The 139,659-nt window shown below is 43.6% G+C and overlaps 1 protein-coding gene across 4 annotated transcripts; it reads right to left on the bottom strand.

Annotated features, from left to right (window-relative positions):
- Window positions 1–36,752: 36,752 nt before the first annotated feature.
- rhbdd1 (rhomboid domain containing 1) lies at window positions 36,753–108,521 on the bottom strand. Of its 4 annotated transcripts, none has more exons than XM_078564139.1 (7): window positions 108,459–108,521; window positions 92,751–93,280; window positions 90,205–90,337; window positions 85,516–85,604; window positions 82,110–82,163; window positions 68,391–68,510; window positions 36,753–37,718 (listed from the first exon to the last, which is right to left on the bottom strand). In XM_078564139.1, the coding sequence occupies exons 2-7, from the start codon at window positions 93,181–93,183 to the stop codon at window positions 37,618–37,620; spliced, it is 930 nt and encodes a 309-aa protein (XP_078420265.1). In that variant the 5' UTR covers window positions 93,184–93,280; window positions 108,459–108,521; the 3' UTR covers window positions 36,753–37,617. The 4 variants fall into 4 exon arrangements, with proteins under 4 accessions (XP_078420265.1, XP_078420267.1, XP_078420266.1 ...); XM_078564141.1 differs by having other exon boundaries at window positions 82,110–82,160; XM_078564140.1 differs by lacking the exon at window positions 108,459–108,521 and adding an exon at window positions 106,305–106,324.
- Window positions 108,522–139,659: the final 31,138 nt, after the last annotated feature.

Genomic DNA, 139,659 nt, shown 5'->3' with positions numbered 1-139,659 from the left:
GAGGCTGGCTATAGTCGTCTTCATTGTCAAAGAGTATATACCACCGCCACCTTATTTAAAAGAAGGAGAGGACTTTTTAATCCTTCCTCTCCCTCAGGAGCCCAGCGAGAAACGTTTGGACCCTCCGCCGGGCGTTCCTGTCCAACTCGGGAGCCTTGAGGGCCTTGCGAGTGGACCAGAACACCAGCGGAAAAGAATGCCACCGGGCCAAGGCCAACTGGACTCTGTTTCGGCGACCGCGATGATTCGCTAAAAAGTCCCGGAGTTCCCGTGGGGGGATGAGGGGAGAGTCAGCGGAGGGCACCAGGGTATCCATCGACTCGCTTGAGAACGAGTCAAGGTCATCCCCGGGAATTACTACTGGTTCAAACTCTTTCGAGTTATCAACAGTCACAGATTGCAACTCTTTCGAGTACAATCACAGTTCTTGGTTTTCCGGGAGTGGGACATGAACCCACAAACCTCTGATTCAAAGGCGAGGGTGCTATGAACTGAGCCACAGCTGACACCTCGTTAAGAAGATGCAACACTTTCGAGTTATCAACAGTCACAGATTGTAACTCTTCCGAGTACATTCACAGTTCTAGGTTTTTCCGGGAGTGGGAAATGAACCCACAACCTTCTGATTCAAAGGCGAGGGTGCTATGGACTGAGCCACAGCTGACACATCTAAAAATTCTTTCCAGTTATCAACAGTCACAGATTGCAACTCTTCCGAGTACAACCACAGTTCTTGGTTTCCGGGAGTGGGACATGAACCCACAACCTTCTGATTCAAAGGCGAGGGTGCTATGAACTGAGCCACAGCTGACACCTCGTCAAGAAGATGTAACTCTTTTGAGTCAAAACAATTAACTAAATTAACAATAACAAGGGAGAAATTAAGCACAGCCCCTAATTCAGGTCAGCTGTAAAACCAAGGACAAAGTTTAAAGGAAACTTACAAACATTAAACTAAGATGTGATTAAAGGGGTCAACAAAACACCCCAGTCCCCGCGGTGCCCACCGGGCACGGAAGGCCTCGATGGTGCCGGCAGACACCGCGTGCTCCATTTCCAGGGACATCCGGCTGCGAACGTAGCCGCGGAAGAGGGGCAAACAATCGGGCGGGTCAACCCCCTCGATCGCCCGCTGCCTGGACCTGTTGATGGCCAACTTGGCCAGGCCCAGGAGCAGGTTCACGTGGAGGTCCTCCTCCTTCCCGACCCCCTTCCGCACCGGGTGTCCGTAAATCAGGAGCGTGGGACTGAAGTGCAAACAAAATAGTAATAAAAGATTTTTTAAATAACTAAAAAGTGAGTGCAGCCTAAGACACCCTATATATGCATGGTCCACGGACTCCACAAGACCGCAAAAAGGGCAAGTGTCCTGGGAGTCCGTAAACCTGAACATCCTCCTATTGTAGGGGACTGCTGCATGCAACACCCTCCAACCCAGGTCCCCAATAGAAAGAGGGAGAACTCCTGCGTAGAGGGCCTCCCATCGGGGGCCTCCACTGCCAGACGGCAACAAGGCATGCCAGGGCGTGTCCGGGCAGCGGACCAGGGCGAGAAAATGGAAGGTGTGCAGCAGCAGTCCGTACAGAAAACCCCTCCGCACCGTGCCAAATGGCACGGAGGGCATGTCCCCGAGGCGGCTCATATTATTGCGGGGCACCGGCACCCAAGGGAGGGTTCGGGGCTTGGGGCCAATGTGGAATTCCATCCGAACAGAGGAACGTTCAGCCGGAAGATCACCGCGCACCTGGGCCACCTCGGGACCTAAAATGACTTCGGGTCCGAGCACGACCGTCCTTAGGTCTTGGATGGCATCGGCTGCGACCTGGACACTCACTGACGCGCGGCGCGCCAACTCCTGCGGGAGCATCCAGCCCAGTCCTCCGCCACCCAGCACGTCCCCGATCCTGGTCACCCCGGTAGCCACAGCCCTCCTCTCCGCCAGCCACTGAAAGGGTTCGGAGGGGCGGATTCCTGAGCAGCGGCTCTCTGACAATCGCCGCTACTCCTGACGGGGGAGAGCTGCGTCGCAAGGCGACCACATTCCAGACTTTGATCAGGTCCTGGTAAAAGACGGGCAACACCTGGAAGGAGCCACCGAGGCCCCTCTGCTCTATAAACAGGAGCTGCACGTCATAATTCAGGCCGTGCACCTGGCGGAAGAAATACGTCACCAGGGCACACCAGCTCGGAGGGGGCTCGACGTAAAGGTATCGCTGCAGGGTCTGAAGACGGAAAGTCGCCACCTGCGTGCGTAGGAACACCAGCGCCTGACCGCCCTCCCTAAGCGGGAGACTCAGAACCTCAGCAGCGACCCAGTGCAATCTTTTGTCCCAGAAGAAGTCGACTAGCATTCTGTGGATTTTTACGACAAAGTCCGGGGGAGGGGTCAAAGTGACCAGCCGATACCACAACATGGCGGCGATCAGCTGGTTTATGACCAGAACTCGACCCCGGTAAGACAGCACTCAGAGCAGTCCTGTCCAGCGCTGCAGGCGAGCGGTGACTTTCGTCTCCAGTTCCTGCCGGTTCGCCGGCCAGGATTCCTCGGCAGGGCAGAGATGGACCCCCAGGTAGAGGATGCTGGTCCTGCTCCAGGTGAAAGGCCTGAGCTCCTCGGGTAGGGGATCCATCTGCCACGGGCCGACCAGGAGTCCAGAACATTTCTCCCAGTTGATCCTGGCAGAAGAAGCCGCAGAGTAGACCTCCTGGCACTCGCGCATCCTCCGCAGGTCAGCCGGGTCACTAAACATTAGGAGCACGTCATCGGCTTATGCCGAGAGGACCACCCCGATGCCCGGCCCGCGCAGAACCAATCCCGACAACCTCCTCCGCAAGAGGCGCAGGAAAGGCTCCACGCAAATAGAATACAACTGGTCAGACAGGGGGCAGCCCTGACGTACCCCTCTCCCAAAGCGAAGGGGCGCCGTCAGGGACCCGTTAACCTTCACTAGACACTCCGCGGCGGCGTACAGAAGTCGGATCCGGGCGACAAAATGCGTCCCGAAACCGAATGCTCGCAGAGTCCCGAGTAAATATTTGTGATGCACCCTGTCGAACGCCTTCTACTGATCAAGGGACAGGAAGGCGCTCGACAGACCAGCCCTCTGGGAATGGTGGATTATGTCCCGGACCAGATGGATGTTGTCATAAAAATAATTAGTTTCTTTCATTGTGAAGATAGGTTTAAAGCAGCTATAAGCCTCAGTGTTGAATCAACTCCAAGTTGATAGCCCGTAATGAAGACTGGAATCAGGTCAACCTCCAATTGGCAACTGATACCTGAACCAGGGAGGTCTGTAGTACTACAAGGCATCGTTAATTCTTTCGAGTTATCAACAGTCACAGATTGCAACTCTTTTGAGTACAATCACAGTTCTTGGTTTCCGGGAGTGGGACATGAACCCACAACCTTCTGATTCAAAGGCGAGGGTGCTATGAACTGAGCCACAGCTGACACCTCGTTAAGAATATGTAACTCTTTCAGAGATTATTAGTGGGTAACTCTTTCGAGTTATCAACAGATCGCATGTAACTCTTTCGAGTACATTCACAGCTCTTGGTTTCCGGGAGTGGGACATGAACCCACAACCCTCTGATTCAAAGGCGAGGGTGCTATGAACTGAGCCACAGCTGACACCTCGTTAAGAAGATGTAACTCTTTTGAGTCAAAACAATAAACTAAATTAACAAAAACAAGGGAGAAATCAAGCACAGCCCCTAAGTCAGGTCAGCTGGAAAATCAAGGAAAAACTTTAAAGGAACCTTACAAACATCAAACTAAGATGTGACCAAAGGGGTCAACAAAACACCCCAGTCCCCGCGGTGCCCACAGGGCATGGAAGGCCTCGATGGCGCCGGCAGACACCGCATGCTTCCTTTCCAGGGACAATATAGTTTTACAATGAAACTCTGTCGAGTTATCAACAGTTACAGATTGCAACTCTTTCAAGTACATTCACGGTTCTTGGTTTCCGGGAGTGGGACACGAACCCACAACCCTCTGATTCAAAGGCGAGGGTGCTATGAACTGAGCCACAGCTGACACCTCGTTAAGAAGATGTAGTTGCACAGCCTGGGTACGGGTGTTAATCACTTGTACACACTGTTCACTATTGTAAATAACTCTGAAGAATGTCTCCCTGCCTGTGGCTCCTTGTTCTGATGAGCAGTGTTCGTGTCACTCAGATGTGAAACCTTTCTGCACAAGATAAAGGCAGGTGTCTCAGTCCAGGACCTCTTCCTTGTGCTTTGTGCAGCCTTCAGACCAATGTGATGGCCTGGCCTCACATTCCCTGGACACATTAGTCATACCTGTGCCTCGACGGTGCTTGTCATTGCTGCCAGAATGTCATGAGCAGGCTTCACAAAGTTCTGTCAGTTTCTCTGTGTGCTCTTAGCACCTTTAAGGTGGGGCTGTCCCCCATCTCATCAGCATCTTTTACCAGTGATGCTCTGCTCCTGAAGGGGTCAGATGCTGAAAGCAGATGAAGGATTGGGTGCTTTAAAGTTTCATGGTTGCGTCTTCACGATATAACCCTGATCCTAGAGCACAAGCAAGCTGCCCTCGGCTAGACAAGAGTCAGACATTCTCAGAGGCGATGTGAAGATCTATGGAGTGTCCTCACTGCATCTCTGAATGATGACTGCACGTCATCATCATCCTCCTGCAATCAAGCGACTATTAGGGCCCCCACTGTGTCTCCATGATAGAAGCATTTTCACAGAGGGTTTGTGTGCTGCCATTAGCCAGACTGGAGTCAAACATAGATGCAATGTGAGGGTCTACGGTGTCTCCTCACTGCATGTCATCATCACCCTCCACAAATCTCGCAGCTATGAGGCTTCCAGAGTGTGACTGCCTCATCTAGACAGTGCAAGGGCCTCATCACCGTCATCATCACCTTCGAGGACCTCCTCACCCTCATCACCTCCTCATTGGAGGAGACATGCAGCTCCTCCATCTCCTCCTCAGAAACTCCTCTCCCCATTGCGGTGCCAGGTTGTAAAGGGTGCAGCGGGTGATGGCGATCCGTGACACCCTCTGTGGACTATATTGCAGGGCTCCACCAGACCAGTCCAGGCACCGGAACCTTATTTCTATCATCCCAATGGTTTGTTCCACCAAGTTACGGGTTACAGCCTGAGCCTCGTTATACCTTCACTCTGCTGCAGTCTGAGGCCGCCGCACGGATGTCATCAGCCACGTCCTCTGTGGGTAGCTCTTGTACCCGAGGAGCCATCCCTGCAGCCTCTGTGGACTCTGGAAGACATCAGGGATCTGTGACTGAGAATGCAGGAGTCATGGACACTCCCTGGAAACCATGCGAAGACCTGCAGGATGTTTTTGTAGTGGTCACACACCAGCTGTACATTCAGCAAATTGAAGTCTTTGCAGCTGACACAGTTGACTGCTTGTTGTGACAGAGATCTAAGTGCCACGTGAGTACAGTCAATGCCATCCTGCACCTGTGTAAAACCTGAGATTTGGGCAAATCCAATTGCTCTTGAATCCTGGCTCTCCTGGTCCCAAGCGAAATGCACAAAGTTGTGTGCCCTCATGGAGATGGCATCCACGAGCTCATGGATGCATTTGTGGATGGAGGCTTGTGATATCCCACAGAGGTCACCTGTGGAGCCCTGAAAGGAGCCACTGGCATAGAAATTGAGCACCATGATCAGTTTCAATGCCATGAGCAGTGGATGCCCTCCATGTTCCCATGGCGCCAATTCCTGCAGCAGCTGGCAGATATGAGCGACCAGTTCCCTGGACATACACAGTCATCAGCGACACTGGTTTTTGGTTATCTGCAGGAATGAAAGGTGGTGTCTACAGATCCTGGGTCTAGCTGGGTGCCAACTAGCCACAGCTCGCTGTGGCTCTTCAGCAGCCAGTGTGGGAACCCCAGCTGCCCCTTCTCCTTAAGGGTGCTGCTCCTCCCTCTGCACAGCAAGGCACCTCTGTCCCTCTCTTCTCCATTGTCTCCGTTCTCTGTATGTCATACAGCTAGCTAACCAGGCTCCATGCTCCTGATGTATTCCTCCTGCAGGATGAAAAAGGGAGACACGTGGGTTAACTTGGGTGTACTAAGAACCTCTTTTGGTTAAGTCTGAAGGCCCCTTAACGCATTCCGGAGAGTGCTGGACACCACTTGGATAGCAAGAGATTACTGCGCTGCATGGCTGCCTGAAACACCACCCCCTCCGCCTCAGTCCACCTGATCAATTGGCGGCAGCCTTTCCCATTGGACTGGATGCTGTGCTGTCAGCTCAGGCACAGGCATTCTCCTAACCTGCGCTGCAATGCTGCACTGTTAGCTTGAACCATGGAGGAGATTATCCAAACCGAGATGGTGACTTGCAAAGGGCTGTGACTGCTCCACAGCCAGCTTTAGCAAGGAGATTGTACAATGTGCCCAGTCGTCCAACTGTTTTGGAGTCCACTAAAACGCTCATTAGTTTGCAGTCTGTGCCTGAGAGGTGAAAAGCTCTGGAGCACTTGGTGGCACTTTGATGCCTCTGCATTGCTTGAGTGGGCAGATAGGCTAGAGGCCCCACTCCATGTATGTCAATGTGGCTGCATCTGAGCTGTCTCAGCTGCAGAGGATTGGTCACTTTATACAAGGTTTCCCTAATGTGTGGCCGCTTCCCTCCCCCCCTACCCCACACATGCCTGTGCACTACCTTCAACTACAGGGCAGCCCTTCCCCCCAACAATGCGCCTTAACCTTGAAGTCTAACAGGCGACCCTTGTGAGTGCTGCGCAATGTTACTGTGCACTCACCTCCAAGTTCCCCTCAAAGTGCAGCCCGCCAAGTGGACGCCTTACATACTCTGTTGTGAAACACATCGGTGAGCAATCACACTGACGTGGGCAGATGATCCAGCAGAGGAGGATGATTCTGGCGGGCTGGCCTTATAGTGATATGCAGGTGCATAACAATTTCGTTCCCAACATCTGTTGGCGTGAAACGCAGCCCGCCATTGACCAGCTAAGCGGACCATCGCAAACTGGTTTCAAGATGTCGTGAAACCGATTTCCGCCCTTCTCGCCATATTGTCCGCGCACGCCGCTGAGCATGTCCGATGCCAGTGGGCACAGAAAAGTCCACCCATCAACTATCTCACTAGCCACTTCTTTCAAGACCCTAGGATGAAGTCCATCAGGACCCAGGGACCTGTCAGCCCACAGCTCGAACAATTTTCTCAGTAGCACTTCCCTGGTGATTGTAGTTTGTCCGAGTGCCTCCCTCCCTCCTTTTCATTTCCTGATTTACAGCTATTCCTGGGATGTTACTTGTATCCTCTAGTGAAGACCAATGCAAAATATCAGCTCAATTCATCTGCCATCTCATTTTCTATTATTAATTCCCCAGATTCACTTTCTATAGGACCACACTCATTTTATTGACTTTTATTTTTTTTAAATATATATAAAATCTCATGCTATCTGTCTTTATATTTCTAGCTAGCTTTCTCTCGTATTCTAATTTTTCCTTCTTTATCAATCTTTTAGTCATTCTCTGCTGTTTTTTATATTCTGTCCAATCTTCTGACCTGCCATCCATCTTTGTGCAGTTATATGTTTTTTCTTTTAAGCTTGATTGTCTTTAATTGTTTTAGTTAAACATGGATGGTGAGTCCTCCCCTTGGAATTTTTCTTTCTCGTTGGAATGTATGCATTCTGTGTATTCTGAAATATCCCCTTAAATTCCTGCCACTGCATCTCTATTGACCTATCCCTTAACCTAATTTGCCAGTTCACTTTAGTTAGCTATGCTTTCATGCCCTCATAATTGCCCTTATTTAACTTTAAAGTACTAGTTTCTATCCACTCTTCTCTCCCTCAAAATGAACATAAAATTCAGTCATATTATGATCGCTTCTACCTAGGGGCGCCTTCACTATGAGATCATTAATTAATTCTGTCTCACTGAACATTACCAAGTATAGTATAGCCTGCTCTCTGGTTGATGCCAGAACATGCTGTTCTAAGAATTTATCCCAAAAACATCCCATGAATTCCTCATCTAGATATCTTTGCCCATCTGATTTTCCCAGTCTATATGCAGATTAAAATCCCCCATGATTATCACCATACCTTTCTGACAAGCTCCCATTATTTCTTCTTTTATACTCCGTTATATTGTATGGTTACTATTAGGGGGCCTGTACACCACTCCCACAATTGACCTCTTGCCTTTATCATTTCTCATCTCTACCCAAACCGTTTCTACATCTTGATTTCCTGAACTTAGGTCATCCCTCTCTATTGTGTTAATACCATCATCAATTAACAGAGCCACCCATCCACTTTTTCATAGCTTCCTGTTCTTCCTAAATGTTAAGTACCTTTCAATATTCAGATCCCAATCTATGTCATTCTGCAGCTATATCTCTGTAATGACTATCAGATCATACTTATTTATTTCTATTTGCATTCTCAGTTCATCTGTTTTATTTCAAACGCTACATGCATTGATAACCAACCAACCTCACGTGGTATAAGATGATTAAGCAGGAATGGGAGAAATTAGAAAATAACTTTAAAAATCAAAAATAATTGAGGAATATTTGTAAGCATTAAGTGATGAGGCATTGCCCATTCAACATTTGGTAGTGTGTTGATATTGCATTGGTTGAGCCTTAGTTCTTTCAAACTGTAGTTTTCAAATCAATTGCCGAAGTAATAAAAAATTATCTTTTTAAAGCTGCATAAACTTGAGATACCAGATTATGTGCAAAGCACCATACCGTGTCTAGATCAGATGTGCAGTTCTTTACAATGTTCTGATGCACAGTATCCAGATCAAATGCACAGTACATATTTGGTCTGACCAGTTCCACTAGCAAGATCAAATGTACAATATCCTAAAGATCCCAGTTCAGAAGTGTTGTGTTATAATGATATACTACCTTGGTCTTATTTACCTTAAAAGACACAGAGCACCAATCGCTCGTAAGGGATTGGGAAAACACATTGTGGGTCCATTTATTGAGACTAGGCACAGGAGGACTGTTATACGTACCTATAAAGTTTGATGGTATCAGAGCTGTGTGTGTGCTCTGCTCAAAGCATAAGTGAAACTAAGAATGGATCACATGATACATTTCACTTCTAGTGATGTCATGCTGATATCCCTTAAAGGCATATTACAACAAGAAGTACAATACTCGATGCACAATACCAAATTTACATGTGGGGTGTGGACTGGGTCAGGCTTTTAAAGCCCAAAGTTGGCATCACTTACTCATTGGTTCTTAATTTATCTTGTCTTCTCTCCTACAACCCTACAAGGCTTGACCCTTCACCTAGGTCTATCAATTAAATACATTGGGCCTACAATACATCAACTCTTTTATCCATTTACAAAATTGGACCTTTTCTTAATATTCTATATGTACTAGAAAGAGAGAGACAAGTCAGATGAATTATACATAGTTCCAGTATTTTGCCATTATCTTGGTGAACATTTAGCCAATTAAGTTAATTTGATTTTACTTAATTAAATATTTCAACTGCTAAATCAAATGATAACTGGCAGGAGCCTGACTAGAACTGCAGGATGATTTTTACACTAAAGGCTTTGAAATGCAAGCAATGATTTATGTCTCCAGGTGAATAATCAAAGCTTCAGATATTATTCCTGTTTCAATTTATGGAGCTTTAGTAAAATGTGTCTTACGTTTTGTGCAGCTCGCTCAGTCATTATCACATAATTAAAATATTTGTAACATAAATTATTTATAAAAGTAAGGCATTGTTACTGGCTCTGGGTGTAAATATTTATTTCCCAATTCATTTTAGAAATTATAACTGCAGTCTGCTGTACCTGATGTAACCCAGTGTTTTCAGTAGAGGGCGCACCACTGCCATCGCTGAGACTGGTTCAGGAATGTTTGAGAGACTGATCGGTGTTTTGAGAAGTGCACCAAGTAGCTCAAATCTCAATGTAACTGTGTACTTCAGTTCAGGTAGCCCAAACCTGTATCCTAAAGCAGAACCCATTTTCTCAATTAATGTGTTCACAATAGCTACAGGAAATACTACATTTTCCATCTGCACAGGATTCAAGAACAAAAACAATTAAAACAAGCAACGGGAAAATAAATAGAAGAGGCAACACTGTAAAGGAGGAGAAGAAATGATTTGTACTTCTATAGCACCTTTCATGACTTCGGGACTTCTCAAATTGCTTTACAATGGAGCATGCTTGAAGTGTCATCACAGGTATAATGCAGGGAAATGCAGCAGGCAATTTGCACAGCGAGGTCCCACAGATAGCAACTGAATAAATGACCAGTTAATCTGTTTTAATAATGTTGATTGAGGGATAAATATTGGTCACAACAACAGGATAATTTCCTATCTTCCTCAGATAATGTCAAGATTTTTCTATCTACTAATCCAGAATCCGAGACTAACTATCCAGAGAAATGCTGTTTGAGAAATTGAATTCAGTTAAAAAAAAATCTGAAAGGATAAATGATCATGAAACTATCAGATTGTCATAAAAATCCAACTGGTTCAGTAATGTCTTTTAGGGGAAGGAAAGCTGCTGTCCTTACCCAGACCCAGACCTATATGTAACACCAGGCCCGCACAACATGGTTAACTTTTAATTGTCCTCTGAAGACCCGCCATCTCCTCAGAGCAATGAGGGATAGGCAATAAATGCTGGCCTTGTCAGTGATGCCCTTATCCTGGTGTACTGCCACAGTACTACATTGACGTGTTAGCCTGGGTCATGTGCTCAACTCCTGGTGTAGAAATAAAGGAAACTGTAAATATACAAAACATGTACCACTAAAAAATGCACTTGGTCCACCAAACCTCCACCTTCTAACTTAAAAGCAAAATACCGCGGATGCTGGAAATCTGAAACAAAAACAGAAAATGCTGGAAAAACTCAGCAGGTCTGGCAGCACCTGTGGAGAGAGAAACAGTTAACGTTTCGGGTCCGTATGACCCTTCTTCAGCTCTGAAGAAGAGTCATTCGGACTCAAAACGTTAACTCTGTTTCTCTCTCCACAGGTACTGCCAGACCTGCTGAGTTTTTCCAGCATTTTCTGTTTTTGCTCCACCTTCTAACTTTCTTCCTACATTATGCAGTGGCATGGCTTCTTGACTTATTTCATATCTTGTGAAAGGGAGGCAGAGGAATAGTTAACTAGCTTTAGAAGGTGAATTGGTCCCAGTAGTTGTCATCATTGTTATCTTCTTTTTCTTTCTCTCATTTTACTTGGGGTCGTCACAATGTTAGTTGATCACCCTTCTCCATGTCCTCCTGTCAGTCACCCATTCCTCTGCCAATCCCGCTGCGTTTAAGTCTTTTGCCACTGTATCTTTCCTTCTGGTCTTAGGCCTTTCTCTTCTCCTTCTTTCTGACAGTCCCATCTCCTTCACTCACCTCGCCACTTTTCTTCTCTCTCGCAACCGATGACCGTACCATTTCAATCCTTTCTTGATAGAGAAAACCGTATGCATAAACGCCACTAGGATTTTGAAATAAAGGCAAAAGAAGCGCTGGAAATGGTCAACAGGTCAGGCAGCACCTGTGGAGAGAGAAATATAGTTAACATTTCAGGTCAATGACCTTTCATCAGAATGAGAACTTTGAAACTAGCTTTCAGAATCCCATGAGTTGTACTATGTTTTAATAATCTGGATTGAATAAGTTATGATCTAGACCTAGACAAGTGTTGACAAACTAGAAGCTGCTTTTGGAAAGTGAGTTGCACTGACAGTGGTAGTTTCCATCTGTATTTTGCATATTTCAAACTCCTGTGCGTCAGCTTTAGATTTGAGAATATTTGAAATCATTTAGCTTGTAGTAACTTCAGTCCGAGTCTTCTCAATGATTTAATTTTTACCAATTGTTAAAATATCAGCTAGCCTGAGGTGCATAATTCTCCTGACCAATGGTCTTTGAGGATTACTAATAGTATTTACTAAAAACACAAGGAACAGGGTAAGGTATTACAATGTTAAAGAGGCTGCAGCAGCGCGTACCATCTACAAGATGCACTGCAGTAACTCACCAAGTCTCCGTCGACAGCACCTTCCAAACCCGCCTCTACCATTTGAAGGACAAGGGCACTAAATGCATGGGAGCACCACCACCTGCAAGTTCCCCTTCAAGCCACACACAATCCTAACAAAATATATCACTGTTCCTTCACTGTTGCTGGATCAAAATCCTGGAACTCCCTCCCTAACCCGCACTGTGGGTGTACCTACACCACATGGGCTGCAGCGGTTCCAGAAGGCAGCTCACCATCACCTTCTCAAGGGCAATTAGGGATGGGCAATAAATGCTGGCCTAGCCAGGGATGCCCACACTCCATGAGAGGATAAATTTTTAAAAAGGAATAAAGAAACCTGGGGGTGTGCAGACACAAATCTTTAAAAGTGGCAGGACAAACTGAGAAGTCTATTTTAAAAAAAAGCATACCAGATCCTTGTTTTTATAAACAGAGGCATAGGGGACAAAAGTAGGGAATTTATGCCAAACCTTTGTCAAACACAGCCTTTATAAAATAGCCCCTGCTCGAGTATTCTGTTCAATTCTGGGCACCACGCTTTAGAAATGATGTCAAAGCCTTGGAATAGGTGGAGAAGAGATATATTAGAAGCCCTACCAGGAATGCTGGACTTCCAGGGAATCATAATCTGGAACGTGCTGCCTGCAGATTCAACATTAACTTTCAACAGGAAATTGGATAAATACTGGAAGAGGAAAAATTTGGAGGGCCATGGGGAGTGGGATTAATTAGATAGCACTTTACAAGGAGCCAGTACAGGCAGGACGAGCCAAATGGCTTCCTTTACTGTTGTATCATTCTATAACTTGGTCTCAGGTGGCATTTCTGGTGACTTGTAGCAAGATATCTTCACAAACAAACGGTCAGCTTTGTATTACAGCGCGCAAGCCTGGATTTTAACTCAGTGCAGTTAGATCGAGAAGATTTTAGTTCCTAGGCTTCATCTGCATCGCATCAGTCAATCTGTCACCTGAAACCAATGGGAAGAGGCAGCTGGCTGGCAGGAGGGGGCCTTGCATTGACAGGCAGCAGGAGGCCCCTGCCAGTGGGGCCAAATAAACAATTTGCCGCAATCAGGTAAATCACAGAGGTAGGGTATGGGATTACATAATGATCAGTGGGACAGCGTCAATGGTGGGTGGGGGCGGGGGGGTGGGGGGTGGGTGGCGTGTGGGTGGGCAGTGGAAATCCCAGGGCAGCGGAGGTTGATATTTTCCACGTGGGGCTCGGAGGGGCACGCCCGCTCCTCCAGGTCTCACGAGGCAAGTCAAAAAGAATAATAAAACATAGCTTCCTAGCCTCTTCTGGCCCCAACTCTTCTTCCCACTAATTTGCACTGGCTTCTCTGCCCAGGTCTCCTGTTAAAATAGCCTTTAGTAACTGATTATACCACAGAGTTCCCAGTTGGTTTACATCCTGCCTGCTCAGAAAGGTAATTTAAAAGCAGAATCTTCAGGATCAGAGCGTGACGTTGGCGGATGAGTGACATGGACAATTTTAGCTGCCCGTCCAATTCCCATCGAACGAGAACAACTTTGTAAGATGTCACAAAAAAAGTGGCATTCTTCTGATCTTTTGATGAGATCACCTACATTAGAGGATGACATTGAAATTCTTGTATTTTGGGCTTTGGACATAATTCACGGCAGCTTTCAATTCAACTGATTAAATTTGATGACACTAAAAATAAGCATCAATTTCATTATTCTGTTTCTTTCACCTGCACTATATTTACCCATATATACTGCTCAGTGATTTGGAGAGCACAGGCAGATCTTGGGCTTTGCCTGTTGGAGAGCAAGCATTGGATGAAATCGCCCTTGTTCCATACAGCTGCAAATCTAACCAGTCTGGGGTGAGTTACTATCTGACTCTAGTGAAATGCAAATCAAAGCGACTCAACAAATTTTAAGGGTGGAATCGTATCAGATTTGCACTAAGTGTGGTAGCGGGCGGGAAAAAGAATGTTTTACCAGTCAGTCGCAATGGCAGCTTTTCATGCCATATTGTTCTCAACCCGCTTCATTAATCATGCATTCCTGGGAAACACGCTGTTTTGATGGCAGGCGGGCTCTCATTCGCCTGCCACACTGTCACCTCGCCGCTTTCTCATGTCGAGCGCCATTTTAAAAGTGCAGCCGCGCACACATTTCTCCGTGATTCCAGCCCAGGACCGCTGCACAGAAGACACGGCCCCAAAAGGCAACAAAACTGCAGCCTCCAATTCAGTGATGCGTCCTTGGAACGCCTTTTGGATGCCATGGTGGCCTGCCGCGATGTCCTCTACCCCTTCTCTGGCCGCAGGAAGGGCAGCAAATTCGCCAACCCAGCTTGGGAGGCAGTGGCAGAGGTGGTCAGCGCCAACACCCTGCAAAACAGGACAGCCACCCAGTGCTGAAAGAGGATGGATGATCTCTTCTGTTCTGCCAGGGTAAGTCACTCTTCTCATGACTCTCAACTCACTCGCTCACAAACCCATTACACATCCAAGGGGATCTCACTCACTTCCACTTCAAGGGACATCACCAGTCACGCTCTCACACACACCTTTATTGTCTTCATCCCATCCATGGGGCCACTCACCACCCACACATGCTAGGCATCCCTGGCATCTGGTCCGGCTGTTGTCCTGTTTACACTCTCTCCATCTGGTCCTCACGCAGGGCAAGCTGGCACACAACAAAAGGGAGAGGTCATGGACCACTGGCAGAATGCCTGAAATTAAGGTCCTCACAGATTTTGAAAATAGAGTCACCCAGCTGGCCGGTGAAGATCTGGACTGTGCCTGTGTTGATGGTGTGGCGGTGGTGCTCTACCAAGTGAGGATCAACCATGCTGTGAGTGATGTGTCCTGTTCCACAGGCCACTGCCATGCACTAATTATCTCTCCTTGCTTTCGCAGGCACATCTGGGAAACAGCCAAGGGACTCCACGATCCAGGTCCTTGACTCAAGCCCCAAAGACACCGCCGAAGAGGAATATGCTGAAACCCCAATTGAGGATCCGTCACAGCGCTCACCCACACCCTCCACCAGCACAGAGACACATACCTTGGTGGGACCTATTTATAGAGTAGCCACGGGGCCACAATCTGATGAGCACATCACCCTGTCTGATCCACAGCAGGTTGCGGCAGGGACTTCCCTGGTTTCCGGCACTTGGAAGACTGCTGAGGCCATAAATCTGCTGATGACAAACCTCTGGACTCAGTCATGTCTTGGTTGCTGGAGCCGCAAAGGCAAGCTCGGGAAAATCAGGAAGGGATGTCCGCTACACTCCTCAGATTGCAAGGCAAGGCATGATGGAGGAGTCTGTCTGCCTTCAGGCTGAGGTGATAGCGCTGGATTGCCAACGCACCGAGGTCAACTCTGGTAGGATGGCGGCCGCCATAGAGACCTTGGTCCAGGATATCAGTCCTGCACTGCTGTGTGGGCTGAACACCATTGCTGATGTCATAGTTGGCCTCCAGCCGTGTCAACGCGAGAGGAGTGTGGGGCAGCTCTGTCTCACTCCAGCTTCCCTTTCACCTCAAGGAGTCAGCCAGGGGCCCTTGGGGAGCCATAGGGAGGCGGATCAGTAGGTGCACACCCCAGGGCCATCCACTGAGGTGACTCGGGGAGTATCCGGCCTATCCGAACCCCTCTTCCCATATAGATCCAGCACTACAGGCCGAGGAGGGTGCCACTGCCACAGAGCAGGACACTGAAAGTAGACCGGGGCCCCCCAAGTCTCGGCTCTTCAGAGAACGCCCACCAAGGTCATCACAGACAGGACGCAGAAGTCAGCAGGCTGCCTCCACCTCCACTGTGGATGTCAGGGGAGCACCACTGGCAGTAGATGCTGCACCTCCCTCTGCGCAGACAGGCCCCTCCATCATTCTCTTCCCCTTTGTCCTGCTGTCTGTAAGCCATGAGGCATACAGCTAGGGCACCAGGCCCAATAGTCCTGATGTACTGTTCTTGCAGAATGAAAGAGAGAGGCACGTGGGTTAGCTTGGGTCTTCTAAGATCCACTTTTGGTTAAATCTGAAGGCCCCTTAATGCATCCCAGAGAGTGCTGGCCAACACCTGGATGGCCAGAGTTTAGTGCGCTGGCTGCCCGAAACCCTACCCATCTCACCCCACACCACCTGAGCGATTAGCTGCAGCTTTGCCCACTGGTCTGCATGCTGTACCCTCAGCTCAGGCACAGGCATTCTCCTAACCTGCACTGCAAGGTTGCATTGTTAGCTTTAACCGCGGGGGAGGCTGGTCCAAACGTGAATGCATGGTGACATTGCAAGGGGCTGTGATCGCCTCCACCAGTCACTGCTCCAAGGCCAGTTTTAGCAAGGAGATTGTACAATGTGCGCAATCATCCAATTGTTCTACAGTCCGCCAAAACACTCATTTGTTTGGAGTCTGTACCCAAGAGGTGGAGAGGTCCGGAGCATTTGGCAGCACTTTAAGGCATCTGTGTTACTTGAGTGGGCAGAGAAGCTAGAGGCCCAACTCCAAGCGTGTCAATGTGGCTCTGCCTGAACTGTCTCAGCAGCAGAGGGCGGTCAAGGTTTCCATAACGTGTGGCCTCTTCCCTCAACCACAGGGCAGCCATGCCCACCCCCACAGCTCATCTCAACTGCAGGGCAGCCCTTGAACCCCATCCCCCATAATTCACCTCAACCGCAGGGCAGCCCTTGCCCCGGCAATGCACTGTCAGCTAGTCGGGGAAAAGCGGCCTGCCTGTGCCCTCGCCTGAATGCACAATGCCTCAACCTTGAGGTGCAACAGGCGACGCTGGCGAGCGCTGAGTAACGTTACTGTGCACTCACCTCCGAGTTCCCCTCCAAGTGCAGCTTGCCAGCTGCATTTCTTGTAAGGAGATTGTACAATCTCTTCTCTTGCAAATGCAGTTGTGAAACACATCGGTGTGCAATCTGGGTGATCCAGGGTGGATCCGGCGAGCTGGGCTTATAATGTTACGCAAATGTATTACAATGAAGTTCCCGACATCCACCGGCGGGGAACGTGGCCCGCCATTGACGGACGGAACGGACGGTTACAAACGTGTTTCACGTTGCAAAGAAACCAATTTTTGTCCTTCCAGCCATATTGACCGCTCATGTCCACCATGATGCTCGATATCAGCAGGCATGGAAAATTCCACCCTAATTTACAGTCGTGTGCTATGCCCTCACCTTCAAACCATTGAAATTCTTTTCTCCCATTTAACATCAAACGCTGGGGCAGAGTTTTTTGCTGAGTGGACAGGCGCGCGCCCAACCCGCTTGAGCGTAAAGTAGTGGGTGATGATGTCGGGCGAGCATCCCGGCGTCATCGCGCATTTGGGCGATATTTCGGTTGGCGGGCGCGCGCAGGTGCCAGAGCTTCACCTGCCATTAACTAAGAGGCCAGTTAAGGCCATTAAAAAGGCAATCGACACCAACTTTTCATTGCCTGTGTGATTTCGCACTGATCGCGCGGGCAAAATGGGCAGGTGGTCAGCCGACAATTTCAAAAACCTCATTCGTGAACGGGATTAAAAAGGGTCCACAGCATTGCCAGTGTGAGTAATGAGGAGTTTTGGAGATAGTTTGCTGCTGGTGACTTATTGGTACTTGGCAGCTTCATCTCTGTTCAGGTCTTCATTGTTAGCATTCCCAGGCTTCATTTCAGGACTGCTTGGTGTCTCCAAGGACTCCAGAGAATTCAGACCGTGTGGACCTTTCCAGGTGTCAGACAGACTTCTGTAACCCTGGTAATAGGGATTGTGGTCTCCGCTGGTTGCACCTTCTCCTTTGAGGAAGAGAGGGGAAGAAGGGAGAGGAGGCCAGGTGTCCCAATGCAGCTTCCAGGGGAATGACCTGTGGGAGGAGAGGCGCAGGCACAAGGGGTGCAGGGTCAGCAGGTAGTCCAAGGCAAAAAGGGTCGCAGAAGACCTCACTATCCTGCTGCCAGGGTTTACAGGCGGCAATGCAGCTATCTCAATATGTCTGAGGTGCAATGCCGAAGGAGGCTCCCCCTCTCAAGGGACACAGTGACCTCCATTTGTCAGATGATTGGGCCTGAGATCAGCTCTGACTGTGTGGGTGGACACCCCATGTCCCAATCCGATGGCTTTGATACACTTCCAGGTGCTGAGGCTCTTCAGTGCTCCAGCCCGACTGGATGGATGGTGCTGGATGACAAGGGCTTTGAAAAGGTGGTTTATGACGCCTCTCCGCCACCACAGAACAGAGGCAGAACAGCAGTTTAGCAGGAGTCATGCCTCTACAAGGGCGGTGATAGAGAGAACCATTCTGAAGACTCGTTTCCGATGCCTGGACTGTTCAGGTGGTGCATTACAATACCCCCCAGACCAGGTCTCACTGATCGTGGTTGCATGCTGCGCTCTCCACAATCTGGCACTGGCAAGGGGGGACCCACTAGAGGAAGAGGATCTTGATGCAGCTGCACAGTCCACAGATGATGAACCTAGTAGTGAGTTGGAAGAGGAGCACGGTGAGAACGCTGAGGGTGTGGAGGCAGACCTCTGTAACCTCCAAGGAGGCAGGAATGCCTTGATCCAATGCTCCTTCGGCTAGGCTGCCAAATAAGCACTACCACCTCACGCCATGGCTGACCCCTCCATCCCGGATGCCTGAAATGACCCTTTCCTTTGACCCCAAAGTCCACTCAGTGCCTGTGCAATAACGTTTTGAGCCACCTACGTCCAGCATTACACACTGGCGTACCCTGCACCACATTAAATAAAAAAGGTGAAGCATACTCAGGACATTGCAACTAAAGAAACTTTATCTCATGTTGACAGTCAAAACAAATTAAGATAACCTTCTCTGGTCTTCATTCTCAGACCAGTAAACATGAACAAAACATTGTGCAACAGAAGATCACCTGTGACCAGTCCCTCTTTTTTTTATTTGTTCTAGGGATGTAGGTGTCACTGGCTAGGTCAACATTTATTGCCCTTGTTCAGAGGGCATTTTAAGAGACAGCCACATTGCTGTGGGTCTGGAGTCACAGGTAAGGACAGCAGATTTCTTTCCCTAAAGGGCATTTGTGAACCAGGCAGGTTTTTACAACAATCAACAATGGTTTCATGGTCATCATTAGACTTTTAATTTCAGATTTTCACCATCTGCTGTGGTGGGATTTGAATCCAGGTCCCTAGAGCATTACCCTAGGTTCCTGGAATACTAGTCCAGTGACAATACACTATGCCATCACCTGCCCTCTTGTGCTCATGCTGCCTTAAAGTTAGGTTTGTGAGTGTTATGTCTTGGTGCTCCCCCTTTACTGGCACCAGCACTGGAGACAGTCTGCTGTCTCTACTATCCTGTTGGCCTTGTTGGCGGTCGCCCTCTGGCCAGAGGAGCCTGTTCTGGCCCTGCCTGACAGGGAATGGCCAGTTCCAGGCCTTGCATCTCCCCAGTCGCCGCAGCCTCATCAGATGCCATGATAACTGGCAGAGGGGCAGAGGAGCTGCTGCCATCATCCTGAGAGGAGCCCGCGGAGATAGCAGAGAGCTTATGCGTCAACTTGAGGTCGCTCTGGACCTCCCTGCTCACCACTGATTGATAGGCACCGAGCTGGGAAACTGGGTGCCTCATCCATCTACCACAAGGACACTGACCACCTGAGGTCAATGCCTGTGTGAGGGCTTACCGGTGTGAGTGCAACCCCGGGAACCCCTGATTCTGTTCTTGGAGCTGCCTCTCCACTCTCTCAATGGAGGAGGCAATGCACTTCGCCATGAGGGTTAACGCAGTGCTGATGCTCTGCACAGACTCCTTCATAGCGGAGAACATAGCACGCATACCCTCATGAGTCTCTGCCAGATCCTCCCTCACATCTTGCTGGACATCCAGCATCTGCCGCCTAATGGGCGACTCCAGAGGCCCATCATCTGCCTTTGACTCAGAATCGTCCTGGTTTCCAGCAGTCCTCTGACTGCTGGCGCCCTGAGCACTCCCTGCCTCCGCTTGCTCCCCAAGCAAGTGTGAAGTGCCCTCACCGCTGTGCTCCAACATTCTAGCCACAGATCTAATGCCCACCGAGGTGCTGGTATCTGTGCTGGTGCCTGGTTCAGAGAGCAGGTGTGACACAGGTGTATCTGGAGCCTGGTGGTCCTCTGGCATTGGGGTGGGTCTTCGGGATCCTGTGATTGGGTGCGTGGCGGCAAATCTAAGGGAGAACAACGACATGTTATCAGTTTAAGTCATCACACTGTCACTGTGCATAGCAGGCGCCCTGATGAGACAATGGAGATCTGCATCATGGTGCCTTCATCTTTCAATGATCAATGGGGGCTCCAGGTTTGAGGCTCTCATTAATGATGAGACTAGACACGAATGTTTGCACAATCTGAAACTCACCCCTGTGCACTGCACTCTTACCTACTTCTGACACCCCAGCCTCTTGGCGGCCAATTGACCGAGGTGCATGGCGCCTCTCCAGCTTCAAGGTGTCCTGCTTGTATTTGGATAGGATTAGGAGGTTTACAGGGCCTCGGCCGGTCCGCGACCTTTTACTGTTGTTATGGGCCGTCTTCTCCTGAAAGGACAGAGGAGCATGGATTAGTCTATTGCAGCCTGGCCAACCCCACCTGAGGAGCACCTTACAGGGCACATCTGAATCGTGGCCCTCGAGCCGCAAGGCACTCAGTCCAAGCAGCCAGGGCTCACCCCTTTGGCCAACTCTGGCGTCATTGACAATTGGAACTCAGACTCTAACACTCCTTAGCTCCACAGTGGGGGATGGTCAGACCTTAACACTTCAACACACTGATCCATGCCAACACGGTACTCACCATTCCTGAGCGCAGCAGGTCATTAAACCTCTTGCGACACTGGACCCAGGTGCGCCGCACAACATCACGGCTGCTGACCAGCACTGCCACCTCCTCCCAAGCTCTTTTTGTAAAGTGCGGTGGCCCCTTCCTTCCATCCCTGGGGACAAGGGTTTCCCTCCTGGCAGCCACCTCCTCCAGGAGGGACCGCGAGGCACTCATCAGAAAACCGGGGGGATGGGGGCCGAGTGCCCACCTGACGCCTGCGGTCGCATATGAATCTATAATTCATAATCTCCTGTTGACAACACCGAAGGTGTCTTAGTCACTGGCCTTCCAGAGCCCGACTGTGCTGGTTTTAAACCCGCCACCGGGTCACTATTGGACCTAGCGACTGACAGGCCCTCTCCCCCACCCACCCACCCCTTCCCAAGCATTGAGGAGCTGCCATTCATGCTCGGTGGGCTTTAATTGGCCCGCCAATGTGAAATCGCGCTTGGGGGCCGATCGCAGGCGGCAGCACCTTTCCCGGCCGCTCCTGGGCCCGCCAATCACGCCCACCCGCCAAACTCAAAATTTTGCCCTGGTGTACAATTGTTCTTTCTTGACCCACTGGCCAGCTTATTATGTATCCCAAAGTGAGTTTTATTCAGTCCATTTTAGAATTTATTTCTTTGGGTTTAGCTTCAGGTATTCGTTTTTGACAAATTAAGAAAAGACTGACTCCACAGGTAGAGACCATTTTAAAAATCATTTATTTCCCTCCGCTGAGACCGTATTAGATTCTATATCGGCGATGCACTTGGCATTATCAAGATGCCACTCAATGAGTGGCAGGAGTTACTGGTGAATTTTAAGTAAAAACCTTGCAGTTCATGAAATTCCCTACAGGTGCCAAGAGTCACAACTGAATTAGACACAATTTTTGCAGACTTGAGCACCTTATTTACTAGGAGCAATTTACTGTACAAATGTGGCTGTTCAGGCCTTTCCGAAAGATCACAATATGGGCATCAGTCTAAAAGCCTTTCTTTCAATAACCTGCCAAATGGCACGTAATGCCAAGGGAAATCCATTCAATATGGTGGCAAAGTGGTTTGGCACCACATACAGTGCTTTTGTTCAGCAATACTGTGCTATTCAATTGTAATTTCTAAGTGGTTAACCATTGGCTGTCTGAACATGAATTTCAGTGTTACACAATATCATCCAACCTGATGCAGTTTCAGCCACAGTTCCACCCATGATTCAACTTTTTTACCAATTGCTAAACATCATTATTAAAAATCAGCGGCTCTCCAAATTTCCCCGCCCCGCCCCGCCCGCGGTGATACCCGCTGGTGTCGGGGCCGGAAAATCCCGGCCCAAGGTCTTTCTCAGCCTTTGATCTACGTGGCACAAGGATGTAACATAGCTCCTTGAGTAATTGAAAAGGAGTTCAGACTCATCTAGACAGGATTTTTAAATGCGGACGCAAAGGTAATTTAGATAGTTTTGCTGAAAAAACAGTTCCAAGTGGAGTGAGCTAAAATTTTGAGCGAATGATACTTCTCTTCCAAGTTAGTAGCTGGAAAACTGAAATAAAGCAGTGTGAGCTTGCACTGTTCCATGGTTACGCTCCACACAAAGGCAATAGACTTCAGTGAAGGCTGGACTTATTTGTATCTTTCAGAAGATACTGTCTTCGAAACGCTGCTGGTGAATATAGTTACCCAGAACCAGGGCTGAAATAGCCCTCCCCATCAAATTGAGCAGTACCTGCAGTACTCAATTCTTGGGTCATTTTGACCTGACTTGAACCAGGTTCGCAAGTTAAGATCGTTTGCACGGAGCCCTCCTGCCCCCGCAATGGCCTGCACCTGGAGTGGGGAGCAGAAATCTTCATACCACGCTTGCAGCCTTTCTCAGGGGCAGCAGTCACAAGGGCCAGTGACAGCTTTGGGACGGCTGTCAGTCCTTAGCTTGCACTTCACGTAGCAACTCTGCTCAATAATATCCCTGGAGATCCCTCCCCCTTAGCCCCCTCCGATTTCTGTTCACAGTTTGGTGATTGCACTGCTTTAAAGAGAAAGTTAGATGGTCTTATGGGTTGAGCATGTAAAAAGTGTACAAGAATGAGTCACTGTGGTGAGAGAGGTTTATAAAGGGCTGAGTATTATGCTGTTTGAAGTAATCATTTTAGGTTGTTTTACAAGCAGAGACCTAGGCTCAGAAGTTACGCGGTAAGTGTAGTGAGAAAGCAGCATAGTTATTGTGGAATGTAGTCACACTGCATGTAGGGCAGGGCCCATTTTCACTAGATTTCCACCCCCACCACAATTGCCACAAACACAACGACTATGTTACAACGAAACCACTTGGCCCTTCTAATTGTAATTGAGAGAACTTGAAGGGGTGGGGGGGGTTTCACTGCCAAAAAATAATCATTGCTAATCGCAAGGGAGTTTGGGAGACAAATAATCGATCGCACATTCCTATCTGATTTAATGTTGCTCTTGATCAATACCACTATTAGTGTGGGCGGAATTTTCTGCTCCCGCCATCAGCAGGAACCATGGCGGATGGGAGCACTTAATTTGGCAGGAGGCAAAAAATCTGTTTCCCAAGGGTGGGATAAACTGTTTGAATTCTTTTCCCCTAACTTGCGAGACGGGTTAAAGGCGAGTCGAGTTTCCCGACAAACAATGCCGGGAACCCCATTTGCATTCATTAGCATCTCTATGCATGCTCATTAAAAGGCCACCTCGCTGGAATGAGGTTCACCCTCCAAATTAAGTTCCCTGCGAGCGAGAATTGAGAACGGTCAGTTTTACGACTATATATAAGTGGTGTGCGGCTGGCGCGCATCTGGTGTGCTTCACTTGTTCCACCACTTTGAGACCTGTCGATGTTGCTTTCTCCTTCTTGGGGACCTCGCACAACTTCACTCGAGTGCCGTTAGCAAACACTGCTGCAAGGCTGGACACAGAAGGCAGGCCAAAGCTGGAAGGTGGAGGATGGCGTGGAAAGGTGGAGCGAAGGCTGGACAGGGGAGGCAGGCTTACTGAGGATGGGTGGTGAGAGTGTCCGGGGAAGATTTGGGGGGGTGTCTTAGAGTGCGGGGCTGGTGGCGTCGACGGTGGGGTCCTGGGAGGTGAACTCAGGGTATTGGTGGTAGGAGGGAACAGTCACAGTCAGAGGGGGGAGTGGGATGTGGTAAGGTGACAGGCCCAGGGTGAGAGATTGGTAGGTGAAAGTCTCATGTAGGGGTTCAGGGAAGGGAACAGGACAGGTGGCTTGCGGAACAGGATGGGTCAGGGTTAGGGTGGGAATAGAGTTAGTAGCAGGTGTTGGCTCTGGGGGAAGGGAAGGCATCTGGATTGCGATAGGGTCCAGGGTAATGGGGTTCATCGGTGATGGAGGGGAGAGGGATGGTGATATTGGGTGGGTCAAGAGTGATGGGGGAGGAAGTTGGTGGGTGACAGGGGGAGGGTAGGAGGTGATGAAGCGAGTTTGAAAGGTAACACGCACTATTTTTCATATGTGACCTTGACCAGCCAGTTAGTCAGTCAGTGAGGTCATTAAAGGTGCAAGGAGGGTCTTTTCGGGTGGGTGGAGTTCAAGACCAGCACAAGTGGCCAACTAAAGGGATCCCTAATAATTATGAGGCAACTGGATGTCAATCATGCCCCTTTATGATCTCCTCTCGATGTTGAGCCCATACAGCAGCAGGTTTGTTCCCAACTTATGGGTCTCATAACATTGAGACCCCAGCAAGGTGTGCAGCTGCCATTCATTCTGTGCCATTTTCCATCTGCTGTAGTCAGAGGTAGGGATGAAGGGAGGGATGGAGTGGATGTTTCCAAGGGGCATGTCTGGTGGAGGGCAGCCAACTCCCGACTCCAAACCTCCATCCTCCCGAGTGAATAGTCATGGCTGATAAGTCTCATGTGGTTAGTCTTTCAATGCTGCCAGGGCAATGGCCTCTATTAGAGTCTTAAGGATCATGGAGGGGGAGGTGAAGGCGGTATTGACACTGGACTAGTAATACTCCCAGGGTAATGCTCTGGGGACCGGGGCTCAAATCCCATCACAGCAGATGGTGGAATTTGAATTTAATAAAAATATGTAATTAAAAGTCTAATGTCGATTGGTGTAAAAGCCCACCTGGTTCACTAATGTCCTTTAGGGAAGGAAATCTGCTGCGTCTACCCGGCCTGGCTGACATGTGACTCCAGATGCCCTCTAAGTGCCACTCAGTTGTATCAAGCCGCTACAAAGTCTCAAAAAAAGAATGAAACTGGACCACCCGGCATCAACCTAGGCACCGGAAATGACAATGGCAAACTGTCAACCCTGCAAAGTCCTCCATACATCTGGAGCTAGTGCCAAAATTGGGAGAGCTGTCTCACAGACGAAAGCAACAGCCTGACATAGTCATCCTCATGGAATCATACCTTACAGATAATGTCCCAGACACCACCATCAATATCCCTGGGTATATCCTGTCCCACTGGCAGGACAGACCCAGCAGAGATGGTGGCACAGTGGCATAGAGTCGGGAGGGAGTTGCCCTGGGAATCCTCAACATCAACTCTGGGCCCCATGAAATTTCATGGCATCAGGTCAAACATGGGCAAGGAAACCTCCTGCTGATTACTTACTGTGGACATTAGAGTATAAGATAGCTTTTGTAACCTGTGTTATCCTTAAAACTCTGTGTATATCTGTAAAGGTATAGCTCTAGGTGAAAGAGTATTATAATATAGTTCATCTTTTCTTGTTGAATAAATGTTTTATTCTTTTGACTCCTGTGACTTGGTTCAGTAGCTGATCTCCACACATCTAAACAAACAAATTAAAAGTTAGGATCCATTCAGCTGGGTTCCGCTCTGGGATCAGGCTTGTCCAGGGATAACCTCAGCTAAGGATCGTAACAAAGGGCAAAGAAATCTCCTGCTGATTACCTCGTATTGCCCTCCCTCAGCTGATGAATCAGTGCTCCTCCATGTTGAGTACCACTTGGAGGAAGCACTGAGGGTGGCAAGGGCACAGAATGTACTCTGAGTGGACATCTTCAATGTCCATCACCAAGAGTAGCTCAGTATCACCACTACTGACAGAGCTGGCTGAGTCCTAAAGGGACTTAGCTGCTAGACTGGGCCTGTGGCAGGTGGTGAGGGAACCAACAAGAAGGAAAAGCATACTTGACCTCATCCTCACCAACCTGCCTGCTGCAGATGCATTTGTCTATGACAGTATTGGTAGGAGTGACCACCGCACAGTCACTGTGGAGATGAAGTCCCACATTCACATTGAGGATACCTCCATCGTGTTGGGTGGCACTACCACTGTGCTAAATGGGAAAGATTTCGAACAGATCTAGCAACTCAAGACTGGGCATCCATGAGGTGCTAGGGCCATCAGTAGCAGCAGAATTGTACTCAAACACAATCTGTAATCTCATGGCCTGGCATATCCCCTGCTCTACCATTACCATCAAGCCAGGGGATCAACTCTTGTTCAAATAAAAATGAAGAGTGCTGGAGGGCATTCCAGGAGCTGCACCAGGCGTACCTAAAAATGTGTTGTCAACCTGGTGAAGCTATAACACAGGACTACTTGTGTGCCAAGCAGCATAAGCAGCTAGTGATAGACAGATCTAAGCGATCCCACAACCAACGGATCAGACCTAAGCTCTACAGTCCTGTCACATCCAGTCGTCAATAGCGGTGGGCGATTAAACAGCTCACTAGAGGAGGAAATATCCACATCCTCAATAATGGGGGAGCCCAGCACATCAGTGCAAAAGATAAGGCTGAAGCATCTGCTACAATCTTCAGCCAGAAGTGCTGAGTGGATGATCCATCTCAGCCTCCTCCAGAGGCCCCCAGCATCACAGATGCCAGGGTTCAGCCAATTCAATTCACTCCACGTGATATCAAGAAACAGCTGAAGGCACTGGATACTGCAAAGGCTATGGGCCCTGACAATATTCTGGCAATAGTACTGAAGACTTGTGCTCCAGAACTTGCCGCACCCCAAGCCAAGCTGTTCCAGTAGAGCTTCAACACTGGCATTTACAAGGCTATGTGGAAAATTGCCCAGGTATGTCCTGGACACAAAAAGCAGGACAGATCCAACCCGGCCAATTACTACCCCATCAGTCTACTTTTGATCATCAGTAAAGTAATGGAAGGGGTCATCAACAGTGCTATCAAGTGGTATTTGTTTCGCAATAACCTGCTCACTGATGCTCAGTTTGGGTTCTGCCGGGGCAACTCAGCTCCTGACCTCATTACAGCCTTGGTTCAAACATGGACAAAGGAGCTGAACTCCCAAGGTGAGGTGAGAGTGACTGCCCTTGACATCAAGGTCGCATTTGACCGAGCGTGGCATCAAGGAGCCTTTGAAAAACTGCAGTCAATGGGAATCAGGGGGAAAACTCTCGATTGGTTGCAATCATACCTAGCACCACAGAAAATGGTTGTGGTTTTTGGAAGTCAGACATCTCAGCTCCAGAACATCACTGCAGAAGTTCAACAAGGTAGTATCTTTGGCCCAACCAATTTCAGCTGTTTCATCATAAGGTCAGAAGTGGGGATGTTTTCTGATGATTGCACAATGTTTAGCATGATGCACAACTCCTCAGATACTGAAGCAGTCCTTGTCCAAATACAGCAAGACCTGGACAATATCCAGGCCTGGGCTGACAAGTAGCAAGTAACATTTGCACCATGCAAGTGCCAGGCAATGACCATCTCCAACAAGAGAGAATGTAACCATCGCCCCTTGATGGTCAGTGGCATTACCATCATTGAATCCCCCACTATCAACATCCTGGGGGTTACCATTGACCAGAAACTGAACTGGACCAGCCATATAAATACTGTGGCTACAAGAGCAGCTCAGAGGCTAGGAATTGTGCGACGAGTAACTCACCTCCTTGCTCCCCAAAGCCTGTCCACAAATCACAAGTCACTGGTGTGATGGAATACTCCTCACTTGCCTGGACGAGTGCAGCTCCCACAACACTCAAGAAACTTGACACCATCCAGGACAAAGCAGCCCGGCTGATTGGCACCCCATCCACAAACATTCACTCCCTCCACCACGGACACACAGTAGCAGCAGTGTGTACCATTAACAAGGTGCACTGCAGGAATTCACCAAGCCTCCTTAGATAGCACTTACCAAACCCACGACCACTACCATCTAGAAGGACAAGGGCAGCAGATAGATGGGAACACCACCAACTGGACTTTCCCCTCCAAGTCACTCACCTTCCTGACTTGGAAATATATTGCTGTTCCTTCACTGTCGCTGGGTCAAAATCCTGGAACTCTCTCCCTAACAGCACTATGGGTGTAACTACACCACATGAACTGCAGTGGTTCAAGAAGGCAGCTCACCACCACCTTCTCAAGGGCCACTAGGAATGGGCAATAAATGCTGACCCAGCCAGCAAAGCCCACATCCTATGAATGAATTTTAAAAAACAAGCGGAATAGTGTCAGAAGGAGGTTTCTTGCACATGGCTCTCATCATCCTGGTCAAAGAACAATGTCTCCATGCTCATTCATGTTTGAATGGGAGGAACACCCATCTCTGGTCCTCCAGGATATCTTTCACCTGGAAGGGGTGAGGTGGGGATGCCATGTCTAGACAGAGGCCAGGTGACGGGCTTAGAATTGGCCTGTTGGCTTTGAGATGGAGGGAACACTGTAAAGGACATGCTCACTAAATGTATCACTTTAATTGTTCACACATCCATCGAGGTGTTGATGATGCAGGTTGCAGGCAGCCCTGCCTTGGTACTGGCTCTCATCCAGATGGGGAGGAGAGTCCATTGCTGGTTGGCACAGGGCCAGGAGGAGCAAGGGCCTGAGCAGCAAAAGGCAGTGGGGCCTCAAGAAGGTCAAGATGCTGGAGAACATGGACAACTGCAATGGCGAGCATTGGCCCATCCATAGGTTTATTGCAGGCAGTGCTCTTACCTAGAGATGAGAAAGAGGCAATGCCAGAGGCCCCTCTTGTGTCCCGGAATGTAGTTGCTCGGATCTGCCAGCTCCTCCAATATGAGCTGTGGCCGCAAGGATTCTGGAGGAGTAATGCGGAGCTCCTGGTCTGCAATGAGTGAATGGCTGTCCGGGTGCTATTTAAATATGGGGCCAGGATCTTCGGCCCCATGAGGTAACGGCGTGGTGGGTGGCTTCCTGCCTGCCTCACCACAAGATTCGCCGAACTGCTCACTGATGCATAATTAATGAGCTAAAAAAGCAGAAAATTGTGCATGTTCCACTGCTCCACCACCCAGCAGGAATCACGTCAATTTTTCCCACCTGTCACCAGACTTGGACTCCAAGTTGGAAAATTCTGCCCTATGTTTCTCTAATCTTCATAACAATGCCAATCCTTTCAATTGAAAGACAAGGTGGGCAGTGTGTGTAAAGGCAGCTCAACCGCTGCCACCCGTTTGAACTCCCAGTCGAGTTGAATTTTGCTTCCATTAGGTTCAATTTTGGGCACTCTACCTTAGGAAGGGTATCAAGGTCAAGGACAAGTTATTGAGGACATTTACTAAGTTAATAACAGGGATGAGAGGCCTTAGTTATTAGTAGTATCTAGAGAAGCTGGAGATCCTTTCAGTAGAACTGAGAAGGTTATGAGCAGATCTCACAAAGGTGATCAAAAGCCTAATAGATTTTAATAAATTGGAAGTAAAATCTTCATTGGTTGATGAGTTGGTAACTGGAAGGAATAAATTGAAGATCATTGGCAAAAACATGAAAAGGTTAAATCTTTAGCTCCCCACAAAGTGTTCTTATTGAATGTAAATTGTCCCACTGGAAACAGTGATGGCACAAATGTTTACAGCTTTTAATAGTGAAAGATATATAGTGCCCAGAAGTTTAGGCCATGGGAGGATATCAGTCTCTTTTTTGTTGGCCTCAAACTCCAGCAAGCTTATTTAAAAGTCTGGTGACAAGGAAGACCTATTTTTAACTGGTTGTTTCAGACTGCTGCTGATCTTCCTGGAACCAGTAAACATGCTGCTCCAGGGGCAACACTCTGCAATGGTAACAATGTCATGATGTACAGCCTTGACTTCATTAAGTTTCTATTTGTAGTGATACCATAATGGATGTGCACTGGGGAAAATGTTGCAGTCAGTCTATATGCATACAGAATGCTAGGCCTCCCAAGTGCAGTCAATTTACAAAAAACTAGCTGGACATTAAGTAAATAATGGGAGAGCTACACAGCTGGCTCATTCCCTCCTGGTCTATGCGGTAAATACTACAATCCATTGGAGGTCAGTGCTATTAGCAGGTTGCTCTGCGACTGCATTTCCTCTTTTCACAGCAACAGTCTCCGTCAAATAAATGGATTGGAGAACAGCAGCATTGGAAAAAGTGCCACGAATGATGAAAAAGCAGATGTTAAGATGTTAAACAGACCCAGAGAGAGATAGTTTGGAAAGAAGACATAAAAACCATAATCACCAATTTTGTGGTCAATGGTGAAGTGACAGCACTTGCCTCTGACCATGAAGAAAGCTGCTCACAAAGATCTAGCAATCTCTGTGGTATGAATCTCCTGATGTTAATTTGAATCAGGCACCAAGTCAGGGGATCTCCTGGCATCCAGCAACAGTGATATCAATGGGTAAGCAGACAATCACATTGAAGTATTCCCAAAGATAGTAAACCAGGAAGTAAAATGCACTGATTATCCTTCATTTTTTTTGTAAGTTTTACAGAGAGTGAAATAGATAATTGGGGCATACCCATTAGAAACTGAAATATCAAACATCAAAAAAAATTAAAACATTTTAATGTAAGAATGGCAAAATTTGACATTACACAAATCTAAAACTGGTTTTCCAGAGCTAGAGAGGTTTTTCAGCAATTATGACTTAATTCACTATTAAAAATTCAGTTACGCTTCATTAACAGGGCATAATCGTTCTTTTTTAATAACAATGTTACAGCTACAATGGGGAAAGTTCTTGTCAGTTCAATGATTTCTAATCGATTGCAGTCCACAAAGACTTCAACAGTGCACCCTATGGAGTATAGAACCACTTACAGCAACTTCTCTATTCCATGTTTAACTACACATATCCGGACTCTAGAACTTGCTGTCAACTTCAGGGGAATATCAATGGCAAATGCTGGCAACTAAGCCATCATTACTACTCTTGTGGCACAGTGAGTAGCATCCCTGCGCCTCTGAGTTAGAAGCTGCGGATTCAAGTCCCACTCCAGGATCTTGTGGCCATGGAAGGTATGTTTGTAATGTGGCCAAGCTGGTTATCAACCTGTAAATTCTTCCAACATGCCAACGACAGGTGGTAAGAGTAGGAGAGTTCTAAATTAAGACTGCCACAAGATCCAGGTCATGGTGTCAGGCAGCATGCTCATTGGGAGGGGTCAAACATGTACTGCAGTTGTGTACTGCAGTTGCAAGGTGGTGAGGTGGTACTCAAAGTGAGTCTCTGCCACTAACCTCATAAGTTACAAACCCCGGCATCTCTTAGTGCTTATGGTTTTGGTGTATATATAACATAGGATGTTTGCTGTTATATACCTAAAGCAAAGCCTTCCTTATATACAAGGTAAAACAATTTTACCAGGTGGTGCAGACTGTCTTGTTTCTTATTTCTTTTTTTTAATGATGCACACAAGGCCATTAACATTGCAGCTGAGCTAACTTTATTGATAACACATTTTCTTAACATGAACACATATCTGCAGTGCCTGAACTCTATCAAGACAGACTCCACCATGTGCTATCTGACCTTCAACCCCCTGGTCAGGTGACCTTGCATAATCGTACAGAGTACGTACAGTATCTAATACTGGAGTCCACAACCACGATCAACTATTTTCATGACATTTCCCTTTTAAAAAAATTTTTTATACAACTCAAGTACACAAAGTCTCTTATCTATTCTTTCTCACTGTTTTGATCAGTCTGTTTTGTATTTTACTCATCTCTGTATCTCTGTGGTTTTTTTTCACAATTCTTCCACTGGATGTTCTGAATGGTGATGGAGGTGATTTTGAAGCTCAAGGGGCCTCCTCCAGCTCTGTGTCACTATCACCCCTTGGATAGTTTTCAGGGCTCTCAGGCTTTGTCTGGTTATCTGTTGCTTCACTGGTGCATTCTGGTTTTTGATCTTCAGTTACACTTTCTGGTGCGGAGCAGGGTTGCGTTTCATTTGTTTTCCATAAGAATTTCCGGTTTCTCATGTACTGTTCTCTGTTTGGAGCCTGCACTATGTAAGAACTTGGTTCTGCTGTGATTCCTGTGCAAACAGCAGGATTCCAGATCCCTTCAAGCTGAATCCTCACTGTCTCTCCCATGTTCAGGTCAGACAAAGGTCAGGCGCCTCGATCAAAGTACTGTTTCTGCTTCTGCTGTCTCAGTTTGAGCAGGTCCTGCACACTGTAGCTCACTGGCTGTGGAAATAACAGTTGGGGCGCAGTTGGAAGCTTAGTTCTTAGTCTTCTCCCCATCAGGAGCTGTGCTGGAGATGACCCAATACCCTCTAATGGAGTATTCCTGAAATCCAGCAGACCCAGGTAGGGGTCTCTTCCATTCACCTTTGCCTTCAACAGGTGTTTTAAGATCTGCACAGTACATTTCACCATTCTGTTGGGTTGTGGACATCTGGGACTTGATGTAGCGTGACAAAACTCCCAGTCCTGTGCAAATTTGCAAATCTTAGTGCCTGAGAATTGTGGACCGTTATCTAAGATGAGCACTTCAGGTATGCTGTAGCAAGCAAAAATTGATTTTAAATGATTTGTACAGTGATGCTCTTACTATCATTTCACAGCAACACAGGCTCAAAAAACTTTTGAGTAAAATTCTATTACTAGTAGGTACTCACTGTTGTCAAATGTCAACAAGTCCACTCCAATATTCTGTCAGGGCCTCTCTGGAACAGTATGGTTTAGATGGTTCTCTTTATTGCTATTTACTGTACTTTTGGCACACTGCACACGCATTCACCATTTCCCCGATTTGTGCTCCCATTCCCCCAGGCCATTACATTACATCTTGAGCTCTTCTCCTGCATGTTTCTAAGCCAAAGTGACTTTCATGCATGCACTGCAGAACTTCTTTCCTCAGTGTTGCAGGAATTATGATCTTTTCTCCCTTGAAAGTATTCCTTCTGCTACATGAAGTTCCTCATGAAAGTTCCAGTACTCTTGTACAGAAGAAGGGGTTCTGCTCCGATGTGTGGGCCGGCCAGTTTGCACAAACTGCTACAGTTTTCTCAGGGTGGTGTCATTCTTGGTCTCTTCCCTGATCTCATCCAGTTTGGTTACAGCCACAGGTAAGTTCTTTGTCGGCATGTAAACCTGTGCTTCCGTTTATCTTCTTCCTGAGTGATGGGTAGGTATGCACGTGACAGGGTGTCTGCGATATACAGTTCCTTGCCTGGTTTGTATTTAACTGACTTGGTACTTCTGCAGACACATTAGTATTCTTTGGATTCTTGGTGGTGCACAGTTCAGCGGCTTTTTAAGTATAACTTCCAAAGGCTTATGATCAGACTCTACCTCCAAGTTTTTCCCATAGACAAATTGGTGGAAGCTTTCTAGGCCAAACACAATTGCTAGCATTTCTTTCTCTATTTGAGCATACTGCTGCTGTGTTTCAGTCATTGCCTTTGAAGCGTATGCCACTGGTGCCTCATTTTGAAAGAGGACAGCTCCGAGGCCAGTCTTTGAAGCATCCATTGAGATCTTGACCGGCTGACTGACATCGTAATACTTTATTGCTGGTGCCTGGGTCAGTGTTCTCTTCAGACTGGTCAAAGCTTCCTGGTGACTTTGTTCCCAGTGCCATTTCCCACATCATTTTTGTCGAAGTTCTCTAAGAGGTGCTGCCAGGTCTGATATGTTTGGAATGAATTTCGCAAGATAGGTCACCATTCCCAAAAACTTCTCCAAGTCTTTCCTAGATTCTCGGGGTGGCACGTTCATGACTGCTTCAATTTTACTCGGGTCCGGCTTTAGTCCATGACTTGTTAGCACATTCCCAAGTACTTTATTTCATGAAGACTTATTTTGCACTTTTCCTTATTCAATTTGATGGTGTGTTCTCCTTTTAGGCAGCCAATCCCCTGGAACACATCTTCTTACTCGCTCAGGATGTAATCAGTGGTGACAGTCATTATTCACTTGATTAGCTTCTGATTTTCACAAGCTTTGATTCCAAGAATGGGTTTTGCATCTGTTTTCACCACTATGAATGGAAGTGCTTGAGACTGTATTTTGTAGTTCACTTTAAGTGTGCACTTACCTTCAACAGCAATTTTTTCACCTGTATAAATAGACTGCTTTATTTTAGTTTCAGCTGTTTTTCTTTGCTTATCTCACGATACAGGCTTATGGAAATGACATTTGCTTGTGCACCTGTGTCAAGCTTGAAGTTGAAATTGGCGATTTTTAAATCAACCTTCTATTCGTCTTCTTTGGAATTTGTTGTTACTACACCAACGAAAAGTTCAGTTTCAGTGTCTATGTCATCATCTGCAACCATGTGCACTTTCTTCGATTTAAACATCTTAGCGAAGTGATTTAGTTTATCAGTTCTTACATTGCTTTCCGTAGGCTGGACAACTACATGGTAAATGCTCTGTTCCACATTGGCTGCATTTAAAAGTTTTAATAGCAGTTTTGTTCTTTTTGCCTTCAGGCTATTTGTTCTTTCCCAGGGCTGTTTCTGTTTAACTGTATCTAACTGCTTGACCATCTGCAGCTTATCTTCTGTCATCTGTTTAATCTAGCATTCTGTTGTCTCTGCTGCTCTGCATATATTTATTGCTTTCTCCAAATGAGATCAATTTCTCTCAAAAGCTGTTCTCTCAGAGAGTCATTTGCAATCTCACAAATTATTCTGTCTCAGATGAGTGATTCTTCAAGCTCTCCAAATTCACATGATCTAGCTTGTTTTCTCAGTGCAGATACGTACTGACTAATCTTGTCACTGCCTTGTGTGCACATAAAAAATTTATATCTTTCATACGTGATGTTTTTCTTAGGGCTGTAGTAGGCTTTGAATTCTCCCATTATTTCTTTCAAGTCATTTTGTTTCTCATCACTTTCAAAAGTGAATGTGTTAAAGACTTTTAGGGCTGCATGAAAAAAGATGGAAGATTGTAACTAAGGGTCTTTTAATCACTGTCAGTCTCTGTGAAGTACAACTCGAATTGCTGCCAGAACCTCCTCCAGTTTTCGGCGAGATTGCCCTCCAACCTGAGCTCTGTCAGTGGTTTCAGAATCTCCATGTTTGCATTTAGTTTGCTTCTGACACCATGTCTTGTTTCTTGTTTTTTTTTAATGATGCACACAGGCCATCGACATTGCAGCTGAGCTAACTTTATTGATAACACATTTTCCTAACATGAACACATATCTGCAGTGTCTGAATTCTACCAAGGCAGGCTCCACCATGTGCTATCTGACCTTCAATCCCCAGGTAAGTTGACCCCATATATAGTACAGAGTACTGTATAGTATCTAATGGAGTCCGCAACCACAATCAGCTATTATCATGACAGACAACATAACTCTAGGAAGAATAACATTATTTTATCTCTTTTTTTTCTCCAAATACAAAAGCCAAATGATTACAAAATGTTGGTTATGTTAAAAACTCATTTTAAGGCTCTGGGATCCAATTATCTCAAATTGAAAAGAAAGATGTTTCTAAATCAGGAAACTTGGCAATGCGTCTGTAATTTTGCTGCTCAGATGTGGTCAAAGGAGGAAATCCTCTGACTGTTGTGCTCCAGCTCCAGTTGAGTTTGGATCAGTTTCATTCAAACTGTTCTTTTCGCTGATCTACATTTTACAGTTGCATCAATGAATACACATTGTGTTTATTGAATGCAAGTGTAATAATCAAAAAGTTAGAAGGATTCATGAGGCACACATCATATACCATTAAAAAGATAATTAGAGAACTTATCCTACCCACATGAAAGGCTGCTTTGAAAAATTAAAATCAATTGGTTTCTAGAGATTGTAACCAGATCTAAAGCTTGTTATGATTCATATTTTCAAAACCAATTTCAGACTTGAATAAGAAGTAGCAATAAGGAAAATCAAACAATCTAGAGCTAAGTCTTCTGTGTTGTTTCGATATGATGAATGGGGCTAATCATATATCATCATACAATGAGTGGTAGTAGCTATTTTGAAAAAAAAAGTTATTTTCAAATAATATGGCAAATCATATACCATTCCATTCAACTTCACCAATTCTATAATGATGAACATGAAATTCATTACATTTTTGATTTGCGCCTTTTGTGTATTAACAAAGTCTCAAAGTGACTGATAATGATGAAATAACAGTTCCCATTTGTTCAACAATGCAACTATCTTAGTTGCTGTTAACTGGACAAACAAAAACTGAACCTTCATTCATGTACAGCTTCTCTCTCTTCCATTACTTTCCATAGCAATAATTGCTCCTAAAGGTAAATTATTCTTGATTTTTTAAGCTACAGTGTAACACTCCTCACTCCCTCTCCACCACTCTCCACCATGATTAAAATGACTATTTTACGCTCTGCGGTCTGCCTCATCATTCACCCATAAAAGGCAAAGCAAAATCACTTTCTGCGTAATTCATACGAAATACAATAGAATGCTGAGTTACATAGCTCACTTTAAATAGCACTGATTGCTCTGGATAGAATTTTCACAAATGAAACATCCAACTGTGCTCTTGGCTTTAACTTTTTGGTATGTAAGTATTTGTTTTCTTGGACTTACTGTTATAGATGATGTGGCTCTATTTCCTGTCTATTCTAGATTAACTACTAAAATTGTCAAAATATTAATGTTGCTATCTTACAAATTGAAGCTTCTACCAGAATGCATACAATGCTACAACATCATTTAATTCCAAGTAAAGACAGGTAAAACCATACATTAGAAGAATAAGTTTTATTTTCACCATTGAAATTTTTTTTGGGCCTTTTAAACCCCTTTTCTCTCCAATTCACTTAAACAAATCAGCAGTTGACTATAAAATAACAATTACACTTAAGTAATATACTATATATTTTGAAACATTTCTGACAGAATTGATAAAAGTGCTATACAAAAATCAAGTCTTTCATTACTCTCAAGGCTGGGACCATACATCAGAAATTGCATGATCCTGTGATGCCAGCACAAAGCTGCATGTTGAAGAAGCAGTACAAGGCCCTAACCATGTCCGTCACTCTCTTGGAGTGTGGCTTCCCAGCTGGTAGTGCAAGATTGCTTTTGGCATTCCAACCTGTGATACCTTTAAATGCCAATGCCATTCCAGATTCCCCCTCTCATTACATCCGACTGTTTAAGTGGAACTAGGGTTTTCACATCCCCCAGCTAGCCTGGCAATTCATTTCAAATGTTGAGCCCATTCATGATGCAGCAGCAAGCATGCTTTATTTTGGCACGGAAAAGGTTTCTTCTTTTTCTCAGAGAAAACCAGTGTGACATGAACCGTGTTTAATTGAATGCACAGGTTACTTAAGGCTATGATTTCAACTTTGCCCTTCTGGTCAGCATTCCACCAGTTTCAACATCACAGGGAGACTTTGTGAAAAAATTAATACAAAACTTAAGACAGAAAAAGATAACTTATGATGTTTGAACCAGGATCACATAATAACAAAGCAGATACCTGCATCCTCCATTACAAAAAGCAAAATGGAATTTATATGAAAAAGGTGCAAGAACAGTGCAAGCTGTAACAATACGCAACCAGTAAAGGCATGGTGACACAGCAAGAAATGAGTGTCGACAATCATCTGGCAAATCGATAAATTCTCCTCTGCCTCATTTCCTCTTCACTCAGTCGTCCTGGATTCCCAAAGGTGTTTGATCTTCTGTGATTACCATGGGCTGCTGAAAACAGATCACAAGATGAAAGATGGATTGTTGTGATTAGGATTGATTCAGGTTTAAAACACAGGATATTTACTTCAAAGTATCCAAAGCAGAGGGGATATCTACCATGTATACTAGCTATACGAGCTTCCATTACTGATGACAGGGTAGGCAAATGAGTATTCTGCTCAATTAAAGGGCTAAAAATATATTTTTAAAAGTGACAAGTGAAACGAGAAATTCTATTTGCTAATTAAGAAAAAGCTTGAAGTTCAAGATCCAGAATTCCCATTACCCAACCATACCCTTAAAAAATAAAAATTAATTTTATACATTCTACTGAGCAGCAAACCATCCTTCAACTCAGTGGTAAAAGAGGAAGAAACAATCCACCCAACCAGACCTCAACCCTACTAGATGAACAGAAGGTCAACTTTCCATAGAAAAAGGGAGACGAATAGCAGTGGGAAGAAATGAGGGGAACAAGATAAGGGCAGAGGCAATATATACAAAAAGCAAATGGGGCCATTTCAGATTGCTTAAAATCTATTTGGAGACAGGAGACAAGTGCAGGATTAATAAAATATAACTTGGTCGATTTAAACTAATTCCTCCACCTTCATAGGACCTAAATTTATAGCATAGAAAGCTGCAATTTAGAACATCACGGGCGGAATTTAATGCTCGCAGTGGTGGGCCCATTCACTGGCTGGGGAGCTAATGGCAACCCCGCTCTAGCCATTCCGCACCCCTTGACCCAATTTAGTGCCAACGAGGTACTTACTCGATTGGCATCAGGGTGCACACAGTTTTCAGAGTGAATTTCCCACCCACCAGAGCTGTTGGCCAATCAAACTATTTCGGGCAGGTGGGGGTCTTCACCCATGGGTGGCCCATGCTGCCAGGCGGGCCTCTCCGTTGAGTGGACCCCCAAGTGGAAGTGATTTCCACCTCGCAAACCCCACCCCCAACCTCACTAGCCACAGGTATATCTACCAGGGTTTACCTGGCAGGCTAACTACATGGTATTGGCCCTCATCTGCCCTGGTCGAGTGCCAAGCGGCCACTTAAGGGCCTCAATTAGCTTCCGTGCAGAAAGGCCATCCTTGAGCCTTCCCACCCCAGAGTTAATCGGTGGTGGTGGTGGGGTGCGGGGGGGGGGGGGGGATGTGGGGAGAGGTGGTGGAAAGAATCGGGAAGGCGACAGGGTCTCCATCCTGCGCCCTCCTGCCTGACTAAACAGCTCCCCCCACCGAGCTCCAGGGCAGTGCGGGATTGGGGCGGGGCTGCAGGAGAATTAAATTCCACCCCATGTATAAGCCCCATAGATTCTCCTCAATCTATTTAATCACGTGAGGTGGATGAATAATCATAGGTTGCACAGCACAGGAAGTGAAACTATAGTCGGGAATATCCTTGGAGCTGTTCCCACTTCACCACATCTGCAGTAGAAATCCTGCTTATATGTGCAAATTCCCACCCCTTGTAAATGCTTCTTTATTCTCAAAGATCAAAGCATGAAACCACAGGTTTTCTGTGCGACAGTAGGCAACTTCAACTGGCCGCAATGCATGGATAAGATTGCCATAAACTCAACAGGAAAGAGACCATATTGTTTCACATCATCTGTATCTATTTCCTTGTTATTGAACCAGAGTTTTGGACACGAACCAACTATATACAGAAAAAAATGGAGGCTTTATCCCAAAGGTTATGTTTAAAAGCAACATCTGTCAGTATTGTCCAATAGAAACCACTAACTAGTCATAGGTTAACTGCAATGAAGTTGTTTTAGACACATGCACTAATTTTAGTGGAAAATACCTCACTACAGGTAAATATACTTCATGTATAGTCTTATTTAACATCCGCCACAATTCAATGATCATGGAAGTAATGCACTCACAATCAAAAACACACACACACACAAACACACACGCACAGATTTAACTCTTATGAATTTACCAATAAATACATAAGGTTAAAATGCACATGCATACATTGTACAAATGAGTATTGCAATCAAATGCTTGATGGCTTGTGTCTTTGATTCATTTTTTATTTACTGATCAGAAGTTCAATTAGCCAAATCTAGATTCCTAATTAGCCATGTGTCTAGTGGACAACATTTGGTCTATCACATGCACTGAAGCTTATGGGACAGGCTGTTAGAAACAGTGAAGTCAAGAATCATAGGCTTGCTTTCCCAATGAGTGCAGAGCTTGTACAAACCACGTGAGCATCCAATTAAAAATAGAGTGCATGCATGATCCAGTTACTCTTCAGTTATTCCTATAATCCAGGTTCATTACATGGAAAATTCTAAGGATGAATGTGCTTGACTTCCTTGATTACACCTATTAGTTCTTCCATAAGATGAATTTCCAAAACAGATTCATGGAGCTGGCCCTCATATATAGAAGGGGCAAATAGCACATATTTAAAAAGACAAGTTTGCCATATGCTATGAAACCAATTCTACAGCTGCAATTCCAGTAACTTCCCTTCTGGTCCCAGAGGACCGGAAAATCGCTAATGTAACCCACCTGTTTAAGAAGGGAGTGAGGCAAAAGACGGGAAATTACAGGCCGATTAGCCTGACCTCAGTCGTTGGTAAGATTTTAGAGTCCACTATTAAGGATGAGATTTCAGAATACTTGGAAGTGCATGGTAAAATCGGACAAAGTCAGCATGGTTTCATCAAGGGGAGGTCATGCTTGACAAATCTGTTAGAATTCTTTGAGGAGGTAACGAGTAGGTTATAAAAAGGAGAGCCAATGGATGTTATCTACATGGACTTCCAGAAGGCCTTTGACAAGGTGCCGCACAGGAGGCTGCTCAGTAAGATAAGAGCCCATGGTGTTAGAGGCAAGGTACTAGCATGGATAGAAGATTGGCTGTCTGGCAGGAGGCAGAGAGTGGGGATAAGGGGGTCCTTCTCAGGATGGCGGCCGGTGACTAGTGGAGTTCCGCAGGGGTCAGTGTTGGGACCACAACTTTTCACTTTATACATTAAAGATCTAGATGAAGGAACTGAGGGCATCCTGGCTAAGTTTGCAGATGATACAAAGATAGGTGGAGGGACAGGTAGTATTGAGGAGGCGGGGAGGCTGCAGAAGGATTTGGACAGGTTAGGAGAATGGGTAAAGAAGTGGCAGATGGAATACAATGTGGGGAAGTGTGAGGTCATGCACTTTGGTAGGAAGAATAGAGGCATAGACTATTTTCTAAATGGGGAGAGAATTCAGAAATCTGGAGTGCAAAGGGACTTGGGAGTCCTAGTCCAGGATTCTCTTAAGGTTAACTTGCAGGTTGAGTCAGTAGTTAGGAAGGCAAATGCAATGTTGGCATTTATTTCGAGAGGACTAGAATATAAAAGCAGGAATGTGCTGCTGAGGCTTTATAAGGCTCTGGTCAGACCACATTTAGAATATTGTGAGCAATTTTGGGCCCCGTATCTCAGGGAGGATGTGCTGGCCCTGGAGAGGGTCCAGAGGAGGTTCACGAGAACGATCCCAGGAATGAAAGGCTTAACATATGAGGAACATTTGAGGACTCTGGGTCTATACTCGATGGAGTTTAGAAGGATGAGGGGGGATCTGATTGAAAACTTACAGAATACTGAAAGGCCTGGATAGAGTGGACGTGGGGAAGATGTTTCCATTAGTAGGAAAGACTAGGACCAGAGGGCACAGCCTCAGGGTAAAGGGAAGACCTTTTAGAACAGAGATGAGGTGAAACTTCTTTAGCCAGAGAGTGGTGAATCTATGGAATTCATTGCCACAGAAGGCTGTGGAGGCCAGGTCATTGAGTGTATTTAAGACCGAGATAGATAGGTTCTTGATTGGTAAGGGGATCAAAGGGTACGGGGAGAAGGCGGGAGAATGGGGTTGAGAAACTTATCAGCCATGATTGAATGGTGGAGCAGACTCGATGGGCCGAATGGCCTAATTTCTGCTCCTATGTCTTATGGTCTTAAGTTACTGCGTATTAACTCAAAAATTTGGATTGCAGGCAATTTATTATGGAATGTAACCTCCAGAATAAGTAGAGCACGCCCCACTGAAAGAAGAAATTCAAATGGCTTCTTAAAATGCTTCTTGGATTTCTGGCTTCACTTCTCTGTCTATTGGTTATTCTTCTTGCGTAAAGAACTTCTTCATACCAATCCTCTTACTGGATTGAACTCACGTTCTCTTGATCTACTCTCAGTTTGATTTGAAGTAGCATTTTAAATTTCTTTTCCATTCCCTTAACTATTTTATATACCACAATAAAGGTAGCCTCTCAGGCACTTCCTATCCAGACTGAAAAGCCATCTCCAGTCTTTCATGACTCAGACCCCTGACATTAGGGATCAGCCTCAGTACGAAGTTTACATAAAATGTGAATTGTGAAAATTACTGACATCACCTCCTCACAAAACACATTTCAACAATAAGTTTCCTACATGCGAATCAAGATTTTCTGAATTTGGATCCCGCAACATTTAAGTAACTTCAGGGAGCGTGAAGCAATAAGCTACACACAAATGCACATATACATGTGACATCCAATTTGGCTGTTTTATTAGGACATGCTTGAAATTTGTCATGGCCTCTTGTTTTTCTTCCTTTATACAAATCCATTTGACTGCAGCTCCAATTATTCTCACATCCCATAGAAGATTGCATTCATCCTAGACTAAATGTGATTGGCGCAGGGCAGTGGGTGCAAAGTTTATACAGAGGTGCACTCTCATCTCCCCACCCCACTGAGTTAATTGGTTCCTACACACCTGCTGACAAGCAACTTGATTCCTGATTACAGCTGAAAACTGCAGACATTTTCACAGACCCAAATGCCAACCACCTGCTTCCAGTGTCAGACAGCACCAAGCAGAGGGGAGGAGAGTCTCGACTGAGAAACTCAAAATCAATGACTTGCTCCCCCACCCACATACCCACCACTACTTAAGACTTGCTCAGTTCCTGCAATTAAACAGCAATACTACAATAAATAAAACAGCCTGCAGCAAACACAACAGTTGAAGTGGTTAAGATTTGGAGACCGATTTCCACATGACTCGAGTTTGTGGATATCCAGCATGGAGTAACCTAGCAACAGGGATGTGATGTCAACTAACATTAAGAAAATTCAAATGGTCTGCTCATCTAAGCTGCAATTCAACAGTCTGGGTTGATAGACTATGAATTCAGCTTTTACCATTTTGAGTTCAAATGAAACAACGGTCAGATGATGATCCATTCCATCTCCCTAGAAATCAGAATCTCTCTCTCTTGGACAGGTCAGAAATGACCAGGCAGACAGACACGCACCCTTATCAGAGATTCAATCCTCTCCATTTCCCAGAAAGACAGATCAGCCCATCCAAAGCACTGGGGCAAACTGCAATACTCTCTGTTTTTCCCCCCAGACCCCAAATAAATCTACCCATTTTGCTTGTCACAGACTGAATTCACCATCTTCACACTCAATTAATCAGCCTATCCACTATAGAGATAGTTATCAACATAAGGGTGTTTCATTAATCAGATAATCTGTATGCAAATTAATTCAGCCTTTACATGTCAATGGACATCATAACAACCAATTCTACTGTAATCTGCATTTACAAAAATTTTTTAAAAATGGAGAAAGTCTTTTTTGTAAACAGAAATATGGAAGTAAATAGTTTTTCCCCCCTACGCCCTACTCCTTAGATTATAGGTAGGAGAGTGGGCAGGTGATCTGTTCTCAGGCTTCTACTGTATCCCACAATCAAGTTAATAAGGAGGGCGGATGAAAATGCCTTTTCCCTCAGACTTTTTTTATCTTTCTTTCCTCCACATTGGGAAAGCATCTGGTCCACACTTCTTGCTCCCTAAAAACAGTACTGCTCCATTTGGGAAAAGGTCACAAAAGGGAACCATAGACATAAGCCTCCAACTTCATAGATCCTTACTTAATTCTAATCAAAGCTATTTCATTCTCCTAAGGCCAGACATTAACATGTTCTTAGGTTATATGAGTATTGCAACTGAACTAATCTGTATTGGAAGAGTTAACATCCCTGTAACTATTGCACATTCCTGGGTTAGAATAATCTGGATTTCATCTGAATGGATATGGAATTCCTAAAGCATTGCGAGTGACTGAAGAGCATGCATTGCTGAGTTTCCAGTGGAGGCCCTGGGTTTTGTGTGCAGTGATTAGATCCAGATGTTTTCTAGCTTCTTAATTAATGGAAATATATTCCTATCTGCCAAGGCAAAAAAAAACCCACTGTTACCAAACGCTGATCACACTAAAATTATGTCCCTCTTTACAGTATTGCAGGAGAACTCTCAATGTGTGAAATTAAAAAAAAATCAAAGAGAATAAAAATAACATAGGATGCACTTTCATGTCAAAGCATAAGCATCTTGTATAAATAATATCGGGTCCTCCAACAGGTAGGAATAAAATCATATATTGCTATAGCTTAAATGATGTCGCAGATTAGCAGCTATCAACAATCCTGTCCAACTTGTTCCATGAACCTAGTCCTGTTTCAGGACCCAATCTTTTTTCCCCTCAAACCTATATCTCAGTCTTAACTTGCTTCCCAAATCAAAAATTCATCTGGCTGTCTTCTAAACACTTCTAACTACAGTAGCAGCTAATGCCGCAATGTGCAATCCAACACTATGAAGTGCAGCATCCTCCAAATACAGGACTGCCCAACCCCATTTAACTCATGAATCATACAGTGCATTGCACAGCTCATCATACAGAAGTCCAACCCACAGCTATGATATCAAGTACAAAAAGTCCAATCATAATATGGTGCATTCACACAAATTGCACCACCATAAAAACTACTTGCCAGAGGAGCATAATGTATTCAGTGCAACACCACTTAAGAACATAAGAAACACCAGCAGAAGTAGACCATATTGCCCCTCGAGCTTGCTACATCATTCAATAAGATCGTGGCTGACCTTCTATCTCAACTCTTTCTTGCCCAATCTTCACATCATCCAAAAAGCTATCAAAGTCATCTGGCCATCTCTCTAGGATCATCTGATCATTCACAGCTCTCTAGGGTAGAGAATTCCAAAAATTCAGAACCCTTTGAGTGAAGAAATTTCTCTGCATCTCAGTCCGAAATGGCTGATCCCCTAAATTGAGACTGTGACTCTCCTAGTTCTAGGTTTTCCAGCCAGGGAAATAAGTCAACATTTACCCTTAAAACCCTCTGAAGATGTCAAATGTTTCAATGAGAACACCTCTCATTCTTCTAAACTCCAGAGCATATAGGCCCATTCTACTTAATTTCTCCTCATATGTTAGCCCTCTCATCGCAGGAGTCAATCTAGTGAACTTTTGTTGCACTCCCTCTAAAACCAATACATCCTTCCTTAGCTATGGAAACCAGAACTATAAACTTACTAGGTATGGTCTCACTAAAGCTCTACATAACAGCAGCAAAACTTTGCTACTCTTATACTTCTACCCCCATTGCAATAAAGCATAACATACCATTTGCCTTCCTAATTGCTCAGGGAACGAACATGTTAACTTTGTGATTCTTGTACAGGACATTCAAATTCAATCCAAATCCCTTGGCATACCAACACTTACCAGTCTCTCATCTTTAAAAAAAAATCTGCTTTTCTATTCTTTTTGCCAATGCTATATTTCCTTACTTTAAACTCCATTTTTTTTTATTCATTCATGGGATGTGGGCACTGGCTAGGCCAGCAAAATGCCCATCCCCAGTTGCCCTTGTTTAGAGGACATTTAACGGTCAACCACATTGCTGTGGGTCTGGGTCTGGAGTCACACATAGGCCAGACCAGGTAAGGACAGCAGGTTTCCTTCCCTAAAAAGGACATTAGTGAATCAGATGGGTTTTTACAACAATTGACAATGGTTTCATGGTCATCATTAGACTTAATTCCAGAACCAGAATCTGCTGTAGTGGGATTTTTATTGGAATCTGCTATGGTGGGATTTGAACCTGGGTCCTCCAAAGCATTACCCTAGGTCTCTGGATTACTAGCCCAGCGACAATACCACTGTGCCATCGCTTCCCCCCTGTCACTTTTTTGCCTATTTTTAAACTGTCTATATCCCTTTGTGGCCTTTTTGGACTTCTTCACAGTTTAATTTCTAGCTAGCTTCAGAACATCAGAAAATTTAGATATACTACACTCAGTACGCTCATCTAAGTTATTTTAAATATATGATTGTAAACAGCTGAGGACCAAGCACTAATCCTTGTGGCCCCCCAACTAGTCACACCCTGTCATCATGAAAATCATCTGTTTATTCCAACTCTCTATTTTCTTTCCATTAACCAATCCACAATCCATGCTAATCTTGCGCAACAACCTCTTGTGTAGCACCTGCAGATGCCATTTAAAATCCAAATATATTATATCCATTGGTTCTCTTTTATCTACCCTGGTAAGAACACCCTCAAAAAACACTAACAGATTTATTAAATACGGTTTCCCTTTCATAAAACAGCATTGACTTGCCTAAATATAAGATTTTCTAAGTGTCCTGTTACCATGTCCCTTAAAATAGATTCCAGCAATTTCCCTGCCTTAGGCTAACGGGTCAATAGTTCTCTGTTTTCACTCTCTCCCCTTTCAGGAATAGCAGGGTTATAGTTGCTACCTTCCAATCCATGGGGAACATTCCAGAATCTAAGGAATTCTGGAAGATCAAAGCCATTGCATTGACCATCTGCTGCCACCTCTTTCAAAACCCTAGGATGTAAGCCACCCGTTTCAGGGGATTTGTTAGTTTTTAGTACCATTAAGTTTGCTAATCCTTTGTCATTTGCTATCTTGCACACGGCTGCAGGCCACTGCATTTCATAGGTCACTGATGCCCTATTTGCCAGGGCAGTATATTCAATTCCAAACAGATGGGACCTCACAGGCGAATAGGGCAATGGATTTTGCCTCCATTGCAGGATTTTCCCAGGTGTGAGGCATCATTGATTGCACCAATGTGGCCATCAAGGCACCCAGTGGCCGCCCGGTAGAATCAACAGAAAGAGTTTCCAATCCCTCAATGCTCAACTGGTTTGTGACCATATCAAGAGCTTCCTGCATGTGTGCACTCGCTTTTCTGGCTGTTCTTAGTCGCTTCTACATGGTCATCCGCCTGTGCCCTCAGAGGAGCTGGAGGTATGATGCTCACTTTTCCCTGCTTGTGGCTGAGATGCATGTGGTGGTCATCCTCCTCATGGAGGTGCTGAGGGGGGCAGCCCAGAGGCTACTGCACAAGCATCAATGCAGAGGCAGCCTCAGTCACTGGGCCCTGCTGCACAGATGTTCCCTCAGTCAGAGGGGCCAAGGCTGTTGATGATGATGGTGACCCATGAGGAGTGGCACCTGGCACCCTCATCCTCTTTGGTGACCGTCTCAGCCCTTGGCTGGTGCTCCAGATGGCTCAAGGGGACCACTAATTGAGACGCAACTGACATACCTCCAAAGATCTCTGTGCAATCAGCGCCACTGGCCGGTCAAGGCTACATAATGTGACATGTGTTCTGTCAGTGCACAGTTCTTGCATGCTCTCCAAGTTGCTGCAAACGGATCTCTCTGAGGTTGGCTATGTGAGCCGTGGTGGTTCATGTGAGCTGAATGGACTCTTGCTTTCTCTGCCCATAACCGCACACTGCCCCAGGAAACTGACATGTGGGAACATATTTGTTGTTGCTTGTATAAGTAGTCTCCTTTCCTGTTACTTCTAAGACCCTGCATCTGTGCCCAGCTGAGCATGGCTGTCTCATCTTCCATCCTGAGGAGGACTGTCCACCTCCTCCTGGACACCCAGGATGCACTCATCACCCAGTGCCACCCTATCTACGCGTTTACGAGGACCCATCGAGATGACTGGCTGGTACAGGTGCACTTGCAAGGTGTGATGCTGTTTGCTCTGAGGTCAGCTCTGACAGCGCTTGGCCTGGTGATTGTACAGTCAGTCTTTGCACCTCAAGTCAGAACTTGAGAGACACAAGGAAATCATGTAAACTTGCCTTGCCGAGTGGAAGCCTCTGCAATGCTGAGTCTTTGGCATGCTGTCAGACAGGGTAGGGTGCAATGCACTCTGTTAATCTACAGATTCCAATTTCTATTCACTTTCTCTTCCAGGGATACCTATCTCACCTTCTCCTTGTGGTTGGCAACCCTGGCCATCTCCAGTGCTCCTCTTCTATGGCAATGATGATGTGAAGGATGGGGCCTCCTCCTCCGATTTGGTCTCTTTCAGAGACATTGTGAGCCCCTTTCTCCTGCAATGACAAAAGGTTGCTGAAGTACTGCTGGCCTCTATGGCCAATGCTAAGGCCTCATATTCATAAAAAGCTGCATGTGAATGTTGGCTAATCCTCAACAGCACTAGGGCCTCTGAGCATTGCTGAGGCCCTGGGCACACATTGCTCTCATGTTTGTGAACAGCATGCGCCCTCAGGTTCCTCAGCTGGAGTGTCTACTGAAGACCAAATGCCCAAGAGGCCTATGTTGGCATTGCACTCACCTTGCCAGAGTAAATAATGTAATTAAACCTCTTCCTGCACTGGATTCCTCTGGTCCACACTCCACCTGCTCCGCCACCTCAATTCTGGCCTGTTTGTTCTGATGAAAGGTCATGACCTGAAACGTTAACTCTGTTTCTCTCTCCATATATGCTGCCACCTGCTGTGTATTTCCAGCATTTTCTGTGGTTATTTCAATCCAGATGTGCTTGGTTCGAAAGGGTAGCCTTTTCCTGTCACCCTCCAGACCTTCTCTCCCTCACTGCCTCGAGGAGGATCTTCAGGTCAGGAAAGCAAGGGGCAGCCTTGCTCTGGGTTCCAGCCCTCTGTTTATCTACCGTCAGATTTTTAAATCTAATTTCTCATTCTTAGCCAATTCACCCTTCGTATCTAAGTAATTGGATTTATTTAAATTCAAAACCCTACTTTAACACTTAACCACATCACTCTCAAACTCAATATGAAATTCCATCATATTATGATCCCTTCGTCAGAGGATCCTTCACAATAAGATTCCTAATTAATTGTCTCATGATACAATACTAGATCTAAGATAGCTTGTGCTTTCTAATAGTGCCTTCCAATCTAATACAGCATGTTCCAATTTGACACAATGCAATTGAATAGAGCACTGTTCAACTCAATGCATTGCTGTCCAAGGCAAAGCCATTGAACAGCTATTTGCAACTGACCTAGCTAACCTAGCTCAATGCAACCAGCAAATTGAAAAGAGCTGGAAACATAGGTGTGACTAATATTTCTAGGTACCACAGACCCCCCACCTTGGCCAAAAGCATGAGCAAAGAAACTGTATAAATGCGGCTCTGAAGATAAACATCAGCTCATGATGTAAAAGTAGCAAAGGCTTATCCCTTTTTTGTGATGAACCTCTCTGCCAGGCTTGCTCTGTACACATCAGAAGACCTCAATGGAAGTTTGAAACAGGTACATGAGATCTGGCATCTAAGAAGGTCTTCATTTGCCAACAGGTGGCAGTATAGACAAACTTTAGGAGAGCGAGTTAAAATCGGAGACAATAATGAGCCCATAAAGCCTTCTGCACAATAAGCAGATTTCGTTATTGTTCAAGAAATGCATTAAAAAACACTAGAGAGCAGCTAAGGCAATGTGCACCAGCAATCACAGCATTGTTGAGCTGGATTAGCAAACGAGGCAAGGATTAACAGCCCACTGCCAGCAGTCTCTTTGGCTGTTTGTTCATCAGAATGTTTTGTGGAATGAATAACCAATGGAATTCCTAATAATCCTGAATGAATTGAGAACTCAAACTTGCTGAAGTGCACTAAATTGTAAAAATAAAAAAAGTGGTACATAGGCACATTCTGGGATGATGACAAATAGCAAATCAACTTTGAAACGCTCTGAACAATATGTACTTGGCACAAACACTTTGTATTTTATTTAGGCACATTAACAGGAATCTCTTTTCCCTGTTACCTCCATGAAGAAACTGAGAAAAAAAAACTTAGTATCGCTGCTGTGTTTTATGGGGAAGCAAGGAGACACAGAGTTGATTCTGCCGCAATCAAACACTTCGAATGATTAATGCCTGCTTTTAAATTATAGCTGTCCTCTCACCTGTTTCTTCCCTACTGTTGTGTATAGATGAGTAGGTTAGAAACATAAGGCTAGGAACAGATGTAACAAGTAGGTGGAAGGCAGTTAGTTCCTGTCAATGTGGTTTTTGTTCATGTTCTTTTCTCCAACCAACATTGTGAAATAAAAGTAGCAGCGACAAGTTTGAGTATGCATTATAGCAATTCCTCAGTCACAGACATAAAATGACTAGTACAGCACTTCATATTAAATAACTAAATAAATAACCCTTCAAGCTGTTAGCCACTTCTGTTGGACGGTCTCTTAAGTTTAAAAAGCGGTTGAAATGCAACTTTCCATTGTACATTCAGGTCCTAAAAACAGCTAGTAGGAAAGAGTAACTCAACATGTGATCAGGGAAATATTCACCCATTACACGCCAAGCATATGTAAATACAATATCTAAATTTCATTTAGACAAATAACATACAACCTTAATGTGGCTACATTCAAAAAGGGTTCTCATTACTAACATGACCAGGGAGGAGCAAGAACGAGTGCTACAAAACTATCAGCCCATCTCACAATTTATTGTGTCGAAATGTGACATATTGGATAACAATGTTATTTCTTGCTTCTGTGTTATCACTTTTAATGTGAAATGCCCTTTTAAAAAACCCTTTTCTTTTTTTGGCTAAGCCAGCATTTACTACCCATCCCTAGCTGCCCTTGAGAAGGTGGTGGTGAGCTGCCTTCTTAAACTGCTGCTGTCCATGTGGTGTAGGTACACCCACAGTGCTGTTAGGAAGGGAGTTCCAGGATTTTGACCCAGCGATGGTGAAGGAACAGCGAGATATTTCCAAGTCAGGATGGTGAGTGACTTGGAGGGAAACTTCCAGGTGGTGATGTTCCCATCTATCTGCTGACCTTGTCCTTCTAGATGGTAGTGGTCGTGGGTTTGGAAGGTGCTGTTTAAGGAGACTTGGTGAATTCCTGCAGTGCATCTTGCAGATGGTACACACTGCTGCTACTGCGTGTCGGTAGAGGAGGGAGTGAATGTTTGTGGATGGAGTGCCAATCAATTGGGCTTCTTTGTCCTGGATGGTGTCGAGCTTCTTGAGTGTGGTGGGAGCTGCACTCATCCAGGCAATTGGGGAGTATTCCATCACACTTCTGACTTGTGCCTTGTGGGCAGGCTTTGGGGAGACAGGAGATGAGTTACTCGTCACAGGATTCTTAGCCTCTGACCTGATCTTGTAGCCACAGTATTTATATGGCTAGTCCAGTTCAGTTTCTGATCAGTGGTAACCCCCAGGATGTTGATAGTGGGGGAATCAGTGATGGTAATGCCATTGAACGTCAAGGGGCAATGGTTAGATTCTCTCTTGTTGGAGATGGTCATTGCCTGGCACTTGTGTGGCGTGAATGTTACTTGCCACTTGTCAGCCCAAGCCTGGATATTGTCCAGGTGTTGCTGCATTTGGACATAGACTGCTTCAGTATCTGAGGAGTCACGAATGGTGCTGAACATTGTGCAAGCATCAGCGAACATCCCCACTTCTGACCTTATGATGGAAGGAAGGTCATTGATGAAGCCGCTGAAAGTGGTTGGGCCAAGGACACTACCCTGAGGAACAACTGCTGTGATCCTGGAGCTGAGATGACTGACCTCCAACAACCACAACCATTTTCCTTTGTGCTAGGTATGACTCCAACCAGTGGAGAATTTTCCCCGATTCCTATTGACTCCAGTTTTGCTAGGATTCCTTAATGCCACACTCGGTCAAATGCGACCTTGATGTCAAGGGCAGTCACTCTCACCTCACCTCGGGAGTTCAGTTCTTCTGTGCATGTTTGAACCAAGGCTATAATGAGGTCAGGAGCTGTGGGGCCCTGGCAGAACCCAAACCGAACATCAGTGAGCAGGTTATTGCTAAACAAGTGCCGCTTGATAGCACTGTTGATGACCCCTTCCATTACTTTATTGATCGTCAAGAGTAGGGGCGGTAATTGGTCGGGTTGGATTTGTCCTGCTTTTTGTGTACAGGACATAACCTGGGCAATTTTCCACATAGCCGGGTAGATGCCAGTGTTGTAGCTGTACTGGAACAACTTGGCTAGGCATGTGGCAAGTTCTGGAGCACAAGTCTTCGGCACTGTTGCTGGAATATTGTCAGGGCACATTACCTTTGCAGTATCCAATGCCTTCAGCCATTTCTTGATATCACATGAAGTGAATCGAATTGGCTGAAGACTGGCATCTGTGATGCTGGGGACCTCCGGAGGAGGCCGAGATGGATCACCCACTCAGCACTTCTGGCTGAAGATTGTGGCAAATGCTTCAGCTTTATCTTTTGCACTGATGTACTGGGCTCCCCCATCATTGAAGATGGGGATATTTGTTGAGCGTCCTCCTCCAGTGAGTTGTTTAATTGTGCACCACCATTCATGATTGGATGTGGCAGGACTGCAGAGCTTAGATCTGATCAGTTGGTTGTGGGCTCACTTAACTCAGTCTATCCCTTGCTGCTCATGCTGTTTGGCATGCAAGTAGTCCTGTGTTATAGCTTCACCAGGCTGACACCTCATTTTTAGGTATGCCTGGTGCTGCTCCCGGTATGACCTCCTGCACTCTTCATTGAACCAGAGTTGATCCCCTGGCTTGATGGTAATGCTAGAGTGGGGGTTATGCCAGGTTATGAGATTACAGATTGTGTTCGAGTACAATTCTGCTGTTGCTGGTGGCCCACAGCACCTCATGGGTGCCCAGTCTTGAATTGCTAGGTCTGTTCGAGCATGGTGGTTGTGCCACACATCATGATGGAGGGTATGCTCAACGTGAAGGCGGGACTTCGTCTCCACAAAGACTGTGTGGTGGTCACTCCTACCGATACTTTCATGGACAGACGCATCTGCAGCAGGCAGGTTGGTGGGGATGAGGTCAAGTATGTTTTTCCCTCTTATTGGTTCCCTCACCATCTGCCACAGACTCAGTCTAGCAGCTATGTCTTTTAGGACTCGGCCAGCTCGGTCAGCCGTGGTGCTACCGAGCCACTTTTGGTGATGGACATTGAAGTGATGAATTAGTACTTCCTCCAAATGGTGTTCAACAAGCACTGATTCATCAACTTAAGGAGGGTGGTACCTGGTAATCAGCCTTGCCCATCTTTGCCATGATGCTGTGAGACCTCATGGGGCCTGGAGTCGATGTTGAGAACTCCCTCCCAACTGTATGCCACTGTGCCACCACCTCTGCTGGGATGGTGATGGTGGTGTCTGGGATATTATATGTAAGATATGGTTCAGTGATGTCAGACTATTGCTTGACTAGTCTGTGGGATAACTCTCCCAATTTTGGCACTAACCCCCAAATGTTCATAAGGAGGACTTTGCAGGGTCAACAGGGCTGAGTTTGCCATTGTTGCTTCCGGTGCACAGGTCGATTCCGGGTGGTCCGTCCGGTTTCATTCCTTTTTTGAGACTTTGTAGCGGTTTGATACAACTGCGTGACTTGCTGACCATTTCAGAGAGCATTTAGGAGTCAACCACATTGCTGTGGGTCTGGAGTCACATGTAGGCCAGACCAGGTAAGGACAGCAGATTTCCTTACCTGAAGGGCATTAACGGACCAGATGGGTTTTTACAACAATCGTCAATGTTTTCACGGTCATCGTTAAACTTTTATTTCCAGGTTTTTTCATTGAATTCAAATTCCAACACCTACGTGGCGGGATTTGAACCCGGGTTCTCAGAGCCCGGGTCTCTGGATTACTAGTCCAGCGAGTAGAGTAGGTTTCATCAGTTTACATCCTTTCCCCCCCCCAACACCTCCCACTCTAGTGGTGGGTGTCACAGTGGGCAACAGATGGCGGGCTCCCACAAATCACATGATTTGAGCAGATGCGATGCTGCTTTATTAGATTGCAGGTTACAAGAACTACAGCATTTTTCCTTGTTGCTTAAATTTTTACTATTATACAGGCAGATATTGCTTGGTATTGCTCACATTGAGTTGGAAAATATATTGTCCTAAAACAGCTGGGTTATCAGCAAAATGCGACAGGGGAAGTGTCACGTGTACAGGAAGTGCCCACTACAGGAAAGACATTTCACATATTATACACTAATACGCTTTCCATTGAGCAACTCACTATTGGAATGTTATATGCAGAATATGGCCAGCAGTGCAGTGTGATTTTCACTTCTGGTACTTGGTTTCAAACTAAGGCTAGAAGAAATGGGACTGAGTGGGTGGAAAGGGAAAGGTATAGTAGGAAGTTGATGGGATGCTGTGGGAGCAGGAGGGTAAAGGTGGGGGCGGGAATGGGAAGGGAGTTACTAGAAGACTGCAGATTGTATTTTCTCTGCAACCAGTGGTGGAAAATACAGCCTAGTTCCTTTTCTTACGACAACATACATTCCAACCATTACCCTCTCCACTCTCGAAAAGAGAGGAGAAAAGAGAAGGCAGACAGTTGACCTGATTTGGGTCTTCAAGATTACGAAATGTTTGATAGGGTAGACATAGACAAGATGTTTCCCCTTGCAGACAAGACCAGAATAAGGAGCCATAAACATAAAATAGTCACAAATAAATCAGGAGACACAGTGGCTGGAATGAGGAACTGGCTAGCACAAGTTGAGGCAAATAGCATAGATGCATTTAAGGGGAAGTTAGATGAGCTTGATCCAAAGGAGAAGCGAGTTAGCCAAGACAAGCTTTGACAGAATGAAGGACATGTTAACATCAAAGAAACTGAACCAGAATTTTAGGAAAAGAATGTGGAGGCGCTACATTTTGTCATCTATGTTATATACCTCAGAAACATGGGCTAAAGAGACTGTTGATGAGCTGAATGCATTCGAGATATATATAGGAGGATGTTCTGCATATCCTTCATAGACAAAGACTAATGAATGCTGGAAATGGCTGAGAAAAGAGGAAATTAGTGAAGAAAACAGAATTTAGAGCATAACATCAAAAAGGTACAATACTTTGTCTACTACCTGCTATCATGATGTAACCAAAGATAGTTACTGGAGGGAAAAATGGAGAGGGAAGCAGAGAAAATGGATGACAGATGTAATGGACTGGATGCAGTTGACCTATGCAGAATGTGTAAAGGCAGTAAAAGACAGAAAAGGTGAAGATCCAAAGCAGTCAATCTTCTGGAAAGGAAATGGCACCAACAAACGAGCAAAGATAAGCACATGAGGGAGAGAAAGGATTAGAGAGATATGTTAACAGGGTTAGAAATTGGAAACAGGGTTATGCTGTGTGAAGCATAAACAAAGGCATGAACCAGTTGGGCCGAATGGCCTCTGTGTTGTAAATACTACATAACTTTGTAAGAAAAAGGTCAGAGTGAAGTGCAAGAGGAAAGAGAGAGAGACAGAAGCAGCAGAGCAGAGACAGATTAAAAAAAAACGACAAAATAAAAAAGTGAGAGACACACCAATTCATGTGACACTTTGTGCAACACAACAGAAGACTGAGTAGCACAATGACATTCCTGGTCACGGGTAAATTTTTCAGGATTCCACTCTTGGCATGGGGTCTAATTTAACAGGAGCACTTTAGAAAATCAGGCATGCAATTCAACACACCTGATTTGCCACACTCCCATGAAAATCAAAGTGTATAATTGCCATTTAGAATTTGAGTTTTAGTTTAGTGCATCATTTACATTTGAGACACAGTCCAAGTCTCACATGCATAGAGCAGAGTGAGCAAGTTTATTGCTCTATAGACATCCAGTTTGGGAAGCAGACTCACTGCTAGCTAATGTTCGAAGTTTGCTTAGGGCTACACTTGCTTTGGCAATTCTTGCATATGTCTTGTCATCAACATAGACAGCTCGAGAGAGTGTGCTACTAAGATAAGTGAACTTATCCTCTGCTGAGAGGTTCTAGTCATGGACTAAAAGCTTGGGCTCAAGGTAGGGCTTTAGTTTTCTTTGTCTTGATTATAAGACTGAAACTGTCACATGCATTGGCGAACAAGTCCCTGTTATGTTGCATGGCCAGCTTTGATCTAGCAGTTAATGCACAGTCATTGGCAAACAGGAGATCGTGAAGTATGTCCCTGGAGACCTTGGTTTTTTCCAGCATCGTCTAAGATCGAGCAGCTTCCCATCCATGCGATATCTGGTTTCAATGTCAGGATCACCATCATGGAAGGCATCGGACAGCATGGCGGAGAAAAACATGCTGGAGGGTTGGCGCTAGCTGCAGCCCTGCTTAACTCCATTAATGATTGGGAATGGGTCAGAAGACTCACCATAATCCAGAACACGCTTCAGCATGGAGTCGCGGAGCTGTCGAACTGTTGTGATGAATTTCTCAGGGCAATTAAATTTCTCCATTATTTTACAAAAGCCTTCATGTCGAAGGCCTTGGTCAGGTCAACAAATGTGGTGTAGAGGTCTATGTTCCATTCTTGGCATTTCTTGTGGAGTTGTCTAACCATGAACACCATATCAGTAGCTCCTCAACCTTTTCCGAAACTGCACTCGCTCTCTGGCAGCAGATCCTGGTTGAAATGTTGCAATAAGTGGTTCAGAAAGATTTTGGAAGGTTTTGCCAGTGACGGAGAGGAGTGAGATTCCTCTACGATAGTTGCAAGATTGGCGTGTTTCTTTCTGCTTGTATAGGTGGACAATGGAGATATCTTTGTATTCTTGCGCTATGACAAAGTCTATGGAGCAATAGTCCTGCCCACTCTGCTCCATGTATGAGATGTGGACTGCGTACCAGTGTCAAGCCAAGAAGCTCAATGACTTTCAGTAAGCTGTCTTTGGAAGCTTCTGAAAATCAGATGACAGGACAAAATGCCAGATACTGAGGAGCTCACTGGAGCTGGCATGTCAAGCATCCATACCATATTGAGACAGTCACAACTGATTTGGTTGGTTTTATGTCGCCAGAATTCCTGACACTCACTTAACAATGCAAATCTTCTATGGAGAGCATGAGTCTAAAGTATGCTCTTATGGCGGTCAAAGGAAGCATTGCAAAAGGGCGCTAAGGATTTTGCTTAGAAGTTTTGATATTGACCCCGAGTCCTGGGAGAAGTTCGCCCAGGATCGCTGCACCTGGCACTGGCGCGACCAAATAAAAAAGGGTGCAGCCTTCTTTGAAAGCAAGTGCACATCAAATGCAGACAGAAAACACAGAGAGGAAATCCCGAGCCAGCAACTCATCCAAAATGCAATCACCTGCAACCTGTCCTATTGCAGCAGGACCTTCCAGGCGCAGATCGTCTTACCAGACACCCACCAGAACTACCAAACAGCTGAGATAATGGACATGGTCATCTTCACCTCCAAGGGTGAACAACACATTTGATATACGCAGTACAAGTGTTATGACTGCCACAATGGATAGGATGCTTTCTTGCTTTAGTAGGTAGTTTTTGGGTGATGTATTGCACTGTGCCATGATTCTTTGATTCTGGTACTGATGCCAGAGAAAGTTCATCAGCAGTTAGCAGGTCAAGCTGCTAGGTTGACAGCTACCACTTGCTGCTGACATTGAGTACACAGTTGCTTCAGCGTCTTGACAAACTAAAATCGCAATATGGCAGATCTTTATTTCTTACTCTACTGCAGAGAATCCTCAGGAGTTGGAAGAGAGCAATGAAAAGGCACTTTTATACTGGCATTCATTTAGTTCAGTTCATGGAAGAGTGGAGTTCATGTCCTGCCTCCCCATATTTACACTTCTAAAATTGGCTCCTTTATTCTGCTGGCAGATTCTGAGACCAACTGAATCAAAATATTATCATCCAATGCTATCAACGGCCCTTTTGAAATGATGGATGTATGATTAAGCAACTGCAGAGTTGTTAATGTTGATTAACAGCTATTTGTATGTAAATTGAAATATGCTGAATGGATAGCAAGTAGGTAGGAAATCTTTTTCTTCTCGGTAGTGCACAAAACTGCTTTTATGTTCATTTTCAGCTGTTAGTTTCCAATATGTAATCTCTTGCAGCGAACATTACCAGGAAACTAAAAAATTAAAGTGAGATACTCTGTTAGAGGAGTTCAAAAACTGCCTGTCATCCAACCTTGAAACCTATGTGGAGGAAGAGCTTCAAAAGCCGGAGAAGCGACTTTCGTGGCAGACAACTATGAATTGGCCCACAAGCATCAAACTCAGAATAAACCTGGGTTTGGTAACTCCAATAAGCTAGGGAAAGATAGGGTGGAGGTAGATGAAATGGAAACAAGCTCCAGGGAAAATGAGAGTAGGGAAGGAAAATGAGAAACAACTGAGAAGGGAGTAGGGTGAATTAGAGTCAAATTATGTACAGAGAAATTTAAAAAAAAATTTGCATTTATAGAAGGACAAGGGCAGCAGGCACATGGAAACACCACTACCTGGGAGTTCCCCTCCAAACCACTCACCATCCTGACTTGGAAATATATCGCTGTTCCTTCACTGTCACTGGGTCAAAACCCTGGAACTCCCTCCCTAACAGCACTGTGGATGTACCTACACCACATGGACTGCAGCAGTTCAAGGAGGTGGCTCACCACCACCTTCTCAAAGCTAATCAGCAAAGCCCACATTCCATGAATGGATTAAAAAAAAATTTGCAACTTTCAGGACCTCAGGGTGTTGCAAAGCGCTTTATAGCCAATTAAATACTTTTCATAGGGTCATGGGGCAGAATCTTCCAGTCGGTGTGCGGAGGCGGGCCCGACACGCCGTCGTGTAAAATGACGCACAATGACATTGGGCATTTTACACGTCGGCTGCGCGCCTACTGAAATGTTAAGGGCCTATTAAGGCCATTAAGAAATTAATTAAAGTCCTTAAGAACGCCGCCTGTCCAACCTTAAGGCTAGTGAAGCGGCCTTCATGTTTTTCAGGAAACCTCATCCACTGGCAGGATGAGGTTTCCTGAAGCTTTTATAAATAAAATTTCCCACCTTTACAAACATGTTCCAATTCACGTGACACAGTCACATGAGGGGACATGTTTGAATAAATTTTATTAATTGATTCCTTAATTTTTTTCATATCCATTCAATCTCCCTGAGGCAGCTCTGGCCCCGAATCTCCCTCTTCCCTCCCACCTGCACAGGTAGCATGGAGCGCTACTGGCCGCACGTTACGCTGGGCAGGCCTTAATTGTAAAAAGTGTAAAATGGGGGCATGCAGCCTATCGGCTCTGCACCCGCCCCCACCCAGCCTGCCCACCATAGGAAAAATCCAGGCCACAGAATGGTTACAGCACAGAAGGGGGCTATTTGGCCCATTGAGTCCGTGGCAGATCTCTGCGAGAGAAATTTAGCAAATTCCACTTCTGGGCTCTCTTCTAAACCCACAATTTTTTTCTCTTTTCAGGTACTTATCCAATTCCCTTTTGAAAACAATGATTTGAATCTTCCTCCACCACCCTGATTTTGTGCTCACGTCTTAGAGTGAGACTTGAACCCTATCTTATTTATTTGTTCATGGGATGTGGGTGTCACGAGCTAGGCCAACATTTATTGCCCATCCCTAATTGCCCTTGAGAAGGTGGTGGGGAACAGCCTTCTTGAAACACTGCAGTCCATGTGGTGTAGGTACACCCACAGTGCTGTTAGGGAGGGAGTTCCAGGATTTGGATCCAGCGACAGTGAAGGAATGGTGATCATAGTCCCAAGTCAGGATGGTGTGTTGCTTGGAGGGGAACTTGCAGGCGGTGGTGTTCCCATGCGTCTGCTGCCCTTGTCCTTCTAGATGGTAGAGGACACGGTTGTGGAAGGTGCTGTCGAAGGACCCATGGTTAGCTATTCACCAGGGCAAAAGTTTTAGCTCAGCAGGTGGGCGCACGCCTGACCCGCTAGAGTGTGAAATGACACACGTTGACATTGGGCGAGAGTCCCGACGTCAATGCGCAGTCGCGTGATATTTCGGTCGGCAGCGCGCCCACCGACAATTAAAAGATCTGTTAAAGCCACTAAATTATCAATTAAGTTACATTTTCTCACTGCCCCTCCAACCTTACGGTTGGCAGGCAGGCGAAAAGGCCAAGCGGCCTTTTTAGGAAACCTCATCCATGGGTGGGAAGAGGTTTCCTAAAGCAAATAAAAAGAAAAGAAAATTTTTAAAACTTAATTTATAACATGTCCCTGCTCATGTGACAGAGTCACATGAGGGGGCATGTTTTATTACATTTTGAAGTTTTTTTTTAATAACTCTTCTGAAGCGCGCACTCGCGCACATGCACTAAGTTTGCACTAGCCCTACTTACACAACCACCCTCACCACACAGGCAGCACTGGCGCTTACGTTTCATGCTGGGCGGGCATTAATTAGCCCACCCAGCATGAAATTACCTTCCGGCCCTGATCATGGGCAGCGGTCGGCTTCTCGACCACCCCCGCTGAGCCTGACAAAAAAGGGCAAGATTCTGCCCCAAGAGTTGCTCACCAATAGACTGGGCCTGTATTCTCTAGAGAACAGAAGAATGAGAGGTGATCTCATTGAAGCACAAAATTCTTACAGGGCTCAACAGGGTAGATACAAGAGGGATATTTGCCCTGGCCGAGGCGTCCATAACCAGGGGACACTGTCTCAGAATAAGAGGTAGGCCATTTAGGACTGAGATAAGGAGGAATTTCTTCATCCAGAGGGTGGTGAAGGAACAGCAATTATAGTTCCAAGTCAAGATGGTGTGTGGCTTGGAGGGGAACTTGCAGGTGGTGGTGTTTCCATGCATCTACTGTCCTTGCCCTCCGAGGTAGTAGAGGTTAAGAACATAGGAACTAGGAGCAGGAGTAGGCAATTCAGCCCCTCAAGCCTGCCCCGCCATTCAATACAATCATGGCTGATCTTATTTCGGCCTCAACTCCAATTTCCCGCCTTCTCCCCATAACCTTTCAACCCGTTACTGGTTAAAAATCTGTCCATCTCCTCCTTAAATTCATTCAGTGTCCCGGCATCCACTGCACTCTGAGGTCGTGAATTCCACAGATTCATGACCTTTTGAGAAAAGTAATTCCTCCTCATCTCTAATTTAAATCTATCACCCCGTAGCCTAAAACTGTGGCCTCTCGTTCTAGAATGCCCCACAAGGGGAAACATCCACTCCACTTCTACTTTGTCTATCCCCTTTAGCATCTTATATACCTCAATAAGATCTCCTCTCATCCTTCTAAACTCTAGCGAGTATAGGCCTAAACTGCTCAATCTCTCCTCATAAGACAAGCCCCGCATCTCTGGAATCAATCTAGTGAACCTCCTCTGAACCGCTTCCAATGCAACTACAATCTTCCTCAAGTAAGGGGACCAAAACTGTGCACAATACTCCAGGTGCGGTCTCACCAATGCCTTGTACAGTTGCAACAACACTTCCCTATTTTTATACTTTATTCCTTTGGCAATAAATGCCAAAATTCCATTTGCCTTCCTTATTACCTGCTGTACCTGCATACTAGCTTTCAGCGATTCATGCACAAGGACACCCAGATCGCTCTGCACTGAAGCATTCGGAAGTTTCTCTCTATTTAAATAATAAGTCGCCTTTTTATTCTTCCGGCCAAAATGGATAACCTGACACTTATCCGTGTTAAACTCCATCTGCCAAATTTTGGCCCATTCACCTAACCTGTCCATATCCATTTGTAAATTTCTTATTTCTTCATTGCAACTTACTTTCCCACCTATTTTGGTGTCATCTGCAAACTTAGCGGTAGTACCTTTTATCACTGAATCCAAATCATTAATATAGATCATAAATAGTTGGGGCCCAAGGACCAAACCCTGTGGCACCCCACTAGTAACAGCTTGCCATCCAGAAAAAGACCCATTTATCCCGGCACTCTGATTTCTGTTGGTTAGCCAATCCTCTATCCAAGCTAATATATTACTCCTGACTCCATGTGATCTTATCTTGTGTATTAATCTTTTGTGCAGCACCTTATCAAAGGACTTACGAAAGTCCAGATATACTACATCTACAGGATGCCCATTATCCTTTGCTTGTCACATCTTCAAAGAACTCTAGCAAATTAGTCAAACACGATTTACTCTTCATAAAACCATGCTGGCTCTGATGGATTGCATTTTGACTTTCCAAATGCCCCATTCCAACAATTTCCCAATGACAGACGTTAAACTAACTGGTCTATAGTTTCCTACTTTCTGCCTCCCCCCCTTTTTGAATAAGGGCATTATATTAGCATTTTTCCAATCCACTGGAACCTTTCCAGAATCCAGGGAATTTTGGAATATTATAGCCAATGCATCCACTATCTCCACTGCCACTTCCTTTAAGACCCTGGGATGTAGGCCATCAGGTCCTGGGGACTTGTCACCCTTTAATTCCAATAGTTTGCACAGTACTTTTTCTCTAGTGATGGTGATTGTTCTAAGTTCCTCCTTCTCTATACCCTCTGCACTACCTGTTACTATTGGGGTGGTACTAGTGTCCTCCACCATGAAAACTGAGGGAAAACATTGATTAAGCGTCTGTGCCATTTCTGCGTTCCCCACTATTAACTTCCCAGTCTCATCCTCCAAGGGACCAACATTCACTTTAGCTACTCTCTTTCCTTTTATATACTTGTAGAAGCTTTTGCTACCAGTTTGATATTTTGCGCTAGCTTTCTTTCTTAATTTACCTTTGCATTTTTAATTATTTTTTAGTAACCCTTTGTTGATCTTTAAAAGTTTCCCAATCTTCCAGCCTGCCACTGATGTTTGCAATTTGCCTTAGTTTTTGCCTTTATGTTATCTTTAACTTCCTTGCTTAGCCATGGATGCTTTTCCCCCCCTCTTACCATCTTTCTTCCTCTTTGGAATATATTTTACTTGGGAGGAATTGAATATCTCCTTAAATATCTGCCACTGTTCATCAACTGTCCTACCTTATAGACTTCCTGCCCAGTCCACTAGGGCCAAATCTGCCCTCATGCCTATGTAGTTACCTTTGTTTAACTCCAGAACCCTAGTGTGGGACTCAAGTTTCTCACTCTCAAACTGAACTTGAAATTCTAGCATGCTGTGATCACTCTTCCCTAGAGGATCCTTTACTATGAGATCATTAATTAATCCCATCTGATTACACAAAACCAAATCCAGAATAACCTGCTCCCTGGTTGGTTCCACAACATGTTGCTCCAAGAAACAATCTCTAATACTCTCTGTAGGCTCTCCCTCGAGGCTATCCTTGCCAATTTGATTAGTCCAGTCTATACGCATATTAAAATCACCCATGCTTATTGCCGTGCCTTTCCTACATGCTCCCGGTATTTCCTGGTTTATACTGTGCCCTACTGCTGAACTACTGTTTGGGGACCTATAGATTACTCCCACCAGGGACTTCTTTCCCTTGCTATTTCTTATTTCTACCCAGACTGACTCTATGTCTTGCTCTCCAGTGCCTATATCATTCCTCACTATAGCATTGATCTCTTCCTTTACCTATAAAGCTACACCACCTCCTTTTCCTTTCTGCCTATTCTTCTGAAACACTGAGTACCCTTGGATATTCAACTCCCAAACCTGTTCTCCCTGTAACCACGTCTCAGTAATCGCCACCAAACCATATCTATTTATCTCTATTTGCGTTGTTAATTCATTAGTTTTATTCTGAATGCTACGCGCATTCAGATACAAAGCCTTTAAGTTTGCCCTATTGTCAATTTTCCCTACTCTTATATGATTCTTTGGTGCAATATGGCATTCACACACTCTGTCCCTTCCTTTCAGTTTTTGGTAACAATCGGCCTTGTCACTAACCTGCACTCTTACCTTCTCCTTAAACTTTGATTTTTTTATATTTCCATGCAACTGAACCCTCCTCCCCACTATTTAGTTTAAAGCCCTATCTACAACGTTAGTTATGCAATTCGCCAGGACACTGGTCCCAGCGTGATTCAAGCGGAGCCCGTCCGAACGGAATAGCTCCCTCTTTCACCGGTACTGGTGCCAATGTCCCATGAATTCGAGCCCATTTCTCCCATACCAATCTTTGAGCCAATTTTTGAGGTTGCGGGTTTTGAAGGTGTTGTTGAAGGAGCCTTGGTGAGTTGTTGCAGTGCATCTTGTAGATAGTACACACTGCTGCCCCTGTATATCAGTGGTAGAGGGAGTGAATGTTTATGGTAAGAGGAGAGAATGATACCAACTGAGCCACAGCTAAGAAAGAGAGAGAGAGAAAAACAGGGGCAGGAAGAAAATGTAAGAAAAGAAAAATTGAAATCTATTAAGAAAGATTTACCACCTACAGAAGTAATTTCTGGCCCAGAGAGATTGAGTGGCATTGCAGGAACATAAGTCCTGCATTGAAAGGGTCCTTACACTCTTAAGTACCAGCTCCAACATTCTGCACTGAGCTTAATTCACATTTACTTGAAGCAATTTCTTGAAACTCACAGGATGGTTGACAGTGAGCTGTTGTTGTAGCAAGGCTGGAAGCAGTGTGCCACAAATTGTCCAGCAATTAGTTGCAACGTGTAGGGTATCTCTTCCTTGCTACTGTTTGCATGTGCATTAAATTTGCTATTTTCCCAGGAAATTCTAGCCATTATCTTAAGACAATATCCAAATAAGCTATCATGAATACACTTTCCACTGATGTCTTGGCGCTAGAACTTTGCGCAAAGCCAAATTGTTGTCATGAGGCTGCTCATATAACAGTAATTATTAAAACAAAAATGGTTCAACTTGACTGTTACTTCAAATTCCCCTCACAAATGGACATATAAATTGAATTCACAATGACACTAGAGGAACATCCAATTTAATCCACATGTAAAGGTCTCCTCACACAAAGAATAAATGGGCATTCAGAGACCCCTAACTGATAGCCTGCCTCACCTCCAATTGGGTTCTCCAACCCTTTTCCTCCTCTTCCCTCCCACCATCACCAGGGATACGCAACATAGTGTGGAAGACTAAAAATCCAGGAATACTCAAGAAAAGAACTGAATTACTAAAATTGAAGCTGCCAAGTTAAACAGAGCTCTATGAGGTTTTGCTTTCCAAGTATTTCAAATATTTCTGTTCCTAGTTAAATTAGTGCCTTGTTAATTACAGTCCCTTGTTCTCACTCATTTGCCATTCAGTTCCCCTTTACCATGAAGTCGCCAGCAAGTCCCATGTGCCAGCCGTTCCTCATGTTACTGCACCAGTTCATGCTGCAGTTATTCTCTGCAAACATCTGTAAGATTTGCACTCAACCTTTCCATAACGTTCATTGAAACTTGTTGGGTCATTATAACTCTGGGAGACCATTTGAAATACAAGATAAATATTTAGAAAACAAAGTGAGTGAAAATCGCACGTAACTATGCCATTCAACTGTAAATTGATGAAAACTAAACCCACCTTTACATTATAGAAGCCCAAGTGTTTCCATTTGTCATATGCACACTACAGTATTTAATGTCTTGGAACTAGCACCAGATTTCCAAAAGACAGGTTCTCTGCACCACTTGAGAGCCCAGTGAGGTGATGCCTGACTAAAAAGCAGAAGAGACAAAGCGGTGCAGGCTACTAGCACGCCCTGGAAAATAGGCAATGCAAAAATATTAGTGTGGAGATGTATATATTCCTGCTTTAAAAGACTGAGGGAGGTAGCACAGATGGAGAGGACCACAAAGCTTGTGGGAGGAATGTGGAAAACAGCAGAGAAGAAACTCTTATCTGGCAGAACTTCCATCATGAATACTGAGAGACAAAACTCAAACATGTTTCTTTTCCATGCTGTAACTCCCGAGTGAAATACATCAAAAATGAACTCCAAGTGAAAAAAGAAACAGCAGGCCTTCAATAATTTAAAAAAGTACAACAATTCTGCTCTTTGTATTTTGGCTTCTCTTTGGCAAAACAGGTAAATAAATTCACTAATAATAAACAAAGGGAAGGACATTTGAAAGGCTTTCTGCAGTAAATTGTGCTGACACATGTAACCTGTCAAACTGCATTCACTAAAATAGAGGGGAAAATATTCAAGTGAAAATTCCCAAGTTTTGTGTAAACCAAGAAGAAACAATTGCAATTCAGAGAGTTTACTATATAAATACATATAAGAGAATAGTGTAACCTATCCACACTATTTCAAACTATTAACTGTTAGAATCACAATTTCCTCAACTTGCAAAATGCACCTTATGAAATGTTTATAATTGACAGTATAAAACTTTGAAGTGCTTAGGACAAAGCTGTTAAAACAATAAATAGCTAACAAAGATAGAATTGAATTTAGGACAAGTTCTTATTTGAACACTAAGCTGAGAACCATATTTTCGAAGTAGCTGGGAATCTCCCTTAAAGGGGCACAAGGATGGCTGGTGGGAAAAATTGAAAGGGCGAGATTAAAACAATAGAGAATGGAGGAAAGCACTTTACTGAGACTGTCAAGAGCTTTACCTTCAACTTACACTGATTGAGAGATACTTAATGCTGGGGCTAAATTTTAAAATTGTGATTTGGATGAGGGAACCAAATGTAATATTTCCAAGTTTGCTGATGACACAAAACTAAGTGGGAATGTGAGTGGTGAGGAGAATTTAAAGAGGCTTCAAGGCGATTTAGACGGGTTGAGTGAGTGGGCAAATACATAGCAGATGCAGTATACCATGGATAAGTGTGAAGTTATCCACTTAAGTTGGAAAAACAGAACGGCAGAGTATTATTTAAATGGTGATAGATTGGGAAATGTTGACAAAGAGGCCTGGGTGTCCTTGCACAACAGCCTCTGAAAGCAAGCATGCGGGTGCAGCAACCAGTTAGGAAGGCAAATGGTATGTTGGCCTTCATTGCAAGAGGATTTGAGTACAGGAGCAAGGATGTCTTACTGCAGCTGTACAGGGCCTTGGTGAGACCACACCTGGACTAGTGTGTGCAGTTTTGGTCTCCTTACCTAAGAAAGGATTTACTTGCCATTGAGCGAGTGCAGCGAAGGTTCACCAGACTGATTCCTGGGATGGCAGGATTGTCGTATGAGGAGAGATTTGGTTAACTAGGTCTGTATTCACTGGAATTTAGAAGAATGAGAGGGGATCTCATTGACACATACAAAATTCTGCCAGGGCAGGACAGACTGAATGCAGGGACGATGTTTCCCGTGGCTGGGGGGGGTGATGGGTCAAGCGCATGGGGTCACAGTCTCAGGATATGGGGTAGACCATTTAGGACTGAGATGAAGAGAAATTTCTTCATTCAAAGGGTGGTGAATCTGTGGAATTCTCTACCACAGATGGATGTGGAGGCCAAGTCACTGAATATATTTAAGAAGGAAATAGATAGATTTCTAGACACTAAAGGAGTCAAGGGGTATGGGGACTGAGTGGGAGTATGACGTTGAGATAGAGGATCAGCCGTGATCATATTGAATGGCGGAGCAGGCTCAAAGGGCTGAATAGCCTGCTCCTGCTCCTATTTTCCATGTTTTCTACACAAATGTTCCATTTTGTTATGACCGTGATGGGAAGAGTGCGCAAATTATCAAGCCACACTACTCCGCTGACTGCACCATTAATCTAAATGTTTAATTTTCTCATCAAAATGGCCAATTGTGTACCTATACCTCTAGTACCCAGAAGAGACTCTCACCAGGCTTCTTTCAAAAATTCACAATGATTAATTTATTTTAAAACAAAACTTAATTTAACAAGTTGCAAGTACTGGTTAACACACAATTATAATTGGGAAGTATAACTATCTAACTCTTCCTAAAGAATTCCCCCAAGCGTGCACACACAGACACACACACAGACAAACAAAAGACAAACAGATAGGATCTCTCTGCAGAGACGGGCATTAGAAAATAAATGGTCTCGATGTTGGTCCTGGTGGATGCTTGGAAGTTCTCACCACTGGTCTCAGCTTTGCAGGTCCAAACACAGGCTAGTTACACTCAGTGCTTCCTCCAAGTGAAGATCGACATGGAGGAGTAATGATTCATCAGCAGAGGGAGGACGGTACGTGGTAATCAACTGGAAGTTTCCTTTCCCAAGTTTGACCTGATGCCACGAGACTTCATGCGTTCTGGAGTCAATGTTGCAGACTCCCAGCTGTTGCTGGACTGGTCTGTGAGATAGCTCTCCCAATTTTGGCAGATGTTCATAAGGAGGACTTTGCAGGGTCGACAGGGCTGACCTTGCAGTTGTCGCTTCTGGTGTCTAGGTTACTGCCAGGTGCCCTGACGGTTTCATTCCTTTTAGAATTTGTAGCAGTTTGATACAACTGAGTGGCATTTCAGAGGGCATTTAAGAGTCAACCAAATTGCTGTGGTCACATGTAGGCCAGACCAGGTCAGGAGGGCAGGTTTCCTTCCCTAAAGGACATTAGTGAACTGGATGGGTTTTCGACAATTGAGAATGGTTTCATGGTCATCCAGATTTTTATTGAACTCAAATTCCACCATCTGCCATGATGGGATACGAACCCAGGTCCCCAGAGCATTCCCTGGGTCTCTGGATTACTAGCCCAGTGACAATACCATAACGCCGCCACCTTCCCGGACCCAAATGAATTACAATTTCTCAAATTGCATGTCACATAAACAAATGTAGAGCATTACATTAAAGCCAGTACCTTAATTATTGATATAGATATAAAGAGTAGAACAACCAAAAAAGAAACCTCTACTGGATCACACAACATACCATAGTCATTTAGACTTGCCCGAATTGCCTCTTCTAATTGTTCCTCCTCAGTCTTTCCTCCCGTATAGTTTGTCCTGTAGTTCGAGGCATCATAACTAAATTCATTGTAACCAGAGTACCCTAGGATTTATAAAAACAGACAACTTCTAATTAGGACAATCACATTTGGGTGTGGGGAAGAAAGAAAGCAATTAGACTATATTCGTTTTATACAAGCAGATAGTATGGGCAATTCTGGATAGTTTTTCAGGTGCTGAAGGTATATTGGAGTGTGGTCATTATATAAAACTAAAGGGATAAGCAAGTTACTAAATGATCATTTTTTTAGGTGTTATTTGAGGGATAAACTTTGGCCAGGACAACAAGAAAAAGCCCCCTGCTCTTCTTCAATGAATGTCATGGAATCTTTTACATCCAACTGTAAAGGCAAATGGAGTCCTGGTTTAAGCCTCTCATCTGAAAACCGACAGTGCTGCACTGAAGTGGCAATCTAAAGTTTGTGCTCAATTGTCTGGCTCTTTATAAATAATTGCAAATTTGCTGTAAAGATATTCAAGAAGGACAGGCCAACCCTTTTCAGAGTCTGATGATTTCCTACCAGATGCCAGCTACAGAAAATAGACTCCACTAATTAGTTTGCTAACTTTATATTCAGAATCGTCCTGCTTAGGTCTTTGGGGCTATAATGGATCACATTGTTTGGGTTGTGACAAAATTAGGAACACAGGAGAGGAGTAGGCCATTTTGCCCCTCAAGCCTTTTGGCCATTCAATGAGATCATGGTTGATCTGTGATCCAACTCCATTTACCATATCCAACTCCGCATACAAGGCCTGATGGCCTACACCCTAGGGTCCTAAAAGAGATAGCTGCAAAAATAGTGGTTGTGTTAACTTTGATTTTCCAAAATTCCTTATATTCAGGAGTGGCCCCACAACATTGGAAGTTGGCAAACGTTATACCACTTTTCAAGAAAGGGAGAAGAGAGAATGCATCGAATTATAGGCCAATTAGCCTAACTTCAGTTGTGGGAACATGCTGGAATCTATATTTAAAGGAAGTCTTAACAATGCACTTAGAAAAGCAAAGTATGATTAGAACAAGTCAACATGGTTTTATTAAAGGGAAATCTTGTTTGACAAACTTAAAGAGTTTTTTTGAGGATGTAACTAGTAGGGTAGATAAAGGGGAACCAGTGCTATACCTGGATTTCCAAAAGGCATTTGATCAGGTGCCACACAAGAGGTTAATGGGCAAAATAAGGGTTCATGGAGTTGGGACTAATATATTAGCATGGATAGAGGTTTGGTTAGCAGATAGAAAAGAGCGTGGGCATAAACGTGGCTTTTTCAAGTTGGCCAGCAGTGAATAGTGAGGGATAGTACTGGGGCCTCAGCTATTTACAACCTATATTAATGACTTAGATGAAGAGACAGAGATTGATGTATTTAAGTTTGCTGTTGATACCAAAATAAGGTAAGCTGTGGGGAGGATACAGAGAGGCTGCAAAGACATATAAACAAGTTAGGTGAGTGGGCAACAAGATAGCAGATGCAGTATAATGGAGGGAAATGTAAGGCTATTCACTTTGTAAGAATAAAAAATAATATTTTTTAAAAGGTGAGAAACTTGTAAGTGTTGATGTTCAAAGAGACTTGGGTGTGCTAGTACAAGGAATGCAGAAAGTTAGGATTCAGGTGCAGCAAACAATTAGGAAGGCAAATGGTATGTTGGCCTTTATTGCAAGGGAATTGGAGTACAAGAATAACAAAGTCTTGGTACAGTTGCACAGGGTTTTGGTGAGACTTCATTTGGAGTACTGTGTGCAGTTTTAGTCTCCACATTTAAGAAAGAATATACTTACATTGGAGGTGCTACAGTGAAGGTTCACTAAATTGGTCCCTGGGCTGAGCGGGTTGTCCTTGATTGAGAGGCAGAGTAAATTGGGCTTATATTCTCTGGAGTTTAGAAGAATGAGGAGGAATCTCATTGAAACCTACAAAATTCTGAAGGGACTTGATCAGGTAGATGCTGAAGGATTGTTTCCATTCGTCGGGGAATCTAAAACATGGGGGCACAGTCTCAGGATAAGGGATTGATCATTTAGGACTGAGACAACGAGAAATTTCTTCACTCAAAGGGTTGGGAATCTTTGGAATTCTCTACCCTAGAGGGCTGTGGGTGTTCCATTGTTGAATACATTTAAGGCTGGGATAGAGAGATTTTTGGTCTCTCACGGAATTAAAGGGATATGTGGAGCGAGTGGGTCAATGGAGTTGAAGCCCAAGAGCAGCCATGATCGTGTTGAATGGCAGGGCAGGCTTGATGGGCCATATAATCTATTCCTGCTCTTATTTCTCATGTTCTTATTGTACCTGTGCCCCGTATCCTTTAATGCCTTTGGACAACAAGCATACATTTTTATTTTCAACTCTGCACGGTTTCCAATACTTAGAGTATGTCTTCATTAAACATGGCAATCAAGAAGTGTGATCGAAATGCATTCCTGTTGTTTCATATCAATGTCTGGCTGCCCAAAACACAGCCTATTCTTTACTTCCTCGGGACCTATTTTATGTGAATTCATCTTGATGACAGCATTCTGTGAAGCACTTTGGAACATTTACATTAAAAGGTGTTGAGCACAAATTGCTGTCTTTCAGAAAAGAGTAAATATCATCAAGAGGAGACACAATTCTTATCTGATTGTGCCATGTTTATAGAGATATAGTCTGCTCAGATTTATTTTGTGAAAGTCAGTTTTCAAAGATAGTAACTGTACTTTGGATTCAATGTATAAATGTTAGGCATTGTGGAATTCTTCAATTTTCTACTCATCATGTCAAGGCCTGTGACAGGGGTAGATGGAACACTGTAAGCAGCAACTGTGTGTACGTACATACCACAAAAGGCTTTAAGATGTTGAAAGGAATTTGGGCTCCTTCTTTCAATGGGAAACTCAGTGTGTATATAACCAGTTTGATGATTGTAGTATGTAGTCTTTTAGCTGCACCTTTCTACTTGTGCATTGTTACAAGTATGGGTCAGCCATTGATAGTTACTTGTCTAGTGAGATACTTAAATCACTTTAAGGGAGCATCAGGCCTTCCCTTAAAACTACCCACCATCTATTTGTATAATTTCATTATCCAGTAATGTAACAATAGTACCCCCTTTTGATTAAATCCCCAGGTTTTTTTTATGCTGCATTTATGCAATGGGTGACGGTGGACCACGAGGTAAGTAGGGGGTTGATCATTAAATTGCTTTACTACACAGTAAGGTGAACACACAGAAAACAGATTGATTTAATCCAAATTGGTAAAACTTATCTTCATGTAACGATATAAATAAAATGAGCATGTTACACTACCCTAGTTCAGTGGGCCACCTTATTTGACCCAAATAGAATAACTTTTCTGTGTTCTGTCTCAGCCTAGAGCAGAACTCCCTCTCCCTTTCGACTGTATATTTTTAAATCCTCCTGACTTCAGTTTGCTGCCTGTTTTCCTATGTGACTTTGTCCTTCTCTTTCTTGTTTGAACAGCAAATTGGGGTTTGGTTTCTGATTGCTCCCCTGACTGGGGTTGGACAGCAGAGCTGAAAATCAAGGCAATTACTTTCCATTGGCCAGAAGCACAAACTGTTTCTCTCTTCACAGATACTACCTGATCTGTTCAGTATTTTAGCATTTCTATTTTTATTTTGCTTTTGTATGCATTGTGAATCAAGCCGGTTACTGTACTCTTCCCTTTGAAACTACCTTCAAGTGAAATTCAACAAGAAGGGACATTATATTCTACCACCATACCACCCACTCCCAGTGTGTGTTTTTGAGGTGCTCTAGGCAGAGATAAAACTGCCCTTTTTTTAAAAACAATCTCTGCTTTCTTCCTTTAATCTAAGTTTCACTTTAGGCAATTCATACTATATGGTTTCTTTCTCTCTCTGAAGCTCTCCATTTCTTTCCTTCTCTCTTCAATTGCTAACTTCTCTGTCTGAAGTTGAAATTCAAGCTTTCACATTTCTAACTCTTGTAATCTTTTCCTTTCCTGCTCCTCTTCTTCCCACTGAAGCTTTTTTATTTCTATTTCTTTTAATCACAGAATCAGAATCACAGAATCACTGTGCAGAAGAGGCCTTTCGGCCCATCGAGTCTGCACCAACACGTGAGAAACACCTGACCTACCTACTTAATCCCATTTACCAGCACTTGGCCCATAGCCTTGAATGTTATGACGTGCCAAGTGCTCATCCGGGTACTTTTTAAAGGATGTGAGGCAACCCACCTCCACCACCCTCCCAGGCAGTGCATTCCAGACCGTAACCACCTTCTGGGTAAAAAAGTTTTTCCTCACATCCCCCCTAAAACTCCTGCCCCTCACCTTGAACTTATGCCCCCTTGTGACTGACCCTTCAACTAAGGGGAACAGCTGCTCCCTATCCACCCTGTCCATGCCCCTCATAATCTTGTACACCTCGATCAGGTCGCCCTTCAGTTTTCTCTGCTCCAACTAAAACAACTCAAGTCTATCCAACCTTTCTTCATAACTTGAATGTTTCATCCCAGGCAACATCCTGGTGAATCTCCTCTGCACCCCCGCCAGTGCAATCACATCCTTTCTATAATGTGGCGACCAGAACTGCACACAGTACTCCAGATGTGGCCTTACCAAGGTGCTATACAGCTCCAACATGACCTCCCTACTTTTGTCATCTATGCCTCAATTTATAAAGGCAAGTGTCCCTTTTGCCTTTTTCATCACCCCACTAACATGCCCCTCCGCCTTCAGAGATCTATGGACACACACGCCAAGATCCCTTTGTTCCTCAGAACTTCCTAGTGCCATGCCGTTCATTGAATACTTCCTTGTCAAATTACTCCTTCCAAAGTGTATCGCCTCACACTTTTCAGGGTTAAATTCCATCTGCCACTTATCTGCCCATTTGACCATCCCGTCTATATCTTCCTGTAGCCCAAGACACTCAACCTCACTGTCAACCATCCGGCCAATCTTTGTGTCATCCGCAAACTTACTAATCCTAACCCCCGCATGTCATCTATGTTGTTTACATAAATGACAAATAATAGGGGACTGAGCACAAATCCCTGTGGTATGCCACTGGACACTGGCTTCCAGTCACTAAAACATCCTTCTGTCATCACCCTCTGCCTCCTACAACTAAGCCAATTTTGAACCCACCTTATCAAATTACCTTGTATCCCATGTGCCTTTGCCTTCTTTATAAGTGTCCCATGTGGGACCTTGTCAAAGGCTTTGCTGAAATCCATATAAATTACATCAACTGCACTACCCTCATCTATACACCTCCTCAAAAAATTCAATCGAATTTGTTAGGCCTGACCTCCCTCTGACAAAGCCATGCTGACTATCCCTGATCAAATCTTGCCTCTCCAAGTGGAGATAGATACTCTCCTTCAGAACTTTCTCCAATAGTTTCCCTATCACTGACGTGAGATCAGTCCTTTTCTTTTCCACACTCATTTTTTTGTTTCCTTCTTTTTCTCTTTCTTCCAAATCAAGCTATTGCCTTTATCTCTTTCTATATCAAGCTGCTTCATTTGCAACTGAAGTCTTACTGCCTCCAGATGTGACACGTTAGCTTCAGGTATCCCTTCCTCCAACTTTAAATGCTGGGTAAGTACTTTAATCATATCAGCCTTATGAAATTCCGCTTTTATCTCTACCTGCACTTCATCTGCTAATTCTCTCAACTGAGTTTTAGTCAGAGATTTCAAATACTCCAGAGTTACATTTTCCACTTTAAAACCTCAACACAAAACTCGAGTTCAGAGTTCTTCTCGTATTCATGTCCCTTGGATTCGAACTCCAACCCAATCAAGGAATTTTAATAATCGCAGATGAGCCCTCAAATTTGTTATGACCACAGTTGATGTTAATTGCTGTGCAAATCAAATCCCAGAGGGAAAATTGGCTTATGGGCCATACCCTTTTATCTTGTATTCTGAAAAACAAGACAACAACATCCTGATCTCAGCAACAAGAAGCCCTGTAACACTTCTGCGATTTTAAAATTGAAAGTAAGTTATATTAACAAGAATAAGGGAAAACTTAAGCACACAAGATTACAGTTGCACAATTAAAGTTAGTCCTATAAAACAGTCCCCCAAAAGACTCTCTACATGGTCTGGCCCACAAGTACACAGCTTCCAGGCAACATTCCCTTATAGATGTTTAACTATAAAAATCCAGTAATATTACCCAAGGCAAACTGCTGTAGCTTTAATAATGGCATATGATATGACCTTTAGCTCCCTTCCTCTCTGCTGTGGAAATCCAAGACTTCAAAATTGAGAACCAAGCAGAATATAGAAGGTTCATAGGGGAGGTGAAAAAGCATATTAGAGAAGTGAAGAGGGATTATGAGAAAAGACTGGCAAAGAATCCCAAAATCCCGATAGGCATATAAATAGTAAAAGAGTGGTAAAAGGAGGAGTAGGGCTGATTAGGGATCTAAAAGGGAATTTACACATGGACAAAGGGGCCATGACTGAGGTGTTAAATAAATACTTTGCATCTGTCTTTACCAAGGAGGTAGATGCTGCCCAGGCCATGGTGACAGATGAGGAAACTGTGTCACTAGAAGGGTTCAAAATTGATAAGGAGGAAGTGTTGAATAGACTGTCCGTACTTAAAGTTGACAAGGCACTGGGACCAGACAAGATGCATCAAAGGACATTGAAGGAAGTGAAAGTAGAAATTGCAGGGGCACTGGCCATAATTTTTCAGTTTTCCCTAGACTCAGGGGAGGTGCCAGAGGACTGGAAAATTGCAAACATCACGCCCTTGTTCAAAAAAAGGTTATAAGGATAAGCCCAGCAATTACAGACCAGTTAGTTTAACTTCAGTGGTGGCAAGATTCTAGAAACAATTATTTGGGATAAAATTAATAGTCACATAGAAAAGTATGGGTTGATAAGGAAGAGCCAGCATGGATTTCTAAAGGGAAAATCATGCTTAACTAACTTGCTGCAGTTTTTTGAAGAGGTAACAGAAAAGGTTGATGAGGGTAATGCTGTTGGTGTGGTGTACATGGACTTTCAAAAGGCATTCAATACGATGCCACATACTTGAGAGAAAAGTTATTGCTCATGGAATAAAAGGGACAGTAGCAACATGGATACAAACTTGGCTGAAAAATAGGAAGCAGAGGGCAATGGTTAATGGATATTTTTCAGGCTGGAGGAAGGTTTGTAGTGGAGTTCCCCAAGGGTCGGTATTGGGTCCCTTGCTTTTCCTGATATATATTAATGATCTAGATCTTGCTGTGCAGGGGACAATTTCAAAGTTTGCGGACAATACGAACCTTGGGAGTGTTGTGAACTGCGAGGAGGACAGTGTATAACTTCAAAAGAACATAGACAAGTTGGTGGAGTGGGCATACAGGTAGCAGATGAAGTTCAATGCGGAGGTGTGAGGTGATGCATTTTGGTAGGAAGAACATGGAGAGACAATATAAAATAAGGGGTGAAATTTTGAAGGCGGTGCAGGAGCAGAAAAACTTGGGTGTATATGTGCATAGATCATTGAGGGTGGCAGGACAGGTGGTGGAGAGAGCAGTTAATAAAGCATATAGTATCCTGGGATTTATTAATAGGGGCATGGAGTACAAGAGCAAAGAGGTTATGCTGAATTTATATAAGACACTTGTTAGACCTCAGCTGGAGTACTGTGTACAGTTCTGGGCACCACATTATAGGAAGGATGTGAACACATTGGAGACAGTGCAGAAGAGGTTCACAAAATTGGTTCAAGGGACGAGGAACTTCAGCTATGAGGATAGATTGGAAAGGTTGAGACTGTTCTCCATGGAGAGGAGAAGGCCAAGAGGAGATCTGATAGAGATGTTCAAAATCATGAGGGGGCTGGACAGGGTAGATAGGGAGAAGCTGTTCCCATTCATAAAAGGATCAAGAACGAGTGGGCACAGATTTAAAGTGATTTTCAAAAGAAGCAAATGTGAGGTGAGAAAAAACTTTTTCACACAATGAGTAGTTTGGGTCTGGAATGCACTGCCTGGAAACGTGGTGGAGGCAGGTTCAATCGAGGCAATCAAGAGGGCATCAGGTGATTATTTGGATAGAAACAACGTACAGGGGAAAAGGCAGGGAAATAGGACAAGGTCATAATGCTTATTTGGAGAGCCAGTGCAGACACAATGGGCTGAATGGCCTCCTTCTCTGCCATTAAAATTCTGTGATTCTGTGAAATCACAACTACTTGTGGCAACCCAAGACTTTTCTGGTTTGACAGGATGACTGATTCAAACTACATCTTCTCACAGCCCAAAGCTCCCAGCTCAGCTCCAGCTACAGCAGCCACATTTCACAGCTACCCTAAGCTCTCCAGGGTAACTCTAAAATACCCTTTCCCCACCCCTTTCATCTCAGGTTCCATTGTTCTCAAACTTCTTTGAAACTCAAATCCTTTCAAATATAAAATCTTTCATGTCTCTATTTTGTCTTTGCTTTTGGGTCAATAAAATATAATATCCCCTCTTCTATTTACTTATTGAACTCCTGCAAAGTGCAAACATGTTTCTTGGCACCTCTGACTTCCCTCTGATATTCAAACAAACTGTCAGCATATATAAAAATGCAAATGTTACATCTAACTACTCACTTGTACCTCAAACCTAACACCTCTATCCTTTTTATGTCTTAAACCCGCATCCCCGCAACCCCCCCCCCCCCCCACCCCACCCCCCCACCCCCCACCCCGGCCCAGACAATCTGTCTCTAGTAACCTTTCCCACCTTGTTGGCATAAATGGGTCTTTTTCTGGTTGGCAGGATGTGATGAGTGGTGTGCCACAGGGATCAGTGCTGGGGCCTCAACTTTTTACAACTTGTATAAATGACTTGGATGAAGGGACTGAAAGAATGGTTGCTAAATTTGCTGATGACACAAAGATAGGTAGGAAAGTAAATTGTGAAAAGGAAGTAATGAGGCTTCAAAGTGACATAGATAGGTTAAGTGAGTGGACAAAGATCTGACAAATGGAGTATAATGTGGGCAAATGTGAAATTGTTCATTTTGGCAGGGAAAGTGAAAAAGCTTATTATCTAAATAGTGAGAGATTGCAGAACTCCGATTCAGAGGGATCTGGGTGTCCGAATCACAAAAGGTTAATATGCAGGCACAGCAGGTAACTAGAAAAGCTAATAACATGTCATTGTTTATTGAAAGTGGAATTGATTACAAAAGTAGGGAGGTTATGCTTCAGTTGTACAGAGCATTGATGAGACTGCATCTGGAGTATAATGTACAGTATTTAAAGAAAGACGTAAATGCATTAGAAGCAGTTCAGAGAAGGTTTACTAGACTAGTACCAGGAATGGGTGGGTTGTTTTATGAGGAAAGGCTGGACAGGTTAAGCTTGTATCCACTGGAATTTAGAAGAGTAGAGGCGACCTAATTGAAACCTTTAAGATCCTGAGGAATCTTGACAGGGTAGGTGTGGAGAATATGTTTCCTCTTGTGGGAGAATCTAGAACTAGGGGTCACTGTTTAAAAATAAGGGGCCGCTCATTTAAGACAGGGAGGCGGAGAAATCTTTTCTCTCAGAGGGTTGGGGGTCTTTGGAACTCTCTTCCTCAAAAGGCAGTGGAAGCAGAGTCTTTGAATATTTTTAGGGCAGAGCTAGATAGATTCTTGATTAACAAGGGGGTAAAAGGTTGTCAGGGGTAGGCAGAAACATGGGGTTGAGGTTACATTCAGGTCAGCCATGCTCTTATTGAACGGCGGAATAGGCTCGAGGGGCTGACTGGCCTACTCCTCCTCCTAATTCGTATATTTGTATGTATGAAGCCTAGGATACTGTATGCTTTATTAACTACCCCCTTAACCTGTCATGCCACCTTTAATGACTCATGCACATATACACCCAGGTCCCCCCTGCTCCTGCACACCCTTTAGAGTAGTACCCTTTATTTTATGCTGTCTCTTCATATTATTACTACAAAAATGTACCACCTCACATTTCTCTACATTGAACTTCATCTGCCACCTATCCCCATTCCACCAACTTGTCTATGTCGTTTTGAAGTTCCGCACTGTCCTCCTCGCAGTTTACAACGCTTCCAAGTTTTGTATCGTCTGCAAATTTTGAAAATTTCCCCTGTACATTGAGCTCTGTATCATTAATATATTAATCAGGAAAAGCAAGTGTACCAATACTGACACCTGGGGAACTCCACTACAGAACTGATATCTTTATTTAGAGGAGGATGGGAGAGTGGTATGACTTTCCACTGGATCTTGGGTTGTAGTGCAACAATATGTCTAATGTGTTAGAAAGTAACGATTGATCAGTTTCTGGATTTTACTCACTCCATGACACATATCAGAGAAACAAGCAGAAGAGTATCCCAAGCCAATAATTTGAGATTGTACGAGCCAATAGTCTCAAAAGCAGGATACAGAAGTTTGTAAAAGACTGGATTCAAATTTCAAAAGTGGTTGCCAGCATTAAACATCCCTACAATTTTTGTCACATTGAACAGAAGGATGATTTCAATCAAAAAACGAGAAGAGATAACGTCAGATTGTAGCTGTTATTCTATCGGCCTATATAGTAACATTTGCGCCACACAACTGCCAGGCAATGGCCACCTCCAACAAGAGAGAATCAAACTATCTCCCCTTGACATTCAATGGCATTACCTTCACCGAGTCCCCCGCTATCAACATCCTAGGGGTGGCCATTGATCAGGAACTGAACTGGTCTGTCGACAAGAGCAAGTCAGAGGCTGGGAATCCTGCAATGGGCAACTCGCCTCCTGAATCCCAAAAGCCTGTCCACCATCTACAAGGCTCTCCACTTGCCTGGATGACTGCAGCTCCAACAACACTCAAGAAGCTCGTCACCATCCAGGACAAAGCAGCCCACTTAATTGGCACCCCAGCCACCAGCTTAAACATTCACTCCCTCCACCATGACACACAGTGGCAGCATGGGAACACCACCAACTACAAGGGTCTCCCCCCACCAAACCACACACCATCCTGACTTCGAACTATATTGCTGTTCCTTCACAGTCGCTGGGTCAAAATCCTGGAACCCCCTTCCTAATAGCACTCTGGGTGTCCCTACACCAGGTGGATTGCAACGGTTCAAGAAGGCGGCTCATCACCACCTCCTCAAGGGTAATTAGGGATGGGCAACAAATGCTGACCTAGCCAGCAATGGCCACATCCCATGAAAGAATTTTTAAAAAATCTAGATTCAAGTCACATGGAAATAATGAGATGCTTTACTATCAAAAAGATTAAAGTTCTTTAGCAGATCAGAGCATCATTGGACAAGTTTCTTTTGCTTAATGAGGCTGATGCAGTTAGGTGTAGAGGCAGAAATTTTAGATTCATTCAAGTTAAGTATGTAACATGATGAGGGAAGTGCAAATTTTTTCCTTGGATAGATAAGCTAAGATGACCTCCCTGTTCTGTATTTATCTTATGACTCTGAGCATATCTATTAACCCAAGTACATTGAAAGTGGCGATGGCTCAGCAACTTATGTAGACTGTGCTTCAAAGTCCATGTTTTCAAAAATCAGTCAATGCCAAAGCATCCACATTTTGGAAGAACGCCTATGTTTTTTACAAGGCCCAGGCAAGCCCACTGCTGGACCGCTTTCACCAAACAATGGGCAGGTTAGCAAATGACTTTGCTAGTTTGTCAAATTAAGTGCATGCAAAGGCACATATTTCAGTACTGGTAGGCACTAAGCTTTATTCATGTGCACAGACGGCGCCCATATCGTTAAGCCTGACCTGTGCTGGACTGGAAGATCAGACAAACTGCAATTGGCCAGAGCTAATTTCCAAAGAAAAGTAAATGTTAAAGTTTGTGGTTGTCACATTCTTCAAAGACACTAGTGGCAGCCTCATTGGGTTTTGGGAGCTTTGGGCCTATAAACGTTATAATCGGTTTTTTTAATCAGCCGGAATAAATAAATGTACTACAGATATTTTTGGGATCAGGTGGTGCCAAGGAAGTGAGACATGGAGGTGCAGCAAGGAGAGTAAAGTCAGATCTCTTTAACATTTGATTGGATTATAAGGAAACAGGAAGATTCTTAACTACACCACATGCAGAAATTGTATAAAATGTTAATAGAAGCCAAGTCAAAATGTGAAATGAGGAAGAGCTCAAACCTTAGTTGAAATTATGACTGCTAAAAAATAATCAAAATATTGGTTCGTGATCTCAAATATTTCCTGAGAGAAGTCCCTGACCATGTTCATAGCCTCGGCACAAAATCCGAATAGCCCCCTTCTGTGCCGTTAAGATTCTGTGACTGTGTAATTACAGTGCAATATGCTTACATAAAAGTGAATCCCATTATGTTGAAATAGGAAATGGTAAAAGTTATGACATATTATGTAACAAAAATGAAACAATAAGTCAAGTGAGGAGGACAGGAAATGTCTGTAGATGTAAGAGTTTTAGGGATGTCAAATTCAAGCAGTTTCTATAAAGGGCAGCCAATCAGAAACTAAAGTTTTAAGCCAGGGCAGTAAGTTGAAAATCTATTTCATGAAGCCCTACCTTACTCGGCTTCAGAAACAAGCAGGAGTAACAATATGATGGCCACTTGCAGCACTGAAAATAATACTTGCGCTATGTCCTTTGGTATTAACGCAGCAATAATCACACATCTTCTATTTTCCTCTCTCATACATTTTAATCATTTCTGTTTCTAGCTTTATTAACTACACAGCTGCATGTGCAGTGTCACTATCATTTTGCTTTCTCTGGCTAGAGAAAGCAAGACAAGAATAAAGAACCCTGTGGCAGTGAGACTATCCCAGAATTCACAGAACCAGCGAAAATCAGGATTTACTGGCACGATACAGGATAGCTGATGATTCGGTAGAAAGTGAGGCTGTGATGTCGTATAAGACACACACAAAATTCTAGGAGTTAATAGGCTTCCACCCTTGCAAAAACAGAATTACCTGGAAAAACTCAGCAGGTCTGGCAGCATCGGTGGAGAAGAAAAGAGTTGACGTTTCGAGTCCAACATGACCCTTCAACAGAACTGAAGTATAGTTAGGAGAGGGGTGAAATATAAGCTGGTTTAAGGTGGGGGGCGGGGGGGAGAGAAGTTGAGGGTGGGGTGGTTGTGGGGACAAGCAAGCCACTGCTTGCTTGTCCCCACAACCACCCCACCCTCAACTTCTCTCCCCTCGCCCCCCCACCTTAAACCAGCTTATATCTCACCCCTCTCCTAACTATACTTCAGTTCTGTTGAAGGGTCATGTTGGACTCGAAACGTCGACTCTTTTCTTCTCCACCGATGCTGCCAGACCTGCTGAGTTTTTCCAGGTAATTCTGTTTTTGTTTTGGATTTCCAGCATCCGCAGTAGCTTTTTGTTTTTGTTTCCACCCTTGCAGCATGCGCCAACATGATGCATATTACAGATAGGGGAAATAACAAACAAGAAAAAAAGTGATGGCTGAAAACAATAAAACAAATGATTTGGTCTAGTAGGTTGTTTTTCCCAAAAACATGCTTCAGAATTTTAACAAGTTGAAATGGAATATTTTGTCATCTTGATCTCAGAGTCAGCAACAAGCAGTTTCACATCACAGACCTTTTCTCCTTTCATCTCAAGTTAGGGAATGGAATGTGAATTAGAATTAGATGAGGAAAACAAATTTAAACTAACCTTGGTTATTGATTCTGGTTTGTCGTCTAGGATAGTTGCTTGGTGAAACAACTTCTGTCAAATAAAAATAAGATATCACATAGTTAATCCAAGGTGCTTAGGACCTTAAGTCATATTAGTAAATTGAGTATCACATGAGCAATAAAACTGGTCATCCAAGTTGCCTTCCAATGTTATTTGGTCAAAATTTACATACTGTTAATTATCTTTAGTCTGGTCTACCTCATCGGATGCAATTATTTTTTTCCCTCCCAAAGTGTTTAGACTAATCATCCAACGGAATATAAATATAAGACATTCCTGGGAATGTCACATTCAAGTGAGTTATAGAATTGGAGGGAGGGAAACTTGTATGTTTATGGGAATTTATTCTTTAAAAAACATAGTAACCTGCAGATGTTAGCCATCTAAATAGGTTGTGACAGCTGTTAATACTGATTTGGCCAATAGCTGTTTGCATTGGATGTGATCTGTGAACAGATTGCCTGTTAATGGTACACATGCCCAATCTTTAACCACATTAAAAGCAGTTCAGTTGGAATGCACTAGAATTTTAGTAGAGTCACACTTATCCTTTATCCTTGGTTTGTCTGGTCTTAAATTGCTACTTTAAGTAATTATCCATTTTCTTAAAAGTAATATTAAAACACTCTTTACCTGCAGCACTTTCACATCATGAGTATTATATTTTAAATGGGCGTCCACAATTCCTAATCCATTTTGTAAAGAAGTTCTTCAACCAAAAAAGTTCGAGAACCACAGGTCTAGACTATTTCTTTACATGGAGATGGATGTCAAAACCAGTGCTGACAATGAGTGCAGATGCATTACAAAATACTAGACATTCTGCGTTGTCAAGAATTGGTTCCCTAATTTTCAGACTTTTTCAGCAAGTCCTGGAGAAATATAGGCCAACTTTACACTGTTCAAAACTATGGGCTGAATTTTACATGCCCCTGACAGGCATGTTTCCCATGGATGGGGGCACGTAAAACAGGATGGGTGTCCACCCCGCACCTTCCCGCCCACCCCTGAGCTCACCCCCATAATACCCGGCGGCGGGCAGGGCAAAATCAGCAGCCTGCCCACCATATTTAAATGAATAATCAAGGGTCAATTAGACTTGTTTTCAAGCTAACTGACCCTGGAAATACACTGCCCATGCCATAAAACGTTTGGTGGGAGTGGGCAGCCCGATTTTTTCACTGAAATGTTTAAAGGGCAGGAAAGAAGAGGGGAGGTCGCTGTTTGGGGGCTGCCCTTTGCCGAGTGCGGGATGGCCCCCTCCAAGGCTGAACCCCCCCACCTCTTTTCTACCCACCCCGCCCCTCTGCTTAACCTACCCAAACCCTCTCAGCCCAAGAACCCGGGCTTACCTATTCCAGAGATCCATTGGCCTTAGCTTTCTTCTTCTTCTTCTGCAGTCCTGGCAGTGGCCACTGACGCCTTCCTGGCGTTGCCAGGGCTGACGGAGATGCTGACCAATCAGATTGGCTGGCAGCTCCAGAGGGCAGGACTTCCTCCCCAGGTGAGGGGTGGAAGTTCCACTCAGCCCTTGTTAACCCACCCCTAAACGCTTTGTGGCTGCGTGGTGGGTCGGAGTGGAGCACGTCAGCTCCACACCAACATTGTTTCTGGGTGGGCATGCTGTCCACACCCCCTCCCCTCTATTATTCCTCCCTACGTCTCAAAGAAAAGCAACTAAGGTATTTTGGAAATGTCTCACAACAGAATATATAAATCTCAAAGTTTGGTGTCAGCATTTATCATGCACTTCTAATTCATAAACTGAGGCACTTTTTTTTACTAAAACAAAGACATATTTTAGTATGGAGAAATAGGTTCCTGAAACTTTTTCAATTAGAGCTGAGACAAGTTAGGATTAACTGATATCTGAAAAGAGCAGTCAGAACTTTATTTCCTGGAAAATGTGAGACGGCGAAATTTAAGAACTATTTCGCACATGTGTTAGAAAGTGGAGATATCCGTGGATATTTGCATGGCACTTAGCTTGGAATAGGTAGAGAATTAGACTGATGTAATACATTTTGTTTTACTGTAAATTGGTTAAGTTTTGTTTTACTAGGGGTAAGGAATAAGATAACAGAAGCAATCCTTAATATGTACTAAAGGCATTATCAGTCAATAACAGAAATATATGTGTCCCTTGAAGGTGGAAGATAACAGAAGGGTGGGCTTCTTTCCATGGTTTGAACAAAGAACTTGACATGACATAGGGCATCTTAAATCAAAAGGGAACCCTTCCTGACAAGACCTTATTGTCTCAGAAGGAATCCCAGGTTCAGCCCTGAAAAAAGGTACAACGGAAAATTTGGAAGACTTCCACTGCAGAAGGTGAAATGGAGAGCTCTCCGGAGTGGATCCATGCTGACTTCGGTCTAACACTCTTGGGTAGTTTGAAAAGTCATGAAGACACCGAAGAGAGAAAGTATGGAAAAGAAGAGCTATTTACGTAAGTCAGCCATCCTGCTCGACTTGGACACGGTCATTTAATTTTGCTGTCCCATCTTAAACTCTGATTAAACACAATATACTCACCATATTGTTTGCAATTGATCCTGTATTTTAAAGGTTAAGAGTTAACATAGGAACCCACTCTCTGCCACCCACCACTAGATCTGTCCTGTTTTCTGTAGAGGATAAACAAATCCAGAAGATCTGCATTGTTTTCGGTGAACAACGAACACAGAAATTTTTCAAGAGTACGTCAACAGTTAGCTTCGCAGCACTTCACACAAGCAAGCTACAGTCCAGCCGACAGACAGACCAAAAATGCTCCATGGGTAACCTGCCTATATTGCTGACCATGGAAAAAGGAAAAGTTGCCCCCAAGAGAGCTAGAGCACAAAAGTCAGAACAGAACAGCATTCAAATTCAGCACTCCTAGTCAACATTAATGCTCTAACATTCCATTCACTGGGTCATTTTAACACCACATACAACTGGTTGGGGTGGGGTGGGTGGGGGGGGGCGGTGGCAGAAGAGGTGATTAGAATAAATGTAAGGACATGTATTGCAATTGTTACTATTCGGCAAAAGTCTTTCAGTGTCAATGTGAAGAAATTATGTGACATGTACACCAATTCTCTGATTATCCAGTGTTGCTCTGCAAATGGTTTTAAACTATAAAATGGGTTTCTTTAAAAAAAAATTTGAAAAGCAGCTTTGCTTATGACATTTTTTAAACAAATTTCTCCTACTTGTTTTCGTATTGGTCTCCAGCACAGTCTATGGTGGTCTAGGATTACTGTAATTTACACAAAAACTTAATTAGATACAGTGCCATATGACAAGTTGCAAAGTGCAAAATAGATTCCAATGTCTAAATGATGAAAGGGTAGGCACCCAATAGTAGGTACTAAGCAGCGTAGATTGTTGCACCTACCAGCGCACACTTCCATCAAATTCTTCAAGGGTCCTTTGGTGTACAGTAATCCAACAAGAATGCCAGAAAGATGGCCAATAAAAGATGATCTAGAAGAAAATAAAACTCTTAGCAAGTGCATACTCAAAGTGACATTGATTGAGCAGTGTCTTCACAGCAGTTATTCTGACAATTAAGAGTTCGATGTTCCAGCCATTTAAAAAAAATTATGTTAATGTTAAAATGAATTGAAAGGCACTCCAGAAAATGCCAATTTATCAAAAAGCAACCAAAGTGATTACTTTCTCTCTTAAACTCCTTAAGTGAATTGTTACTACAGAGGCCTTTCTGCAATACAGACTGACAACAGCTGTAAAGTCTCATCCACACCAAAAACATACCATTTGGGAACTAAAAATGTTTTATTGAACAATTGGTGTGTATATTCCTATAAAGCAGGTCATGTCATTAATGCCGAGACCACAACTAAACCCTCCAATTATTTACCTTCACATCAAAACAAACTTCATCTACACCCAAAATTCTGGAATCTTTTAAGCCACGTAATTTGTTTGATTACGAGTGTAGTTGGACGCAAATGTGAAATTAACTGTAGGCCAGAGCATTCATGCCAGATTTGGCATGGGGGTTATTGATTGAAAAGATGGTTTGTTTGCCAAATTCACAACATTATACGTTTGTAGCTCGGGCTTGGCTGTGATGCCTCCTCTGGTAATGGATTATTAACTCTCCTGTTGGGGCTCAGACATAAATGAGATTACTTGAGCAAGGTATGAGAGAGCAACCAGCACCAATGCAGCTATACCTAGCAAGAGTCAATGGCTTGGAAAGAACGGGTGGGAGGAGAAAGAATGATAAGAGAGACATTGGGCCAGGATTTTCCACTCCGGGTCTAAGTCCCGTAGTGGGGGCAGGAGGCGAGAGTATTTCCCTCGCGGAGTCCAGTGGGAAATTGTGCCAAATCGTGTGATGCTGGGTTAATTAATTATGCAGCTGGGGGTTTCCTGACTTTGTTAGCAGGGGGACAGGCAGGAAGTTGCACGCCCCACTGTCATATCTGGCAGCCATATTTAAAAGGCGCCCGGACAGCTGCTGCTTTAACCCACTTTGGAGACCCAAAGCAGCATCAGCACCAAGGTTCAATGATTCACCTCTGGAAATACTGTTGAATGCAGCGGAGGGCAGGAGGGACATCCTGTAACCAGGGATGGAAGGAGGAGGCCCACCTGACTCACCAACCCTGCATGGGAGGCAGTGCCAGGGTGGTGAGTGCCAACAGTATGCACCAGAGGACAGCCCTGCAGTGCAGGAAAAGAGTGAGTGACCTCATCTGTGCCACCAGGGTAAGTGAACCCTCTACTGCTCAAACTCACCTCACAGAATGGGAACTGGGACATGGGCCCCAGTAGCCAGGCCACTTTGTGCTGCTCATGCATAAATGGTTCCTCAACGTGATGCATTGATACCTCATAGCTATACTGCAGTCCATGTCGTCTGCAGGTGGGGAGGTGATTGTGGGTCATTGACCCTGCCACAGAGAGCTCATATTGTGGAAGGAGGGAGGGAGGGGTCTGGCATAGAGGGCACAAGCAAGCACAGCTGATGCCATACCCTCTCGTGACCCCATCAGCTTCAGTCTCTGTGACCGCACCAGAGCAGGAGACTCAAAGTGAGCTGGGGCCCTCCAGGCCTGGACGACAGAGGACATCCACCAAAGTCATCAAGGACAACAGGGCACAGTGGTCAGCAGGCTGCCTCCACCCCTGCTGCAGATATCGGGGTAGCACCTAGACGCAGTGACAGGCAACAAAAAATTCATAAGTTCTGATTTCACATGTGGTTGCACGGGTACACTTTCATTATTCAATGTTGATACGCTTTTGTTAATAGACTACACTTGCACTTTAATGAGGTCTGATGTGGTTTCGTTGCGATTCTTAGTCATTAAGCTTGTGCCTCCCAACCCTGATCTTTTTAGGGGGACACCCAAGGCTGGGTCTGTGCCCCGGAATCATGCGTGTGCAGGGAGGCAAAGATCTTTGCCAGGGTCCTTGTGAACCGTGTGTGTGAAGCCTCCCACACATGTTGAGTCTTTGCCCTACACACACTCATCAGTTCAAATGCCGTTGCATTGTAAGGACTTCAGTTGTCCATTTGAGCTGACCTGCAGCTCTGCCCATGCGCTGACCCAACTCCCATCCAGCATCTCAATTATTCTACCTCGAGGTTTTGAGCTCACATGGTGAGAGTATGTTTCGAGACCCACTTGAACACCTTTTACCCTCCCCCCATTACCCACACCCTCCAACCCCTAACCATTCACCCTCCTGGTGTCACCATGAACCTCTGCAAAGTCACCCTTGAAGACCCCCACTATTACCCTCTGTCCCATAAAAGTTAACATTCACCTGCCCTCTCTTCTAGGGGAGTGCCGCACCCCCCCCCCCCCCCCACCCCCGCCAAAATAATGGTAGAAATACCCACCCTCGTCATTCCCACCCCCAAAATCCACATGTCCATGTGGTGGAGGTCAATTTTTTTCTTTTATTCGTTCATGCTATGTGGGCTAGACCAGCATTTATTGCTTATCCCTAATTGCCCTTGAGAAGATGGTGAGGTGCCTTCTTGAACCACTGCAGTCCATGTGGTGTACACCCACAGTCCTGTTAGGGAGGGAGCTCCAGGATTTTGACCCAGCGACAGTAAAGGAACGGTGATATATTTCCAAGTCAGGATGGTGAGTGGCTTGGAGGTGAACTTCCAGGTGGTGGTGTTCCCATCTATCTGCTACCCTTGTCCTTCTAGATGGTAGCACTCATGGGTTTTAAAGGTGCTGTTGAAGGAGCCTTGGTGAGTTACTGCCATGCATCTTGTAGACGGTACACACTGTTGCTACTGTGTATCGATGGTGGAGGGAGTAAATGTTTGTGGGTGGGGTGCCAATCAAGCGGGCAGCTCTGTCCTGGATAGTATCGAGCTTCTTGATGTTGGAGCTGCACTCATCCAGGGAAGTGGAAAGTATTCCATCACAGTCCTGAATTGTGCCTTGTGGATGCTGGACAGGCTTTGGGGAGTCAGGAGGTTAGTTACTCGTTGCAGGGTACCGAGCATCTGACCTGCTCTTGTAGCCACAGTATTCATGTGGCTAGTCCAGTTCAGTTTCTGGTCAATGGTAACCCCCAGAATGTTGACAGTGGGGGATTCAGCAATGGTAATGCCATTGAATGTCAAAGGGCGATGGAAGATTCTCTCTTGCTGGAGATGGTCATTGCCTGGTACTTGTGTGGTGCGAACGTTGCTTGCCATATGTCAGCCCAAGCCTAGGTATTGTCCAGGTCTGCTTCAGTATCCGAGGAGTTGTGAGCGATGTTGAACATTGTTCGCTGCTGATTGCGCATCCCTACTTTTGATTTATGATGGAAGGAAGGTCATTGCTGAAGCAGCTGAAGATGGTTGGGTCAAGGACAGGGAAGGGGGAAAATTCCAGTTGGGGTTCATTTGAATCCTGACAATGGAATGCAAAAGGGCTTCTTGATGGCCTCTGGCGGGAATGGTGACTGGCCATTATCCCGCCACAACAGTCAGGACCGCAAGTTCCCGCTGCCTATGCCCACCATCGGGAAACATTTTTTACAGTTCCCATGGGATTGTCTGCCCCTGCTTGCCCACCCATTACCTCACTTAATTTCTTTAAATTTTCCCATTTGATAACTTTTGTCCTTCATCTCTCGTCTTTTTTCAAAACTTATCACAGCTTTGTATGTCACTGTACACATCATTTACATCTTGCTGCATTCTTTCCACAGCACACACCTTTGCCAGTCCACAGAATAAGCTATAAATCTGTTTCCAAGCTGCAAAAGCCAATACAGACAACCATGTAAAGTCTGTAAGAGAGAATGGTCCTATTCTATTCCTCCCCTTCATCATGAATGAAATACTTGGACTCTTCTCATTATCTTCCCACAATGGCACTGTAGAGATCAGAAACCCACTGTGAGGAGTCAATAACAAAATGAATCTCCATGTGGGTTGAGATGCAATACGTTGTCGCCATACTCACCCTGCAAGCTTGTTCCATTTGCCACAGGGGCAATCATATTCTCACTGGCTGAAACTCAAGATCTTCCGGTATGCTGGCAAAACTTATTCTGTGGATTATCTGATCAACATTCAGCAAAAAAGTGCTCGGTGTTACTTTGTTTGAGTGAACTGCAGCCACATCAGCCATGTGGCACTTACAGGTTTGTTAGAAACCAGCAGCAGCAGAAAACAGGATTCCATGGTACAGATCATACAGATCAGCATCAATTTAACTTTTAATGAAATTGGAAAAAGCATCTAGGTGAAAACAACATTTTTGTATCCTTTGTTCCCCAAGGTCCTCAACTGTAATTTTTCTCAGAGCTCCTTTGCTTTTAAAGTTTAATGAACTCTGTTAGAGCCGCTTTTCCTATTTCAGTATTAAATGAATCCTGAGAAAAAGCACAATTTTTTTTATTCTGGCAATTATAATTACACCAACAACTTAGAGCTTCACGATAATTGCAAAAAAAATGACGTTTTCTCAGAAGAATTGGAGTAATTCTTTTGGGAGTTTTCTCAGAAGAATTGGAGTAATTCTTTTGGGAGTCAATGTAACATTTATTAAAAGTAATTCACTGTATCACAGATTATGTATTTACTTACCCTGGAGCAATCAAGTGAATTGCTATCAACTCAGCCCAACATGCATACTGACTCCGCATTGGGAAGCCCAACACGTAAGTGATGTCTCCAGGGTTGTAATAGTTGTTCACAACTTTCAGGGCAAATAAAACACCTGAAACAAAAAGAAAACGAACATACTCCAAATAAGCCACAATGCTTCCTTTTCAAGTCCACATACAACATGGTTATTTCATTGTTTCTGCAAATACATCAGTCATTTTTAAAAAGTTATCCAATCCCCGGATCCTGTGCCATATACAATTTTCAGGAAGGCAGGCCAGGCCAGTATTGCTCTGCCCGCATCTTGCCATAAGTGCATAAGGGCAGCCCAAAAATGGCTAAATTTCTGATTCCACTGACTCTTGGTTGATGGCCCCCGCTTAATGCCTCTGGGCAGCCAAGTTCAAATGGAGAAATGATTTCATGATAATTTCATAGGCACAACCTCTCACACCTAAACCATTCTGTTTCTATTAAAATGACATATCCAGTGTGAAAAACAAAGCAGTTTTCTTGTAGGAATTTTAAAACAGCACTCCTCTCTCTTCCCTTACAAATCCCATAAATAATCAAGTGGCAACTTATGCATCAATTGCCTTTCCCTGTGGGAGGTGGATTCTTTATCAGATATATCTCCTAATGGCATGTTGAAAGAAAGGGAGCTATTGTATGGAGGTTCAAGGCTCTAATCTGTCTCCTGGCATTTTAATGCAGTGATTTGGTGCAACTGTTGTGCTACAGCAGATGTAAACCTTTTACAGAAATAAAGTCTTGGAAATTTTCCTTACATGAGGGACCAAGAGCCAAAATACTGAACATTTCCTGTCAGAACTGAGTTTGAATCTGGAGCAGCCTGAAAGGATGAAAGTCTCTCTATGTTGGCTGTAAAAGTCCTATCTGGATTGAGCACAGCCAGTATCAACCAATTCCCTAATGAATGCAGAACCATAGTAGAAAACTGTGAATAATGGATAAATTGGCAAACTTATTTAGAGGGACTGAAGGTGGCTGATCTGGGAAGCTGAAAAATTCACAGGAACAGGAGTGAGCCATTCAGCCACTTAAGCCTGTTCCACCATTCAATTAGATTATGGTTGATCTGTGACTCAAACTCGTTTACCTGCCTCTGACTCATATCCATTATCCACTTACCTAACAAGAAAATATTGATTTCAGTTCAAGAAAGAGTTCCAGATTTCAACTGCACTTAATGCAGTTAATAGAGAAGTGCATCCTGGTTTCCAAGCTAAAAACTTTAAGATTATGTTCTCTTGCTCTGAATTCCTCATTATGGATAACATCCATATACACTCGCTTATTTACCATTTTAGTGACCTCCTCAGAAAATGAAACTAAGTTAGCCAAACATGGCTTATCCTTCACAAATCCATGCTGACCCTCTATGATCAGCTCAAATATGTCCAGGCCCTCAGGTACTCTGTGCCAAATGACAGATTCTATAGACTTCCTCATAACTAACGTTAGACCAACAGATCTGTAGTTACCCGGGATCCATCCCCCAACCTTCTAAAACAATGGAGAGATATTAGTAATTTTCCAATCCAATGTCATAATCCCTGAATCAAGAGAGTTTTGAAAGATTACAATGAAGGCATTTGCAATTTCCTCACCTACTTATTCCTGTGGTGGATACCACCAGGTTTAGAGATTTGTCTATCTTCAGTCTCATTATTTTCTCCCTTTTTTAAACTTAAAATAAATCCAATAAGTTCCTACACTTGATTTATTTTTAGTTTCCCTTGTACCACCAATATTTTGGCTCTTCCTCTGCTATGAAGATGGATACAAAGTACTCATTTGACAAATCTGACATTTCCTTATTTTTGATTACAGCATCTGTTTTTAATGGGACCACATTTTCCTTACCCATTCTTTTAACATACTTATAAAAACTTTTATTCTTATTCTTGATTTCTACCGCAAGTTTTTTCCTCCCTATTCTTAAATACTTCTGTTGTATCCTTTTGTTGTTTTTATAGCTCTCTGCTAGATTTCCACTCTTCTTTGCATTTATACATACCTTTTTTATTAGCTTTAGACTGCATATTACCTCAAATGTTGACCATGACTACCTAACTACACAAGTGGAGCTTTTGGCTTTTAGGGGTATGTACTGCTCTTGTGTTGAACCAAATACTTCTTTGTCTGTAGGTTTACTCATTAATAATTTAGCTCAATTTATCCCTCATTCTTTCAAAGTCAGCCATAAGTTTGAAACCTTGGTTTGTGATGGTCCCTACTCCCTCTCAAACTTAAATGTCAAATATTATCATGTTAAAGTTACCTGTCACAAGATATTTACCTATCATCAAGGCTGGTAAGTAGTTAAAACTTGTAACTCAATACTAAATGTAATAAATTCAGTCAAATGAAATTGAGAATTTGGCATACCTGATTAGACAGGGGTAGGATAAGTTTTACTTTGTGTGAAAAGGTGAGTGGCTAAAGTTTTGCTACACTCATCCTGATGAGCATAAAATTCAGCAAGAAGTGCACTTCCTTACCTGAGAAACCAACTGCACATTGCAATTTATATGAGTGATCCTTCATTAATTCTACTAGGAGCATCTCCAGTGCTAAGTAGACGACTCCAGTCATTAAAGAGAACACAGACAAAATGTAGGCAAACCACCTGGTGCCGATCCTTTGCTCCAATCTGATCCCTTTGTATAGCATAGACACCATGTTGAAATATAAGTGCCAGTCATCAGCATGGTGAAATGGTGAATAAAAAAGACGACTCCAATCTCGTCTGTCCCAGGTTTCATGCACACTGGTGCAAACATTCAATAATGGCTTAATTGGTGATAAGAAAAGATAGATATTCAGCGCCATTGTTATCAGCGTAGCAGGTGGAATATTATCAAATCCCACTTGAATTATCTGGCTTAGTAACAGAAAAAGTCCCAAGTTCACTCCTCGCCGTCTGGAATACATGACTCCCACTGTCAATGGATAAGCAGTGGAGACGGTTCTTTGGATTAGTTAATATTGTATTCAGCAATGAAGTTAGCTGCAGAGCTGTGACTTTTACCTGAAATTACAATAACACACACTTGGAGTTATGCAGCACAAGTATTACCAGCATTTTTACTTTTGAATGAAAAAAATAATGAACACAAGAAAGTTCAACTTAACAACATGTTGGTAAAAAGCAAATGCTGTTCTGCTCAATTGTTTTGGTGTCATCGTCTACCCAGTTCAACCATACCCACTATGTAAATGACAACAAATTTTCCATACTGTTCACAGAATCACAGCGTGCAGAAGAGGCCCTTCGGCCCATCGAGTCTGCACCAACACTTGAGAAACACCTGACCTAACTACCTAATCCCATTTACCAACACTTGGCCCATAGCCTTGAATGTTATGACGTTGGCTAACTAAGTCTAGCTTTATTGTGTCACACTAAAGTTAAATTCTTATCGATACAAATTTTCACTTAATTGTGGTGGGAAGTTCATTGTTTGAAATCAAAAAAAAATTGCACTAAGGTTTTAAATCGTAAGGAGCAACTACAGTTAGGCGCGTTCAAAATACTTGGAAGGCATGGCAAAAGACTTTTATAATCAACAGGTACAGTGGAAAAAGTACAATAGAACCAGATGTACAGGCAATGCAGGGGTCTTAACACTGTATAATTAAACTAATTGACATTGTGACCAATGCCTAGCAATTTAAAATACATGCACCCAAATATCCATCAAGACCAAGAATGTCCTCCTCCTGGTCGGGTATCAGGAAAAGATTATCTTTATCCTAGAGTCAGTTAGAAGGAATAATCTACCGTAATGGTAAAAGCATGGTGAAAGGGGAAGAAGGTGGCAAAGTGTTAAAGTCAGTGGACTAGTAATCCAGAGGGCCAGGCTAATGCTCTGGGGACAAGGGTTCAAATCCCAACATGGCAGCTGGTGGAATTTAATTTCAATTATTAATATGGAATTGAAGAGCCAGTCTCGGTAATGGTGACCATGAAACTTTTCTCGACTGTCATAAAAAACCCATCTGGTTCACTAGTGTCCTTTAGGGAAGGAAATCTGCCACGCTTACCAAGTCTGGCCTACATGTGACTCCAGACTCACAGCAATGTGATTGCCTCTTCAATGGCCTTCTGAAAAGAAGTGGCAAGCCATTCGGTTCAAGGGCAATTAGGGATGGGCAACAAATGCTGGCCTTGCCAGCGCACCCACATCCCATGAAAGAATACATTTTTAAAATAGTTTCACCACTGTCCAGGTATTTGCCGCCCACTTTTATTTGAAGCCAGAAAAAGGACTCCTTTAGTCATTCTGCAGCAGAAAATGGCCTTAATGCTACAGAGATGGGACCAAAGGTTAAGAGCCAGTGGACTCCCAGATATTTTTTCAATATCTGATGCAGAGAAATAACAGCATTCAAGGTACTTCTTTATATTAAAAACTAGAAATAGGATTGGTCACCATTGAGCTCTTCAAAGGTATGGAAGTCAAATCAATGATCTATAACCTTTTTCTGACCCAGCTAGATGACCATACAAGTCATCTTATTAATAGGGAGGTCATTTATATAAGTTAAATAAACCCAGGGATATTTGTGTGCAACAGGAGGAAAGCAGAAGTTCACACCACATCTCAAGCAAATATTCATAACTAATAAGCACAGCGTATTCCATTTGAAAAATGAACACAAATTCTCAAAAGAATTAACAGCATGTTAATTGTTCCACTCTTGACATATTTACTGTGGACTTCAGCCATAATCAGCAATGACAAAGTATGGTTGTTTAACTCTTATGCTTTCTGCATTTACTTTTAATTTTGGTTCTTGATACAAATTCAAGGCTCTCTGCATATTATTATAGATATTTGAAGAGGTGAAACCTGGGGGGAAAAAAATCAGAGACCAAGAAAACTACAGCTCTGAAGATTGTGAGGAGGAATGGCCTTTGATGCAAAGTCTTTTAAAAAAAAATGATCCAAGCACTTACTGGACGTCAAAAATGCCCGAGGAAGTGGTAGAACCACTACAGACATGGAGCATTCTGTGCTCCCACCCACTCTGTTATCATGAACCTTTATACAAAAGACAGAAGCAGAATGGAAGTCTCCTCCAGCTCCTTTGTTTTTTAAAAAAGAGGTCTAAAACAACACTCTTAAATTGAGCCAGAGGGTGATGTACAAGTCTTAAAACAAATTATATCAAATTAATGTTGATATATACATGGCTGGATTTTCATTCTATGAAGATGGCAGGTTTTGTAGGCAGGCGTGCTGGCAATTTTGCTACAGGCCAGCATGCCTGTCTGCCAGCATGCTCCCACCTCTAACCTATTTTCAGTGAGACCACTTCTGGGGATGAGGGGTGCAGTCATTAGGGCCAGTTAAAATGCTTATCGAGGGGACAAATGTCACACACTGAAATGGACCCCCAGCTGAGGCAGAAGCCCAGAAGATGGATGGTGCTGGTTTCACAGCAGCAGGTCGGGTGGGGTGGGATGGGGGGAGTGGGGCAGTGATGCTTCTTTTAATTCTGGGGTTGTCAACCCTCTAAGGTTGACCTGGAGTCTTCAGGAATTGAAGATCAATCTCCAGGACACTGCTGTGTGCAACCCTGGAGAAAAATCCTCATGACAGTAAAAAAAAGATTTTTTAAATCATTTTCTTTGAACAGTTCTCTTTACTAGATATAAAAAATATATTGAAAATGGGGAAAAAAAGGCCGTTTGGCTGACAGTCCGGCATCATAGAATTGAGTATTGAGTCTTTTTGCTTTCCAATTGGCTTAGGAAGACAGTGTCACAACGATGGATGTATTGGCCGGCTAATAGCTGGAGTGCGGGGACAAGTCATCTGATGAAACCTCTGGGAATACATTTAAACATAGTTGTCAACCCTAATTCTACCTCCCCCTACCACCCCACTTCACCACCCCACCCCACCGGCAACACGGGTACCTGAGGACCACAGCTGCGGCTGCAGGTCATCCTGAGAAGGGAATCCTCTTCACAATGATGGTCCAGCAGCTGTAGCTACATTTTATTTTTAAACTTTCTAAAATTTTCAGAAGGTGCCTTCATCTTGAGGCACCCTCTCTCCTCTCATCAGCAGCACCCACCCACCTAAGGGAAGGTGCTGGCTGCTCATAACCTCAAATACTCCCATAGGCCCTCACTGCTGTGGAGCCTCTCTACTGTCCTTAATTGGTCAGGGCTCCTGAAAGCGGCCTCTTAATAGGCTGCTTCCTCCAAAATCTCCCTCAAGGTCCTGCTGCTGATATTTCTGAGTTCCCGATCTACATTTCAACCTGACAGTGGAATTTGGGCTAAGGAGCAACAGTTCTTCCTATAGTCTCTCAATGTCTAGGAAGATTAAAAATCTGCGGACACATGCCAAAAATTCCAAGACTTAATAGAAATCCTGAACATTACCTTCCCTGAGAAATTTCTTTCAGAATGGTGAGAGTGCAGCTTTGAGTGCATGTGATGAACGACCAAGAAGATCTTTCATTCATTCAGATATTCTGTTGCACATTAAATATCTAGGCAGCCACACAGGGGTATTCAGGATATGATACAAATAAATGAGGTAAAATTGCAATTCATTATAAAACAAGGGGAAAATTACCAGAGCCCTACTTAGTGTGGACATCAAAAAAGTTGTGATGTAAGGCAATCTTAGCATTATGTCTGTGATTAACTGCTGATGCAAAGACTGTTGTTGGCTAAGGATCTGAAATTGCATTATCGGGAGAATTCTCCCCCTGTCGAGGAAGGAAACTGTGCGGGGGCGGGCACTGACCCGATTGGCGCCCCCGATTGGGTCCATGCCACCATTTTACATGGACAGGCCAATTAAGGCCCACCCAGCATGACGTGCACCCTGAAGAGCTGAGCACTCCCTGTGCGGGCGGGGTGGGGTTCCCTGAGTCGGAGCCTGCGCTCTTTAGCGCATGTGCGTGAAAGAGCGCAGAAATCTCCGAGGCACAGAGCTGCCTCAGAGAGATTAGTTTAAGTTCCCAAAATTTTAATAAAGAAAAGAATAAATTTAAGACATGTCTCCTCATGTGACAGTGTCACATGAGCTGGGACATGTTAATGAACATTAATGAAAAAATTTATTGAATTAATAAACCCTTCATGAAACCTCATCCCGCCCATGGATGAGGTTCCATGAAAAACGCGAAGGCCGCCTGGGTTCTTCAACTGCCCGTCAACCTTAAGGTGGGACGGGCACTCAGTTTATTAGTTTAATTGATATTTAAATGGCCTTAATAGGGCTTTGACAATTCGGCGGGTGCGTAGCCGACTTGGCTGCGCGCCTGCCAAACTGAAAATCTAAATGACGCGCGGTGACGTCAGGATGCACACCTGACATCAGGATGCACGCCTGACGTCACTGCACGTCATTTTATGCCTCGGCGAGCGGGCCCCGCCCCCGCTCGCCGAGCCAAAGATTCAGGCCTATGAGAAACTAGCTAACAATTGCTTATCCAAAAGATTTGTCTGAAATTTCCCTCTCTGCTATTGGATGCATCAGTCCTACTGAAATAAATAGGTTAACATCTGTGTAAATAACAGGAATTGGAATTTCAGATTTCCTTAAGCATTGTACATTAATATCCCATAATCTAATTTCAGGACTAAGAGTTTTAAATGCGTTCTTTTTCTGAAAAAAAAATCATCCTAAAATGCATTAATTTCTTTCCCTTATTACTGCCAAGGTATTTTATTCAGGTATTCATTAGTCTCTGAGCCGTGGGTTTATATCCTAGCCTGTAAATCATTCCAAGGTATTCAACATCCCATTCTGAAGTTAATGTCTTTGAGATTTGTAACACTGAAGTACTGCAAAAATGTAATCCTGCTTCCATACTGCCTTATGTTCACATATTCACAAATAAGTCAAAATAGAATTGCTCCAATGATCCAAACAAAGCTCTGAGATAATGCAACAATAACTTCTTCAGGATTCCAGCCATGAACTGACAGAAGATCTTTTGTTAAAAAACCATTAGTAAAGGACAGGATTATGACAAGAATACATTTGGATATTGTTACAGTAAAGGATAAACAGATGTTTTAAAATGAGGAATGTTAGATCATTATTTGAACAAAGCTCCCTTTTGAGAAAAAAAAATGACAGGCAACCTGCTTGCAGTTCATGGAATGCAATTCCTCCTTAAAATGGATGTTTTGAGAAGCTGTCTGAAGTTATCCCTGTTTTGGTCAGCATGCCTTGATTAAATAACAGACCAAAGACACTGGGTGAATTGTTCATTTTCTGCAAGAGACTTCCCAAGTCCTGCTGCCACCCCCAAATGTACAAATATTAAGAATACCCTTCAGGCAAACTAGCTGTGTTGACTGAGCCTGCCACGTGCCTGCATATTTGTTCACCGACTCAAAAATAAATTGAAGTTGGAAAAAAAGAGAGTTCCATGAATAATCGTTGTATTTGTTTTGAGTGCTGTGCATAAGTGATTTGTGTTAGCATTTAAACCATTTCAGAAATGTGCTTTCTGCATATTCACCCTAGTCTTGGATATCTGAAATAGTTGCCCAGTGTGAAATCTGCCCAGTTTGTCTATTACTGCCTACATATATTGTACATTTTCCAAGATAATTGTCATCCTTCCCCAGGTCAGTTTTAGACAGGCTGCTTGAAACTTTTGCTTCCAGACGTTATGAGAGAATTAATTTACGCAGGTTTTACAAAATAACAATTGGGGTATAATTTCTAATATTTTAAAATGGAATTTCTTTAAAATATTGATCCTAAGATTCTTACACGTTCACTCCAAGACCAGAAGTTTGGCAGGGTAGAACTTTTGCTGCACCATGATCTTTCTATAAATCAAAGGAACCTGATGTCCATGATACAGGGTTACTGAGCATCCACCTAGCTTCCGTATTAGCATAAAATGGACATATCAGGACGTTTTCTTAGCATTACATTCCAAAACAGAGACTGCCTAAAAAGATTTTCTTCATCAGTCTTCTTGGCCAGAATCTTCATCAGTCTTCTTGGCCATAAATAAGAATGATGTTCAGAAGGTTAAAGTATAAACTACTAAAGGAACAGATTCCAAGGAAGAGATTTAAGGCAGCACCCTTGCAGGTGACAAGAGGCAGAACCTGTCACTTAACATAAAGTATCACATTCAGATGCTGTGTTGAGACTCAAGATCAAATGTCTCACAAGAGCAACTAGTCATGCGAATTTCTGTAAACAAGTGATATACAAAAGACCAGCCTCATCATCACCTAGTCACAGCGAAAGAAGAATATACATAAGCTATTGTAAAGAAAAATCAAAAGCTTTTCTGCTTAAAACATTATAGAAAAGTAAAGAGCACTTTCTAACACTGTCAAATGGGCAAGAAGAATCCACTCCAATTTGTTTGGTCAGCCAGATTTCTGAAATGCAGAGAACCTCCCATTACCAAGCTTAAAACAGTCTCCAAACTAAACTACTGAAAAACTGACACCGGTATAGTTTCCATTTGATCAACATGGAGTACATTATCACTTCATAATGACATCACACCCACCCACCTTTCCTGACCCTATACCCGACTCCAGAGAGCTTAGTTGCATATTGGCAAACATTTCTGTGCCACAACTTTTGTGTGATTCTTAGGTTCTATCAAGGCAAAGTAAATTTACCCATCACCAAAAAATAGTGCACATGGATCTATGAACATACGAATTACAAGCAGGAGTAGACCACTCGGCTCCTCGAGCCTGTTCCACCATTCAATAAGATCATGGCTGATGTGATTGTAACTAACCTCACCCTGATAACCTTTCACCCCCTTGTTTATCAAGAATTGGTCTACCTCCGCCTTAAAAATATTCAGGCTCTGCTTCCACTGCCTTTTGAGGAAGGGAGTTCCAAAGACTCACTACCCTCAGAGAAAAAAATTCTCCTCATCTCTGTCTTAAATGGATGGCCCCGTATTTTTAAACAGTGACCATTAGCTCTAGATACTCACACGAGAAACATCCTCTCCACATCCACCCTGTCAAGATCCCTCAGGACCTTAAAGGTTTCAATCAAGTCGTCCCTTACTCTTCTAAACTCCAGCAGATACAAACCTGGCCTGTCCAACCTTTCCTCATAAGACAATCTGCTCATTCCTGGTATTATTCTACTAAATCTTCTCTGAAATGCTTCTAAAGAATTTACATCCTTCCTTAAATAAGGAGGCCAATACTGTACGCAGTACTCCACATAGGGTCTCTCGTGTGCAACAGAAGCATAACCTCCCTACTTTTATATTCAATTCCACTCGCAATAAGAGATAACATTCTATTAGCTTTCCTAATTACTTGCTGTACCTGCACACTAGCCTTGTGATTCATGCACTAGGACACCCAGGTCCTTCTGAATCTCAGTTCCACAATCTCTCATCATTTAAATAATATGCTTATTTTTGCCCAATCTTTGCCCACTCACTTAACCCAATTATCTCCCTTTGTAACCTCCTTATATCCTCTTCACAACTCACTTTCTTACCTACCTTTGTGTCATCAGCAAATTTAGCAACCATGCCTTTGGGTCCCTTCATCCAAGTCATTTATATAAATTGTAAAAAGTTGAGGCCTCAACACTGATCCCTGTGGCACACCACTCATTACATCTTACCAACCAGAAAAAGACCCATTTATGCCTACTTTCTGTTTCCTGTTAGCGAGCCAATCTTCTAACCAAGACAATATGTTACCCTTACACCATGAGCTTTTATTTTCCGCAATAAATTTGATATGGCACCTTATCAAATGCCTTCTGAAAACATAAATAGGTTATACATCCACCGGTCCTTCTTTATTCACAGTACATGTGACTCTTTCAAAGAACTCCAATAAATTAGTTAAACATGATTTCCCTCTCACAAGACCATGTTGACTCTGCCTGATTGCCTTGAATTTTTCTAAGTGCCCTGCCATAACATCTTTAATAGTAGCTTCTAACATTTCCCCTAAAACAGGTGTTAAGCTGACTGGTCTATAATCTCCTCCTTTCTCTCTCCCTCACTTTTTGAATAAAGGAGTTATAGTCACTATTTTTCAATCTAATGGAACCTTCCCCATATCTAGGGAATTTTGGAAAATTAAAACCAAGGCATCAAAATGTTAGAAGCTGTTATTAAAGAAGCTGTGGCAGGGCACTTGGATAAGTTCAAGGTAGAGTCAACATGGTTCGGTGAAAGAGAAATCATATTTAACCAATTAGGAGCTCTTTGAGGAAGTAACATGTGCTGTGGATGAAGGGGAACTAGTGGATGTAGTGTACTTAGATTTCCAGAAGGTATTTGATAAAGTGTCACATCAAAGGTTATTGCGGAAAATAAAAGCTCATGATAACATATTGGCATGGATAGAAGATTGGCTGGCTAACAGGAAGCAGAAAGTAGGCAAAAATGGGTCTTTTTCAGGTTGAAAAGATGTAACGTGTGGTGTGCCACAGGGATCAGTGCTGGGACCGCAACTGTTTACAATTTATATAAATGACTTGGATGAATGGATGGATGGGATGATTGCCAAAATTGCTGATGACAAAGATAGGTAGGAAAGTAAGTTGTGAAGAGGACAAAAGGGGACTACAAAAAGATATAGATAGGTTAAGTGAGTGGGCAAAAATCTAGCAAATGGAGTATGATGTGGGAAAATGTGATATTGTCCATTTTGGCAGGAAGAATAAAAGAGAAGCATATTATCTAAATGGTGAGAGACTGCAGAGCTCTGAAATGCAGAGGGATCTGGGTGTCATAGTGGATGAATTGCAAAAGGCTAGTGTGCAGGTACGGCAAATAATTAGGAAAGCTAATAGAATGTTATCATTTATTGTGAGGGGAATTGAATGCAAAAATAGGGAGGTTATGCTTCAGATAAACAGAGCACAAGTGATAAAAACAAAAAGCTAAAAGCTACTGCGGATGCTGGAAATCCAAAACAAAAACAGAATTACCTGGAAAAACTCAGCAAGTCTGGCAGCATCGGCGGAGAAGAAATCAGTTAACGTTTCATGGCCCTTCGGCAGAACTGGAGCATAGTTAGAAGAAGGGAGAAATATAAATTGGTTTAAGGTGGGTGGGGGGGGGTGGAGAAGAGACACATTGAGGGTGTGATGTGATGATTGTGGAGATGAGCCGATAATCAAAAGATGTCACAGACAAAAGGGTCAAAGAGGTGTTGAGGGTGGTGGTCTTTGTCTGAGAAAGTGCTAATTAAGAATGGAAGACAGGATATTCAAAGTACAGCTCTAGTGGGGGTGGGGTGGAAAGACTAAAGGTTTTAGTTTTAGATTTAAAAATAATGGAAATAGGTGGGGAAAGAAGAATCTATATAAATTATTGAAAAAAAAAGCGGGGGGGGGGGGAAGGGGAAAGAAACGAGGTGGGGATGGGGGGAGGGGGAGTTTAAGATCTAAAGTTGTTGAATTCAATATTCAGCCCGGAAGGCTGTAAAGTGCCTAGTCGGAAGATGAGGTGCTGTTCCTCCAGTTTGCGTTGGGCTTCACTGGAACACTTTGTTCCAGTGAAGCCCAACGCAAACTGGAGGAACAGCACCTCATCTTCCGACGGTTCCAGTGAAGCCCAACGCAAATTGGAGGAACAGCACCTCATCTTCCGACTGTTCCAGTGAAGCCCAACGCAAACTGGAGGAACAGCACCTCATCTTCCGACTAGGCGTTCCAGTGAAGCCCAACGCAAACTGGAGGAACAGCACCTCATCTTCCGACTAGGCACTTTACAGCCCTCCGGGTTGAATATTGAATTCAACAACTTTAGATCTTAAACTCCCCCTCCCCCCATCCCCACCCCGTTTCTTTCCCCTTCCCCCCCCCCCCGCTTTTTTTTCAATAATTTATATAGATTCTTCTTTCCCCACCTATTTCCATTATTTTTAAATCTAAAACTAAAACCTTTAGTCTTTCCACCCCACCCCCACTAGAGCTGTACTTTGAATATCCTGTCTTCCATTCTTAATTAGCACTTTTCTCAGACAAAGACCACCACCTTCAACACCTCTTTGACCCTTTTGTCTGTGACATCTTTTGATTATCTGCTCATCTCCACAATCATCACACCACACCCTCAATGTGTCTCTTCCCCCCCCCCCACCTTAAACCAATTTATATTTCTCCCTTCTTCTAACTATGCTCCAGTTCTGCCGAAGGGCCATGAAGGCTCGAAACGTTAACTGATTTCTTCTCCGCCGATGCTGCCAGACTTGCTGAGTTTTTCCAGGTAATTCTGTTTTTGTAGAGCACAAGTGAGACCGCATCTGGAGTACTGTATACAGTATTGGTCACCATATTTAAGGAAGGATGTAAATGCGTTGGAAACAGTTCAGAGAAGGTTTACCAGACTAATATCTGGAAAGCACGGGTTGCCTTATGAGGAAAGGCTAGACAGGCTAAGCTTGTATCATTTGGTGTTTAGAAGAATATGAGGCGATTTGATTGAAACATATAAGATCCTGAGAGGTCTTGACAGGGTGGATGTAGAGAGGATGTTTCCTCTTGAATCTAGAACTAGGGGTCACTGTTTAATAATAAGGGGTCGTAAAATGGAGATGAGGTGAAATTTCTCCTCTCAGAGGGTCTAGAGTCTTTGGGACTCTCATCCTGAGAAAGCGGTGGAAGCAGAGTTTTTGAATATTTTTAAGGCAGAGGTGGATAGATTCTTGATAAGCAAGGGGGTGACAGGTTATCGGGGGTAGGTGGGGTGCAGATTAGAGGTCACTACCAGATCAGCTATGATCTTATTAAATGGCAGATCAGGCTCAAGGGGCTGAATGGCCTACTCCTGCTCCTTGTTCATATGTAACTATCTCACTGAGGATGAAATCCATCAGGACCCAGGGACTTGTCAGCCGCAGATCCAACAATTTGCTACCACTTCCCTGGTGATTGTAATTTTCCTGAATTCCTCATTGACAGGTAATTGCCAGGAACTTGTAGGTGATGGTGTTGCCATGCAACTGCTGCTATTATCCTTTTAGGTGGTAGAGGCTGCAGGTTTAGAAGGTGCTGTCGAAGGAGCTGCAATAATTTTGTATATGGTATGCACTGCTGCCTGTGTGCACCCTTGGTGAATGGGGTGCTGACCAAGCGAGTTGCTGGAGTCAGTGTTGGTGGAGCTCGTCACCCTAGTAAGGAGGGAGTAATCCATCACAGTCCTGAGTTTTGCCTTAAAAACTTTAAGTTTTAAAAGTCTTTAAAATAATTGAACTCCCATTCAACAGGGAGAGGAGAATTTGTTTCTCTCAGAGGATCAATTGCCTGTGGAATTCTCTTCCCCAGAAAGTAGTGGAGGCAAGATCATTGAATATTTTTAAGGCTAAGTTAGATTGACTCCCTTGTCAATCAATAATCTAAGGGTGTTGGGGGTAGACAGGAAAGTAGAGTTGAGGCCACATTCTGATCGGCCATGATCTTATCAAATGACGGAGGAGGCTCGAGAGCCAAATGGCCTACTCCTGCACCTAATCCGTGTGTATTAATGCTTGGAAAATGGTGGAAAGGCTTTGAGGAGTCAGATGGTGATCGACTCCAGCAGAATTCCCAGCCTCTGACCTGTTCGTATTTTGGCATGTCCAGTCAAACGTTTCTAGTCAATGGTAATGTTGGTAGTGGGGTATTTAACAATGGTAGTGCCATTGAATGCCAAGGGAGGTGGTTAGATTCTCTCTTGTTGGAAATAGTCTTTTCCTGATACTTGTGTGGCGGGAATGTTACCTGCCAGTTTGTGGAGGTAGAAAATCAACTACAATCTTACTGAATGGCTGAGCAGGCTAGTGGGGCATTATGACTTAGCGATGCTCCTATGTCTTAAATAAAAGCAAAATACTGCGGATGCTGGAAATCTGAAACAAAAACAAAAATAGCTGGAAAAACTCAGCAGGTCTGACAGCATCTGCGGAGAGGAACACAGTTAACATTTTGAGACCGTATGACTTTTCATCAGAACTAAGGAAAAGTAGAAATGAGATGAAATATAAGCTGGTTGAGGGGGGTGGGACAGGTAGAGCTGGATAGTGATAGGTGGAGGCAAAGGAGAGATTGCCAAAGATGTCATAGACAAAAGGACAAAGGGGTGTTGACGGTGGTGATATTAGCTACAGAATGTGCTAATGGTGACATTAAGGGTAGAAAATTATTTCTATTATTTTTAAATGTATTTCCATTTATTGTTTTATCTCCACCATTTAGCCCATTTCAATCCCTTTCCCCTACCCCACCCCCACTAGGGCTATCTGTCACTTGCACATCCTGCTTTCTACCCTTAATGTCACCATTAGCACATTCTATAGCTAATATCACCACCGTCAACACCCCTTTGTCCTTTTGTCTATGACATCTTTGGCAATCTCTCCTTTGCCTCCACCTATCACTGGCCCTCTATCCAGCTCTACCTGTCCCACCCCCCTCAACCAGCTTATATTTCATCTCATTTCTACTTTTCCTCAGTTCTGATGAAGAGTCATATGGACTCGAAATGTTAACTGTGTTCCTCTCCGCAGATGCTGTCAGACCTGCTGAGTTTTTCCAGCTATTTTTGCTCCTATGTCTTATGCTGTTCTAATTCTATCTAGCAGTACAAAGACTGCAGTGGTATAAGGCAGTGGTTCACTATAACCTGCTCAAGAATAGCAAAGGGTAGGCAACGAATGCTGCCAATGACCACATTCCTGAATTAATATATAATATATATATATTTATGTATATGTTTTTAAAAGGCATTGAGTCCTAGATACATGCAGATGTGTTTCCATCCCTGATCTCCAGGTATAATCTTGCAGTGACTGTTGCCCAAGACTCACTAATCCTGGAGCATGGAGCCCCACAGAACAGATGGGCCGCTGGAAAAGCAATACAAATAATTTCCATAATTTGCCAATAATTCTGAATGACTATTTAAAATACATGCAAAACATTTGTATTTCTCCAGTTTCAGCCCTTTACTGCCTTTTTATTTCAAAAATATGCAAGCTTTGATCATGCAACATGTTGCAGCTGCTCTGAGAGCAAAGAATTGTATTAAAGCAGTCCAACCAATGGATCAAAACTCACATTTCTGGGAAAAAGAAAACTGCTACTCCTGGTCTCAAAAATACCTTTAATTACAAGAAAAGGACAGTTATTTGTACCTGGTCTGACTTACAATTCTAAAACGGTAAAATTCCTCTTAAAATTAGCAATGCCTGGTTTTATTAATTATTTCCCTTGTTCTCAAGTCCCTTATTAGCCTCTCCCCCATCTCTGTAATCTTCTCCAGGCCCTACTACCACCAACACCCCCGCACCGCACCACCCCCAGTCACTAATCTATGCATTGTTCCAATTTTGGCCTTTTGTATATCCCAAATTGCCTTAGTCCACCATTGCCAGCTGTACCTTCAGCTGCCCAACGTTTGTATTCACTCCACATGCCTCCTTTAATATGCTCCTTAAAATTTACTTCTGTGGCCAGCTTTTGGTCACTGTCCAAATAACGCTGTGTTCCTTCCACGTGAAGTTTTGTTTGGTAACACTCCAGTGAAACACCTGGTGATATTCTGCTTCATTAAAAGGTGCTATATAAATATATGTTGTTGTTACTAGGAATCTACCTGTTTCCTTCAGAATTAATGACCCCCTCTAGTGAAAGTGTGGCTTTGAATTTTTTTTAGATCATGATTAAAGAATACAACAGGCATCTTCCCATTTTGAGAGGAATGCCTCTCAGCTGCTTTCATTCCATTCCTCCCAAGTTGTTATTCTCACTTTTGCTCTTTGAATCTTTAGTCATTCCCTTTTTATTCATTCCTTCTTCCTAACCGTGGGCATAGCTTTAAAAATGAAAACTTCCGCAACAGCAAAAAAAAGTTTGCACCTCTACTGAACACTTACTTTTCTTCAAAATTGTTTTAGCTGTGTAGGCGTTCCAATTATTTACACTCATCTTGTGGCCCCCTGGGTTAATGGCATAGGTTATTTGCTGAGCTCTCTACCCCAGTGCCACTTTAAACTCAAGGTAGCAGGATTTCTGTATTAATCGTGAGTAACCATGGGCCTATATTCTCCGGAGCTTAGCAGAATGAGCGGTGATCTCACTGAAACATACACGTTTCTGAAGCGGCTTGACAGGGTAGACAGACACAGAGGTTAAAAACAAAAAAACTGCGGATGCTGGAAATCCAAAACAAAAACAGAATTACCTGGAAAAAACTCAGCAGGTCTGGCAGCATCGGCGGAGAAGAAAAAAGTTGACGTTTCGAGTCCTCATGACCCTTCAACAGAACTGAAGGGTCGTGAGGACTCGAAACGTCAACTTTTTTCTTCTCCGCCGATGCTGCCAGACACAGAGGTTGGCTGGGGAAATCAAGAATGGGGGGGTGTGCGGGAGGTACACAGTGTCAGGATGAGGGGTCAATCAATTAGCACTGAGATGAGGAGAACATTCTTCACCCAAAGGGTTGGGAATCTTTGGAATTCTCTACCTCACATGAGTGTAGGTGGACCATCATTGAATATATTTAAGGCTGAAGAGTCATAGGGACTCGAAACGTTAATGGTGCTCCTCTCCGCAGATGCTGCCAGACCTGCTGAGCTTTTCCCAGGTATTTTTATTTTAGTTTTGGATTTCCAGCATCCGCAGTTTTTTTGCTTTTATATTTAAGGCTGAGATGGACTGAATTTTGGTCTCAGGGAAACGAGGCATATGGGGGGGTGGGCAGATAAGTGGCATTGAGGCAGATCGGCCACGGCCCTTTCGAATGGTGGAACAAGGTCAAGAGGCTGTATGGACTACTCCTGCTCCTATTCCTTATGTTCTTAACAGCAATCTCTGGGCACTGGTGTAGGTCCACATCGATTAAAGGGTCACAGAGCTACACCGCAGTTTTAACATGCACATTTGCGAGGTCACATACAAACCAGGCGCAGTTTACATCCAGTGGGAATGTTAAAAGAAGGTAGACATGATCTGGGGACTAAAGTTTCCCCCTTTTTAGCGTGTTATATTTAATGAAGAAGTCGCAATTTCGAAGCGAAACTGAACATGGTTAATGCGCAGCACGGAAACGGGCCGTTCGCCCCAAATGTTTTAAGGTCAGTGGCGCGATAAGAAAACCACGAAAGCGGAGGTGATTACTCCTCGCCCGATTTTAACCCGCCCCCTCTTCTCCACGTCCGCGGCCCGCCCGGCACCCGCTCGGCCGTTATCGTTTGAAAATACCGTACTCACTGTGACGTCAGAGGGAGCCCAACCGTCAGTCCGACTGCGTCCGACCAATAACTATCCCCCTCCACCCCCAACCTCCCGCGGCCGCGACGAAAGGTTCCGCGTGAGACTGAGCTCGAGCTGACGCACCGGGGCCCTCTTTATTTCCCATCGTTGCCCTGTCAGGGAGAGCCACGTCAGGTATAAGGCAAAATTAACAAACTTCTTTCGGTGCGAGGAGAAATTGCGTCAGCTAAGATCGGGTAGGTGGGGTGGGATGTTTGGGAAATGGTTTCAAGCTCCATTCAGGAATTGCATCATCATGTATCAAGTGTAAAAAGTGAAACTAAAAATAAACATACCTGGAAAAACTCAGCAGGTCTGACACCATCTGCGGAGAGGAACGTAGTTAACGTTTCGGGTCCGAATGACCCTTCAACAGAGCATTGTTTTCCCCGTTAAGAATTTTCTTTTCAAAGAGCTACCCCAAGGCTCTAAGATCAAAGCAAAATGCTGTGGCTGCTGGAAATCTGAAACAAAAACAGAAACTGCTGGTAAAACTCCACAGACTCAGCACCCCACCCTGCCCTCATGCCCACATGTCCGTCCTTGGCCTGCTGCAATGTTCCAGCTAAGCTCAACGCAAACTGGAGGGACAGCACCTCATCTTCCGACTAGGCACTTAACAGCCTCCTGGACTTAACATTGAGTTCAACAACTTCAGAGGGGTGTCAGCTGTGGCTCAGTCCATAGCACCCTCGCCTTTGACTCAGAGCGTTGTGGGTTCATGTCTCACTCCCGGAAACCAAGAACTGTGATTGTACTCGGAAGAGTTGCAATCTGTGACTCTTGATAACTCGAAAGAGTTTCAACAACTTCAGACCATGAACTCTCTCCTCCAGCCTCACCCCCTTTTTCAATGTTCATTTTTATTTTTTATCCACTTATTTTTATTTATTTTCATTTTTATTCATTGTTTTATCCCCACCTTTTATCCTATTTTCAATCTTTCCCACCACTGCCCCCTCCCCCCCACTTGTTCATGTTGTTCTTTCCAGAGTGTTTACCCTTGTCCTGCTATTATCACATTCTGCTTTCTGACCTTAATACCACCATCAGTGCCTCCTTTAGCCAATACCACTATCATTAACACCCCTTTGTCCTTTTGTCCATGACATCTCTGGCAATCACTTCTTTGCCTCCATCTAACACTGGCCTTCTATCCAGCTTCACCTGTCCCACCTCCCCCCCCCGCCCCCCGCAAGCCCGTCTGCAACAATATAAATTTCATTACATTTTTACTTTTCTTTAGTCTGAAGAAGAGTCATAAGGACTCAAAGCGTTAACCTCTTTTTTTTCTCTCCACAGATGCTTGTTAGACTTGCTGAGATCTTCCAGCATTTTCTGTTTTTGCCCCAAGGCTCTGCTTCATAGAAGTATTAACTGGAGGCTGGTATGGGGCTTGGATTTAGGTGCCATGCCATACAAGGGAATACTGGGTTGGAGTCACCATGAAGCACAGCTGTGTAGAAGGTTAATTTTAAGGAGGGTGTAAAGGTGGAAGGGATTTGGAAGGGAATTCCAGGCACTGGGACTTAGGCACAGCTGCCAGTAATGGAACAAATTGGGGGGGAGGGCAGTGGTGGTCATAGAGTGGGGGAGGGTACAGAGATTTGGCAAGGGTGAGACCATGGAATGACTCAAATTTTGAAACTTTGGGGAAGCGGAAGCCAATGTCGATCAGCAAGGGTGAGAGGGTTGTCCTAAGATGAGGCTGAGTAAATTGGATATATACTCTCTGGAATCTGAAAGAATGAAAGGTGATCTAATTGAAACATTTAGAATTATGAAGGGGCTTGACAGGGTAGATACTGAGAGGTTGTTTCCCCTGTCTGGGGAATCTAGAACAAGGGAGTACAAATTTTAGGATTAGGGGTTGATGAGGCATTTCTTTATTTGAAAGGTTATGCACTTTTGGAATTCTCCACCCCAGAGGGTTGTGGATGCATTGAAGATATTTAAGACTGAGATAGCAGATTTTTGATCTTAGGGAATTGAGGGAAATGGGAAGAGGGTGGGAAATTGGATTTGAAGCTCAAGATCAGCCATGATCATATTGAATAGCAGAGCAAGTTCAACAGGCCATATGACCTTCTTCTGCTCTTTTTTCTTATATTCTTATGTTTTTATGATCCACGTATAGGACTTCTATGAGCTGAAGGTTGTGGAGAGTGGGAGGCTGACCAGGAGTTCCTTGGAATAGACCTGAGACCACTAGTTCCCAATGTTGCCCAACTGGCAGTTTTACACTTCAGAGTATCTGACCATCTGAGGTATCATTTGCATGCAACCTAAATAAGCAGTTCCCTGCAGCATACCACTCAAGTCACCTCATCCTGCCAAATAGGGTTCCCAACCCTCCAGGATTGGCCTGGAGTCTCCAGGAATTGAAGATCAATCTCCAGGAATTGAAGATCAATCTCTCGGGCACTACTGTGTACAATCCTGGAGAAAAATCATAGGGACATTTAAAAAAATAGCATTTTATTAATTTTCTTTGAACATTTCTCTTTACCAGATATAAAGATACTGAAAATAGTGGGAAAAAGGCTGATTGGTTTACAGCCAATTGGGTAATGAGTTTTTTCACCTTCCAATTGGCGTATGAAGGCAGTACAAAACAAAGATGGATGTGTTGGCTGACTAATGGCTGGAGTGTGGGGGAAAGTCATGTAATGAAACCTCCAGGAATACATTTAATCACAGTTGACAACCTTGCCTCCAAATCCTAGGGAATATAAGGCCACTGCTATTCTCCTCCAGAAGGTTAGCCACTGCCCCATTTCAGAGAATTGGCTGTGGCGAAGAGCCTAGAATTGAAGTCATAGTAACATTTGAATGAGGAGAGTGAGACATGGCAAAGCCTGACCTCCTCAAACCAAATCTGACAATTGATGACGAGGCCGGTTGTATATAAGGCAAGGTTGGCCGAAGGCCCTCTAATTTGAGGGTACAAAGATGGGGACTGTACCAGGGAAGTGAAAATATTGGAAGATAATGATTGTTTTGCTGGGAACAAGGACGTTAAAGGTAAAGACTCCAGTGCAGGGCTACAGGGAAAAGGCATGTGAGTAGCACAATGTGAGTTGCTGTTGCAGAGGACCAGACTGGACACAATGGGCCAAATGGCCTCCTGTGCGGTAACCATTCTGTGAGCAGTAAAGAATAAAAGAGATCTTGCCTTTCACAATTTGAGAACATCCTTGTGCTTTACAGCTAATGAGGTACTTTTTGAAGTGTAGTCATGGGTTCTACCATTGCCTGTTTTTGATTGTTGAGAAATCGCAATAAGAACAATAACATATACTTAGATAGAGCAATTAACATAAGATATCCCTAGGCGCTTCACATGAGCCTTATAAAGCAAAATTAGACACCAAACCACATTTTTGGCAGACAGCCAAAAGCTTGGTCAAAAAAGGTAAGTTTTAAGGAGCGTCTTAAAGGAAAAAAGAGAAGCAGAAAGGTTTAGGGATGGAATGCTAGAGCTTAAGGCCTTGACAGCTGAAGGCATGGACACCAGTGGCATAGTGATAAGAACATAAGACATAGAAGCAGGAGTAGACCGTTCAGCCCCGCGAGCTTGCTGCACCATTCGATACAATTGTGGCTGATCCTCTATTTTCCTGTCTGTTCTCTGTATCTCTTGATTCTCTGAGAGATCAAAAATCTATCAATCTAAATATTGGATATACTCAACGATGAAGTATCTACAACTCTCTGGGGCAGACAATTCAAAAGATTCTCAACCCTCTGAGTGAAGAAATTTCATCTCAGATCTAAACAATTGATCCCTTATCCTGAAGCTGTGCCCTTGTGTTCTAGATTCCCCAGCTAGGGAAACAATCTCCCAGTATTGACCTGGTCAAGCCTCTTCAAAATTTTATATATTTCGATAAGAAATTGGGGATAGTCAAGAGGCCAGAATTGAAGGAGTGCATATCTTGGAGTGCTGGAACAGATTAGAGATAGAGAGAGGTGAGATCATAGAGCAATTTGAAAACAAGGATGACAATTTTAAAATGAAGGCATTGTTTAATCGGAAACTGATGTAGGTCAGCAAGGGGTTAATGGGACTTAGTGCGAGTTAGGACACAGGCACCAGAGTTTTGGATGGACCTCAAGTTTACAGAGGGTAAAATGTTGAGTGGCTAGTCAGTAATGCATTGGAATGGTCAAATGCAGAGGTAAAAAAGGTATTTCAGCTGCAAATGAGCTAAGGCGGGGCAGCTTTGGGTGACATTATGGAGGTGGAAATATGCGGCATTCATGATAGCATGGATTTGTGGCTGGGAGCTCATCTCTGGGTCAAATATGACAACCAGGTTGTGAACATTTTGGTTCAGCCTCAGACAGTTGACAGGGAGAGGGTGGAGTCAGTGGCTAAGGAACAGAGTTTCTGTTGGGGACTGAAGACAATAAGAGAAATAGAGTGGTGAAGGGACATATACACCCATTGAATATAGCTGCAGGCAAAAGTATAATGGATGATAAGGAAATGGCAGGCTTATTAAATGAGTACTTTATATTCATTTCCATAGCAGAGATTTCACAGGTATATGCAAAAGATCCCATGATACTGTTCGAAGAAGAAAAGCAGTGGAATTCTCCCAAATTCCTGGCCCATGTCTTAACATTTAATAGGTGCCAGCAGTCTTCCATACCTCACCCAAATGACCATTCTTTACGCAGAAGGCGTCACAGCCAATCCTAATCCTGTCTATACCAACATCCGTAGAGATTTTAGCAATGATCTAAAGCTGATTTGGATTCCTGTCCTTAGCCCAAAGATATCAAGAACAGTGTATTGCCCTCACCTCAGCACTGAGCTCTGCTCAGTCATCACAGAGCTGAGATCAAATGTCAGGCCTTAATAGTCTGTGTAATTTAGTATCATTTATTCACTTGGGATATAGGACACAAATTTGAGCTTTAAATCAGTTCCTCTAAACATGAAGTAAATGGAATGTAAAAAAGGAAATACATATGGTCTTTGTAATATTTGTGCCTGTCAGACTAAAGGATGTTATCTTAAAGTTTCATATATTTCCCTAAAGTGAACAAACCTGACTTCCTTATCCTTTGGTCACCATTTACATGCCTGACATCGAAATTATCTTGGTTGTTATTTTTATGGGATTGATATCTTTTCTATGATTCGATAATCAGAATTGTATGTAATACTCCAGATGGTATATAAACAATGCCATCAAGATAAATTCTTCTTTATTTGCACTTTATCATTCTGCTAATGCAACCAAGTATTGGGCTGATGGTTTTATAGATTGTATCATATTATACCTGCATCTTCCACCCACCTACCTCATTGTCTTAAAAGAATTGAAACTTTCTAAGTCTCAATCCACTGTATGTTATTACTTGATACCTATTTTGGTATCATCTGCACACTTGGAAATTTTGCTAACAATAGAAAAATAAGAATGTGCATTTACATAGGAATTCATCAAGGCTCCTTAGGCGACCTTCTAGAAGATCAAGGGCAGCAGATCAATGGGAATACACCACCTGCAAGTTCCCCTCCATGTCACTCACCATCCTGACTTGGAAATATATCGCCGTTCCTTCACTGTCGCTGGGTCTAAATCCTGGAACTCCCTTCCTAACAGCGCTGTGGGTGTACCTACACCACATGGACTGCAGCAGTTCAAGAAGGCAGCTCACCACCACCTTCTCAAGGGCAACTAGGAATGGGCAATAAATACTGGCCCAGCCAGCGAAGCCCACATCCCGTGAATGAATTAAAAAAAATAGCACTTTTCATGTTTCAAAACATCCCAAAGCACTTTGTGGTCAATCAATTAGTTTGAAATCTTTATGTACTAAAGAGAGGCCACATGACTATGGTAAGCCACAGTGCCCACAGGCATATCTTCAAACACCCCCTTTCCATGAAAAAGAAAAAAAAAATTGCATGCACTGTCATTTGCAGTTGCAAGTTACCTGCATACATGCTCTATAAAGAAGATCATCGTTCATAAATGAAAAAATTTTGTTCATTTAGTCTTTCCTCTGTCCCTCCCTACACACACGTTGTACAGATAATCTTTAAGGTATTTCAATGGTATCCATGCAAGTTGTTGTTGGCTGTTCGTCTGGTGTTTGCTGGTTCCTGGAATAATGTTGCCTTTCCGGGGACTGTCATTGCAGTGACAAGTGTTGATGCTGTGGTAATTGTTGCTACTGATTTTGCATTTGTTGTGGAATAGTTTACCTCTGGGATTGATGATTGTTCAGTTCCTTGTTCAATTGGCAAATTCGACTCTTCCTCAGCAGCTGTCCGCTGTGAAGGAGCAGCTTCTCCAGTTGAACATAAATGTCTTTGATTGTGATGATACGTCTGATTGTTCACTTGTGTACAATTTGAGGTGACAACTGCTCTACGTTGGTTTCAAGTTGCCAAGTGGGCTGACTTTTGTGAGTGTTTATACTCTGACCAGCTCTCCAGCAGCTTAAAAAACTACGGAAGCCAGAAGTAGTAATAGGAGTGAGTGACAAAATCACAGTGGAAGGATAGCCAAATTTTACTTTGATAAAGCTGCAAAATCATTCAGAGCTGAGATTTGGGATGGACCCCCGACATTAAGAGTGTCCCTTAATTTTGTCCATGACGGTTAGTCATTCTGCATGTGTCAAGCTGTTGGTTTGTCTGAAAACAAAGCAGTCAATTTGCTCACAGCAAGGCCCAACAATCAGTAATGAAAGAAATGACCAGGTCATAGGTATTTTGGTGGCGTTAATTGAGAGATAAATGGCCAGGAAAACTCCCCAACTCTTCAAACAATCATAGAATCTTTTATGTCCATCTTCGTATTACTCCTTCCAAACTGCATTGTAATGTCAGCCTAGATTGTGGGTGGGATTTTCCCATCCATGCTCTAAATGTGGTGGCGGTTGTGAAAAGCGGCATTTTCCCCATTGGTCGCAATAGCGGATTTTAATGCTGTAACATCCGCTACCGGCCTCATTAATTATGCACACTCAGGAAAAACGTCGGATCATGGACAGGTGGCCTCTGATTAGCCCGTCCTGCTGTGAGCTCACTGGTACCTCATTCCGGGTGCCATATTTAAAGAGCAGCCACGCACAGTTGTCTCACCGCATGCAGTGCAGGGATGCTCCACTGAAGTCTTGGCCCTGAAAGCCAAAAAGACAGCAGCCCCCAAGTTTAGTAACGCTTCCCTGGTTCACCTACTGGATGCCTGCTGCGATGTCCTGTACTCCTGCTCTGACCGCAGGAGGCCCATCAGTCTCACCACTCCAGTTTGAAAGGTGGTGGCAGAGGTGGTCAGTGCCAATAAGGATGTCAGCCATCCAATGCAGAAAGAGGATGAATGATCTCATCCGTTCTGCCAGGGTAAGTCAATCATTTCATCACTCTCAACTCACCCACTCACCAGCCCATCAGATATACACTGGCATCTCAAACGCTGCCAGCTCAAGGGACCTCACCACTGACTCTCTCTCATACACCTTCACGTCTCCATCTGGCCTTATATCCTCTGGAGCTCGCGTCCTCATCTTGTCCATGGCTCCACTTAGCACCCACAGGTGGCAGGCATCCTTGTCATCTGCCCTGGCTTGCGTCCTGCTCACGCAATCTCCAGCTGTCTTTTTGCAGGCCAATCTTGCACACAATCGGATGGAGCGGTCCCAGACTGGGGATGGAGTGGCTGAGATTAAGGTCCTCCCTCCCTACAAGAACAGAGCCATCATGCTGGCTGGTGAGGACGCAGACCATTCCTGCGGCGACGGTGAGGTCGGCGACAAACACCCAAGCATGGATCCTGCACCAGCTCATCCCTCAGACAACTATACTGTGAGTGCATTGACCATTTTTCAAGTCGCCTGCCAAGCAGTAATTATCTCTACTTTCTTTCATAGGTACCCTGCCAAGCACCCAAGGCCCTCAACCAGCCAGGCATTCAGCTCAAGCCTCAATGACACCTCAGATGAGCCTGAGGACAGCATTGTTGAAGACCCGTCATGGCACTCAGACTCCAGCAGCGCAGAGACACATACCTTGGTGGGACCTAGTTCGAGAGTAGGCTCGGGGGTCACAATCTGGTGAGCACAGCACACAATCTGGTCTACAGCAGGTGGAGGCAGGGACATTTGAGCTCGCCGGCACTTGGAGGACTGCTGGAGGCCACAATTCTGCTGAATCCAAGCCAGATGACGAGCCTCCAGACTTGGTCCTATCTGAGTTGTTGGAGCTGCACCGACAATCACAGGGACATCAGGAAGGGACGTCCGCTGCATTCCTCAGATATCAACGCACGATGGAGGAGTCCATCCCTATTGAGCTCATAGAGTCGGCATGTCAATGCACCAAGGTCAACACTGGTAGGATGGCAGCTGCCATGGAGACCTTGGTCCAGAACATAGGTCCTGCATTGCAGTTGGAGCTCCACTTCATTGGTATAGGCATTGGTGTCATCCTTCAGTGGCTACGTGAAGGGGGGCAGGGCAGCTGGATTTCACTCCTCAGGGAGTCAGCCAGGTGCACTCGGGCACATGCATCCATAGAGAGGAGGACCAGCAGCTGGACACCCCAGGGCCATTCACCCAGGTGACTCCAGCAGTGTCCAACTGATCTCAATCCCCTCCTTCTGTGACCCTATTAGATTCAGCTGCACAGGCTGAGGAGGGTGCATCGGGTGTTAAACTAATGTATATAGTGTTCACAAATATAAATGGAATCACGCCCATTTCACATATCCTCTTGTATATGCCTCTTTATGATCAGCTGTGTTAAGCATGCGTGACATCATGATCCCTCCCCCCACTTATCACAGATATCGCTCTCATGTGCCTCTGGTCAATGTTGTATGCTTCCAACTGACCACATTGTGTACCCCTTCTCAGATCGTTTCCAGCATCAGTTATACTTCGTCCTTAAAGTAAAGTAAGCTTGTGAAAGGGAGCTCATTCTCTAACTTTGCTGGGTCATGGAATGTTAGATCTTCGCTGTGTAAGATTGAGGCTGAGGTGTTCGGCCATCTCCTCAACATTATTGAAAGGTGAAGGTTTAGCATGCAAGGAAAAATGTTGAAACGCATTGAAAAGATTCATATATACTGGAACTCTATGGCAGTTTTCAATCATTGAGCCTAAAATCACAGTCCGTGTGTACTCCTGTCTGCCTTGAGCATTGCCCACTCCCTGAGTGTACATCTGACAAGCTCACCCATAAATGTGACCAGCTTCCCAGCTTGATGTGCCAGAGCTCTTCCACTTGCAGCCACATTATTGTCCTGGCACTCAACGCAACAACCTTGAGCCTTTCCCACCTTGTATTTGCCTGCATAGCACCCACAAGGCCCTGGTCATAGTGTAGGGAAGCAGCGTTGTGCTAGACATTGTGCGTAGCGTCCCCTCACCTAATCAGTCGCTGACGTCAATGATGATAACTCTAAATGATGATGTGTTACGGTCAATAGGGTCTTTTAGCATGCTCTCGATGCTCATATGTGACCTGTTTGGGAATACAATGTTGAGGGCAGCAATGGCCTAGGAGCCAGGATGTAACGAAGCTGAAGTGTGCTCTTTAATGTGAACGAAGCCTCACCTTGAGGTCTCCATAGTGTTCTTGCTGTATAGAGGTCGCAAGGCCAGGGCTGGCCAGTAGGGGAGGCTGTCTGCGTTCAAGAGGAGGCATTCTAGTGTGTGGCATGCGAGTGTATGAAATTGGTTATCCTCAGGTGGTCAATCTATATGGAAAGGTCAGGCTAAATGTAGGCCTGCAGAGTGCCGGATGTCAATGTTATGGAGATGAAGGTGACACAGCACTGTGTCATCTGGTACGAAATAGAGACAGTTTAAGTAAGTTAATTTTTTTGTGGGTGTTAGGAATGAGCTTTAGCTTTAAAGTTTAAGTTTGATTTGTATTTCTGTATATGTTAAGAAAAGGTCAAATTGAGTTTAGTTTCACTCTAAAAGGTGCCTGCATTTCTAAAGAGAGTTTTACGACTGTTGCAGGTAAGTTAAACAAACAAAAGTAGAGAAATTGGGCTGTTGCCTAGCAACTGAGGTCCAGAGAGCCAGGTCACTCCCACAGAGACACACACAAGAAACTAGAAACAGCAGTTTGGTTTGGAAGCTGTTTTGAGTTCAGTTGGTTTTGAAAGTAGCTGCCAAGAGAGACTGGAGCAAAGGTGACAGATAGCCACCCCCAAGCTAAAGAAAAGACCCCAAAATCCAGGGGAGTGGAACAGGAGAAAGTCCCAAGCAGACCTTCTAGCCAAAGGGAAGGATAGGAACCTGGAAAAGGTCCTGTTAAGTGAAGTTAAGAGTGAGGGGCAGAGAGAAAGGCTCCAAGCTTCAGATTTAAAGAGACAAAAGCTGCAGAAAGCAGATTTAAAATGAGAACAGCTTACAAGAGGCAAGAAGGCCTAAAGAGATAAGTGAACGTCTGTAACTCTTTGCTATGGCCATGTGAAACAGTGGCGTACTGTTGACGGCTGAGTCAGTGAGATCGAGTGCGTGGAAGACAGCTTGAATGCATGTGGTGACCCAGGGGAGAGGAACATCGGAAGGAGAGTTCAAACCCTGGAGGTGAACCCTTGCGGAAGGTGTCTGAAAGAAAGCAATGGTTTGGGAGAAGATTCCAAGGTGAGTTCTTGTAAAGTAGAGATTGGAAACTATCGTGTGAAAGCCGGAGTTCAGTGAGACTGGTTGGCTCACGGTGTAACAAGCGTCTGGGGGGAGTTGAGGAGAGATCCATAGCATCTGTCTGGGATGGCATCTGTCATTTGGTTTCACAGTGTGGTGTGTCTGACTGCAGGTTGCCAATTGGTTTACATGGATTGTACTTACTGTGAACATTAGAGTATAAGATAGCTTTAGTAAACTTGTGTTATCCTTACATATCTGTATATGTAAAGGTATATCTGTAAAAGTATAGCTGTGGGTGAAGGAGTATTGTAATATAGTTAATCTATTCTTGTTAATCAATAAATGTTTTATTCTTCTGTTATAAGTTCATTAGCTGACTCTGGTGACTTTGTAGCCACTCTCCACATATCTAAACAAACAAATAAAAGTTAGGATCTATCAAGCTAGGTTCCACCCTAGGCTCAGGCATGAACAGGAGTAATCTCAGCTAGGATTATAACACATTTCAAAACGTATGAGGGCCTGTGTAACATCCTCAGCTGCTATTGCCCAAATGTCACCTGTCAGTATCAACATCGAGGTGAGTCATAAAGCATTGACCTGTTGCTTGAGATGGATCTCTTTGAGGAGCTTTGTCAGACTGAGGGCATACAACCACGGATACACTGAGGATTATACAGCAGCCCCTACCTCTACAACGCTGCTGTAGCAAGTGAGATGCTGGAGAATGCTTGAAGAGGCAACACCTTCTGACGTGTGCTTCTGGGATGGCCTCCTCCAGTTAGGACCTTAACTGAGCAAGGACACATGCTTCCGAGGCCTCATCATTGTTCAAAGCATCCGGACAATGTGAACCTGATGCTTAAGTGCTCACTCTCCAATTGAAGTGGATGGTTGAAATAAAAGGGAGAACCACGCTGAAGTTCATTTGGGCCCATGATGGAGGGTGCTTATCCAAGAGGAGACTTACTGTTACTCGTCATCCTGCTTGTGAAATCCGGTGGCTATGAGGGCCTTACGTGCATGCCAGCTTCGTCTGGCCTGTACTCTGGCATCTTCCCCTGCAGCCTCGGCCTCAACGCCCTCATCCTTTTTGATGTCCTCCTCATCGGAGGAGACATGCAGCTCCTCCATGTCAGCATCTGGCAAGTCCTCCCTCTCCCCATTTACAGCATCAAGTTGTGCAAAGTGCAGCAAGGCACAGTTATTGTGAGACTCTCGTGGAGTGCTCCATCAGATCTGTCGGGGCATCGGAATCGCATCTTTAACATGCCAATGGTCTGCTCCACCAATGTCCGGGTAGTGGTATAAGCTTTGTTGTACCTTCTCTCAGCTGGATCTTGTGGCCGCCGCACGGGCATCATTAACCATGTCCTTTGCAGTTACCCTTTGACACTGAGGAGCATCTCTGGATCCTGTCTGGTCCCTCGAATATGTCCAGGATCTGTGACCTACTCAAGATATAGGAGTCGTAGCAGCTTCCTGGGTATCTGGCGCAAACCTGCAGGATTTGTTTCTTGTGGTCACAGGCCAGCATGTCATTGATCAACTGGAAGCCTTTCCTGTTTCTGTATCAGAGTACATGTCACCAGGGAGCTTTTATAAGACCATAAGAGGTAGGAGCAGAAATGGGCCATTTAGCCCATTAAGTCTGCTCTGCCATTCAATGAGATCATGGCTGATCTGATAATCCTCAACTCCACTTTCTTTTCTTTTCCCATAACCCTTGATTCCCTTACTGGTTAAAAATCTGTCTATCTCAGCCTTGAATATACTTAATGACCCAGCCCCTGCAGCCCTTTGTGGTAAGGAATTCCACAGATTCACTACCCTCTGAGAGAAGAAATTCCTCCTCATCTCTGTCTTAAATGGGAGACTCCTTACTCTGAGATTATGCCCTCTGGTCCTAGACTCTCCCACAAGGAGAAACAACCTCTCAGTATCTACCCTGTCAAGCCCCCTCAGAATCTTATGTGTTTCAATAAGGTCACCTGTCATTCTTCTAAACTCCAAACTATAGCCACATACATATAGTGGATGGCACCCTGAACTTGTGGGAAACCGGATATCGTAGCAAAGACTATTACTGTGGTGTCCTGGCTGGCTTGATCGCTGTCAAAGTTAACGTAATTGTGGACCTTGGCGAAACACGCACCTGTTACCTCCTGTACGCACTTATGTGTGGAAGCTTGAGAGATCCTGCAGAGGTCCCCAGTGGAGCCCTGGAAAGAGCCAGCTGTGTGGAAGTTAAGAACGGCAGTGACTTACGCAGCAACTGGCAATGGATGCCCTCTCAGTCCCCGTAGCATCAAATCCTGCGGAATGTGACAGATGTTCACCACCAGAACCCCGGACAAGCTGAGACATCGGTGACACTGCTTGTTGCTCGTCTGCAGAAAAGACATGCTTCTTCTGTACACCCTTAGTCTTGAGAGCTGCCTGCGCATGATGTTTCTGTGATCCTCTGCATCTGGAGGGGGCCCTGCTACCCTTTGCTCATAAAGGTGAAGCTTCTCTCTCTGGCGAGCCTGACTCCTCCGTCGCAATCTTCCCTGCCTTCTCTCCTGATTGTATGTGATGATGCAGACAGCAATAAATCCAGCATCCATCTTGTTGAAGGTTTCCTCTGTGCAGCATAAATGAGAAAAATACATGAGTGAGCATGAACTTCCAAAGGCCCTATTTCTGTCAATAACTTGTGAGTGATTGTGGGTTCAAGGACTTGGGTCCAGTGTTGGCACCTAATTGTCTCTAAACTGGAACTGAATACCATTGTAGGCTTTCCTTCTAAATTCTGAAATATTCGAGATCTCTCATCTGTCCCTTAATTATTATTTTCAAGAAAAATTTAGCATGGTGATTGGTCTCGTGGCCAAGTTACAGAGGACTGCCACCACTCGTTAAATGTATGATATGCTTAAACTAGATCATGAGGATTAAAATACTTTGAAATTTCACATTTCTTTGTATGGGTTCCATGTACTATATCTGAGCATTCAGCCTTGTTTTACAAATACTTACTATACGCTACCTGTGTCTGATTAAAGATGTTCAGAAACAAATGAGTTTCTCAGAATATTTCTACACCCATAATATACTTAAGTGAATTGATTTCTTTTCTTTCAATGTTTTGTACCTTATATTTGTCGATATTAAATTTTATTTGTAACCACTTTGCAGTTCCTGATGTAATTAAATTTGAATTGATTCCATTTCTCCTGAGCTAAACATCAACCACAATTGCTTTGACTTTAACTATCTTTCCATTAGCTTTGATTTGTAAATGCCCTTCTGAAGGTCAGAGGTGTTCTGTATTTTTAAAAAATGTTAGTATAAAAATGGTGCAGTGATGACTTAATATAAAGATAATTACTTTTATGGTTCCATGATTCTATCCCACTCTTCAGGTGTGTTATGGTCACACCATATGCCAGTAAAACTTATTAGGAAGATGGACCCTTTAATTTAGAAAGGCAGCACAGAATATGGACAATTTACCTTGACAAGATGGACTCCAGAGGGCCAGCTGACTTTTTTATGGTTTCTGTACAGACAGGGGTTAACACATGCCTGGACATGCCTCTGGAAAGCCATTAAAATGTAAATGTCCTTGTGAGGACCTTCCATTGAAAAGAATCAGGATGCAACAGATCAGCTGTGGAATTAACAATTTCTATTGTTTATGTATTTAATAAAACTCAATAGAATGGTTGCCAAGCCTTGGTGTCTGCAAACTTGAAATCCAACATAGAGGGGTGTGAAGGAACTGCTTTATCACAAGCAGGTGCGAATGGCTGTCATTCACTCCCCATTGTGTTATGATGGCTTATGCCTTCAAATCATTATGTAGATAATGGGAGTATTGATTCTGTGGTCACATGACAGAAGCTGGCTTGAGACAGCAAAGATCTTATAATGCTAAGAACAGCCCAGAGAAGGCAGTCTTGGACCAACATCCCAGAGGGACAGATCTCGCCTAGTGAAAAGAAGAATCCTGCCTAGAGAACTCCACCACTAGCAGAGAAGTGACACTAGTTCTTTTTACCTGCAAGATATATCTTCACCACAGGAGCTTGTCTAAGTTCATCAACAGAAACACCGAACATCCATCTTTTCTTCAGTGAACCAAGAGGGAATTTTCAGGCCCGCGACACTTCCAATGGCCATCTTGAAGAAACAGAGTGATAGTGACTTTTGAACTCTTTTTAAAGATATCAGTGCGTGCTACCCTTTTTTTGTAATCATCTTTTCTTGTGTGTGTATATGTCTGTGTGAATGAGGAGTGGGTGCTTTTTGCAATCATTCTGGGTGTTGTGGAAATAAATTTTATCTTTTCTTTTGAATTAAACTTACCAGAAAGGCTGTTTCATGTCTGTTCTTAAAAATCATAGCACTCAAGGGATTAAAACACCCTCTCAAAAATAGATCTTGTTGTAGTTAGTGGAGAAGTGGGAAAAGGGGGAAATTATCACACATCTCTCCTCGTCTATAACAGATACCCATTCGCCTGTCCTCCTCCTTAACCCATTAGCCTCTTTGAGCCCCTCTTAAGTTACACCTCTCTTGAGTTCCATGATCAGCTGGGTTATTCGAGTCAAACTGGACATATGAAAAGGACAGGAAAATACCACCTGTCCCATCACCTTTTCCAGATATGGTGCAGTAACATACATTATTAACCTTTCGTCTAGTCACGGAATCTACTCTGAGAGTCAAAACAAACTGTAAATACCTGTGGCCTATTTAGGAAAAACTCTGGGGAATTCATTTCTGACCCCTCAAGACAATCAAGCAAGTTTAAAGAGACCACAGTAATTCATGAGGTCTAGCAATGTTGGATACTCCACAGCTTACCTTGAATAACTTGTGCACCTCCCTTTTGAAGGATTACAGGAAATTCATATTCACCACATGCTTCCGTAATCAGTTTCTGAAAATAAATACTTCAAAACACTTCATCTGTATTTTTCCACTCCTATCCACTAGTTACTCCATCCCTCTCGATCTCAACTAGCTTATCCAACTGAACAGAATATATTCCCTTCAACATTTAGATACTTCAACCGTATTTCTCTAATGAAAATATCTTCAAAACCTCAAGCCTTTCCAAATAATTGAGAACATGAAGGTAATCATCTTGAATGTGGTGTTATACAGAAGAGTTTATCTGAAAATGAAATTATCTGAATATGTATATTACACAAATAATCCCTTATACATCTTTTTTCTTTCTCACCACATCATCTTTATTGCCTGTACTCAGAGACAATCAGATATAAAAACAACATTCAAGCATTAGCAGTCACCAGCTTCTACATATCTAACCTGTTCTTCTACATGTGAGCTGTTCATTACCATGTTGTAGAAATCTAAATAAGTGAAATTACTGTGCTTACTTTTGCATGGACCACTGAACTAGTTTCAGAATCACATGGTTGAGACATTGATTGCCATTGCCTGGAGGTTGTTCACAGTTAATACTTGTTAATTATGAATTGTCAGTTTCTCTGTTTGAATGAGTTGTTTTTTGCCCTCAGGGCTAATCATCCATATCATTGTGGTCTGTATTTCTATATATCAACCTGCATTAAAGAAGAGAAGCACGGAGATATAAGCCCTGATGAATAAGCTGTTGTAATAACTTTAATGTAACAGAGATATGAGCCAAAAAGATTAGTCAGAACTGAACTTTCCCAGGTGTTCTAATATTTAGGCACATTTTTCAAATAGGTGTTGCCTGTTTATGTTGAAGTCTAGATGTTAAAATCAAGATTGAGAAATAAATAAAAGGATCTGGAGAATATAATTTTTATTAACAGTAATAAACAGTAGTGATCAAAATAGAAATGTTGTTTTCATCCCCTGTGAAAGTAAAGAATGGAGTGAGTGTCCCTTTGTCAGTGTTCAAGTCTGCTTCCTGCTGAAAGAAAGGAGGAAGATTGGGTAAAGCAGTGAGTCTTACAGGAGGCAATTGTTTACAAAAAGGCAAAAGCATATAAAAACTAAAAAAAAAACTGCAGCTATCTCTTTGTTAAGTTTGATAATTAAGGGTCAAATTAATGACATGAAATACCAAAGCCCCAGTACAGTATGGACTACCAACTCACTGGGTTACACTTTCTTGGCCAGGCGATCTTAACTTCATTAATAAAAACAAAAAGCTAAAAGCTACTGCGGATGCTGGAAATCCAAAACAAAAACAGAATTACCTGGAAAAACTCAGCAGGTCTGGCAGCATCGGTGGAGAAGAAATCAGTTGACGTTTTGAGTCCTCACGACCCTTTGGCAGAACTGGAGTATAGTTAGGAGAGAGGTGAAATATAAGCTGGTCTAAGGTGGGGGGCGGGGGGAGAGAGAAGTTGAGGGTGGGGTTGTTGTGGAGATAAGCAAGCAGTGATAGGAGAAGATAATCAAAAGATGTCACAGACAAAAGGATCAAAGAGGTGTTGAAGGTGGTGATATTATCTAAGAAAAGTGCTAATTAAGAATGGAAGGCAGGAAACTCAAGGTACAGCTCTAGTGGGGGTGGGGTGGAAAGACTAACAAAGTTTTAGTTTTAGATTTAAAAATAATGGAAATAGGTGGGAAAAGAAGAATCTATATAAATTATTGAAAAAAAAGGGGGAGGGGGAAGAAATGGGGTGGGGATGGGGGGATGGGGAGTTTAAGATCTAAAGTTGTTGAATTCAATATTCAGCCCGGAAGGCTGTAAAGTGCCTAGTCGGAAGATGAGGTGCTGTTCCAGTGAAGCCCAACGCAAACTGGAGGAACAGCACCTCATCTTCCGACTAGGCACTTTACAGCCTTCCGGGCTGAATATTGAATTCAACAACTTTAGATCTTAAACTCCCCATCCCCCCATCCCCACCCCGTTTCTTCCCCCTCCCCCTTTTTTTCAATAATTTATATAGATTCTTCTTTTCCCACCTATTTCCATTATTTTTAAATCTAAAACTAAAACTTTGTTAGTCTTTCCACCCCACCCCCACTAGAGCTGTACCTTGAGTATCCTGCCTTCCATTCTTAATTAGCACTTTTCTTAGGTAATATCACCACCTTCAACACCTCTTTGATCCTTTTGTCTGTGACATCTTTTGATTATCTTCTCCTATCACTGCTTGCTTATCCCCACAACCACCCCACCCTCAACTTCTCTCTCCCCCCGCCCCCCCCACCTTAGACCAGCTTATATTTCACCTCTCTCCTAACTATACTTCAGTTCTGCCGAAGGGTCGTGAGGACTCGAAACGTCAACTGATTTCTTCTCCACCGATGCTGCCAGACCTGCTGAGTTTTTCCAGGTAATTCTGTTTTTGTTTTGGATCTTAACTTCATTCCCTGTCGATGGAGAGTCACAGTAGAGACAGGCAACAGTACAAGTGAAGAAATAAAAGGGAGAGTCACCCTCAGATTTTTCTTTGCATTTCAGATAAGCCAACTACACAGGAACATTGCCAAAGGCCGAATGCAGGTATATTCATCTTCAGGAATGGACAATTTCTTATTGACCCAAAACTTGTGGCCAGCAGCAATGTTACTGACTACATTTAAAAATACATTCTTACCTTTTTTTTGTAGGCTGCAGCAGGTAATTACTTCCCCCACCACCCCAGCTGCAGTGTGGATCCATCAAGCAGGTGAATGGGAATGTCTAGTGGCAAGGTGCAATTCTCAGTGTTCACCGCTATTGGAATCCGGGCTATTGTATTGTTTCATTTAGGAGATTTTTTGTAGGATTTGGGTAGAAGAAACAATAGTAATCATATATATCCTTTATGAAAAGTATGTTTCTTTGACTTTCTGAAGGTAGGCATTAACTGACTATTGGACTGACTTGAGGTCAAGAGTCAAGTCATCTAAGGAAATCTATTTGATGGCTTTGTACTTGAGTTATCAACTTATTAAGTTATTAAGTAATTATTGTTATTCTAGGCTCCCAGAAAGCTTTTAATGCTTATAATGCTTATAATGCTAAATAGAAAAGGTTTCCATTCATTCCCTTAGAATGTTCTGACATTTTATTTTATTACAATCTATGCTTTCTAAAATTCTTTCTACTAGGTCTGTACATGATAATTTGTAAACCATTGCGATGTACCTGTTCAAGGGAGTATCTGGCAGGACTGTCCCATGAAGAGAGATTGATGAGGCTTTATTCTTTCCCTGGATATGAGCATCGCTGGCTGAGCCAACATTTATTTCCAATCCCTAATTGCCCTTGAGAAGGTGGTGGTGAGCCGCCTTCTTGAATCACTGGAGACCAAGTGGTGTAGGTACACCCACAGTGCTGTTAGGAAGGGAGTTCCAGGATTTTGACCCAACGACAGTGAAGGAACGGCGATTATAGTTCCAAGTAAGGACAGTGTGTGACTTGGAGGGGAACTTGCAGGTGGTGGTGTTCCTGTTCATCTGCTGCCCTCGTCCTTCAAGGTGGTAGAGGTCGTGATTGTGGAAGGTGCTGTCGAAGGATCTGTGTTTAGTTGTTCACCAAGAGTTGTTCACCAATAAACTGAGCCTATATTCTCTAGAGTGTAGAAGAATAAGAGGTGACCTCATTGAAGCGCAAAATTTTTACAGGGCTCGACAGGATAGATGCAAGAAGGATATTTCCCCTGGCTGGGGTCTCCATAACCAGGGGACAGTCTCAGAATAAGAGATAGGCTATTTAGGACTGAGATGAGGAGGAATTTCTTCAATCATGGTGTATTAATATATGTAGCTTCCAGGGCCCTGTTCTTTGCTGACAGAAAGAACATGTACACACATTGCACCTGTTTCAGCTAAACAAAATAAGTACAGCCATTCGCTGCCTTATTCCTCATTCCAATGTCTTGACCAATCAAGGTCAAACTACTTGGTTTAAATTTCAAACAATGGTTGGTAGTTAACCGTCAGTCACCATCGCTGGTGCATTCTCCACGGCAACGCCTCTGCCAATCAGAGTCCACTTGCCAACCATTCAGCACTCTCTTCATATACAGTATAAATTGTTATTTTCCCCTTATATTGGTATTCTTGCGAATGTCCTGATGAGTACAAGATGAAAAGCTTCGGCATGTTTCTTTTTTCAGCAATACTCAAGTTGTACCACCAGATGGCTATTTTACTGAGTTTATAATTCAATATTCAGTTGACTACTGTCTCAATAGCCTTGTGGCTTTCTTCCATGAGAGCTTTAAATCCCTGTCTTCTCTCTCTGACACACACTGAACACTCCACAATAAATGACAGGTGCAACCAAAGCAGATTCCATAGATTTTTTAACAACCCACCCAGATATTTGTCACATTGTGAGCCAACCAATCTCACTGAAACTTCTTTTTCACAAGGGTTTCCAATCTCCACATTTGAAGATCTCACCTTAGAATTCTTTCCAAGAATTTCCCCTACATGGGCTGTTTCAACATTGGCCCAGCTCACAGGGTTTCAATCTCCCCTTCCGAGATTCGTTTCTCTTAGATTTCTGAGTGCACTCAAGCATCATCTTCCAAGCACAATTTCAGATCTTCGACCGTTCCAAGCAGAACACCACTGCTTCAGAGGGGTATCTTTGCCCCAATAGCCCACAACACAGAGTCACCAATCTTCGGCTGCCTTCTCAGATCTTCAGGGCTTCTCTCTAGCTCACTTCATTTCAAGTATGCTCACTGCAGCTCTTTCTTTAACTCGAAGCCTATTTCTCTGCCCTTTTCTTTTAGCTTAACTTAATGGGACCTATTCCTGATCCCTGTCTTTGTTGCTTACCTGGGACTTCCTTCTGGGACCTCTCCCTATCCTGCTGTCTGGTTTGGGACCTTTTCCCTGTCGCCCTCCTGTGTGCAGCTCCCTCAGACACCTACTTGATAATGGCGCTCTATTTTAGGTCATCTGACCTGCTTTTTCATGCTGTTTGCCGTTCGTTGCTTTTGTGCAGGTGTGTAGGGCTGGCTCCCAGCCTGAAGAAGGTAAAATAAATGAACTGCACATGTACAGCCATTTCTTGGATGGCACATGCAGAAGAGGCCTGAGTGAGGTTCATCGGGAACTGGAGTTCTTGACCTTCAACTTCAGATGAAGGTAAAGTATTTGAGTTTCATCACACCTTATCCCTTGGAAGAAAGAAAGCTTCATTAAAATGAAGGTTTCTTTACAATGGCTTTACACTTTCTTTACAAGCGCTTAACACCATAAACGTCTTACAAATAGCTTATTATATACCATACAGATTATCTTGTCATTTTGTTTCACAACTACACATGTAGTATTATACAATTTTATAAAGGTTTAACCAAAACAAAAGTCAATACATGTAGCAAGCAGGATTAGCAGAATTTAAATGTCATTGAATTATCATAACCCCTAATCTGCCTTTTCTCTCACACACTTTCTTTGAGCTCTGAATAGAACACGAACAATTATAGGGTTTTTGGCCATAATCTTTTCATGGTCAACTAGATATAATGAAATATAGTACAATTAAATTTTCTTTAGAAACATCTTGACCAGTTCATATCTCTATTTTCTACCAGGGTTTTCAACCCTACTGATGTGACTACAAACCAATACTCTGATGGCCCCACCCACCTCTACCAGCTTATATTTCATCTCATTTCTATATTTCTTAGTTCTGATGAAGGGTCATACGGACTCAAATCGTCAACTGTATCCCTCTCCGCAGATGCTGTCAGACCTGCTGAGTTGTTCAGGTAGTTTTGTTTTTGACTCTGATGGTCTTCCCCTCTTCAAATATGGATGCATGACTTTTACCGAGGTTTCTCAACTTTAATATAGAAAACATGAGATCTTTCTTACTCTTCTCTTCTGTTAATGGAAACATGTCTTCAGTGGGCCCTTTATGTTTGCGACAGGCACTGTGTAAGTCTGATTGGCAACCAACTTCAAAATCATCTTCTTCACTCACCTCTTCCATAACAGATTTTCTCTTTTCATCATTTTGATCAACACCAGATGAATAAACTTACACCGAGGGACCGTCCCTCTCTTTACTCAAGTCATTTTCTAGTTTATCCAAGATATGTGCTACAGTTTTCTGAACGTTTTCATAGTTTACATTTCAGAAACGCAACCTTCATCAAACTATCTGGAACACAAATTGCATCATCAGCCACCATCAATGACTGACTTGCTCCAGTGTCTCTCAATAACTTCATTGCTTTACCTCCTGATTAGAAGAATACCTCTCCTCTATAAATACAATTTTAAAACCTTTCCTTAATTTGTTTTTCTAAATTTACTCAACTAGTCTGAGGAATTATGTCTACCTCTTTGGTAGATTCTGAGCCTTCACTTTGTATTTGCACTGTGGCTTCTGTTTTGTCACTTGTCTCCTTCCCTAAGTTCGTTTTTTTCCGAAAGATCCTTTAGGCATTCCTATTACTGCAATAGGTCTCCAAATTAATTTCCAGCAATTAGCTTTAAAATAGGTGGAGCATCATGAATTACATGAGACCAGCAGGGCAGTAGGAAACAGATTACAATCGAGGATGAGTTGTGCCAGAGAATGGAACAGGAGGGATCAAGAAATGGAAGATAAAATCTTCCAAGTACGTCATTAAATCTCTCTGAAATCATAAGCTTGAGTCCCTAGAGTTGTCATTCAAAATTTGAAAGGTATAATGAGTATTGAGAAGGTTATTTGACTATTGAGTATGTCACAGTAAAGTAGGATTAACCTGATCAAGAATGAAATTCCAGTGTTTTCTAATTTTAGCAAAGAAAAATCAGCATAAAGCAAATCCCCTTTACCCTCAGTCTTTTCTCTGAAATTATTGAAGGAATTTTGGCACAGTGACACCCATTTCACTGACTTTCCACCCAGGGTCATTGGCCTACAATCACAAACAGGTGCTCTGTCCGATTTCACCTCTCCCACTGCCCTCTCCCTTGTCCATGTGAAGCACCCTCACTAATGCTCTGGTGAACTAACTGAGCACAAGCCTGAGATTGAGCCTGGGATATTTTCATCTGAGTGGGTTATTATCATACCATGTGGTGCCATTGGTGCATAATATGATAATATTTTTGAGAGCAAAATACCCACACAAGCTTACACAAGTCCATATGTGGACTTTGAACTGTTATTCAAGTCTGATAAAGATGAGTATTTGGATTTCTTTGTCAGTTTTGTGCAGTTCAGCTACTTTGTTATTTCACACGGTTGGAAACCTGAATGGACCAGCACCTGCCGTCATCGGCAAGTTCATATGAGTCTGTGTTAGATTTATTTAGTTAGATCTGAATCAATCAGTCCTGGCCCAGCTGGGTGGATGAATTTAAAGTTTTGAAAACTATCAGCACTCAACCTTGATCAGAGATTTGTTTGCCGTGTAGGTTTTCATCCAAAATTCTTTTCAATTAAAATTCTCAGACATAATTAGTGCCAGACTTAGGAGTCTTCAAACATGCTCATCAGTAAACAGCTCTTGCATGTTAATAAACAGACGCCACAGACCTTGGAGTCTAGTTAGTGCATGGGAGTCATTTCATTTGCTATCACTTAAATAAATGAAACAGATGCAGTTTGATGCTTCCAGCAAAAGTATTTGGTGTTTTTTTCTCAGCTAACAATGACAAGAGATGATTCATTACATTTCTGTGGTTATACGTTTTCAATCTGGTGTCAAGGGAGTTTGTTTTATTTTCCTTTCTTCTGCTTTTAGAGCAAAACATGGACTGGGATTTCTTTCCCTTTTTTTTAGGGTGGAAGTCTGAAAATCAGCCTGGCAATATATATTTCATCGTGACTGTTTTATTTTGGTTTATTCCTTTGTGTTATAAACTATAAATTAACCAGACATAAATGTGATATGTATATGTGGGAGTGACGATTTCATGTGCGAAAGTGTGCTTTTGTGTACCATGCTAAGTGTAGAGTGCTGTTATAGCTACATTGCATAGTGTTGTTTTCCCCATTTTCAAAAGAATCTCAATTCCATGTGTCCTACATCCTGTTACTGCTCAATTTTTCCCTACTATATTTCATTGCTTCAACAACCTGTTGTCTCTTAGGCACAATATTGTCAGTCAGTGAATTATGCAGTTTCTAAACCATTGCACTAACAGTGATATTAGTTTCAGTAACACTCGAAAAGCCACTTTTGACACTTTCCATACAGCTTTGGTTTTGCAGCACAACAAAATCTGTGATTACAAGGCCCTAAAAAGCAAAACAAAAATAGCTATAACATTCACTCAAAAATGCTACTAGTGATTCATGAAGCAGAACATACAGCAGTGCAGTACTGAGAAATAACTTAAATTCATCACTCTGCACCTAATGTTTGGGAGATGGTTCAGCCTGGAAATTTCTCTCGAGCAATTTAGATATTTAACACATTGGTATCAAAACAGAAGTGCTTCCGTAAAATAGTTTGATGCCTTTGTTATAACAGTAGAAAGTTGATGTGGATACATTAAGGCTTTGTATGATAACATCACTCATGGTACAACCAAGTTATAATTCTTCATATGCTTTTTGGACAAGAACCATGGTCCCAGACCTGTTTGGATGGAAAAGCTTTGAGCTTCCTTGTGCAATATCAACACATTCTGCCCTTCAAAGCCTAGCTTACCTCACTGTTTCCCATCCATCCCCAAGCCCAGCTACCATCATAGATAGCAGAGTTTATACCATAAACAAAAACAAAAAACAGTAGAAGTACTCTGGAATTCTGAGGGAAGGTCATCAACCTGAAACATTAATTTTGTTTCTCTCTCCACAGATGCTGCCTGACCTGTTGAGTATTTCCAGCATTTTCTGTTTTTATTTCAAATTTCCAGCATCTCCAGTGCTTTGCTAGAGTAAATATTTTGTTTTTTTACAGTCCCTTTACAGAAGGAGTTGCCATCATGATTCTTTAAGTTTTTGAAAAAAAGAAAATCTTGTTGACAGCACTATTTATTTCTTTACATCTGAGAAGTATGTTTTCAATAAATTTTGAATGTTGATGGCATCTTCAGAATAGTGGCTGGGAGGAGTTACAAAACAAGGACAACTGTCCTCTCTATAGTCATTTGTGCCATTTGCAGTTATTTAATCTTTGTTGTAATATTCATTTGGTGAATATTACTGCTATAATAAAAGAAATTGAATAGTTTTAAGTGCTATTTTCCATTGTTGCGTAAGCCAACATACCTTGCCTGCATACTAAACTCACAAACTGCCACATGACCACACCACAGTACAACAACACCTTATCGCAAAGCACCCTTCCATCACAGCGAGTCCCTGTGAAATAAGGTCATCATGTTATCTTGATCTTTAAAATTTTTATATAATTGTAAAATCAATGTATGGCATAACTTCTTCTTATCGTGTCCATGGACAGTCTATACATGGCCCAGCCAGAACTGGACATGTCTTTGCGCCTTGTATGACATAACAAGATAAGCCTTTTTGTTTCTGATGGGTTATGTTATGAGCTTCTTTCTCATTTGTCATAGAACAGATACTTTTAGAATTAAGATTCATTTAAAGAAAATAGTGCATGCTTTTTTGATACACTGAAGGCCCAGAATCTGAAGTAGATAACAAGAGAAAATACAGTTATTAATTGGAGTTCTGCACCTTGCCTACTCACTAATGGATATTGTTCCTGCAGTGATCCGTTGGCACAGGAAAATTTGTTCCGAGTTAAAGAATAAAGCCATTCAACTCAAAACACTTTTTGGAAACCCTTTTGTCCTAGGAATCAAGGTAAGATTTGGATCATGTCTGTGAGAGGAAAGGACATGATTCTTTGTAATTTGATTTGACAGGTGGCTTTATAGCCAGAGGCTGCTTGATGTGAGTTTAGATTGTTCAGCTCAGCAGCCATTGTTTAAACCTTCATCGAAGGCAGCAGGCCATGGACTCCATGATTGGTCAATGGTAAACTACCAAATAAAGGATTGTGTTTGAATATTCAGTTTTATATTGGTTGCTGCCACAGGAGCAAGGTTTTCTGTTTGATCACTGCACTTGCCATATTTGCCAAGATAAATAGTAAATATTTGGGTAATTTGGATAAGTTGAAGTATTGCATAACTATGGGAAAAATCAGGGGAGGGAAGTTAATTGGGTAGTTCAACCAAAGAGCCAGCATGGACACACTGGGCTAAATGGCATTCTTCTGTGATATATCATTCTACAGATCTAAATTACTGAGCAAGCTAAGGTATGCTGTGGATCATAGGGAGTGAGGGCTGGTTTGCATGAGTGGTTTGTGATTCTTAACCTGATGAAAGTATCAACCGTATTAAACTAAAAATATTGAACTTTAGTTACAGCATTCATCATGAAGTGTACAACATAGAAACAGGTAATTCGGCCCAACCGGGCTATGCCAGTTTCTTTTATCCTTTCATAGGATGTGAGCATTGCTGGCAAGACCAACATTTGTTGTCTTTCCTCAGTTGCCCTTGAGAAGGTGATGGTGAGCCACAATCTGATCTAGGTACACCCACAGTGCTGTGAGGAAGGAACTTCCAGGTTTTTGACCCAGTAACAGTGAAGGAAAGGTGTATAGTTCCAAGTCAGGATGGTATGTAGCCTGTAGGGGAACTTGCAGGTGACGGTGTTCCCATGCATCTGTTGCCCTTGTCCTTCTAGTAGAGAGCTGGAGGTCACCAGTTTGGAAGGTGCTGCTGAAGGATGCTTGGCAAGCTGCTGCAGTGCATCTTGTAGATCGTACACATGCTGCCATTTTGCACCAGTGATGGAGGGAATAAATGTTTACGGCGGTAGATGGAGTTCCAATCAAGCAAACTGCTTTGTCCTGGATGGTGTTGAGCTTCTTGAGTGTTGTTGGCACTGCACTCACCCAGGCAGGTTGAGAGTATTCCATCACACTTCCGACTGATGGATAGGATTTGGGAAGTCAGGGGTGAGTTACTCACCACAGAACTCACAGCCTCTGCCCAACTCTTATAGCCACAGTATTTATATGGCTGGTCCAGTTTTGCTTCTGGTCAATGGTAACCCCCAAGACGATCATGGTGAGAGATCCAGCAATGGTAATGCCATTGAACATCAGTGGGAAATGGTTAGATTCTCTCTTGTTGGAGATGGTCATTACCTGGCACCTGTGTTGCATGAATATTACTTGCCAGTTATTAGCCCAAGCGTGAATGTTGTGTAGGTCTTGCTGCCTGTGGGCATGGACTGTTTCAGTATCTGAGGAGCCTCAAATGGCAGTGAACACCATCCAATAATCAGCAAACATCCCCACTCCTGTCCTCATGATGGAGGAACAGTCATTAATGAAGCATCTGAAGATGGTTGGGCCTAGGATACTACCCTAAGGAACTCCTGCAGTGATGTCCAGGGCCTCCAACAACCACAATCATCTTCTTTTCTGCTAGATGTGAGTCCAACCAGTGAAAGGCTTTCCACTGATTCCAATTTTGTAGGGGTTCCTTGATGCCACATGTGGTCATTTAAAAAAATTCTTTGGTGGGATGTCGGTGTCACTGATAAGGCTAACATTTGTTATCCATTATTAATCGCCCTGGATTTATAGCTCACAAGGGCATTTCAGAGGGCAGTGAAGACACATTGCTGTGACATGTAGGCCAGACCGTATAAGGACAACGTAATTCCTTCCCTAAAGGGCATTACTGAACCAGATAGGTTTTTATGACAATCAGTGATAATTTCCTGGTCACCATTACTGAGACCATCTTTCAATTGCAGATTTTTTTTATTAGTTGAATACTGCTATGGTGGAATTTAAACCTATGCTTTCAGAGCATTAGCCTGGACCTCTGAATTACTAGTCCAGTAACACTACCACTACACCACTGTCTCCCTCATGCTGCATTGATGCCAAGAGCAGACCTTTCATCTCTCCACTGGAATTCAGTTCTTCTGTCCATGTTTGGATCGGAACCGTAATGCAGTCAGGAGCCGAGTGCCCCTGGTGGAACCCAAATTGAGCATCAGTGAGTAGGTCATTGCTGCGTAAGTGCCACTTGATAGCACTGTCAATAACACCTATCACTTTGCTGATGTTTGAGAGTAGACTGTTGGGGTCATAATTGGCCAGCTCGGATTTGTCCTGCTTTTTGTGGACGACATACCTGGGTAATTTTCCACATTGTCAGATAAATGCCAGTGTTGTAGCTGTACTGGAACCGCTTGGCAAACAGAGTGCAGCTGACCTAACTGAGTGAAGACTTGGAGTTTGATGAGAGGGGGAGTTTTGTGTTAATTTTGTTCTTAAATTTTGCTCCTAAAATCTAATCTAGTCTGTAATTAGCAGTAGCTGGAAAGTACTGTGTAAACTGGCTAGGTTATTCCCTTCTTGCAGTTCAGACATGGTAAACTTACTCTCAGCTAGAGAAGCTGAGTAGTTAATTAGCTAACTGGTTGAATCTGGTTACTTTAGCCCCAGTTTAGTTTACTATAAATTCAGGGTTCTTTAGTGCAGCCTTGGCAAATGGAGTGCAGCTGAGCTAACTGAGTAAAGACTTGGAGTTTGGTGAGGGGGAAGGAGGTGTTCATTTCCTTTTTCTATCTTTCTCACCCCATGGGAATTGGTTCTTGCTCTACTACAGGGAAAGGAGCTAGCTGTTTGATGAGTATCTGATCAGTGGGTAGGTTCTATTCTATCCCAAAGGTTTAAAGTAGTACACAAATTGGTGGTAAAGTTAATAAAATATATAAGAAAGAGACATAAATAAGTGATTAATATAATTAAGTAATTATTTAAAACACATTAAGGATGGAAGGAGAGGTGATGTGTCAAGCTGCAACATGTGGGAGCTCCTGGATAACATTGTCATCCAGGCCAAACACGTCTGCAGTAAGTGTTTGCGTCTTGAGGAACTTCAGCCCAGAGTCATTGAGCTAGAGCCTCAGCTGCAGACTCTGCGACACATCAGGGAGGGGGAAAGTTACCTGGTTGCTTTATACCAGGAGGCAATCACACTGCTTAGGATAGGGTTTTCTGATTTGGTCAATGGTCAGGGACAGGAGGGTGTGACTGCGAGTGAGACAGGTAATGGGACCCAGATGACAGGAGTGTGAATCTCTGCAATTGTCCAATAGGTTTGAGGTTTTCTCAGCTTGATTAGATGAGAGCACAGGCTGCAGGGTTGTTGAGCAAAATGACCATGACACCGTGGTACAGGAAGCCATTCAAGTGGGGGGAGCAAAAAGGAACGTAGTGGTAGTAGGGGACAGTATAGTGAGGGGGATTGACACTGTTCTCTGTAGCAAAGAGCATGGGTCCAGACGGCTGTGTTGTCTACCCGGTGCCAGGGTTCAGGACATTTGCTGAGGGCTGAAGAGGAACTTGCAGTGGGAGGGGGAGGATCCAGTGGTCATGGTCCATGTAGGTACCAACAACATAGGCAGGACGAGGAAGGAGGCTCTGCATAGTCAGTATGAGGAGCTAGGCACCAAATTAAGACGCAGAATCTTAAAGGTAATAATTTCTGGATTATTAACTGAGCCACGTGCAAATTGGCATAGGACAAATAAGATTAGAAAAATGAATACGTGGCTCAAAAACTGGTGTGGGAGAAGTAGATTCCAGTTCGTGGGGCACTGGCACCAGTATTGGGGAAAGTAGGAGCTCTACCGTTAGGACAGTCTACACCTGAACCATGCTGGGGCTGGTGTCCTCGCAAGCTGCATAGTGAAGTAGAGAGGGTTTTAAACTGATTAGTGGGGGCAAGGGATCAAATGTGGTAAACCAAAGAGCGGAGACAAGGCAAGAGAGAAAGGTATTAATATGGGAAGTGATAAACAGACCGTGACAGGATGGGACAAAGAGTACAAATCTAAGAGTACATCTGCAGATAAGGCTGGATGTTAGGTAGGAAAGTAAGTTGTGAAGAGGACATAAGAAGGCTACAAAAAGATAGGCTAAGTGAGTGGGAAAAGATCTAGCAAATGGAGTATAATGTGGGAAAATGTGAAATTGTCCATTTTGGCAGGAAGAATAAAGGAGAAGCATATTATCTAAATGGTGAGAGACAGGAGAGCTGAGATGCAGAGGGATCTGATCTGGGTGGCTTAGTGTATGAATTGCAAAAGGCTAGTATGCAGGTACACCAAGTAATTAGGAAAGCTAATAGAATGTTATCATTTATTGTGAGGGGAATTGAATACAAAAATAGGGAAGTTATGCTTCAGATATGCCGAGCACTAGTGAGACCACATCTGGAGAACTGTGTATAGTATCGGTCTCCTTATTTAAGGAAGGATGTAAATGCATTGGAAGCAGTTCAGAGAAGGTTTACCAGACTAATACTGGAATGGGCAGGTTGTCTTATGAGGAAAAGATGGACAGGCTAGGCTTGTTTCCTCTGGAGTTTAGAAGAATAAGATGTGACTTGATTGAAACATATAAGATCCTGAGGGATCTTGACAGGGTGGATGTGGAGAGGTATTTCTTCTTGTGGAAGAAAGAAGAACTACAGGTCACTGTTTAAAAATAAGGAGTCGCCAATTTAAAAGGGAGATGAGGCGAATTTTTTTCTCTCAGAAGGTCGTAGGGTCGTGAGTCTTTGGACCTCTCTTCCTGAAAAGGCGGTGGAAGCTATGTCTTTGAATGTTTTTAAGGCAGAGGTGGATAGATTCTTGGTAAGCAAAGGGAGATAGGTTATTGGGGATAGGCAGGATGCGATGCAGATTTGAGGTTACTATCAGATCAGCCACGATCTTATTAAATGGCAGAGCAGGCTTGAGGGGCCAAATGGCCTACTCTTGCTCTATGTTCATATGCTGCAAAAATAATTAAACGACAAAACTGAAGGCTCTGTATCTAAACGCACGTAGCATTCGAAATAGAACAGATGAACTGGCAGTGCAAATAGAAATAAAGAAGTAAATCTGAAAGCCATTACAGAGACATGATTACAGGATGACATAGATTGGGACCTGAATATTGAAGGGTATGTGACAGGGAGTGAGGAAAAGATGGAGGGGTGACTCTGTTCGAGAGGGATGATCTAAGTTCAGTAAACCAGGATATAGAAGTGGCTTAGGTTTAGATGAGAAATGATAAAGGCAAGAAGTTACTTGTGGAAGTGGTGTACGGACCCCCTAATTTTAACTACACAGGAGGACAGAGTATAAAAGAAATAATGGGAGCTTGTCAGAGGCAACTTGATTGAAAACTTTGAGATCCTGAGGGGTCTTGACAGGGTGGATGTGTAGAAGATGTTTCTTCTTGTGGGAGAATCTAGAACTAGGGGTCACAGTTTAAAAATAAGAGGTCGCTCATTTAAGACATAGATGAGGAGAATTTTTTTCTCTCAGAGGGTAGTGTGTCTTTGGAACTCTCTTCCTCAAAAGGCGACGGAAGCAGGGTCTTTGAATATTTTTAAGGCAGAGCTAGATAGATTCTTGATTAACAAGGGGTTGAAAGGTTACCGGGAATAGGCAGAAATGTGGGGTTGAGGTTACAATCAGATCAGCCATGATCATATTGAATGGCAGAGTAGGCGCGAGGGGCCAAGAGGCCTACTGCTGCTCCTAACTCGTATGTTCGTATGGCTAGGGGCCTGGCTAGGTTTGGAGAAGAAGTCTTCAGTACTACAA

The sequence above is a fragment of the Cetorhinus maximus genome, chromosome 19 (genome assembly GCF_964194155.1).
Source record: "Cetorhinus maximus chromosome 19, sCetMax3.hap1.1, whole genome shotgun sequence".
In the NCBI taxonomy this organism is placed as follows: Eukaryota; Metazoa; Chordata; class Chondrichthyes; order Lamniformes; family Cetorhinidae; genus Cetorhinus; species Cetorhinus maximus.
The sequence above is the reverse complement of the archived record's forward strand: the minus strand, read 5'-3'. Positions and strand labels throughout refer to the sequence as shown.

Coding starts and splice junctions, on each gene's coding strand:
- rhbdd1 (XM_078564139.1), bottom strand. CDS start 93,183: ATGTATTCCAGACGGCGAGGAGTGAACTTGGGACTTTTTCTGTTACTA. Junction 90,338..92,750: donor ATGTGCAGTTGGTTTCTCAG/GTAAGGAAGTGC, acceptor TTTTTGTTTCAG/GTGTTTTATTTGCCCTGAAA. Junction 85,605..90,204: donor ATTCACTTGATTGCTCCAGG/GTAAGTAAATAC, acceptor ATTTTCTTCTAG/ATCATCTTTTATTGGCCATC.